Below are 142,927 nucleotides of genomic sequence, written 5' to 3' on the forward strand. Positions count from 1 at the left end.
GCCAGATGCTGAGCTGCTTCCAGACACCTGGGACACACACAGACCCAGAGGCCCTGGTGAGATGACCTGACCATGGTGACTACAATTTTCTGCAGTTTGAATCCTGTTTGCTTTGGAGCTGAGATGCAGACTGAATATCTGACTGTTTTAATCTTTGAGACACAGAACTCATTTTGATTAAAATATTGAACCTAAGAACTAAGAACTAAGCTTTCCTCTTTGGGGAAGAGAGACTCAAAATAACAAATGACTGAAGCCCATCTTCACTTAAGAAGGGGGCAGACTAAGGGTTTAACTGCTATTCAGAGACTGGAACTGATATTTGATAACAATGTCATTGTACTCTTACTGGTATTGATATGATATTTGTAACGTATATAAGATGTTGAGAAAAGTTGGTATTGACCAATAATACTGAGAATCATGGTGCTGACCTAAAGAGATTTGGAAAAGTTGGTATTGACTGACAATGCTGAGAATTATGGTACTGACAAAGATATTCAGAAAAGTTGGTATTGACCAACAATGCTGAGAATTATGATATTGGCATGTCAACTGCTGATAAAAGTTTGACACACCCTGTAAATGTTGGGAGTTAATCCATATGTTAAGAATGTTAAGAATTTTAGATTTTTATTTTTTTTTTTTAGATTTTGATACGACGTAAAAGATTTAAGAGCTGCACTAAACTAGCTGAAGAAGCATTCTCAACTCAGGTAATTCTCTTCTCCTTTAAATAGGAGACTATAGCCTTTGGGAGCATGATTATTCATAAAGCATTATAATTAATCCTGACAAGAAGTATGGCTCCAAGACACAGGGCCCAAAAGTATCTCTCTCCTTTAATATCTTTTCTTCACAGAGATCAGCAGTCAATGACGGGTTTGAAGTTTCTCCTCTCCAGATGCTTAAGACAGGAGCTTGCATATATAAATGCCTGTTCCAAAGACGGGGAAATTTGGGTAAATGAAGAGGTCTTTGCCCAAACCTGGCATGATTGTTCTGTCCTATTGCAGAAGCACAGACTTTATTAAAATTAATAACAGAGAGTGGATTGTAGGCCCATATTTCTACATGATGTGACAGCCAAGTTCTTGGGCTATGGTGGGTATCCAAAGCAGTCACATATCATACCTGACAGGCTGCCACTACCTTAACAAAAGGTCAGGATGTTGTTGCTCCTTTTTTTGCAATTTGGAGGATGCCTAACAGGAATGCTAATTCAAACCTATGTGACCGCTAGCACACACAGTAGACAGGTAGTTGTGGATGTGACTGAAAGCCATTCACCTGGTTACCTAGGAGACAGAATGCTAATGTATTTCCCCTAAGTTAAGTTTTGGTATAAAGACTGTTTGGAGAATCATGTGAGTCGTGTCTTTATTTCCATGCCTCCACGCCGATCCAGAGAGAGGTAGATTATGTTGGGGTCTGGTAGAGAAATAATTGAGGGTCCGGGCTAGCACCTGATCCCGACACTTCATGGTACCCTCCCTATGACTGACTCTGCCTCCTGGCATCAGATAGGTGTGCCCTTGGGGTATACTAAGTTTGGATGTAAGGGGGTCACTTTCCTATATTTTTTTTCTGATAGGCTCAGGGGTTTGTCTTGGGAAGTGTGACATAAACCCATGTCCCTGCTCTGCTCCTCCAAATTATGCTTGGTGATAAACATATGCACTAGTTAGGAGGCTAGAGCAGTTCAAAACACTTTCTGCTCTTTGTAAGGGCCTGGATTCAGTTCCCAGCACCACATGGCCACTCACATCCATCCGAATCTCCAGTTTTCTGGGCTCCAATGCACTCTTCTGTCCTCTCCCACATCAGGAATGCAAGTGGTGCACATATACACAAACAAAGCACCCATATATAGCTGGACATTGTAGCTCGTGATTCCAATGTCCTAATTCTAATACTCTGGAGATAAAGGCAAGTGAATCTCTATGAATTTGAGGCTATCCTGGTCTGTTTAGTGAGTTCCAAGTCAGTTAAAGCTTCGTGATGAGACCCTATCTCAAAAAACCAAACCAAAACAAAAAAACAAAACAAAGAAATATCCATATACATGAAATAATTTTAAAAAGCACTAGCCACTGTCATTGCTAGAATCAGAGGGGAGAGAGAGAAAGAGAGAGAGGGAGGGAGGGGAGAGAGAGAGAGAGAGAGAGAGAGAGAGAGAGAGAGAGAGAGAGAGAGCGCTAGTTAATGATAAGCCTAAACTAATAGGTCAAACAATTTGTAATTGGTATAAGCCTCTGTGTGTTCATTTGGGACTGAATGACTATGGGGTTGGGTGGGATAGCAACTTCCATTTCCATCAATGTGCTTTAGAAAGTATGAAAATGATTATTCTGATTCATCTACTGTGAGAAGCAGCAGATTTGGAGACTCTGTGTAAAATTTTTGACAATTTGTGGAAAAATAAGGAAAATTATGATGCTGGTCAGTTGCTCCTACCATTTCTGGATAAATTAACAAAAAAAAAGAGAAAGGATCTATGCTAAAATTAAACAACTTCTATTGTCTCAGTGTATGGTGAAGGATAACAATGAAATCAGTGATAAAATCGACTGACTCCCGATATGCATAAACTAGTCTAAAGATTTCTGGTTTTTTATTGAAATTTTTAAAAATCTCTTATATAATACATCCCAGTTTCCCCTTCCTCCACTCCTCCCAGCTCCCCACACTCTCCCCTTTCCCCCCAGATCTAATCCCCCTCCTTTCCCATTCAGAAAGGATCAGGTCTCCAAGACAAGGTCCTCAATGAGTCTGAAGAGTCCCAAAGGCAGACAAAAGTCTGAGACACACCTGCTCTCACAAGAACACCAAGCTAGCATCCATAACATGTACAGAGAAGACCTGGTATAGACCCATGCAGGCCCTGTGCTTGTCACTTCAGTCTCTGTGAGTCCATTTGAAACCAGCAGAATTGATACAGTGGGCCATGTTCTCCTGGTGTCTTCCATCCCCTCTGACTCCTATAATCTTTCCTTCCCCTCCTCCACAGGTTTTCCTGAGCTCCCATGGGAGGGACCAAATGGAGACCTCCAATTTAGACTCCATATGTCTAGCTCTGGGTCTCTGCACCAACTCTCATCTGCTGCTAGAGGAAGCCTCTCTGAGGATGACCGGACAGGGCACCAATCTATGAGTATAGCAGAATATTATTAGGAATAATTTCATTGCTTTTATTTATTTATTTATTTATTTATTTATTTATTTATTTTGGCTATCGTGTTTGGTTCTACCTTAAGTCTCTGGGCTATCCAGGGATTGTTGGGCATGGACTCCTTCTTGGGACATGAACCTCAAGCTAAACCAGACATTGGTTGACAAGTCTCACAAGTTCCGCACCACCATCCCCACATCTTGCAGACAGATTGTAGGTCGATGGTTTTGTGGCTGGGTTGGTGTCTACGTTTCTCTTTCAGTGACCTGAAGAGTACCTTCCCACACTAGAAACTAGATCGTCGGGGTAAAGGCTCCACGCAGGCAGCAGTTCAACCTCTTTATGTTCAATGAGCTGTGTGAATGTTGTCCTCAGCAATGCCACCCCCAAACCTGCTGTCAGTTTTGGCAAGGCAATCTTCTGTTTTAGCACGAGCCTGGATTGTTTCAGGATCTCCGCAGAACCCTGTCAGCCAAAAACTTGATGAATACAACCCCAGCTACTTACTGAAACCCTTGCCTAGCTACAAAAGATGTCCAGTTCCAACTCTGTATTCTCCACTACTACGGGCCCTCACTAGGGTCTCTCATAGATTCTAGGAAGTTCCCACTACACTAGTGTTGTAGGAAGGCCGCTTGGTCGTTCCAGACGCTTGGCAGCTCAGACCTGAAACAACCACACAGAAACTGTATTAATTAAATCACCGCTAGGCCAATTAGCTTTAGTTTCTTTGATGGAGTTGAAGAATGGATAGTCATAATTATAGTTTTCCATTATTATGATAAAGATATAGTTATAAATATTGTGACTGTAATTCTTGCTTGATAACTGTTTTGTTATATGTAATTTTAATATGTTAAAATAAAAGCCTTTCTTTTTTGTTTAAACAGAAAAAAGGGAAATGATGGAGGAGGGTTATCTGTCTATTGTGTTATTTCCATTGGTCAATAAAGAGACTGCCTTGGCCCCTTGATAGGACAGAAAATTAAGTAGGCGGAGAAAACAAAACAGAATGCTGGGAAGAGGGCTATGAGGCAGACGCCATGGAGCCAGCCACCAGGTCAGACATGCTAAATCTTTTCCGGTAAGTGCTACACAGATTATTAGAAATGGGTTAATATCAAGATATGAGAGTTAGTCAGTAACTAACTCTCTAGAGATAATGGGCCAGGCAGTGCTTAAATGAATACAATTTGTGTGTTGTTATTTCTGGGACTAAGCTAGCCGTGCGGGAGCTGGGCGGGATGAAAAGCAGGCCTGCCCGCAGCCCCTCACTACAAACATTCCATAATAGTATTTTTCTACCTTTTATGAGTGATAAAAATATACTGAAGACAAAACTTAAATTTTTTTCTTTATTGACAATAAAATTATTTGACAGTATTGGAGAAATAAATTCACTATTGCAATAAAAGAGTTGAAACTTTGCTACAGAGGAATGTTGCCAGGCACATGCCTTTTTATATTTTATTTGAACAGTACAATAGTATAGATTTTAAAAGCTTTTGAGAATTTCTAATCTTTTGCTGCTGCTTTTTATGAAGATTCAGTAAACATTTTCAACTTTGAGATAAATACTATTCATATGTACAAACACATAAGAATTATACATATCTTAGAAAAATAAAAATTAAAAATCACAGGTATATTGAAGGTTAAGGTGGAGAATCACTTGAGCCCAGAAATGGGAGACCAGTCTGGGTCACATGGGGAGATCATGTCTCAAAATAAAAAAAAAAGCAATATGCTGATGCCAAAAGAAAAAAAAACTAATCTTTATTCACAAACGTTAATTCACATTTTTGGAAAGAAAAATCTCACTACTTAACAAGAAGAGTGAAAACCTTCATACATAAGGACAGGTATTAGTCATTTGCCTGTTTTCATTTAAATTTAAACTGAATTTCCACCATAAAACATGTTTTTATCTAACATTAAAATTATATTGTTTCACACAGGTTCAAGTTTTCTTCAAAGAATCATGAAAATAGTATAGATTGAAGAGACTTCCTAATATTTGCAATCTCTTGTTTCTGCTGTCTCACAGAAGGAGAAAATAAACAATGATTTTAGTTATTATGCATATTTTAGTAAATAAAATATTTCTTCTAAGTTATAAAATTTATAGCTGAAAATATAACTTACAGTTTTCATCATATATTTTCTTTGATACTCAGCTATCTCCTCTTTAAGTTCAGTGAATGAATCAGTAAACTTATTATTATTCTTATGCTTCAGGTTCTTCAAGATATAAAACACAAAAAGTGAGTTCAGTTATAAACCATAATGTTTCATCTTAGATTCTAAATTTTAAAACTGATTTTCACAAGTGAGAATTTATTAATACTCAAATAATGATCATGATTTAGTCCAATTTTCAAAAACAATGTAAATAATACATGAATAATAATATATAATAAAGAAAAATATATCAGTCACGAATCAAATATTTTTAAAGAGGCACAATTAGCATACTTTCCACCAAAAATGATTTAATGAACTGTTAAGGTCCAGGTAGATCAAAAACAAACAAACAAACAACAAGAAAACGCTGTGCCTAGGTATTCTGAAGGTTCAAGAAGGAGACTAGAGATCTACAAGCAAGCCTGAACAACATGGTGAGAACTTGTCTCAAAAAAAAAGAAGAGCAGAAAAAGAGATATCTGCATAAAGACTGCAAGGTCCCATGAATAAGATAATTTTGAAATTTTCTAGGATGTTTCCGAATGTCAGGTTATATTATCGGGACTAGTGGTAAATGTGACATGTATTCATTACAGGAAAGAAAATGATCCATACTATGGAGATCTTTTTTAATTTAAGTAAGTTAAGAATTTCATTTTTAACCTGCATATAGTGGTGCACTTCTTTAATCCAAGCACTTGTAAGGCCAAGGCAGGTGGATCTCTGTGAGTTCAAGGCTTGCCTGGTTTACAAAGCGAGTCCCAGGCCTGATAAGTCTATATAGGGACACCTGTCTCAAAAATATCACATTTTAGCGATGCAGAGTTTTTTGCATTTAAAAACTTCATATAAATGCAGCATTTTTTTAAGGCAAGGTCTCACTATATAGCTCAATCAAGCCTAAAACTTGATATACTAGCCTCCTTAATAGTAGCATTATAGACATGTATCATCACACCCAACCAAAAGAAATACAATTTAAACATTTGATATCACTCAAAAAACTATTGTTACACTTCCTATTGTCCCCAAAAGTATTACATTAAGTGCTATGAATAAACTAAATAATAATAATAGTAATAGTAATAGAATGTTACTTCTTTTTTCTCCAGTGAGGAAAACATAAACAACAATATAAATAAGTTAAAATGCAAAGATAAATGCAGCTTTCTGTACATATGGAGCACAGACTGGTAAATGATTCTAGTTTAGTTGGCAAATAAATAACAATAGATAAGAAGGAATTAAACATATTGGAGAAGAATATTACCAAAGCACAGAAGTACAGTCTGTGGGATCAGACAAAGCAATTGTGTAGCCGTGGGAATAACGGGTACATGTAGTAAATGATGTTTAAAAAGACTCAGTCATGGGGAATCTCAAATGTATTTGAAAAATCTATAAAAATGAGAAATCACTGATGGATTTGCAGGAAGAATGAGATGTTATAGAAAGACAACATGTCAGACCTATGAAGAATGAACTGAGGAACAGAGATCACTTAAGAGTTTTCATAGTACAAAGATGATAAGGGTTAGTAGCACAAAGAATGAGCTAAGGTTAATAGTGGTAAGAAAGATTTGATGAAATAATGAGCCACTGCACAGAGAAAAATACTGAATCTACTAATAACTCAATCTGAGAACTTAAAAGATATGGAAGAGTTAAATATTACACTAATGTTCCTAATGGTAAATGGAAACATTTACTGATGATACTATTTAATGAAAGCTTTATCAAACATTGATAACAATAAAAAAAAACTGTTCCTTGGGAACATTAGAGCAAGTTGAAAGGTTCTCGCCCTGAAAACACTTAAAATAACTTTTATTTTCATGAAAGGTATTTAAATTTTTTAAAAACATACCTTTTTAAATCCTTTTAAAACTATTTCTCTATTTAGACTCAAGTTTAGTAATATGTTTATGTATAAATAGACAACTCTCAATCTAAAAATCTCCTCAACTGTCTAGTACTTTCTTGCCTATCTCTAATGATTATAAAGTAGCAAACACAATTTTGGTCATTGCAACAGTTCTGGAACTAAATATGTCAGAATACTTCTACAACACTTTTGAAAACAAAAAGAAAAGTCCATAATTTCAGTTTAGTATTTCCTAATCAACAAACACTGGTGATGTAAATGCAGAAGATAATGTAGAAAAGATAAATAGACTTATCTCAGATAAATGGAATGATGATCCAAGTGTTAATCAGCTATGAATATGATGCATAAGTACATTGCTAGGTAAAAATACTAATTTGCCATTTCCTATCTTGAATAATCATCATAAAACAATTAGAACTCTACAGTCATACTTAAAACTTTTGTCCATAACAATTCAAACTGAAAAACAGTTAAAACTTTATATTAAAATGTTTCTTTAATCAACTTGCAAAAAATTATACACATATTTTCTATGGTGTTATGTTTCTTGGTACAACATACCTGTATGTATTGTGTATACATCTGCATAACTAGTTTCATTCTCTGGTTTTGTTTAATTTTACACTGTCTTAGCATCATTTTCTGTTGTTGTAAAATATTCTACAAACATAAAAGAAAACTTATATAATAATATTTTGGCAAAATAAGTTTATTGTTCTTTTAGGCTTCATATATTATAGGTAAACATAGTGTCTTTAAGCTACATTCCTTAAAGCAAGAGAATAACTCCATTCTGAAGTCAAAAGGAATAATTTTAAAATGAATACATTTAACATTTTACTTTGACAAAAAATTACATCTAAGTTTAAGTAATTTTAAAAATAACTAATTTTCAATATAGTGATCCTAGGAGTCATCAGATAGGAATTATTTAACTTTTAGGACAGAGTCACATCACCCTATGCTGTCCATGCCGACTGGGACTTGTGCTCCCTCCTCAATGTCCTAACTATCTGATATTACTGGCGTGCACCACCACATAAGGACAAGCAGAACATCTTCATATCCATGTAACAGCTTACTCTTTGAAATCTCAGTGTCTACAATAGAGCTCATTTTAACTCTTTTGCTTGTACTTTTCTAAAGCCCAAGTTTGGAAACTTCAGTTCTAGCTAGTCTAGCTGGTGGTAACGTTTTCAGCACCTGATGACCTTATTTCACTAAGTATACAGAAACCATATAAAGGAAACATCGAGTCTCTCTTTGCCAACCTATATCTACCTGTGCTTTCATTTCTCAGGATACAGCGTACTTACTCTTTCCCCAGTTTTGTTTCCCATGTCCACTCTTTCTCAAGAATTCAGTTTTTATCTCCTCTACCTTTTATTTTGAATTTGACTCTCTAGGCAGGCCAGTTGACTTCAGTCTGCCATATCAGCTGTTTGGGAGGATGACGCACAAGGACCACAAGGTCAAGGCATGCCTGAACTATAGGCCGGCCTGGGAAATTTAATAAAACCCTGTTGCAAAGTAAAAGGAAGAAAGGTCTGGAGATATAGCTTAGTGCTAAGAAGCATTTTCTTCCATGCGTGAAATTCGAGGTTCTAATTTCAGGCCCCCATGATCACAAAAAAAGTAAATAATTAATTTGTCCTAAAGATTACTCCTATTGCCTGGCAGTGGTGGCGCACGCCTTTAATGCCAGCACTCAGGAGGCAGAGGCAGGAGGATCTCTGTGAGTTTGAGACCAGCCTGATCTACAGAAAGAGTTCCAGGACAACCGGGACTCCACAGAGAAACCCTGTCTCAAAAAACCAAAAAGACAAAAAGATTATTCCTTTTAACACAAAAACACATTATTTCACTTAGCTCAAAGGTCAAACCAAACAAAAAAAAAAAAAAAAAAAAACAAAAAAAAAACCTCTACAAACCTCTATTTTGTTTGTTCTCATACTAGCCATTCCTTTCTTTTCTGTTCTGTCCTGTACCCATTCTAATTCATTTTCATTTTGTTTTTCAGACAGTCTTACTGTCTTGTTTGTACTACACTAAGTAGACAAGGCTGCTCTCGAAGTTAGAGATCTACCTGCCTTAGCTTTACAAGTGTTAGAATTAAAGTTGTTCCCCACCACACCTGATTCTAACTAATTTTCTGTTCACTTTTCCAACCAAACCTTCTACTCAATACACCAATGACTTCCTGCTGTTAAATCTAGTTTATTTGGTCTATAAGCAGTATATGACACAAGTAAAGGTATTTTCTTTACAAATACTTCCTTCAATTGGGGTAGCTTATTTTCTACCAACTAGGCCTCTAGTGGCCTATCATCACACTTCCCACATACATTTCAATCATTCCCTTGGTGATTTCATCTGGGTTTATGGGTTAAAAACTGCATTTAAGCTAAGAATTTTCAACTTTGTATCTTTAGTTCATGGTGCTCTCCTCAATCCCAGATTCATAGACCAATGGTCTATCTTCCTAGAAAAATTTCTTGTGTACCTCAAACTTAACATTTCCAAAACTGAGCTGATCTACCAACTCCAAAATTATCTGATATGATCAGTTCCCCCGATCTTAAATTTGAATTTTTGATGATTATAATCAATGAAAGAAGAAATCTAGTAACTAATACAGCTATACAATATGTGAACGGGACTTGAGTTGTATTATAGCTCAGGACATTAAACGTAAACCATTTTCTGGACTGGTGCTGTGGTCTGACCATGGTGTGCTTCACTACTTTGTAAAAGGCCTTGACTTCAATTTCAAGTCACATGAAAGAGAGAGGGGAGGAGGCAGGGGTACAGGGTAGAATGGGAGAGAGAGGGGGGAAACAGGAAAAGGGAAGTAAAGAAAGGAAAAGAGTGCAGGAGGGAGGAAAGAAATAAAGGAAAGAAAAGTTAAACCAAATCATATTCTTAGTACAGTGTTTTGTTTGGAAATGGGCAAATGACCACAAATAACTCAGGGATGTTGTTCTACAGGAATTTTGTACCAAGGGTAGTGAGAAAGTTTGTCTCCGTCCATTCCATTTTCTAAAATTGTAGCAAACATAGGATTAACTTAGTAACTTTAATAAGGATCAAAAAACAGATGCAACAACATCTAGAAAGACACTAACTAAAACACTTCCTGGTTCCCATTCAAGTGGATCTAAAACTACCTTACCCATGATTTACTTCACAGCAAGAAGTAACTACCTTTGTTGTTTAAAAAAAAGTTTGTTTTGCTTGAAATTACTAGAATCCCAACTAATATAAGAAGCCCAGTGGATTTTGTAAGTATGCTATTTGCCTATACTTCTGTGGTTTATAGTTCTGCAGGACAAGAACATGGGCAACAATTCGTAGTGCACCTTGGTTTAGTTTCACAGGTCTAATATAAGGCAAGCATGTAGATTCCCACTTGAAACCTTGTTATAAGGGATTAATTATAAAGCTAACTGTGATACCAACAATTAAGTGTTTTTGTTGTTTTTCATATTTCTGCTTCTCCAACTCCCACTGCTTAAACAGATCCATAAACTGCTGGTAATACTTATTGTTAACTTTCAACCTGTAAAACAAAACAACAAAGGCTCATATTTTATACAAATGTGAAAACAATCAAAACAAAATTGAATTGACATATTTTATACTATGAAATAGGAAATCATAACAGGAAAAATATTCAGATGGGAACCCAAGAAATAAACTTAGATTTATATAGATTCGAGAAGTACTTCTTTTCCTTACTAAATGTCTTCTCATATGGTTCGCCTCTTGAAATCCAAGGAAATTCTTTCTCTCATATATATGTGTATGTATATATATATATATATATATATCCCTGATAAACACACACAAACATACATATATGCATACACATACATTTCTCAGAAAGATTAATTTTATCTCCAAGAAATTTTTCATTTTTTTTCTACAGGTTCCAATAAAAAAGTTGATTATTTCAACTGGGTGGTAGTGGCACATGCCTTTAATCTCAGCACTCAGGAGGCAGTGGCAAGCAGATCTCTGTGAGTTCAAAGCCAGCTTGGTCTACAGATCAAGTTCTAGGACAGTCAGGGCTAACACAGAGTAACTCTGTTTCAAAAAACCAAAAAAAGTAAATTATTTCTAAGTAGGAATATTTCACTAAGCCCTTTTGGTAAGCCAAATTTTAGTACAAAGAACAGTTAGGTCAGTTAAAATACACATTTTTTTTATATAAGATGAACTTTTTTCTTATTGTCCACACAGTTAAGTAAAAGACATTTAACAGTTTATGTGCAATCTACCATTTACCCAATTAATGTATTTCCAGAGTGAACATGAATTACTTTTAAACTAATAACTCTCAATTGTCATTTGGAAGAAAGAACATGAAATCTTCAGTGACTTCCAAGAAATATATATCAATTCTGTGGAGGCAAGGGTTATAGTACTGCATGCTTAGAGAAAATTCAAGTGAAACATTTCCACTGGAGATTCCAATAGACAGGTGATACTATTTTCATAAGTAACTTGCACCAATGTATACTCAGAAATGATATAAACTTGGCTCTAAAAATACCAGCAAACTTACATTTGCTGTTGTTTGGTTTCCCAAGCTTGTTTCATTTTGTAGCTAGTCTGTTTGGAAACAGTTTCTGAGTATGTTTGCATTCTTCTTATCTTTTCAAGAAGAGAATTAGTAATCCTATCTATATTGAAAATAAAACTTAATGTTAAAAGTAACTCAAATTATGCCTAAATATTCATGTACATATAAATATGGCTAAAGATTATTAAACAATATCAATGACACTTAAAATTAAATTGAAATATATCACCAACATGGTGCCCAAAAGGTTTCATATTTTAGAGTACTTGAAATTTAGCATTTTCAGACTAGGGATGCACTATTAATGAATTAGTCAATGCAAATAAAATAAAATACACAAAACTTTGAAATTTGTAATATTTCTGTCCTATATATTTTGGATGGCAAATGTTCAACCTTACTTTAGTTCTGATTTTCCTAATTGAAGATAATTTTAAAACTGAGGCACAATAATAACCAAGGAGAAAAAGGTCAAGAATACACTTTTAGTGCTTTACAAACACCTTAATAGAAGGGAAATATTTCTAAATTAAAAAAATACTGTTCAACTGAAATTTGAGTGAGCTTCTGACCTGTGATTAGAAGTCAAAATTTAACTATGATTCTCAAAGTATAGTCTCGTAACTCAAGCTTTTAAATATATAAAATACTTCCTGAAAAATATAATCCAAGTCATCTTTAAAACAAGTAAGATATTTGTATAAAATATAGTCAATAACAATTCTAAATATATTTTATATAAAAAGAGGCAAAAGACCAAGGATGGAAAAATAGCTTTGGTCTGGGGAGAAGGTTCATTGATTAAAATGCATGCTGTGCCAAGCACAAGGCCCCGAGTCTGAATTGCCACCACCCACATAAAAGCCACATGTGATACTGTGTGCCCCTGACCACAGCACCGAGGGGCAGACGCAGGTAGTTCCCTGGGACTCCTTGCTCATTCAGTCTTGTTGAAATGATGAGGTTCAGATACAAAGAGATCCTGTCTCAAAAAATAATTGGAGGGGCTGGAGAGAGATTTCTCAGTGGTTAAGAATATTGGTTACTCTTCCAGAGGACTTAGGTTCAATTCCCAGGACCCATGTGGGTGCCTCACGACCATCTATACCTTCATTCCTAGAGGATTCAATGCCCTCTTCTGGCTTTTGAGGGCAAGGGGCAAGTGTGTGGTGCATACATACATACATACAGGCAACACACACACACACACACACACACTAAATAATTGAGGAAGATCTTCCAATTTCAACCTCTGGCTGCCACATGCACCCACACACTTGCGCACACAGGTGCATAACTACATAACATACACAAAATTAAAACTAAAAAATTATTCATGTAAATATGGGCATAATTTAGGAATAGTTTTATACAGGGGATTTTTAGCATTAAGTAGAGCAGTGCATAAAAATTCAATCCCTTAAATAATGTTTGCTAAACATATATTTTCTATCATAAAGAGTAACCACTTAGTAGCTATAATGAATCTATACTATTACATGACATTTTATACTTTCAAATTTATAACCATAAATTTATGTAACATATTAGAAAACAAACTCTTTGTCATTACCAAATAGGAAAAGAAACTCTCTGGGAAAACTTCATGATATCAAGAATTCCTATAAAAGGATCAATTATTATTAACTCTTAAAAAAAGAATACCGTTCCCCAAACTGGGTGTGAAGGCTCATGCCTGTAATTCTAGCACCCAGGAAACTGACAAAGAAGATCTATAGTTTAAGCCTAGACTGGGCTTCATGTCAAGTTCCAGATCAGCTCCAACTACATAGTAAGATCCTGTCTTAAAAAGAAGCAAGCAATAAAAAAAGTTAACAAAGGAATTAACAAAGATTATATTTAAAAAGAGTTTATATAACTGATATAGTATTTAAACTACAAGTCTTTCCCATTCACAACTTTTATTTTCGACATTTTACTTTATGTGAATGAATGTTTTGCATGCATAGAACTTGTATATGCACACAGTGATCAGAAGAGGGAGTCAGATCCTCCAGAACTGGAGTTATAAATGCTTATGAGCTACCATATGGATACTGGGAACCAAACTCAGGTCATCTACAAGGGAAGGAATCAATGTTAACTGCTAAGATATTTTTCCAGTACCCTCACAACTACTTTTAGTATAAAAGTAATTGCAAAGGGGTTGGAGAGGTGTCTCAGTGGTTACAAGCACTTGCTGTTCTTCTAGAGGACCTGAATACGTTTCCCAGTACCCATGTTACAAAGCTCACAAGTGCCTGTAAGTCCAGCTCCAGGATATTCTACACCATCTTCTGAATGCTGCAGACACTTACAAGTGCACATACATCCCACTCTACCCCCACAGAGACACATAATTAAAAAGAAAATAAATCTTAACAAATAATAATGAATAATTATATTAGCGTTTTTAGGTTTATGCTTTCCTTCACAAAAAAAGGGGAATTCAGCAAGAGTCCTACAAAATAAATTTTAAGAATGAAAAACTGATACACAGAAACACTTGTGTGCACCATCACTCAGTCTGTGAATAGAAAGAACTGCTGAAGCCTTTCCCATCTGGTTTTCTCCTAAAATTCTACTTCAGGCTCATAGTTTCAAAAGCATCATTCTTACTTTTCTTAATTATGGAGAACTTTAAGTGGAAAATTTTAAGTTTTTAAATCACAAAAATTATGTGCAATCCTATGCTAAGAAGGCATTAAATGACAGCTATACAGAATGCTGATTAACATTTCCTTTTATAAAAATTAATATATAGTTTTAAATAATTTTCTGTTAACATACTTATCTTCAAAAACATACCTCTAAGTTTATCCAACATAATGCACACTTCATCTCTGTGAAGAAATTACAGTAAAAAAATTAAAGCTGAAAATATAGTTTAGTGGTAGAGCATTTGCCTAGCACACAGAATACTACACAAAAAGCCCTTTTAACTATTTATAATATGTAATGCATAGTTTGGAACAAATGTCATATGCAATACAACATAAAATATTTCTTAGACAACTAAAGTAAACTTATTATTTTATTGTTAACAATTCATACATGTCTATTCCCATTACTTTCTTTTATCTGACTCCCACTTTTGCTGAACCCCTTCTTCTCAACTAGCTCCCTTCTTATTTTCATGTGTGTATGTGTGTGTGAAAGAGAAGGTTTTATGCAGGTGGTCATAGTTGCTATGTGTTTGTGATTGCAAGGTCTCAGGGAGCCCAGGCTAGGCTTGAACTAGCTATATAGCTGAGAATGATCTTGAATTTCTTTTGAATTTCTGATCTTCCTGCATCTACCTCTCTAGAGCAGGGGTTACAGGCACTACTTCTGAAGTACTCTATTGAACTGGCAAAATATATATATATATATTTGAAAACATTACTCCATATTTTCATCCACTTCTGCAGGAGGGCATTTGTTCTCTCCGTCAGCTGTAGGAGGGCTCCTCTTCTCATCTGCATCAACTGCGGGAGGACATTTCTTCTCATCTGGGTCAGCCACAGGAGGGCATTTCTTCTCATCTTTGTCAAAGAATGGGCTCTTTTCTGTATTAACAATAAAAATGAAAAACACATTTGAAATTAATTATATTAGAACTAGTTAACTAAGTGCTAGCTTAATTTGCATTTCTCTAGGAGTTTGATCAATGTAAATTTTTGAAGCAGCTATAGAAATGAAATAATTTCTTTGCGGGTTTTATGAAATCAATTCACAATTTGCCAACATTTTATAGGAACAATTTTCAAGTCTTCCTGAGGTAAATCCATTTTAAGTTATTAATTATTTCTTAGTATACTGGGACTACAAAGCCAAAAGGAGCTATATGTATTACTTAAATATACAAATAAAGTTAGAAATGAAGTATCAGGAAATATGAGACTAGGTAAAAATCAAATGAACTACAGGACACAATCAATGCCCAACACTGGATATGCTGTACCTCCAGATAAAGAGTTCTTGGAAACATTCAGGTCATCTTCATCATCGAAGTCAAAAAGCGCTAAGCGCTCCTCACATGGTACCGCCATAGCTCTCCTCAAACGCCGCCTACTGGCAAACAGGCAGGGGTTTTCTTAGTTAAAACACAAAGGCAAAGAACCTCACAAGTCATCTGAATCCAAAGGTATCATTTAAATAAATGGCTAAATTAAAAATGTCAAAAAATCAAATAAGAATTATCTTAGCTCAATGAAAGATTAAGTTTTTTCTTTTTACATTTTAAAAATAATTTTTATTTATTGTTGAGAATTTCGTATACATATTCAATGAAATGTGATATATATATCCATTTCCCCATCTCCATCTCCCCCATGTATTCCACTTAATATGTTCTTCTCCCAACCTTGTTTTCTTTTAAGAAAAAAAGTATACTTTTGAATCAAAGTTAACAACCTGTCATTTCTCAATGTTAAAAAGGCAAACTTGGTCACAGCCTACACTATATGAGTTCCCCCAACCCAAAAATGAGCAAAATATGATTGCACTCATCCTTTGGGACATCTAGATTTTGGTGCTATCTCTCACAGATTCTTTTAGATATTGAGCAAGTCTGTATCTCAGTTTTAAAGATTTATTATGTACACAGTGTTATGTATACAGTATTTTGTCTGCATGTATGCCTGCACACTAGAAGAAGGCACTATATCTCATTCTAGATGGTTGTGAACCACCATGTGAGTGCTGGGAATTGAACCCAGAACCTCTGAGAGAGCAGCCAATGCTCTTAACCTCTGAGCCATCTCTCCAGCCCTGTATTTCAGTTTTCAAGTCAAGTCATGGTGCTACCCAGGATAACAAACATGGCAAATATTCATGGACAAAGACCCTCTGTCCATCTACAACAAACCCCCACCATCACCACTCAAGTAGAAAGGCCTGATATTTGAGAAGTTGGAGATTTAGTGATTTAGGGAGAAGCTGAGGATTTCAAACATCAGAAGATTGCAAGTTCAAGGCCAGTTCAGTTAGCCCAGGCCTGAGTTATGAAGGGAGATCCCACCCTACTAAATCAAAGCTGACAGAAAAAGATGAACTTGGTAATGCAGGGCTACAATCCCAATATGGGGGCGATTGAGGCTGGAGGATCAGTGGTTAGAACCCACCCTGAGTTACTTATTAATCCCTTGCAATCTCTCCTCTTTTTCTCTCTCCTTCTTTGCCACTTCCTTCTCTCTAACATCTCGAGAGTCCATAACAAACTAGCACATCATACTGAGGAAAATGAAGAGGGGTCTTCTTCTAATGGATTCTGGGCACCGGACAGGAGAAGCCCCAAGTGCTTCTGCTCTCCACACCCCGACCCCGTTCCTACCCGCCCCCCACCTTCTCCCCTATCCCCACTCTCCACTTCTATCTCCAGGATACAAGATTGTGTCCTCCAAAGATTCCCAATCCTCTGCCATTATTGAGGTCCTTGGCCTCCATTTTCCTGTCAGAGGTCACAGGAACCGCTGTCATTCGGGAGAATTTTCCTCACTAAGCGTCACCTCCTCAAATGGCCCCCCTTCTCCTGCCCAAAAAACTCCACCAGAGCCGAACATCGCTTACCGGTTATCCCACAAGGCCGCCTTCATGTCTGTAAACCCCCGCACACGGCGTCTAATCCGTGAAAGTGGCATGGCGCCTACGGCCTCCATGGAGGCCATCTGTTTTGAGCGGGAGAAAAGCTGGCCTCAAGCAGGGCCCTCGCTGATTGGCTGAACGTGCCCCGCACATGCGTAGAAGGAATGCTAGGCTCACGCCGGTTGAAGGGCAAAATGGGTAGTCTTGAGGGGGGTTTTCAGGCAGTGGGACTGGATTACTGACTTTAAGACAAACATTTTCCAGCTTCTAGATTTATAGTCCTTTACAGACTTGAATATTAAAAGAAAATGCGTAAAATATGAAACACAGCAAGCTTGAAAATTAAAAGAAAATGTGTAAAATATGAAGCACAGGGAACACTCTGCTACATTATTTCAACTGTAGAGGCTCTTGTATGCATTTTTTATTTTGATTTATTTATGTGTGTATTTAATGTGTATGTTTTTTCTGCGTGTACATATGCACACAGTATGTGTATATGCTGCTCTCAGAGATCAGAACAGGGCATCATATCCTCTATAACTTCTGGTCCTCCCATCTGTACTTGCTGGAATTGATTACAATTGACTACAATAGTGTTCTCTCTCTCTCTCTCTCTCTCTCTCTCTCTCTCTCTCTATCTCTCTCAGAAGTGTTTATTAGTGTTTTGCCTGCATGTTTGTTCATGTACCACATGTGTGCCTGATGCTCACAGAGACCAGAAGAGAGCAATGATCTTTTGAAATTGGAATTATGCATAATTGGGATCTATCATACAGGAGCATCGAACCCGGGTCCTCTGCAAGAGCAATAAGTGCTCTTAAAAGCTGAGCCATTTTTCCAGATCAATCTTTTTTTTTTTAACTATTTGAATACCTTTCTTCCTTCCTTTCTTTTTCCAGAACAATCTTGATTGCACTTCATGTGTGCTACTTCATTTCTCTAAAAAGCTGTTTGTTTTAAGTGTTTTCCTACCTGTGCATTAGTAAAATAAAAAAAGGCTATAACTTAGAAAGTGAGCAAAGAGAGAGCTATGGAACTGTTCAGTGGGAGGAAAAAGAAGAGAGAAATTATGAAATTATTGTATAATATCAAAAAAGCAAAGGGAAAAGTTTTAGTGACCCTTTTTGTAACCTTACCTGTGTCTAGAAAAAGAAAATATCTGACATAATTTTTATAGGGACTGCTTTAATCTTATAAATTGATCAAGAAAAAATTACATCCTGATGATTTTGAAACATCTTAATAAGAAAAAAGTGGCTTTTCCCACTAAATAAAAAATAATTTTGAAGCCCGGAAGTAGTGGCACACACCTTTGATTCCAGTACCCGGGAGGCAGAAGCAGGCAGATCTCTGTGAGTTCAAGGCCAGTCTGGTCTACAAGAGCTAGTTCCAGGACAGGCCCCAAAGCTATAGAGAAATCCTGTCTCGAAAAACCAAAAAAAAATTGTTTTTGAATTATGAGTGCGTGTTCACATGTTTCTGTGTATATATGTGAGTATACATATGTGCATGTTTCTCTTTCTGTGTGTGTGTGTGTGTGTGTGTGTTTGTGTAGGCGTGTGGCATGCATATGCATATCCTTATCATTCTCTAACTTAAATCTTGAGACAGGCTCTCCCTCAACCCGCAGCTCACCTATTTCACTAGTCTGGCTAACCAGCAAGCTCCAGGGATCTGCCTGTCTCCTCCTACCAGCAATGGGCTGCTAGTTTGAATTTTTAAAAACTTATTCTTTTTTAATTTAATTTTATTTTATTCATTTATTTTACAAACAGACCCAGTTTCCCCTCCCTATTCTCCTCCCAGTACCCCCACCCCTCCACCCCTCTTTTTCCATTCCCATTCAGAAAAGTCAGACCTCCCACGGGCTTGAACAAAGCATCAGTCAGGATTTTTAAGGTGGGTTCTAGGGACCCAACCTGAAGCCCATAAGCTTGCAAGGCAAGTACTTTATCAAAAGAGCCATCTCCTAGCCCCTCTCTGTGAATTTTGTTTTGTTTTGACTGCCATTGTCTGCTATATTCCTCTAATCATGCCAGTCAGTCTGGGACCTCCAAGGGAGTAGGCAGTATAGTAAGGAAGCAGTTTGTTAGTTTCCCATCTGTCCAGACTCCAGAAATAACCACACAGAAACCGTATTAATTTAATCACTGCTTGGCCGATTACTTAAGCTTATTGCTAGCTAGTTCTTACATCTAGAATTAACCCATTTCCATTATTTTATATTTTACCTCATATTTTTATATGAGGCTCGTGGTTTCACCAGCAAGTTTTCGCCATGTCTGTTCCCAGCAGCAGCTCCCCTGACTCTGCCTTCCTTTTTCCAGCATTCAGTTTAGTTTTCTACACCTGCCCTGTAATATGTACAAAGCAGTATTAATCAGTGGTATTCACAGCATACAGAGGGGAATCCTACAACACCTCTCCTTTTCTGTTTAAATAAAAAGGAAGGTTTTCACTTTAGCACAGTAAAATTACACATAATAAAACATGTTACAATATTTATATCTACTTTATCTTTTATCATATCTAAGAAAAACTATAACTATCACTGTAAATTCTTCAACTCCATCAAAGACTCCAGAAGGATATAATATTACCTAAGTAAGCAGGAAGTACATTGCAAACAACTTCCAAAACTCTAGAATTGACAGAGACATCTTGCTGCCTGGACAGTCACCCAAAGTTCTTCTGTACCATTGGGACATCCATCTTCAGCCATAGTATCCAGCAGACTTTTCCATGAAGCAGGAAATTTCAAAGACAGTTCTGCCTATATTGGCAGTTTGCCAATCACTTTCTTCTGTATCCTGTAGAGTGTCTTGTAAACTCTCTGATGAAACAGGAACCCTGAAGGACATCTCACTTTTGGACAAGTTCAGCAGTCATTTTTTTCTGTGGGTCTTACATGTCTAGTTCACAGCAGAACATCAAGCAGTCTAGGCAAAAGCAGTTTCTTACCCAAATGGCAATGGCAAAACAAACAAAATACCTTAATCAAGAGCAGAAATATACATATAACAAATTTGACCCTATATTTATATCAATAAACCAAGATCCATACCAATGCAAATCTCTAGCATATCCCCCTTTAAATGTAAACACACATTTATGACAATATTTGGGAAAATGGGTATAGTTCTCTCCAAACTGCTTCCTGCTTTATGTTGGGCAAAGTAATTTTGGGGGGAGGTGTTTGTGGCAACCTTTCAGGGGATCTTGCTCCATTAAACAACATTAGTCTAGAAGGATTCCACAGGTTCTTATCCTCTGTGGAAACAAAAGAAGAACTTCTTTCCCAAAGCAACACATTCTAAGATGCATATTTTGAAGTTAAGAAACCCTTAAGATATATATGCTAGTTTAGCTTAGGAGCCCATACAATGAAATGTCTCTCTGCACTTAGCTCCTTCACAGTCAAAAAAACTGAAAGAAAACACAATAATATACATAATCCAGATTCTCTCTGTATATTTCATCTTTATGTGGCTTATTTGTTTTTACTCTATTAGTTTTAAATATTTATTTTATTATCTTTACTCCTTTAATCTATGACTGTCTGTACTCTGTGTAACATGACATGGGCCTGCTTGTTGGGGTTTATGTCCTGCCCAGTTCCCCACAGCCAGTTAGCCCCAAAGAAAATCACACAGAGGTCTCCATAAGATTATAAACTGATTGGCCCACTAGCTCAGGTTACTTATTAGCTCCTGTAGCTTATATTAACCCACTATTCTTATTTATGTTAGACACATGGCTCAGTACCTTTCTCAGTGGAGCAGCTCACATCTTGTTTCTTTGGTGATCTGGGCAGAACTGGGGAAAGAACTTCCTTCTTTCCAGAATACTCCTGTTCTCATTGCCCCGCCTCTGCTTCCTGTCTGGTTGATGCACCTATACTTCCTGCCTGGCCAATCAGCTTTTATTTAAACATAATTGACAGATACAGAATTGTTCCACACCACTTCCCCCCTTTTTTTTAAAAAAAGCAAAAAACAGAAAAGAATATCCATAGTCCAATTTTTTGAAAATGTGGGCATAGTATTCCAGGCTACTTCTTGCTGGTTGGGGATGCTGATGATCTTATGGGTACCTAAAGAAAATTTAGAGTTATGATCAAGTCCTGACTGAGAGAAATAACTGGGCCCATATTCCCAAATATTGTTTATAAATGTTCTTTTACATTTAAAGGGGGATATGATATAGATATGAATAATTTACATTGGTATAAATTTTGTTATATGTACATGTATTTCTGATCTTGATTAAGGTTTTATGATTGTGTAGTTCGTTTAAAAATGTAATGTATAATTAGGAAATATAGGTTGTTGATGGATAATCATCGATAACAGTCAAGCTTGTAGTCATGTTAGTTAGATTTTCTAGATATATAGAGCTATATTTCAGTTAGATAGGCATTCTTCATTTCTTTCAAAGACTACAGAATTTGGCATTTAATGTTTCAATAACTTAGGGCTGTTCATGACAGTGAGACACGTCTGCTCCTGGCAGCACCAAGCTACTTCCTGAGAAAGATGGGCATTGAAGAGGCTCCTTATGGAGTTTGATAGCCATTTGGGCAAGAAACTGCTCTTGCCTGGACTGTTGCATAAACTGGACACAAAGAACCTGCAGAGAGAGGACTGCTGAACTTGCCTAAAGGTGAGATGATCCTTTGGGGTTCCTAATTCATGAAAGAGTCTGCGAGACATTCTGCAGGATACAAAAGAAAGTGACTGAACTATCTTTAAAATTTCCTGCTTCATGGAAATGTCTACTGGATACTATGGGCCTAAAGGCTGAAGATGGATGCCCCAATGGTACAAAAGAACTTTGGGTGACTATACAGGCAGAGAGATGTCTCTGTCATTTCTAGAGTTTTGAAAGCTTCTTGCTTCTTGTTACTTAGGTAATATTATATTCTTCTAGAGTCTTTGATGGAGTTGAAGAATGGATAGATAGTTATGGTTTTCCTTTGTTATGATAAAAGATAAAATAGATATAATATTATAACTGTAATTCTTGCTTAATAACTGTTATATATAATTTTACTATGTTAAAGCCTTCCTTTTTGTTTAAAAAAGAAAAGGGGAAATGGTGTAGGAGTCCCTTCTGTTTGTGGGTTGCTTTCATTAGGTAATGAATAAAGAAAACTGCCTTGGCCTAGTTGATAGGGCAGAACTTAGGTAAATGGAGAAGACAGAACTGAATTCTGGGAGAAAGAAAGCAGAGTCAGAGAACCGCCATGGAGCCACCAGAATCAGACATGCTGAATCTTTCCTGATAAGCCACTGTCACGTAGTGATACACAGATTAATAGAAATGGGTTAAATCAAGATGTGAGAGTTAGCCAATAAGAGGCTAGAGAAAATGGGCCAGGCAGTAATTTAATTTATACAATTTCTGTGTGGTTATTTCGGGTGTAAGCTAGCTGTGCAGCCGGGATACAAACAGGCCCACATCCTCTTACAATCATCCATGTGGCTTTCATACTCAATTGAATTCTTTGGGTATTTCGTTTTCTTCACATAGGGTTTCTCTAAGTTACCTGAAACTCACTGTGTATCTGAGAATTGTTCATAACCTTAGGAAACCCCTTCCCTTTCTGAGTGCTGGGATCATATTCTTTGTGCCACTGCAGGAGGATACATGTAAAATCTAATTAATGATAGCATCACACAAGTCAAAGAGATTTATCTGGAAAATACTTTCATCACCTCAAAGCAAAGGTGCAGATAGGTCTCTTTCTTTCTGTGTATTTTTTTCCACAATATTAAACAGATATTTGTCTGTTTTTTATATTTTTATAAAAATATATAAAAAAGTTTTTATATTTTGTCCCTAGCCCAGGTACCAAGGTTCACGCACGTGTTCCTACCATATACCTCGCTGCCATCCCCAAGGTGATATCAAAATGAGCACTTGATGAAGAAATCCAATGTTCCTAGCCATAAATTTCACTCTCAGACACACAGTTGCTAGTTATCCATGTCTGATGAATAAATCATTGTAGATGAACCAGTGTTTAAAGGGCTTTAAGTTTCCTTTCTGTAGGAGGAATTAGAGATAATCTGTCTTAGCATTTGGAAAAGTGACTTTACATTAAGGAAATGTTGGTCAGCCTATGGTAGTGACAAAGGGCCTTAGGTAATGTGACATGACATGAATGCAATAATATTTACACTTATAATTTTCTTGGCTGATTTAGAATTCATGCCTTACAAAGGAAACTTGCTGCTGATTGATTATTCCTCGAAGCCAGGCAATTCAAACATGAACATCCACACTGTGAGCTCCCTCAACCCTCAGAGGATCAGTGAGGTAATTTGCTTCCATGTTGCCCTTGTCATGGGTAGGTAGCTTCTATCCTTCATTCCTGATTACTTTCTTGCCCAGGATTTTGTTTGGCAGTTGATCGCCTGCCAAAATGGACATGTGTAGTCACAGACTGTTCATTCGTTTCCTGGATACTCAGACCTGAAATAATCACACAGAAACTGTATCCATTAAAACACTACTCAGCCTATTAGCTCAGGCTTCTTATTAACTAACTCTTATATCTTAAATTAACCCATTTCTATTATTCTGTGTAGAATTGCCACAAGACTGTGGCTTACCTGGTAAAGTTTCAGCATCTTTCTCCTTTGGCAGCTATATGTCAACTCCCTAACTCCACCTTCTTCTTTTCTCCTCGCTCTCTTCTTGGAATTCCCACCTTGCCCTATTTTGTGCTGCCATAGGCCCAAGGCAGCTTCTTTATTAACCAATGGTAATAAAACACATTCACAGCATACAGAGGGAAATCCCACATCAGGCACGTTCACATATTGAAAAAGAAATAAGAGAAAATAATGCAGAATATACATATTTAATTCCTAGGTTGTGTGCTTTACTTGACATTAGGATGCTCTGTGAACAACAGTTAGAAAGTGTCTTGACTGTGAGGCAATTGTGGGGAAACACTGAGTGCACTGGGTTTGATGTCTTCAGCCTGCTGATAAAGATGGGTAAGACCATGGTCAGTACAGCCTGAGAATTAGATGTAAAGTCAGAGAGGGTAGAGTTTGCGGCTATATTGGGTACCATAAAAGGCACATCCTCTCATCACAGAGGAGGTAGTGTGAGGCCATATTAGTTAGCATGAAGGGCACATCTTCACGTTACACAGGAGATAGAGTGTGGGGCCATACTGCTTAGCATGAATGGCATATTTTCTCATCACACAGGAGATAGAGTGTGGGGCCACCTTGGGTAGCTTGAAGGACATGTCTTCTCATCACACAGGGATTAGATGTGTTGGCACAGTTTCCAGGTATTCTCTGTGTGTCGAGGATGAGAATCAGTGATGGGCCAAGGGACCTGCTGATGAGAGCCAAGGGGTTGTTGAGGGCCATCTGTGGTGGGCTCTGCTTCTCCATACTCAGTGTCTTCATTTCCCATCATAGGTCTGTGTGACCAGTATTGATGGAAGAACTGGTGTGGTAGACGACATCATCTTTTTCACCTTGGACTCTCTCCAGAAGCCTAATGACTATACTCCAGGGCTGTACGACATTGTGAATGTAGTTGCTGTGGACAGCATTCAACCACACTGTTCTTGGAGAGCGGTATCAAAGGTCCCAGTGGAAATGTGTATTGACCAGGTCTTGTAATTAATTTTCAATATTATTTCTAAGGCTCTGGTTAATAAAATAATATGAGAACGTAATCCAAAGGTATGTGAACTATGACTCTTTTTTTGAACATTCTGCTGATTTCGTTAGGATCATGGATTCACTTTAGGAAGGTACCTTGTTAATAAAAAACATGTCCTATTGGAACGTGATTTTAGCAAAGAAACCGCCCTGCCCTTCAGGTAAGTGCATCATTTTCCATGAGCAGGAGCAGATTCTGTGCTGCCAGTGGCCTTGCAGGCCATTGAGATGTATGGTGAAGCAAAGCATTTACCTTGAGATTCCAGGAGCGAAGGTGAATGTGACCTTGTGTGATTTAGCATGACAGCTGGCCTTCTAGCTTGAGTCTCTTTACGCCTTTCCAAAGTTTATTTCTCTACAATATCTTTCATTTCCTACCAGCTACCCCATTTGTTAAATTTAGTGTTTATTTGTGGATCCTCTTCCTGTGGTTGTATACAAGATAAGCTAGTGCAGAGTAATGAAAGAACAGACTCGCCAGGTGGTAGTGGCACACACCTTTAATTCCAGCACTCGGGAGGCAGAGGCAGGCAGATCTTTGTGAGTTTGAGGTTAGCCTGGTTTACAAGAGCTAGTTCCAGGGCAGGTTCCAAAGCTACAGAGAAACCCTTCTCAAAAAACAAAATCAAACAAAATGACATATAAAAAAAGCACAAAAGACCAGACTCAGGTCTACTTCAAACAGAAATGTGAGAGTGGATTATTAGTCTGAGAGGTGGTGCCCCCAAAATTGCTTTCTAGTCTGAGGAGGGCCTTTTGTGAAGCTATTGGTTCTTCTTCAACATTTTTTTGTCCTTCAGAAGAAATCCTGAACCTGTTCAACACCTGCAGAATGAGGGATGCCTGCACTGGAGACCCAGGCCACCCTGACTAGTTCTCCTTATATCAAATACCTGGTGTAGTCTGACTCTCTACCCTCAACAAAGGGTTCAATTTCACTCCTCTTGGGTATCCACTACAATCCTGAGCTCTGAGAGAGTTTCAGTCCCCAAATAGCTACTTATATTGCAGGCAAAGTATCAAGATTTAAAACTTTCACCATCTTCCTGAGTGTGGCCATCCCCATGCTCAGAATCCAGAACACAAAGCTCCAGTGTTCGCTTTATCTCCTGACTTGCCATCTGATAGCTCATGCCATAGCTGTTATGGGATCTTTTGCCCAGAGACCACTTGTCAATAACTCCCACCTCACCATGCTTACGGTCCAGGTCTCACGGAGGCTTCCCAGTGCCCAGTCATAGAGTGTCCTGAGTCTGTTGTCTCAAATATGTGGTCAGCCAAACTTCAGGAGGATGGGATTCTCAGTCCAGATTCAGTTCAATATGTTTATCAGGCATTCATCACTACTGATCTGCTGAACTAATGATGTCACACCCCACCATACTTAGAGCAGTCACAAGTTATGACCAACCTCATGACTGCCGTTATGCACAGTCACCAGCTTACTTGGGACTATTGCCAACAATTTCTCACCGTCCGTTTTACCTCCAGATAAAAAGTGTAGGGTCTATTAAGCAGCACCAGTCTGGCTGAATATTCAAGCCCCACAAACACTAGTAACCTGAAGTGATATGCTGATACCTTCCTTCCTGATGAGTGTCGCGAATGTAAGCCCATCACACCAGAAGTCCTCCAGGCCCTTCTAAGAATGGCGAAAGTCATGCTGGAGGGGTTCAGAATGGAGATTGCAGAGTCACTATCTTGGTCAAAATTCGAGAAATCACCCAGTGCTCCGATGAGACTCTGAACCAATTCTATGACCAGCTCTGTGATACTTAAAGACAGTACAACCCTTTTGAGCCAGATGCTCCTGTGTACTGGACAATGGTCAACACAGTTTTTGCCCAACAGTTGGCACCAATGTTTACTGAAAGATCTAAAAGCTAGAGGGGTTCACAGTGATGAATATTGAGCAATTCATAGACATCACCATCAGAGTGGTCGCTAACTGGGAAGAGGCTGCAAAAAAAAATGTAAAGAAAAATTACTTAGGGAAAAAAGGACAAAAATGATGTTGCTCACTTTGGGGACTGGAAAAAATTCGGACACCCAGAAATCCAAATGAAAGAAAGATAACCAGAGGCCATTAGACAGTGACCAATATGCCTACTGCAAGGAAGAAGAACACTAGAAGAATGAATGACCCAGGAAGTGGACACCAGGGACCAAAGGAAAAAAATATGGCCTGTACAGTAGCCACAATGAAACAAAAGTCCCTGTTGGAAACCTTGACTACCACTTGAGAGACAGACTCAGACTGAAAGCTCCCAGGCTCAATTGAGATTGGCCTGTAGGAGTTCATGGCTCAAATAGATGTCAGAGAACAAATAGTGTACTTTATCTTGGATACAGGAGCAGTCATCATCACAGTAACTTCTTCCACAGGGAAACTCATCAAATCACTGACCTTTGTTGGAGCCAGTGAACCAATAAGAAATTCTAGCCAGGCAGTGGTGGCACGTGCCTTTAAATTAAACCCAGCACTTGAGAGGCAGAGCTTGGCAGATCTCTGTGAGTTCAAGGCCAGCCTGGTCTACAAGAGCTAGTTCTGGAACAGCTAGGGTTGTTACACAGAGAAATTCTGCCTTGAAAAAAAATAATGAAATACTGATTCTGCAAACCATATGGCTTCCCAGTGGGAGGCCACTGTGTTAGGCACCAATTTTTATATGTGCCAGAAGCCCCTGACCAAAATTAGGAACCACTTTGATAATTGATCTGAACACTGATGTCACCTGTGGATCCTTGACAATTCTGACATTTGAGGTGTGTCTAGAGGAGGAATGTTGTGTTGGAGAAGGGAGGCTGCTTGTTGGTTCCCAGCCGCCCAGCTAGCTTAGACCGGAAACAATCACACATAAACTGTATTATTTAAATCATTGCTTGGCCCATTAGCTCTTGCTTCTTATTGACTAACTCTTACATATTAATTTAACCCATTTCTATTAATCTGTGTATTGCCATGTGGCTGTGGTTTGCTGGCAAGATTTCAACCAGCATCTGTCTCTGGTGACTCCATGACTTCTCTCCAACTCCGCCCTTCTTTTTCCCAGCATACACCCTAGCTTTCCCCTGTTTAGTTCTGTTCTTTCCTGTCATAGACTCAAAGCAGTTCTTTATTCATTAACCAATAAAAGCATCACATAGACAGAAGGACCTCCCACACCAATGTTGGTTTTACTTGGACAACATGGATTGAAGTACCAATACAGTGGCCCTCCTTAAACAGCTTGTACAGCAGTTTTCTCATGTATGGACACTTGGGGGAAAACCAGACTAATATTGGGACATCCTGCAAGACTGGATCATGTTCAGTATGTGAATGACCTACTGGCTGTCCTATGGCATGGGACTCCAGGGAACTTTTCAAATAATTACAAGAGACAGGCTTTAAGGTCTCCAATAAAAAAGGCACAGATCTGTCAAGAAGAAATCCCTTACCTCAGATACTACTACACTTGTACTAGTAGAGTATATTACCTGTCACCAAGGGAGGGATTGCAGAATGTTATTCTGAATCCAGACCTAGATATTCTCCCTGGATCAGAGGTAGTGTAACATGACTAATAAAAACTCAGAGACAGAATTTGGGGTTCAACCTGAAGACCAGAAAAGCAAAGCCACCAGCCACTAACCTTTACCTCAATCTCAGTCTGAAAATGGTGATTCTGCCTCTAGGAAACCTCAGAATGAGACTGAGACTGAGAGCTGTCTCCTCCCTTTTTATAATCTTCTCTAGTTCTGAGATTAAGGGTGTGCACCACTACCACCTGGGTTCTATGGCAAGCTAGTGTGGTTACTGGGATTAAAGTTGTGTGTCATTGTGGCTACTGGGATTAAAGGTGTGTGTCACCTGCTTCCCGGTCTGTAAGGCTGGCCAGTGTGGCTGTTTTACTTTTCTGATCTTCAGATAAGCTTTATTTATTAAAGTATAAATGAAATGTCACTGCAAGGTAGCCAATAATACTTGGGCTCCCACCACATAGAAAAGGGAAACTCTATTTCACTCCTGATATTACTGGTACTACTGCCACAGGTGCAATTGTGCTCAGGATCCAAAATCCCAACATAGCCAGCTGTCTAACCAAATTAAGGAGAATGTCAATCTAGTCTAACAAAGTATAGTTGCCCAGCAGAATCAATTAGACTCCCTGGCAGCCATGGTCTTACAAAGTCATAGAGGGCTAGAGCTAAACTGCAGCTTTGAAAGGGTGACATATGCATTTTCTTAGGAGAAGAATGTTGTTTCTATGGAAATCAATCAGGTACAGTAAAAATATTATTAGGTAATTGTTAGATAATGGGGATTGCTAGATAATTGTTAAAATGAATCAAAGGCTAAACACAAGACCAAAAGATCTTAGTGGGATGAGACCTAGGCCTCCTGAAGGCCCTGACTGACCTCCCCAGTGGGACCTTTAGTTGTTATTTTCCTGTCTTTACTGTTTGGTCCATACCTTAGAAATCTCCTAATGTGTGTCATCAGAAACAGTAGAAAAGTATTTAGACTCCAGTTCCTCTACCAATATCAGAGGATTCCTTTAGAAGGATCGTAAAAGAGTTTGACATAGAAGAGGAGGAATTTGGTGGAAAATTCCCAAAGTTCCACTGATTAAACTAAGAACATTCCCCAATGTGGAGATAGTTGTCCTGAGCTGACCTTGTTACTCTTGTTGTATCTTCAAGAACAATAGACACTGAAGAGGTGGTGTAATGAAATTTTAACCCTGCCCAGCCACCATCATTTGCATCCACATACATGCTTTTGTACCTGTGTTTCCTGTTTGCTAAATCTGCTGTGCAAAATATAAAAGGTTGCTGAACCTGAGCAAGAGGGCTACTCCATTCCATATTGCTAGAGTACTTTCCTCTCCACACTGAAAATGGCTTGATAATTCAGTTTCCCAGAAATCCCTGCAACAGTTGGTTTCCAGATGAAGAATAAAAGTAATTGGCTCCTTTTCTGATACCAGACACAAAAATTAAGTCAAGATGAACAAAAACAAAAGTAAAAAAAACCTTAATCTTTACAGATATTACAGGAGAATTTTTATTTCATTTACTTTTATTGAAAATATAATCATCTTCTCCAAGACCAATATGACCAGGAGATTCTCCATCTTCCTCAAGAATGCCTGGGCGAAGGAACCAGTGTTGGTGGTGTCCATCTCTTCTGGGCCTTGTTATAATTATGCACACAGTCAGCCCTTACCCCAGGTATGCTGTCTCCATCAACCAGGCTACAACCTCCAACTACAGAGTGTCTGTGCAAGATGATGGAAACGTGTCTGATGTGCCCAGTCACCTGCAGGACCCTCAGGGCCCATGCCTGGAATGGCTGAAGAATCTACAAATCTTCCTGCTAATGGAAGAGGCCCCCTTTCCTGTCACCACCCAATAAAAATGCAAAATCCAACTCCCACTGTTTTCCCTCCCTCCTATCCTCTCAGCTCCCCACCACCTCCTTTCTCCCCTGGATTCCTCCCACCCTGTCTCCCACGAGCAGAGAGCAGGCCTCCAGGAGACAGTGACAAGACAAAATACAATAACATAAGGTCAAAGCCTTCACATCAGAGATGGATAAGGCAACCCAATGAGAGGAAAAGAGTCATAGGAGAATATTTAATTTTTAAAAATTTATTGCCAGGCAGTGGTGGTGCATGGCTTTAATCCCAGCACTCGGGAGGCAGAAGCAGGCGAATCTCTGAGTTCGAGGCCAACCTGGTCTATATAGAGAACTCCAAGATGGCCGGGGCCACACAGAGAAACCCTGTCTCAAAAAGCCAAAGGAAAAAAAGTATATTTTGTGTGCATGGGTGTTTTTTCTGCATGCATTTTATGTGTACTAAATGTGAGCCTGGTATCTTCTGAAAAGGCCACAAGAGGGCACCAAATCCCTTTAGGTTCTATAGTACAGAGACTAATTTTATGATTCACAGAATGGTAGTTTTCTTTAAAACATAGAGATGAACACTCACCTAGCATACAGAACTACAGATTGGTTGATGACGTAGCCTAGTGGTGAAAAAAAATAAGCAGCACTATACAAATCAAAAGTTGATTTGTCCAATTCATACAATTAAGTCCTAACTGTAAAGTGAGCAAGAAACCCAACTAGCTGTTTGGAGGAAACAGAAACAAAATCATCACTAGCATTTTAAGCGCCTCATCTTGGCATGATTAGAGGAATACAGCAGACAATGGCAGCCAAAACAAAACAAAACTCACAGAGAGGGGCTAGGAGATGGCTCTTTTGATAAAGTACTTGCCTTGCAAGCTTATGGGCTTCAGGTTGGATCCCTAGAATCCACCTTAAAAATCCTGACTGATGCTTTGTTCAAGCGCGCGCGAGAGGTCTGCCCCTTTCTGAATGGGAATGGAAAAAGAGGGGTGGAGGGGTGGGGATACTGGGAGGAGAATAGGGAGGGGAAACTGGGTCTGTATGTAAAATAAATGAATAAAATAAAATTAATTTTTTTTAAAAGAGTAAGTTTTTAAAAATCCAGACTGGCAGCCCATTGCTGGTAGGAGGAGACAGGCAGATCCCTGGAGCTTGCTGGTTAGCCAGACCAGTGAAATAGGTGAGCTGCAGGTTGAGGGAGAACCTGTCTCAAGATTTAAGTTGGAGAATGATGGAGAAGACACAATGTGTCTATTTCTGGACCGCATATAGTGCACGCATATACTGGAATGTGCGGACATGAATATGTATGGACACACGCAATTCAAATTTATTTTTCACGTAGTGGGAAAATATGCCTTATTTCCTGATGTCATTTTTTTTAAAAAAATCAAATTCTAAGATTAAGGCAACCCCAACAAAAATATGACAGTTTATTTTCTTTTTCTGGAGAGAGGCACTATTTAAAAAGTATCATGTTTTTGTAATGTTTACTGTAGAGTGAAAGAAAACGTATTGGGAGCATTCAATAAAACACACACAGGACAGGCCTGGAAAAAAGGTTCAGAAGTAAAAAACACTTGTTACTCTTGCGGAGGACCCTGGTTCAGTTCCTAGAACTCACATGGTAACTCCCAATCATCCTTCAGATCCAGGCAATCTGGCATTCTGTTATGTTTTCTAAAAGCACCGGGTATGCACGTAATGCATACACATACTTGCAGAAAAGACACTCTTTAAATAAATATTAAAATTAAAAATGAATGCATGGCCATCTTCAACTGAAACAAAGTGCGCGGGGGGGGGGGTCTCATCTTTATCGGGGTTCGTATTTTACCTATTTTATCTTAATTTTCAAGTTTGTACAATACTGTAAACTTAGAATCTGGAAAGCGCCTATGCTGGCGTCTACTAGGAGCTCAAAGCTGCTAGAGCACTTCCGCCTGTTGTCCACTCAAACAAAGACTCTAACCCAGGCTCTTGTCCTTGGTAGGCACACGCACACACAGCCAATCAGCAAGGAGCTTGGGTGAGATTGGTTTTCGCCCGTTCAAATCCCGTTACCCAGTATGCTTTGAGGTGGCCATGGTTTTCTCGTTGTTCAAATCCCGTTACCCAGTATGCTTTGAGGTGGCCATGGTTTTCCAGTGTTCAAATCCTGTTACCCAGTATGCTTTGAGGTGGCCTTGGGAGCTGTCTGCTTGAGGGAGACCCCTGGTGAGGAAGACTCACTGTGGAGGAGGTTAGTCACCTGTTGAGAGGCTATTAACCATGTGGTGCAGCTCAGCAGGATGTATGTGTGGGAGGTGTTACTTCCAGTGCCAGGAGGGAAGATGTCCCCCTTCAGAGTCCTGGAGTCTCTTCAGGTCAGTGCTTCTTCCCACCTGACCCTCAGGCCTCTGCAGAGAAAAAAAAAATGGAGTTGGAACGTTGCTGAGGGCATGGAGCTTGGACAGACCAGTGCCTAGCAGAAGACAGGAAGGCCTAGAGCTTTGGAGATGGTGAGAGTCAGCCTCCTTGGGTATGGGGGTGCAAAGTGTGGGTGGAGTGGAGGTCTGTTAGGGGCAGGCAGGACTAGAACTTTCTGTAGGGCTGCTGCCTGCTGGCAATCCATTAGAAACTGAAGCCCTCAGGTCTTCTTCCTCTACCTGATGCTTTAAGGTCAAATTACTAAATTTGATATACTTAGCTCCCAAATTGCTTCAAACTCCCGAGACTCCTCCCTCAGCCTCAGAAGAGATGGATTTACAGACATAGTTCAGTCCAGGTTGTTTTTATTTTTATTTATTTATGATAAATTTTTGTTTTGTTATGTGAGATTTGTTTTGGTTTTCGAAACTGGTTTCACGGTGGAGCTCTTACCATCCTGGAACTTGGTCTGTAGGAAGTCACAGAGATCCCCTGTGTCTGCCTCCTAAGTGATGGGATTAAAGGTATGCGCCACTACCACCTGGGCAGTCTGTTTTTATTTATGTGTTGTTTTGGTTTAGAGTCTTACTTTCTACCTCAGGTTTGCTTGAAACCTCATGTATGTTATTCCTTATGCTCTGGTCCCTTTAAGGACTAACCACGCCCACTCCCCAGCCACTTCTGACCTCCCTGGTTGCCATCTTCCCTTCTCTCTTTTGTTTTTGTCTCTTGGTGTGTACACACGTGTCTCTGTCTCTCTATGTCTGTCTCCATGTCTCTCTGTCTCCCTCTTTTTAAGTGATAAATGTCTCCCTCTTCTTTAAGTAATAAATGTTTAGCTTTATGTATATCCTTATGTCCATTTACTCTGTCGTCCACCGCATCCAGCCGCCTGACTCTGCCGCTTGCCCGGGAAACCTGCACTGCTCTGGTGGCAGCCTCTGCCTGGCTCGCAGGCCGCTCGGGGCATCCCAACCTATTATCTTTTTAAAGAACAAAAATGTGAAGCTTGGACTGGTGTTAAAATTGAAGTCCCTTGCCTTATATATGGCCTGGGGTCTGAGGAATCATGCCTGTTTTATTTTTACATTTTCTTTTGCATTGTTGAGGACTGAGTCTAGAGCTTCTTTCTGTAGCACTGAAATGAATCTTCAACCTTGCAGATCTTTAAATTTTAGATTTACTTTAGATTCATATTGCTATAAAAAAAATTGGGGGGACATACTTGTGTTAATAACTAACGTGGGACTGGGATACAGACACATTTACTCAAATTTATCAAAAACCTAGCAGACATGGGACCAAAATGCAGATTAGGTGTAAAACCACTTGGACTCAGAGTTGAAGCCATCATTAATTATGTTTTGTTTAATTTTGTTTTGTTTTTAACTGTTCAGTTTTAGACTTATAAAATAAGGAAACCCAAAACTAAAATATTCTTTATTTTTTAAAAACAAGTATGCATATAGTTAAAATTATTAGTGGTTACTTCTCAAGCCAGCTATTCTGGTAAATATTTAAATGATAAACTGTTTAGTCTTAAAGCCGAAGGTAATAGAAATATGGGTTTATCTTTAAACCATTTGTGCAATTAGTAAATGCTATTTTTATAAATTATTCTTATTATATATTATATTTTCAGTTTTATCAGTTTAAGTGATTCAGATGGCTTGAGAGACTTTTCTTTTGTGTTTTAAATCAGAAAACGTAAGTTTCTTTGTGGAAAAGGAAGCATTCTGAGAATTATGTGAGGCCACCAATGGATAATCCTTGCTTAACAAGTGATGACTTTGATAAAGAGGAAGATATGAATGTTTCACCAGTGGACATTTTGGAAGGTACCAGATATCTAATATGGGGCATTGACGTTACAGCTAATGTTTTGAACTTACTATACTTTTTGTATTTGTTTATTTATTTTTACATTCCAACTGCAGTTTCCCCTCCCTTTTCTCCTCCCAGCCTCTTCTCCTCATATTCCCTCTACCCTGGGTCTACTCCTCTTCGGTTTCCATTCAGAAAAGGGTAGTCTGCCCAGACATGGCATATCAAGGATGCCAACCAGGCATGGCATATCAAGTGACAGCAAAACTAAGCACATTCCCATCCTATCAATGCTGGATGAGGCAACCTAGTAGGAGGGAAAGGGTCCTAAAAGTAGGCAACAGAGTCAGAGACAGCCCCTTAGGAGGCCCATAACTGTAACATATATGCCTAGATCAGGCCCATACAGGCTCCCAGGTTGTCCGTTCAGTCTCTGTGAGTCCCTACGAACTCGGGTTAGTTGATTCTGTGGGTTTCTTTATAGTGTCCTTGATCCCTCTGGCTCCTATAATCCTTCTTCCCTCTCTTGAGCAGGATTCCCAGAGCTCCACTTAGTGTTTGACTGTCCTTCTCTGCATCTGTTTCCATCTCTGATTAACAATTGGGCTAGGCATCAATCTACGAGTATAGCAGAATATCATTAGGAATCATTTCATTGATCTTTGTTGCCAGTCATGTTTGGGTCTATCCTAGGTCTCTGGTCTACTCCACCTCTGGGTTCTGGCTCTGAGTCAGGAGCTCCCTCTCATGGTATGAAGTTGTGGAAGTGACCAAACAATGACTGGAACTTTCTATATTTTAAACTGAGTGAAACTTTGCTAAGCTTTGTTTCTCAGTTGCTCGTTTTAAGCTTGTATCATAGATCTAAAGACTCATATAGTATCTCTTTTCTGTAATCCCATGTAGATAAATAATTCATAATAATTCATGATTTTGTCCAGAAAGACTTAAAAACTTGTTTTCTTAAGATAACCATAAATCACTTGATTTAATCTAAATTTCAGAGAAATTATAGATCTGATTTAAAACCTAATGTTGGCAATATGTTTTGGTTTACCATCTTGTTTTGATCATCTCAAAGTAATTGAACAACATGAGGAGGCAAAACCTGAAGAAACAGTTGGAGGTACAGGGTAATATGTTCAAAATTATTATCCCCGTTCAATTAAGTACTTCCAGAAAAGTTTAATCTATATAAATCCTTGTCATATGATTTATATTCTAAAACAAGAATTACATAATATGAATTCTTAATTTGAATGGTTTTGGGGAGGGAGTAGTGCTGTAACTCAAACCATCATCTTTGTGTATGTAAGGCAAAAGCTGTACTACTAAACTGTATCCCTAACAATCTTAATTTTTAAGAATTTAATTTCTTCACAGAGCTCAAGTGCAGAATATTCTGGGAAAATTTGGAGGTGCGTTTTTGGATATGTAATTTATTTAAAACTATATAGTGTTTATATAATTTATATACTAGGAAATATTAGTCAACATATTATAAAACTGTTTCTAATGTCTTGCTCCCATTTATAGAATTTTGTATGTATCTTTGATTTAGCGTCATTGAATATTTTTTCCCTATGGTATGGAAAGTAAAAATGATGCTTTTTGACATGCATGACATTAGTGAAATTTTATTTTTATTTTTTGTGTGTTTATTTATATGGTGTATATATACCCATGTACACATGTGGAGGCCAGAGGAGGATTTTAATGTCCTGCTCTATTACTTTTCATCTTATTCTCTTGAGACAGGGTCTCTCACTAGACTGGCAGCCAACAAGTCCTAGCAATCCCCTCTCTGCCTACCACAGAGCTGCAATTACAGGAGCAAGCATTCTTGGTTAACTTTCTACATGGATGCTGGATTCAAACTCAGGTTCTCATCTTTTCACAGCAAGCCCTTATACTTACGGAGCCATCTTCCCAGCTGCTTTGATGTGATTTTAGAAGAAACAATAGGATAGGTGCAAGCATTGTTACAGTTCCATGTATTCAAAGTTAAATGATATGAACATAAATTTCTGAACACACAACAGTTGTTTTTCATTGACTCTGTGTTAGTTCTCTGTTAACCCAGTTTATTTTCTAGGGCTCTTCTGTGTTTGTTTCTTTATAAGGGACTGTAAAAACGAATCCTTTAATGTAACCCTTCATTATTATTTTTTAAATTTTATTTTATGTGTACAGGTGCTTTGCCTGTTTGTGTGGCTGTGCACCACATGTATGTCTGGTACTCTAGGAGACCAAAAGAGAATATCAAATCCCCTGGAACAATAGTTATAGGTTGTAAGCCACTTCATATGTTCTGAGAATCCAACCCCCATCCTCTGGAAGAGCAGCCAGTGCTCTTAGCTGCTGAATCATCTCTTCAATCCCCTCATTTGTTATTTTTTATAAATATATTATGTAATTGAGAATAAAAGACAAGTTTACTAGCTAGGGAAAGACAATTTTACTAGCTAAGGAGAGAATGATATACAAAAGAATCTGTATTTTAAATTATATCTTGACAGTTACATGAACTTTTTTAGAAGACAATACTTTTTCTTTGAGATGTGGTCTCTCTATGTAGTTCAGACTGGCCAGAAATTTCCTATGTAACCTAGGTTGGCCTTTACACTGGCAATCTCCTTAAGCTTCCTAGACTGGAATTATAGGCCAAAAACATCTTATATGGCTCAGGAAATAATACTTTTATTATATATATATATATATATATATAGATTTATTTATTTAATAAATAAATTAGTGTATTAGTATTTTGCTTACATATATGTATGTGTACCACACGTGCTCCTGGTGCCCATAGAAGTCAGATGACTGGTCAGATTTCTTGGAACTGAAGTCACAGATAGTTGTGAGCCACCATGTTAGTACTGGGAACCAAACCTGGGTCTTCTGCAAGAGAAGCAAGTGCTTTGAACTGCTTAATCATTGGTCCAGTCCCTGAAACTGTGGGGATTTTGCTTGTTTTAATGAATATTTCGCTCTTTTATAGAGATTACCCATGTCATCAAATCTTTTTGATAATTGAAAGATTCGCTCTATTTGTGTCTATCAGAGTAGTCATTTATAATCTGTTTTACATAGTATATATGTTGAAAGTATTAAATGTGTGCACCATAATACAGCGGCATCCTACTTCCTGAAAGCTAACTGTGTATGTTAGATAGGTACTAAACATTTTCTGAAGCATTAAAATTTTTATGAACTGCCATACTTACTGAAGAAAATGCCCTACAAAAGTCTATGAAAAAAGAAAAAATTACATTTTAAAGTCTTTAATTAATAGCACCGATATTTATGCAAACTACCTTTTTTCTCTTTTGTATTTGTAAAAGATAGATTTTGCAGTATAATTGACTATGCGTTTTAAAAATAATTTTTATTAGATTTAAGTACACTTTGGATATTCTTGCTTATAATACAACAATTTTAATCTATTTTTGTGTGTATGGGTGCTTTGCATGCAGGTATGTCAGTGCGCCACATACATAAGTACCTGGTGCCTGGCAGTTTGACACAGGGCATCAGATCCTCTGAAGCTGTAGTTGGAGATAGTTGTGGCTATCATGTGTGTGCTGGGAATCAAATCCAGGTCCTGTGAAAGTGCAGCCACTCTTAAACACTGATCCCTGTCTTTGGCTGTTCTCTTGTTTTTTTTTTTTTTTTGTTTGTTTGTTTTTCTCCCTTGGGGGAGTGTTTTGTTTGATTTTTATATGAGTTTATTTTTTTCTTTTGGTTTGTTTGTTTATTGGATATTGTTTTTGTTTTGTTTTGTTTTTGAGACAGGGCCTCACAATGTAGCTCTGATTGTCCTGGCACTCACTATGGAGACAAGTCTAATCTTGAACTCAAAGATCTGCCTGCCTCTGACTCCCAAGTGTTGGGATTAAAGTGTGAGCCAACATGCCTGGCTTCCTTCTTGTTTTAACAGAATACTTCAAATAAATGAGTTCTAACAATAATACAGCCAATTATATTCTTTCGGTTGTATAGTCTTTTATAAATTTAGAAAAATTTAGCCTTGGGGGCTGGAGAGATGGTTCAGAGGTTAAGAGCACTGACTATTCTTCCTGAGGTCCTGAGTTCAATTCCCAGCAATCACATGGTGGCTCACAACTATCTATAATGAGATCTGGTACCTCCTTCGGTCCTGCAAACATACATGTAGACAAAACACTGTATACATAATAAATAAATAAAATCTTTAAAAAATTAGCCTTTATGAAAGTGTTTTCTCATGAAGAAATTAAAAGTCCATCATTGATCCTTTGTTTTGTGTATCTGTCCTTTTGAAAACTGTTCCCGAATTTTAGAATTATTGGGGAAATCAAAATTGGGGTAAGGTTGAACATATCTTATCCAAAATATATGACAGTGGAGTTTTTTGTATTTTGGAACATTGGCATAGACTCTATTAGTTGAGCATCCTTCTTCTGAAAATAAAAACCAGTAAGTATTCTAAAATATGAAACATTTAGTATACTATGTTTGTGACATCTTTCAACTTAATTTTAAAATTTCTTAGTATTTTTGAATGAACTTTATATTTATTTATATTTACTTGCATACATGGGAACAACTGAAGTTTCCTCAACATGAGACTTATTTTCAATATAGGTGTCATTAACAAGACTCTTCATATAAAGAGAAAACACATGGAAACTTATGTCAAAGATTGTTTCAAAAGCAACAACGAGAAACTTGAACAAGTTTGGAAAATGAATGCACAAGGAAGGTATGGTTAATAGTTTTATAGGGTCACATTTGTATCATTCTAAAAAATATATATTTATGAAAAGTAATTATAAAAAGACAATAATTTTTTGAACTTTTAGTAGAAATGTTTGGCTTTAATCTTATCTAAGCAGTTAACACAATAACTTCATATCTTCATAGAAACTAGATATAATTCTTAGAAGTCAGTGAAATTTTTATTTTTTCTTTTTAAATAAATGTAGTTGGAGATTTTTAAAGTTGATTTACATCCATTCTGGAAATACAAATGACTTGTAAAGATTTCAAAAATTAATTTATGGCTAAGTATGTTTTACAATTTAGAAAGGGATCAGGTATATATGCAGATTGTATGTTTTAACTGACAAGGCTTGTACTGAGTCTTAACTGTGTCAAAATGGGAAAAATAAATTAGATCCTATATTTGGTAAGAAATAATAAAAATAAACTAGTTGGAAATGCAATTAATTTTCTAAAAAATTGATATTTTAAAATTTCCTTGATTTTGAAGAGGTAAAACATGAGAGAAAACTTCTCTTAATCTGTTAGGAAAAATAATATAATTGTTTCCCATTAGGTATTTTTCACATTGCTGTTTTTCTTTTTAGAGTATGAAATGGCCAATTTAATTTGTTTTGAGTGTTCTTTTCATACTAGTATGAAATGTGACTGCTTTCATTATTTTTTTTACAGGAAGAAGATAAACATTAAATTTTCTAAGCAGTATATGACTACATTTCAACAATGGGATACGGATATACAGAAATTAAATGAAGAACTAGAAATATCAGCTGTTGGTTTCATAATTTACTTGATAATTAATCTAGTATAAGTATCAAGTAGGAATGAAGAAGCTAGCTTGTATTAGGCTCATGGAACTAAGCTAGATTTCATATTCATCCTTGCCTCTATTCTAGTCCTATTGAGTTGTAAACCAGAGAAATACGGTCACATACTATATTAATAGTTGAGATCTTAAAATTTCAAAAAGATCTTTGCTGAAAGATGAAAAGAAGATTGCTGTTTTTATATAAAAGGCTTTTACAATTGTAGGGGGTGATAGATCCAGTGAACCATCTCTTGATGTTCTTCTGCTGTTTAGGAAAAGAAGATCATCACATGGTAAATGTGTTAGTACTAGCTAGAGTTGAACTTTCCAGGCTTAGGATTTTGTCAAGTAAATCCCTGCATAGTGCTTGTCTGTTAACTCACTTGGGAGGCTGAGGCCAGTCTATTCAACATAGCAAATACCTTATCATAAAAAAATTTTTCTATCCTGTGACTGGTTGGATAATTGTACTGCATGTTACTGTAAAAATGTAAATTTAGTCATAATACCTAATATGTGTTAAAATGTTTAATTAATTGGGAAACTATTCATTTTAAGTTTTATATGAAATTATTTTTGCTCACTTAAAAATTTTAGGATTGGAGATACAGAAGTGGTTGTTAGCCTAGCATTCATGTTGCACAATAAGAACAAAAATTAAAGCAAATTGTTATAATAATGCTTTCCTTTTGTATTTGTAGAATAATTTTTGAAAAGAACAAAAAGCTTTTAAACTCTCTAACAGTGATCCGAGCCAGACACTGCAAGCAATTAGAGAATTGCATGAGAAGTTCCTGAAGGTATGTTGCACATAATACTTAATATTTTCTTATAAAACTACATATGTTTGTATGTTTTATGAATCATAAAGTCTTAACTACTTACCATTTTGAATTATTTCTGACTGAAGTGATTGATATATATGTAAAATCTTAATGGTTTTGTAGTGATTATTCAAGACATGAAATGGTAAATTGGGAATTTGACTTCAAATGTACTTCTTAGTTCATTAACACTTTAGTTATTCTGTATAACTACACATAACAAGTCTGTATGACATTTCTGAAGGGTCTTTCATCTTTGTATCATTGGAATTTGTTTAGTAATAAGTGCCCTTCTGTTTTAGAGTTTGGAGGACACGGAGAAGGACAACAATGATCTGGCTACTAATTCAGGAAGTGAACTTAAAAAACAAGCTGCAATATTTCAAAGAAATCATATTAAGCATACTACAAAGCACTATTTTATGATAAATTTCAGACTAATGGAAACATGGATAACAGTAAACTAAAACTGAGGTAACTGTTTTTGTCTCCTTCCATGAGACAGCAGCAGGTAGTGATTGCAAATGTTTGACTCTTCAGTTCTTCTTGCTCTGATGATTCTTTCAAGAAGGAACTTGAACCTGAGTGTTAAGATAGAATTACAATGTTAGCTAGGAGGTATGCCTTTAGAATAGAAATAGTTTAAATGTTAATCTTTAATCATTAACTTGTTTAAGTACAAAAGCCTCTTCATATTAACTTCCAAATAAAATCTAAATGTCTATGTAAGTAGCAAGTACTCCTTTGTACCCAACTTCCATACACTGATGTAGTGCTTTTTTCCCCTTTCTAACACTGTTAATAATTTTTTTTACCAATAAAGATGATTTAAATTTATATTAGCATTAGTGTTCTATCAGTTCCAGAAGTACGTGATACAAGTGTAGAAGGTTACATTGATTTGATTTGATTTGGTTTTGAGATAGGCACTTATTATATTGTGTGTTCTCCAGGGAGGATCTATAATATCTAGGCTCAACGTAATCTCAGTGTTCCATGTAGGTGTTGTGAGAGGTATGTGCCAACACACCCGGATTACATTGTTCTTAAGAAAAGAATTCACAAAATCTATCTTATCAACACAGTGTATTTACTAACAACACAGCCTGTTTTGAGAAATGAAAATGTTTCTTGTTCACTTATAAAATTCATTAAGAGAATATACGTGTGTCTTGGAACAAACTAAACTGCTAATATGATTAATGAAACTGACAAAATTTATAAATATAGGGCTTCACCATCAGGTAAATAACACCTACCCTTACTTAGGGTTAAGAATACTTCACATGTGTCTTCAAACATAAATGACCTAGAATGTTTTTATTTTGGTGTTCAGCAAATATATAGAAGTTTGATTTTTACATTTATTTCTAAGTTGTTAATTTTTATTTCTCATTTAAAATATTCATACTTATACATAAAAAGGAATGAAAATCTGTTTTACCAAATATTGAGTATTTAAACAATTCTTTGAAATCAGTCAAGCTTACTATTTTTTCTAAAATTAACTTCAGTGAATTAATCATTCACAATAAGACATCAAGTGTTTTCCTGTACTGCTCTTCATCTTTTTTTTTTTTTTTTTTTTTTGAGATAGGGTTTCTCACTGAGCCTGGAGCTGGCATTTTAGCTACACTGACACTTGAGGAAACCCTGGTATCTGTCTATCTCCGTTCCTCCAGGGCTCGGGTTACAGATAAGTGCTGGCACCCTTAGCATTTACTGAGAGTGCTGCTGGGGATCTGAACTCAGATCCTCGTGCTTGTACAGCAAGCACTTTATCCAGTGAGCCAGCTCCCTAGCCCCATCCAAATATTTTCATGAATATTAAAAGTCTTGCCAATTTTTAGAAAAAAATAATACAATACCCCAATTTATGCCACGAGCTACAAACTCCAAACTTGCTTTTTTTCCTCACAATAGTGTACGTCTGTGTTTGCTCTTTGGCACACATCCATCCACAATCTTGCTTCAGTGACTGTTATTCATTTAATGTACTCACCAGAATTTTTTCAAAGTCCTAGCTGATAGAAATTTAAGTTACTCAAACTTCATCGTTAATTACACCATGCAGGTGAAAGTTCTAGAATGGCCAATATTTGATTAAGAAAATGTCAACTCAGACTGTCAAGGAATAATTTTTAAAGAGTGAATGTAGATATAGACTTGGAACTTTCTTGATTGAAGAAAAAGCAAATCATAACTACGTAAATAATAAAATAAAAATTATTTTTTTATTAATAATAAAATACTATACGTATTTACGTATAGTAAATACGTAACAATGATGAGTGAGTTAATACACATCTTCTGTTACTTTGAAAAACAGTGACTATGTAAGAGGTAAATGGCATCTTTTAATGTTATGTAGCTGTCTCCTCAAAACCGAAACATACGCTCCTGTAGGGCAGGATGGAGGATCCCGACGACTCAGAACTAAATAAAACACAAGTTTTTGGAAGCTCAGAAAGCTGTAAGGTTTGCAGGGGCCCTCCCACAGGTTAGAAAAGAAGTAAACAATTGCAGGGGTGAAGAGATTATCTGTTAGGTGGAGCTGCCTGCAGGTTGAGAAGAAAGCTCCTGGGGACAGAGCTTTTGTGAGTCAGCACTCCTCCGGGGGTGGGGTGGGGTAGGGTGGGTGGGTGTCTGTGGCGCAGCTGCATTTTGAGTCATCCGTGTTCCTGTAAGAAGCCCCAAGAAAATCACTGCTTCACAGGGATAAACTTAGAACTGCTTCTGTCACTGATGCCCTATCTGGAGTAAACAGGCAGTTAACTAGGCCTGTTGTGAACGTTTCTGTCAGTACTTTTTTTTTTTTTTTCCACCTGTGGATAGCATGCATAGCTACTACTGAGCTGGCCCTGCTCTGCGGGTCCAGCCCCTCATGCTGTGATCCATTCTATTCACCTAGTTCACTTGGGCCCAGGGCTTACTTGGACACTGTTTTATTTTTCACACCCATTTCTCATACCAAGGAAAGGTCCAGGGAACCTGTGAGCATAACCAAATCCCCTATTCCATTTGCCAGCGTGGGAGGCACTATACATGTTCTAAACCACAGTGCTCTCCAGCAAAGGAATGATTGGAAGTTCACAGCCATCCCCCTGGTCAAGGGACAAACGATTCAGAAGATACAACTCTAACCTAGGACAACCAGTGTCAATACTTTTATATGTGTATGCAACCATGATTAATGGCTGATCAACTTTGTTGAGCCATTGGGAGGGCTGTGGTGGGAGTGAGAATACAGGCTAAATGATAATTGCATGTGTAGCAGCCCCCAATTCTGCCAAATGAGCCCCTAATGCCCATTTCCACTGTCCCTACTTGGTACAACTCATGAGCCAACTGGTAGGGAAAGTACAAAATGGTATTCGCTCATAAGGAGGCTGCTGCATCAGACTGTCAACTAGGGACCTGGTAACCTTGTCAATTTCCGTATCCCTAACCTAAGAAATCCCTGATGGAAAACTGGCTGGCAGATTGGACCAGGGCATGGATATAGGGACTGTTACATTTCAAGAGTTTCTATCATCCAGAAAGCCAAACCCGGGCCTTCCATTCTTTTTATGAGGAAATAAAAAGCAGCCTACTTCCCATCCCTACTATAACAAGAAATCTATTTTTGGTCCTGGCAGAGCCTATAGCCAGACTCTAAAGGTCTCTTCTGGTCTTGTTTGTGAGGAAACTAACATGGGAGATCAATGGCCTTGAGAGACTAAAGAATTGAATCCCTGCAAGCCTTATAATTAGACAGGGTACTCCAGTCCTGCTACTGGGGTTTGGCTCCTTAACATTTCAATTATTGGAGCTGAGTGTGGTGGCACATGCCTTTAATCCTGTCATCCCGCAGGCTGAGGCTTCTGTGTGTTTGAAGTCAGCTCAGTCTACACAGCGAGTTCCAGGCCACTCAGAGCTACACAGAGAGACCTATCTTAGAAAACAAAACAAAACTTCAATTATTAAAAAAACTGTCTTACCTGATGGAAATGTGATTTATCACTTCTGTTGGAAGCCTGGCATGCCTGGGTCAAAGATTCTATAACGCAGCCACCTAGAAAATTCAAAAAAATTCAAAATTCAAAATTCTATAACGCAGCCACCTAGAAAATTCAAAAAAGTGGATCCCTAGACCACTTTGAACCCAATGTTCACCCCTTGTCCAGTTTTTCTCATCTCTGATAATCCTGGAGCAATGGCAATGCAGATATCAAATGGCAGGCTGTAGGAGAACTATACTGGAGATGTGGAAGGACAGCTCAGATTATACTGCCCCCAAACTGATTAGGGTCATGTGTTGGGGTCTATCAGCACAGCTTTCTTCCTGCTCCCACTTACCAGAGGGGATCATTGGGAAGTCTGCGTATTCAAGGACTGGGAGACTCACATTGTCAACTAGAAAGATACTGAATGTTTGAGTGTGTAAAATCTGTTATTATGGTGCAGCTCCCTGCAGAGGATGAGTCCTGAGAGCACCCCCACCTCCATGTATATGTGAAACCATATGATCAGGTTACAGGCTGTTGTTGAAACTGGAACTAATAAAACTGCAAAAGCCCTTACACTGCCATAGAACAGTTTCCTCGGAGGATGGAAACATTCCACCCTGCAGGAAGCTCCTTAAGCAGGAAGGTAAACAACCCAAAAGAGCTCCAGGAAGCTCCTTAAGCAGGGAGGTAAACAACCCCAAAGAGCTCCAAGAAGTCCCCCAAACTGACCACATTCACAGGCCCCTCCCTGCCAGAGTAAAGAATAAAGACCGCTGAGAGTCCCTTTCAGATGAAAGGAAGCCCAGCTGCAAAGAAGACTCTCAGAGGAGGTCAGACCTGCTGCCTGGAAGAAGTAGAAGCTAGCCAAGCAGGAGCTGCCTTGCCTGGAAGAGGCTTGCACCAACTGAAGCCCCTGGAAATGGCACCTTCCATCCTGTTGAGCTGCCTGCAGGCTGTGCAGTGTGCTCCAGGTTCCCAGCTCTGGGAGCTGTCACCAGGGCAGGGGTGGACTTTGCTGATGCAGCTGTCTTTGAGTCATTTCTGCTCCTGTAAGTAACCCCTCACCTATATTCCTGTAAGTAACCCCAATAAAACCCTTAGTTCACCCAATTGGACTTTGGTGGTATTTGTAGTTTAGTGTGTCTTGGGTTCCCTCTTTGGGGTGAATAGACATGTGTATTTTGTTTCTCTTGGAAAAGTTTTGTCATGAAACATTATAGCCATGCTATTTCAGTACTCGGTTTGCACTTTTTTTTTCTGAGCATAAATACATATGCTTTGTTTGAAAAATCAAACACCAGAGTCAGTTCTTTACTGCAATATGGATTCCAGGGTTCAAGCTCAGGTTATCAGTTTGGTGGCAAGTACCCACTGAATCATTTAGTCAACCCTAATTCTACTATGTTGAAGGCATGTAGACAAAAATCAGCCTTTATTATTATAAATTATTTGTTTGTTTATTGTGTGTGCTAGAGAACAACATGGTGAAATTATCTCCTTTTCTCCCATGTGAGTTCAGGGCTTGAACTCCACATGGAAGAAGGCAGGGAACAAGAACCTTTCACTTGCTCAGCCTTCTTACCCGCCCTAATTTCACCATCTTGAATGTATACAGCAGAACATGGCTTAAAAATTCAGATTACATGTACTTAAGTAAGTTTTATGTGTGTTGTCCTGCCACACTGCATGTGTGTGGAGGTCATTCAGAGAAGAATGTACAAAAGTTGGTTCTCTCCTTCCACCCTTTGAATACTGGGGTGCAAACTAAAGTCATTGGGCTTGTCAGCAAGTACCACTTCACACTGAGTCATCTTTTTATTTTTATTTTTTTTTTTGAGACAGGGTTGCACTATGTAACAGCTTTAGCTGCCCTGGAACTAGCTAGCTTTTTAGACCAGGCTGGCCTTGAACTCACAGAGACTGATCCATCTTGATAACCCTAATTCTACCACCTTGCATGCATATAACAGAAAAATGACTTTAAATTTTGTATGTTATTTTATTCTTTTTTTAATATTTATTTATTATGTATACAATATTCTGTCTATGTGTATGCCTGCATGCCAGAAGAGGGCACCAGACCCCATTACAGATGGTTGTGAGCCACCATGTGGTTGCTGGGAATTGAACTCAGGACCTTTGGAAGAGCAGGCAATGCTCTTAACCTCTGAGCCATCTCTCCAGCCCCTCTTATTTTATTCTATTTGGTGGGGGAGGGCACGGCATGTGCCACTTGCCACTGCACAGGCAGGCCTGGCAGTCAAAAGACAACTTATGAGAGTCTCCTGCCACATGGGTTCAGGAACACCAGCTCAGGTCATCAGGTTTGGCTGCAAGTGTCTTTTTACCCACTCAGCTATCTCACTAGCCCTAATTTCACCATTTTGAAAAATATAACCCCAACGATGGCTTTATTATTTTATTTATTTATTTATTCCGTGTGTTTGTATGTATGTTTGTATGTTTATTTATTTGTTTATTTATTCATTCTGTGTGTTGTATGTGGTTTATTTATTTATTTATTTATTCTGTGTGTGTTTGTATGTGGGCACCAGGGCATGTTGGTGTTAGTATGGAAGTCAGAGGACAACTTTCAAAAATCAGTTCTCAATTTCCACTGTGTGGGTTCTGGACTCAAATTTAGGTTGTCAGGTGTAGTGGCAAGCCCCTTTACCCACTGAACCATCTCAACAACCATAATTCCACCTTTAATGCATACAACAAAAATGTTTATTTTTTAAAAATTACATTTGTGTATATTTGGGCATGGGTTGTGGTGGATTATGCACAAATGCTGTGACACATATGTGAAAGTCAGAGAACAACTGGAGAAAATCAATCATCTTTCCACGACGTGGGTTCCGAGCCTGGGCTTGGATGGAAGTCTGTACTGACTGAACAGGGGTGGGGTGGGGTGTAGAAAAGGGGCTCTTTACTAAAAGATGGGAGTTGTGGGATTATTTTTAGTTTAGTACTTATTTTTCATTGCGTTAGAAAGACAAACGCAAAATCTTTAGGCTAAGAAATTAGAATAGAGCCCTCCCCCTGCCACGAGTTCTAGGAAAGAACTGTGGGGTGCTTTTGGGCGTGGCTTTTGCTGGCATCTGAGTTCCAATATGTAGGACACAAGTGCCCTGAGGGGGGCTTGCGTATAACTCAACCAGTGCAAAACGAGGCTCAATGATCACCCTCCTCTTGGTGGCGTACCTGCACATCTTAAGTCTGACCCATGCCTGGTCCACTCTGCCTCCTTCTTATAGTGGCCCTCCCACTGGGGTATGAACAAACTTTTGGCTCCTCCCTGCTCCTCCTATTTGCTATTTCTCCTCATGTTTCAAGCTCGCTGGCTCTTCCAGGAAGTTTTCTCCCATCCTCCTTGCTTCTAGCTCTGAAGTTACAGGACTCCGAAAAATGTCCACACTTCTGTGGACCTTCTACAGTCCAGACTTGATGCGCAGGAACGGGATGTCTCTGGCCAACCACAGCCTGAATGGCATGTTCAACACTAATGGGGCAGCTCCTCCCAGCTCCAGCTTCATACCTGGATTCATCCCACCACCGGCAGCCCGCAACCCACAAGCGCTCACTCACCTGACTACAAGAGCCGTCAGCGGCACTGAAGGCTGTTCCTCCGGCTTCATGAGAGGCGCCAGCAGCTTCGGTAATGGCCAGTTCGGGGCAACAGGCACGGTTCCCCAGCCGCCCTCAGGGGCCTTAGCCGCGCAGCAGTTCCACCGGGAGAACGGCCAGCTTAGCCTGCAGCAGCCGCCACTGCCGCCGCCGCCACCGCAGCGGCAGCCGCCGCCGCCGCAGCCGCAGCCGCCGCAGCCACAGCCGCCGCAGCCGCAGCCGCCGCAGCAGAAGGCAAGTAGCTCTAGCTCCGCGGTCACTTCGGAGCGCTACAAGACGGAGCTGTGCCGGCCGTTTGAGGAAAGCGGCATTTGCAGGTATGGCCACAAGTGCCAGTTTGCGCACGGTTCTCGCGAGCTGCGTATCCCGCTGAGGCACCCCAAGTACAAGACTGAGCCTTGCCGCACCTTCCACAGCGTTGGCATCTGCCCCTATGGCACTCGTTGCCACTTCATCCACAACCAGCATGATCATCAAGCCGTGCCTTCTGGGAGCGCCTCTGAGGAGCCCTGCTCCGCCAATGACAGCAACGCGGGGCCCTCCGGCTTGAACGGGGAGCCACAGCCGATGAGCTCGGTCAGCTCTTCCAGCTTACCTTTGGGTCACAGTCATCCTCAACAGGCGCCTCTGCTGCTCAACAACCCATTGTTGAGCTCAGGTATGCTTCTGCCTCCTTCATACCCTGCAGCTACTCTCCCCGCGACTTACTGTGCCTCTGTGGCCGCCGCTGCCTCTGCGACTGTTTCCGCAGCTGCTTCGGCAGCTGCTATGTTCTATCAAAACGGCGGCGGAGTCCCGTGCACTACCTGTGCCAACCAAACCGTCGTTTTCAGCCCGGCGATGGGTGGCTACATGGCGCCTGTGGCATTCCAGACCCACAACTTCGCTGCCGCCAATGCCGCCACCTTCTATCACAGCCAGCAGCAGAGCCTGGCAGCTCCTGTGCAATTCCCGATGCCCCTTGTCAGGCCTCCTGCCAGCCTCTTAGCCCCCAACGCTGTTGCTCCCACGGCCATGGCCGCCATAGCTCCCGGGGCTGCCGCCGCCACCTTAGTCAACCCTGGCACGGCCGCTGCGGCTACAGTTGTCCCTGCTGCTACTAGAGCTGCCGACACCACCTCCTCTGCCTCTATCCCTGCTGCCACCGGTGCCGAAGGTCCTGCACAGCACTTCAGCCTCCAACTGCCAGGCACCCAGTCCGAGTTGCCAGATTTCGACATGCTCACCAGAAACCTGGATTCCCTGTTGGGCACCAACAACCTCGACAACCTTCTGAGTTGCTCCTCGGACTCCAGAAGCCTCAGCGATTCTGAATCTCCCAGAGTCAAATCCAGCCGCCGACTGCCCATCTTCAGCCGCCTCTCAGACTCAGACAAATGAGGCAAAAAAGGTGACCATGATGAGGAAGAGACATTGTGGGGGTATTGGGGAAAGCCCTTGCTGTCTCTTCCCTACCGAGAACACTGAGGCGAGGGGGAGTGACAAAGCCATTGGCAGGTTTGAGGGGTTCACTGAAAGCTTGCACTTGAATTATGTTGGGAGAGACCCCCATCCCTCTGTTTTGGATTTTCTAGGTTTGGTTCTTATTATTTTCATTGTTATTAGGGGGTTTAATTCTCGTTAAAAACAAAAGACAATGTGCAGTTGTAGTGCAGATAAAATTTTAAAACTTCACATACTTTTCTTTAGGTCTCAATTTGAGACACTATGAAGAAACATTAGCCTGGTATCATTTTGCTTTCTCTTGAAAACCTTAGTTGCACCCCAGATACAGGAATTCTTCCTTGAAGTGAATGACTACTCTGTCTCCGATCCGTGTCAGCAAAGCAGCTGGCTACCTACCATACTTTTAAAGTCCAATATTCTGCCAAGAATATGCCTTGATAGTAACCCTCAGCTCCTATGTAGTCTGTGGTTGTTTTTGCCTATTTTTGAAAACAATAACTGTCTTGGGGGTGAAAAAAACTTGCCTTCCAAAGTTTGATAATGGCTTCCTTTCCACCACTTAAAGGATGAATATCTTAGGACTCTTTTATCTACTCTCTGGAAGCCTTGGGAAGAGATTAGCTTAAACTGTTGGAGAATAACAGGTTAAGTTTTAGGTGTTTTGAGTTGATTTGCATGGATGTGCCACAAGTCAATATGAAGAAAACCATTTGTTTATAATCTTGTTAAGAGTATATGCGTGATTATTTAGCTGATGAAAAGCAATGCATGCATTTCTTCTTATGTTATGATTGCCACTATTGGCTGGTAAAATGTGGAGTATGTGCTTTTCATGGTTATATATATCTTTTGTAACCTCGCTTGATAATTTTACTGTAACCGAATAAAAATAGTTTATTAAATGCGTTCTTTCAAAATTTCATACATTGTGTAATGGGTCTGGTTATTCTCATCCCCTACCCTCCCTTATCCTCCTCCCAATCTTGTCAGTACCCTTATGGTCCCTTTCCCATGTTCATGTCGTTATGGCTGGTTTTGTGATACAGTGATGATATTGACCCTCCTCCCTTTAGACTCCTTCACTAGCTAATAGTACAGCTCAAAGAAGTAGGTCCCCACAACCCCCCACCCATTACTTAAGATATTGTACCGTTTCATTAATTTCATCCCATGTTTATATGAATTTCAAAATAACACATGACTTTTTTTTCCACAGGAAATTATTTATTTGTGGGGTGAGAATGTGTGAAGGTCAGAAGACCACAAACACTGTTTATATGACTAAGTTCTCTCTTTCTACCACTTGGACCCTGGGGATTGAACTCTGGTCATCAGGCTTGCCAACAAGTGCCTTTCCCCACTGTTAAATGAAGACAATAATCATTTTTTCTCCATAAGGTTCTTGTGACTACTGAATGAGATAGCCATGTTATCTCTTTCAGCTGTGAGTGACTTGTCCAAGTAAGAATACAAATGTTTGTGGGCTGGAGAGACGGCTCGGTGGTTAGGAACACAGGTTTCTTTTCCCCAGGACCCTAATTCTGTTCTCAGCAAGCATGCAGTGGCTCCAGGAGGCCTGTAACTCTAGTTTCAGGAGATCAAATGACCTCTTCTACCTTCCACTGTCATCAGACATACATGGGATGTACAGACACTCATGCAGACAAAACAACCATACACATAAAATAATTTTATGTACTAATGTTATGATCATTGCTGCTCAGAAATCATCTTTAGTAATTTTTTCGGTGGGAGGGGGGACGGGATCTCACTGTGTAGCCTTGACTGACTTGGAACTCACTATGCAAACCAGAATGGTCTCAAATGTTTAAAGATCCACCTTTCCCTTTGTGTGTGTGTGTGTGTGTGTGTGTGTGTGTGTGTGTGTGTGTCTACATTTGTGTGCGTACGTGTGTGTGTGTTAATACAGGATACCACCCTGTGTAGCTATGGCTGGCCAGGCACTCACTATGTAGACCAGACTGGCCTTGAACTCACAGAGATCTGCCTGCCTCAGCCCCACTATACTATATACCAGTGGTTCTCGGCTTGTGGCTGTGACCCCTTTGGGGGAAGGAACGACCCTTTCACAGGAATCATATATCAGATATCCTGCGTATCAGACACTCACAGTTCACAGCAGCAGCAAAATTGCAGCTATAATGTAGCAATGAAAGTAATATGATTGGAGGTCACCACAACATGAGGAACCCTATTAAAGGGTCATAGCATTAGGAAAGTTGAGAACCAGTACTGTGTACCTTCTTTATTGTCCACAGTAAAGGCAGAGCCATGGCTCTAGATTCGTCATCATTCCTTCAGACAGCACTAAAAGTTATGTGGAAATGAAAGGATACATATGCAAATTTTTCTTTTATTCTGTATAAGCATAATGGCTGATAAGAGTCTTTATGTAGAGTCTCCTTGAGTGGAGAAAAAGGAGAATGGTTCCTAAACGAGGCGTTTGCAATTATATTTCATTAGATTCTGTCCTCCACCAAGAAGAAGGTAAAACTTGATGCGGAAGGCTCAGGTAATGTTGGCATCACAGGCATTGGCACTGCTGAGTCGCACAAATGAATTATGAGGCCTTTTTTGCTGACCCTTAGGGTTCAACCTTCTGTTTCACTTCCTTGGCCCATCTTAGTCACTGTTTGGTCAATATCCAAGCCACTACATTCCACTCCCTGGCTCCCGTATGCTTGTGGCCATATCATAAAGCAAATGCATTTGCTACAACTGCAAAAGTTCACATAGTTTTATAAAAGTTCAAAGGTCAAAGTCTCTTCTGAGATTCACATAATCTCTTAACTATAACCCCATGTGAAATCAAAATCAAAAACCAAATCACATACTTCTATCATATAATGGCACAGGATATATATTACTATTCCAAACATGGGGAAAATAGCACAGTGAGGAAATACTGGACCAAAGCAAGACCAGCTGGGCAAATGCCAAAATCTGCATTTCCATGTCTGATGTCAAAATGCTCTTAAGATCTCCATGTCCTCTCAGTTTTGCTGATTGCAACACACTTCTTTCCCTTGGTCTGGTTCCACTCCCTGTTATCAGCTCTGCTCGGCAGGTATTCCACGGCTCTGACATCTACAACATCTTGGAGTCTCCAAAACAATCCAGGGTTCAACTTCACAGCTTCACACAGTAGCCTCTCTGGGCTTCCATGTAAGGACACCCCTGAAACATGCCTGGCCTCTGTGACTTTCCTTAGCCCAGTGGAGGGATATTCTGTAACCCATTTCTTGTATCATTGATTCATTAGCCACAACTAAAAGCTGCCAAGTTGCTCTGCTTGGTGAGGATGAAAATTGGCCCCCTCCTTCAATTACGTTATGTTACCAATGGTTTCCTTCACTGATTAGACTTCTCTTGAGTTACTTTTTACAGGTTGGAAGATCAGCTTAGTGGGAGTCTTGCCCTGAGGTCACCACTCCCTTTACTCCATTTAGCACGAGGTATTTCTTTAAACATATCCTTGGGCACTGGGCCTTCTGTCTTCTGGATTCCACTTCCTGGTGCACCCTTTCTTTCCAAACTGCACATTTTGTATTCTTCTTGCTTTGCTTGCTCCGATGCATTGTAGATCTGCGTAAAAGTGACCACTAATGACCACATGACATGGTCAATGCTAGGCTTTCCTGAACTCTTCTCTGACATTGTCATCAATCCAAAATCTTCAATCTAGCCTCAGGCAGATTTTTAGGGCGAGGGCATAGAACAGTCCCATTCTTTGTGAAAGTATCGCAAGAATGGTTTCTAGGAATACAATGATGAAAAAGTGAGTTCGTCGATCATATATATGGAGAACTAGGATTCAGAAGTGGAAAGAAAGTATTCTTACATATCAGTAAACTTTTCTTAAAGTGTGACTTCTTGGTCAGAAAAAGCAACAATATCTGAAACAGCCAAGAAAATAATTTTGGGATTTGCCAGAAAATGAAAAGCGCTTGCTGGCTTCCAGTCCCAGCCCAGTGCTGTCCATTTGTCTCAACAGAGTCTCAGCTAAATAATTTAATTGTATTATTTTATCAATTTTAAAATTTTTGAGAATTAAAACTTTACTTATTTATGTGTTTGTGCATGTGTGTGAATAGCATGCCATGGCATCAACATGGAAGCCAGTGGCGGACAACTTGTGAGAGTCAGTTCTTCCCTTCCACTATGTAGGTTCCGTGGACCAAACTTGGACCGTCAGGCTCGACACCTTACCTGCCGAGTCGTTTTGCTAGCCCTCATTTTTCTCTTTTAATGCAAGAATCAGAGATAATTTGAGAGCTGGAACAACCCCGATGGTGGGACCAGAGCTAGGGTCTCTGTGCTAGAGCCAGGGATTCTGTAATCTGCCAGGGACAGCATAGACCCTAGAGACTAGGGCACAACTTTTCATGCCCTGGCTTCTTCCTACTACATGATCACTACTCTGAAATCTGCTACAACTGTTTCTACAAAGATCTGCAAGATCCCTACTGCTGTGACTTACCAGGAAGGCTAGAGACTACAGCAGCTTCTCTCCCCAATCCATTGCAAAGTCATCAGAACCTGTTTGTGTACTGGCTTTACCTCCTCTAGTTAGCACAGCATTCCTCTGGGTTCTAAACAACCAAGTGTCTCTAAAAGACTGCACAGACTGTAGGCTTTCAGTTCTCATCTCCACGGAGGCACTCTTAACCAGCCTGATTTGTGTCAGCTGCTAAGGTGGGGTCGCTATAGAAGACCCTAAGGAGATGGGGCTCTGCTTGGGAAGGCCAGCATTCTTATGTCTCATTCACAGTCCCTTGGGTCATCTTTTGGTTAAAATACCTGCCCAAGGACATTAGCCTTAGGCTTCACAGGAAACAGGAAGTAGGAGGCATGGTCAGTGGTGGCATCTGGTAACAGGAGAAAAAAAAAAAAACATGTTTGGGGCAGTATACTAGGTTCTCTGCCTGCACCATCTGCCCTGCTTGACCCAGGAGGTCACATGACATATGACTCAGCACCCTCCAATTTTTCCTCTCTGTCACTGCAATACAGAGACCCTTGCAATGCACACCCAGCTGGCTAGATGACCATTACAGAAACTTGCTCTCTCTTTGTTTGTCTCTTTTCCACTGACATAAAGAGGAAAACAGAGGAGGCAAGGATGCTACTGGGATGTTCCTTTTGTCAAGACTTTTCAACTCTGTCTCCCTACCCCCATCTCTACTCCAGACGTGGCCTTTTTGACTATTCTGGCTAGGCCTGCTTGCTCTAGGGATCTCTGTCTCAGCCTCCTGAGTCCTGAGACTACAGATAGGGCCACCAAGTTCAACACAGAATGGGAAGTTCCTGTCACTTTTACTAGTCATTTTATATAAAGAGCATATTAGATACACAAGCATGGATAAGCCAAAGTAACTTATTTAGCTATGTATGACTGTTTTTACAGTTATCATTCTCAAGGGAAATTCTCCAAGGGTATGTGGTGTGTGTCACAGCAATAATTCATTCCCAGTGCATTCTCTTGCAGGGGAGAAATGTGCACAGAAATGTGACTGCCCAACCCTAAACCAAACCTAGTTATTTTAGTATGCATTATTCTACTATTCTACTCAACTTCTGCCTATTTCTCCCAGTGCTTTTTGGGGTTGCCATAGATTAAAGTCCACTTGGCTCCAGTGTTTTTCACATCAGCGAGGAACGAAACACTTAACTCATTGGCCTTCTGACTGCTGCAGCACTTTTGAGTCACTTTGGCCACTCTATTAGAGAAAGGGCTGCTATGGTTCCCACCCCAGGACATTTCTTTAGTCTTTGGTAGGGAGGAGCCACATGTATACACCCGGCTTACATGCCTTCTTTTACCCCTTTGATGAGCTGCCATTGGGTGCCTCAAAGCTTTCCAAACACTCTCAAGTACAGCATTTGGTTTTACCCTAGGGACTCTAGTTCAGCATAGATCTTGCCACATTTTGTTTTCAGTAACCTGCAAAGTAGGTCTCATCTTCCACTTTTTGTTTCCCCCACCCCATATGCTTCAGCATGCTTTGAACCCCATTCACACAGGGCAGGACCCTGGAGGCAGGAGCTGATGCATAGGGATGGAGGTGTGCTTGCTTCCCATGTTTGCTCAGCCTGCTTTCTTACAGAACCCAGGTCCACCAGCCCAGGGATGGTACCACCTACAATGGGCTGGGTCTTCCCACACCAGTCACTACCCTACAGTCTTGCATACAGCCTGGTCTTTTGGGGGACATTTTCTTGATTGAGGTTCCCCCCTCTCAGGTGACTTTTGTGTCAAGATGACACAAAACTATCCAACACAGCCAGCCCCTCTGCCTAAAGCTCAGAGATAATCAGGGAAGAGATGGCAAAAAGATTGTAGGGCCAGAGGTCAGGGAGAAGTAGAACAAAACAGTCTTCTGGACATGACAAACAACTGCAGTCATGGATTCACAGACCCCGTGGTTGCCTGGACAGGACACTTAAAAATCCAGCCAGTCAACATTCCAGTGCCCTCGCAGAGAGCTTCGGGAGCCCCTGCCCCCAGCTGAGGAGCCGGTGACGGTTGATAGGAGGGAGAGACAGGAGGTAGAAACAGTTTTCTTTAAGGATGTGGCCCCCAGTAAGTCGGTCTTGCTCTAGTGGATGTCCCTATACCCATGGGTATATGGACAACACAAATTGGACTCGCTGTGTTTCTCACATTAGGAACGTAACTGGATTGATTTTGTTTTTAAAGTAGACATGAAGTTGGGAGGGGTTGAGAGAGTAGGAGATGGACCTGGAGAGGGAAGAGTAGGGTTGAATATGATCAAAATGTATCAGAAGCAGCCAGGTGGTGGTGGCACACATGTTTAATCCCAGCACTCAGGAGGCAGAGCCTATGGTGGGGTAGAACAAAGCCACTAAAGATCCATACCAGTGCTAAGTCCCAATCTGAACCAATCTTTCCTTCCTCTCCAGTGAACAGTCCTGTACAGCCTGTCAAACTGTTCAGAAGAAATCATTTTCCTCAGTACTGCTTGCACTGAATTTGTTTGTCTCCAATCCCTAATGTTGGTGGGAAACTCAGCTAGTGAAAACCGTGTGTCATTGATAGGTATTATAAGCCAGGGATTTCTTTCTTTCAGATTGCCTCTGGTGAGAAGTCTTTGTCATAGGGAGGTTTTAGTTATATTAGTCAATTTCTCTAATTCCACATCACTCAGAATGTGTCCATCCATCCTTATATCCTATACCCTCAAAGAGATAGGCTGTTTGTTAAAAACTCTTCCCTAAAGAAATCAGTTTAGAGGTAAAGAGCATTCAGAACTGGATCATTATCAAGGCCATGTCTGCAGAGAATTTTTGATTTTTACTTCCTCTATGGTAAAGGTTAAACCTAAGGAATGTCTTCTGTCACATCTACCCTGTTCTCCCTTTTCTTACCTTCTAATTCTTTTTATGGGTTCCTAGTTTTGGATCTCCAAAAGTGCTCTTCAGCATAGATCCATTTTACACCATCATTCTTTTAAGTGCCACCAATTTTACGAAATGACAAGTTGACATCTCCATATCATCTTTCCACCTTGCTTTTCCTGACGAATCAGAATAATGAGGGGGATAGCATTCGCATATCTTCTCTCTGTTGCAATACCCCCCCCCCCCTTAACCAGGGCAGCTTCTTTCGGGGCAAAGACTGTTGTTTTCAGGTTGGTGATAGGTTCTGAATGGAAAGTATCATATTACAAAATTTAGGAGGTATGTGGGTATTGTAAAAGCAGAGACTTATTCTGAGGCTAAATAGATCAGATATTTGGGTATAATGGACTATTCTGTGCTTACACTTGCGTAGTCTCTCATGTTATATCAATGCTAGAATTGATATAAAAGCTTTAATAGACACTGGGTATTTTTAGCTACTGTCTCTCCACCCAAAGAAAGGCTAAGTAGGGATGTTCTATATTGTGACTTAAACAAAGCTGACTGTTTGCAAATCTACTCTTGGTAAAGCACCCAGGAAAGATCTGGCTTTTGTAACAGTTGAGTTAATTTATCTTTCTTCCCCCTCCAATGAACAGTCCTGTACAGCCTGTCAAACCAAAACCAAAGCAAATTGCTACCTGTTTTTTTTTTTATTTTATTTTTATCAATGAGGACATCCAAGGCTAAGGTGACGACATAACCTACTCTTGGTTTTCTAGCCTGTTAGAAGGAGAGAATGCTGTTAGAATTCAAATCCTCCAACCCTATGTGTATTTTTCAGGCTATTTTATCTCCAGATGGCAGTGGCATATGTGTTTGTCATGCTCTGGAGCCGTGCTCCCTAGCTACTGGATGCGGCACTGTAAGACTTTCTCTTACGAAATGTGGGAAAGCCAACACTGGAGGCAGCTCCCCAGGGTTCTGCTGGAGAATCAGGACATCAAGATTTTTCTCAGCGACATAGAGAGTGCTACTCGGTGCTACATAAGATCCTACCTATCTCAAAAGCCAACAATATAAACAGGGTTATTTGTAAAGTTATTTCCAAAGTTACCAAAAAGGTGTGCAAATAATGACTCAAGGAATCAGATTAGAAAATAAAATGTAACTCACGAGATAAAAAAAAAACTCTGGAGAAAAATCATTGCCAATCTAATAACCTCTAATTCATTTACTGAGATCAGCAAAAATTCTAATAACTAAGCTAGCACCAAACAGAACATAAAATAGCAAGATCCACTGTGTCCCTCATGAGAAACAGAAAAAAACCCAGCAAACTAATTTCAGTTGCTCTCCCAAATAGCTTTTATGACCAAAGTGGTCTACTCCAGGAATTCAAGGTTGGTTTTATACCTAGAAACCATTGGAATTTTTCATATCAGCAATATTAATAATTTAATATCAATATCAAGGTTTATGGTCCCTAATCAGCTATGTAAATCTGTGATAATGAGTAACCATAAGGTTTGGGAAGGGGGCTAGGACTCAAGAGGGACACTGAGACGTATTACTGGGAAGTAAGTTTATTTTAAACGTTATTGGAAAGACATATAGGCAACAATATGGTAGGGATTCTTAGGAGAGTTCAGGGCCCTAGCACTAGAGACAGATACCATGGAAGGTGTTCTGCAAAGAGGAAATCAGGCTACACATGGCAGATGCACAAGTCTCTTATACACTTTAGAGGGTGGGAAAGGTCTCACAGTACCTGCTTGTCAACAAGCTCTCTTACTTCCTGCACAGGAAAGAGGTAGGCAGGAGAATATGTAGCCACCATAACCCCCTTTAATGTAAACTCACTTCTCCAGGTGAGAGACTTTGGCACATATAAGTCTGTTACTTGAAGATTATGTCTCCTGAGGGTGCCTGCCTGTATCTGCGAAAGGGGAAAGGCTCCGCTAGGCATCTTGACTTGAGAAGTAGCTGAATTTCAACATCACATTCTTTTGATAACAATTTATTCTCTGGTTACTATGTACTTTTAAATTACAGAATGAGTTTATACTAATTCTTTTCTTTTTTTTAATAATTCTTTTCTAAAATTCATCTATTTTAAATCTCCGCTACAGTCCCCCCCACACACACACATTCTCCTCTCCAAGTTCCTCTCTCCCATTCACCATACCACCCCCCAATCCCTTCCTCTCTGTCACCATCCAGGATGATGGCATATAGAACAATGGCATATCAAGTTGCAGTAATACTAAACACCTCCCATGTATCTAGGGCAGACAAAGTGATCCAGTATGAGGAATAGGGTCCCAAAAGTCAGTACGAGAGTCAGAGACAGCCCTTGCTCTAATGGTTAGAAGTCCCACAAGAAGACCAAGCTACACAACTGTAACTTATATACAGAGGGTCTAGGTCAGTCTTACACAAGCTCTCTGGTGGGTGATTCAGTCTCTGTGAGTACCTATAAGCCCAGGTTAATTGATATTGTGGTGTCCTTGACCACTCTGGCTCTTACACTCTTTTCTCCTCCTCCTCATCCACAGAATTCCCAAACTCTGCCCAGTGTTTGGCTGTGGATCTCCATATCTGACTCCCTCAGTTGCTGGATGATGCCTCTCTGGTGACAATTGGTCCAGGCACCAATCTGGCCATAGGAAATGGCTAGTTCCGGCTACTTATTCACTATTGCTAGGTGTCTAAACTGGGGTCTTCCCCATAGACTTGAGTTTATACTAATTCTTATACATAGGGTTATTTATCATAATCTAATCAACTGTATAGAAACTGTAGTGCTCAAGCTTCCAATCTATTTGGAATTATTTCATTTTCGTCCTTTGCCCTTAGTCTTTTGTGCCGTTCCTTTCTAACTTACTCTTCCACAAAGCAGGTATCAAGAAAAGGTATCTTGCCATTGGTAAGGTGGTAACTTAAGAATACACCAGTGATGGGCTGGAGAGATGGCTCAGGAGTTAAGAGCACTGACTGCTCATCCAGAAGACCCAGGTTCAATTCCCAGCACCCACATGGCAGCTCACAACTGTCTGTAACTCCAGTTCCAGGGTATCTAACATGCTTTCACAGACATACATGCAGACAAAACATTAATGCACGTGTTTTGTACCATGAAACTGAATGAAGATATAGTTTTCCATGTTGTATTTATACTTTTTTTATATACTTATCACCATTTTCAAAAAGATAAAGTCCATATGAATTAAAATAAACCATTGATTGCCAGAGTTATAAAATTCAAAGCTGATGATGGAATAAAAGTGTAAAGATAAAGAGAAATATTCAAACTTGGATGACAGTGGTGGTGCATGCCATTAATTCCAATATTTGGGAGGCAAGGGCAGGTGGATCTTTAAGTGGAGGCCATCTTGGTGTGCAGAGTGAGTTCTAGGACAGCTAAGGATATAAAGAGAAATTCTGTATTGGAAAACCACCAAAAGAACGCAAAATTGCCTCGAATTAACTTGTGCTCTGTGATGCAAGTGATTACCTAGCATGCCTAAGAAGTGGGTTTGCTCACAAGCACTGCAAGAAAATAGAATTAAGACCTATTAACCAATAAGAAGTATAATAGCAACCAATTTGTTGTTGTTGCCATTGTTTTTTTTGTTGGTGGTGGTTTTTTTTTTTGGTTTTTTTTTTTTTTTGGTTTTTTGAGACAGAGTTTCTCTGTAGCTTTGGAGCCTGTCCTGGAACTTGTTCTCTAGACCAGACTGGCCTTGAACCCATAGAGCTCTGCCTGTCTATGCCTCCTGAGTGCTGGGATTAAAGGCATATGCTACCACTGCCTGACTAATCACAACCACTTTTTAAATAGAAAAAAACACAAGCAAGTATTTTGAGGAAATGGGTAAGCATATAGTCACTACAAGTTTTTAGAAAGAAATTATTTAGGTATAAAATGGGATAAATACTCCTCACTTATACAGATTAAATGCTGCTGCAATCAACTACTGTGTCCTGCTGTTCTGCTAAGGGGAACTAGGGCCCACCCACCCAAGCAAGAAGGCAAGGGAGTCAGAGAGTACAGCCTGTCCCCTCAATTTTTAAGTGGTCAGGTACGCAGACAAGATCGCAATCTAGGGCTTTCTATTCCAAAGGTATTGACTAAATGGATCAAAATCTCACAATAGTGCATGGTTAGAGAAATAGACTCCAAGAAATATTTCCCCATACATTTAAATAGCAAAATTAAGAAAGTTGACAATATTAAGTGATCATTAATTACATAAAATAGAAGAAAGTGTTCTGGTTTTTAAGTTATGTTCATTCTTCCTTTTAATGTCCTTATGTCAAAATAGAAACACACACACACACACACACACACACACACACACACACACACACACACAACCTTTTAGTACATACAATGTTATGGGTAGCCCACCAGAAATGACCACTCAGACACAATTTTAACTAACTGAAAGCCTCTGTTCCAGCTTGCTGGAACTACATTTAGGTATTCGGGACCCAAGTGTAGCAATGAGTGTTTATGGTAAGTTTTTTTTTTTTAAACAAAAAAAAAACCCAAAAAACCTATCCTAATATCTTGCCCAGCAGCTTCAGGGTAGGAATGTAAGTGGGTGATAGGGGATGTCCTTCTGTATATGTGTTGCTTTTATGGTTGATGAATGAAGCAATTTTGGCCAATGGCTTAACAGAGTAAAGCCAAATAGGAAATTTGAACAGAGATGTATAGAAAGAGTAGGCAGAGTCAAGGAGACACCATGTGGGTGCCAAAGGAGAAAGCAACCAGAATATTACCGGTAAGCCACAGTCTTATGGCAACACGTGGGTTAATAGAAATGTGTTAATTTAAGATGTAAGAGCTAGCTAGAAATATTACTAAGCCATTGGCCAAATAGTGCTTTAATTAATATAGTTTCTATGTGATTGCTCAGGTCTGGGTGGCTGGGAAACAAAAGTGCAGTCTCTTTACAAATGGTGCCTCTGTGTGTTTCTTTGGAAATGAACACTTGCAGAACTGGGCAGAATAGAAACTTCCATTCACAGATGTGGGTTGCTACAAACACTCAGATTAACAGAAGCTAAGGTAAGTAGTTAGCTGGAAGGGAAGGTTGGTACAAGCAGGCAGTTTAGCAGGTGGTAAGTTAGCTAGGGCATCTTGACTCTGGGTTCCTAGAATAGAGTTGAGTAATTTTTCACAGGATTTGTCATCAAGGAGATTAAATTCTAGTCATCTCTTGTGGGCTTTCAGTAATATGCTGGAGACCACACTAAGATCCAAACAGTCTGGATCCCAACAATTAGGGACTCCCAGGAGCAGGAAAGCATACACCATCTGGAGAGGACTTTCAGAGGTGTGCAATCTGTGATATTCCAGAGACCCAGGAAAATCCATCTCTGACTGGATGGTATCATGTGCCCTGGAGACACCCCAATGTCACCATCCAAGAGGAATAAAAGGTATTGTTTGGTCTGTGTTGTGGGAATTCCTTCTGTCTATGTGTTGCTTTTATTGATTGATAAACAAAGAACTGGTTTGGCCTATAGCATGGGAGGAGGAGGGCGGAGTTAGAGAGAAGCCATGTAGCCCTGCCAGAAACAGACGCTGAAACTTTAGCTGGTAAGCCACAGCCTTGTGGCAATACACAGATTAATAGAAATGGGTTAAATTAATTTAAAAGTTATTCAATAAGAAGCTAGAACTAATGAGCCAAGCAGTAATTTTATTAATACAGTTTCTGTGTGAATATTTCAGTTCTAGATAGCTGGGCAGCCAGGAACCAACAAGCAGCCTCCCTTCTACAACAGATTGGTGGCAACATAGCAAACTAAAATCCACTTAAAAGTCTGAGAGAGCTTAATTCTATAAACAAAAATACAGAGTTTAACACAGCTTCTTGCTTCTTACTGGTGGCATGACATAGCTCCTTTAAGAGAGGTTTTCCTGATTCACTGGCCGTAGGAAAAGAGCCACACCATTTTGAAATACAGGCTTTCTGGACCATGCTGCCAGTGCAAACTCTGACTGTTTTGGGAGATGAAGCATTTAGATGGGACTTGTGAGCTGCGTGCTCTGGCTTGCTTAATGGTGACATGTACTGCCTGTGTGCCTGAGAATGGGGCTGTGCACATGGCTCTCAGAGGCACGAGGGGCTCCACCATGCTGGACTGGGCAGGCAAGCAAGTAGTACCATAGGCATGATAGTAATGGCACAGCTTAAATTTTAGACTGGGCAGGCAAATAGGAAGTACCATATATACAATAGTAATGGTGCAGCTTAAGTTTTAAGAAGCACTTAACATTTTAAAAAGTGCTCTTGGACAGTAAAGAATTACAGATATGCATTAAAGACAAATCCAGATGAGTCATAGTATTGAATAAATATATGCAGACTTGGAAGAGAGAAGAAAAAGAGTATAGAGAGTCATAAAATAAAGCTAATGCTTTTTTTATATAAAAAAAGATAAAGTCTTTAATGAGACAGAGTAAGATAGTCATAGACTAAAAGGAGTAAAGAAAAATAAGCCATGGAAAAATGGAAAATTCACAGAGTTTGGATTATGTATATTATTTGTTCTTTGTGATTTAATTAATACAATGATTTAATTAATACAATTTCTGTGTGATTATTTTGGGTCTAAGCTAGCTGGGCAGCTAGGAACCAACATGCAGCCTTCCTTCTACAACAGGTCTGAATATGTCCAGAGGTAAGTTTAACCTGTATGAGGTACCCAAATTATTTTGAGCCAGCCAGGTTGCCCAGAAAAACCCCAAACCTGTGACTGTTCTCTCAACCCTGCTGGAGGAAATTGACCTTCCTTACTCTTCCTGCTCCAGAGTGTTCAATTCTGGCTCCTGTGGTGGCTTGACTACTGCCTGCGGCTCTGTTCAATGTGTGGAAGTGGGGAGTGGTCTGGCTTCCCATCCAAGGGGGCCCCTGCCATCTAAGCAGAGGACATGCAGGAAAGGGTGAATAGTTCCCAGAGCTGCCCCGAGCTGCTAGTTGACTCCAAAGAAGGGGGAAGTCTTTCTTCTAATTGTGCCAAAGAGAAAAGCATAATTTCCAATTCCTTCCCTATTGATAGTCTATGTTGTCCTCTCTACTAGTGACTTGTACAATTGGAAGACCCCAAACCTACCCATTTTCAGAGAAGCTGCAGGCCCTTATCGGTCTGTTAGAAATTGTTTTATGGTAAAAGTTTCTGCTGCCAGGCCTGAGTACCTGATTTTGATCCCAGGGACTCAAATGATGTGCTGAAAGGACTGATTCCACCGAGTTGTTCTCTAACCTACGCACAAGTGCTGTGTATGCCCCACACAAAAATAAATATAAATTTTTTAAAAGATTCTAATGGACCGGTTAATGGTCCATGTTAGTCTTCTGCTGCCATTTTAAGAACTAACCACGCCCACCCCAGCCACTTTTGGACTTCCCCCGCAGCCATCTTCTCCCTCTCTCTCTCTGGGGTGTGTGTGTGTGTGTGTGTGTGTGTGTGTGTGTGTGTTTGTCTCGTCTCGTGTGTACGTGTGTCTTTGATCTCTCTCTGTTTTTCTCTTCTTTACGCAATAAATGTCTCCCTCTTCTTTAAATAATACTATGTCCTATGAGCCTTTTATCTGCCGTAACCGCCCGCCTGACTCCCCCCGGCCGCATGGCGCTGCAGGGACTCACGGCCATCCTTGTCGGACTCTGCGAGCCGCCAGGAAATCCCATCATGGTATTCTTTTTAAAAGTACAAAAGTCCACATCTGTGAACCCCAACTTGTCCCTTTCTGATTTGCTATACCTTTGCCTTACCCTACCCTCCACAGCCACACCCCTTACACATGGGGCCGCCTCCTGCACGCAAAGTCCTGCCCCTCACTGGAGCCCACAAGAGCTGCAACCTCCCATACCCAAGCCCTGCCCCCATCAAGGCACCAACCCACCACAGAATGCTCCGCCCTCACTGTGATTTCTGCCGCACTTGCAAGAGTCTAACAACCCTTACACGCATGCGCACAACATTCAGCCAATCAAAGAGGTTCCTGGTTGAATCTTCTCCTATTTAAGGTCAGTTACCCCAGAAGCTCCTCGTAGTAGTGAAGCGGAGCAGTGAAGCAGAGCAGTTGGCTGAAGGAGATCAGAGTCGTGAGTGTGATCACTTCTTGTGACGGTAAGCCTGGTTCAGCCAAAGTGGGGTTAGTTCAGGCAGGAGGAAGGGATGAGTGTGAGGAGGAAGGAGTGTGAGAGTGAAGGATTATAAGGAAGGGGGGAGTGTGTCCCGTAGAGGGAGGCTTGGGTCCCACGCGCCATTTTACTTGTACGGCAAATCACCCATCGGCATTACCGGGGCCTCTGATAGTAAAATGGAGGAGGTGCGAACCTCGTTGGGGCCTCTGATAGTAAAGTGGAGGAAGTGTGAACCTCGTCAGGACCTCTGATAGTAAAATGGAGGAGGTGCGAATCTCGTTGGGGCCTCTGATAGTAAAGTGGAGGAGGTGTGAACCTCGTCAGGGCCTCTGATAGTAAAATGGAGGAGGTGGGGCCTCTGATAGTAAAATGGAGGAGGTGTGAACGTCATACGGGTCTTTGATAGTAAAATGGAGGAGGTATGAACTTCGTCTGGGCCTCCAGCAGTAAAACGGAGGAGGTGTGAACCTCGGGCGGGGCCTCTGATAGTAAAATGGAGGAGGCGTGAATCTTGTCGAGGTCTCTCTGACAGTAAAATGGAGGAGGTGCAAACATCGTTGGGGCCTCTGATAGTAAAATGGAGGAGGTGCGAACCTTGTATAGGGCCTCTGAGAGTAAAATGGAGGATGTACGAACCTCATAGAGGGCCTCTGATATTAAAATGGAGGAGGTGCGAACCTCTTTGGCACCTCTGATAATAAAATGGAGGAGGCCGGTTCCGAGGCCTTTGGCAGTAAAATGGAGGTGACCTGAAACCTCTTTGGGGCTTCTGGCAGTAAAATGGAGGTGACTGCGAACGAGGCCACTGAATAGTAAAATGGAGGTGGCCGAGGCTGGGAACCTCATTGAGGCCTCTGATAGTAAAACAGAGAGGTTCCTTGCCTCAAGCAGACTAAAGCCTAAGTGGAAGGTAGGAATGCTTAGAGGATCAGGAAGTCTCTGCTGTCATTGTGGAGGTGGCAACTCCGATCAGAGGGTGGAAAGGCAGAGGGGCATGGGGCCTAGGAATAAGGACAAGCTAGAGTGAGAATGAAAATACAGGGAAGGGCTGGAGGCCAGTTGGCACTTGGGGCTAAAGGTGAGGAGGAACCAGGGAAGTGATTAGGAGGAAGGAGGAAATTGGGCATGAGGAGAAGCTGAGGAGGCCTGAGAAGCTAGAAAGAAATACATAGTGAGGAGGATTTGGGGAGCAGAAAGGAGAGGCTGGCTGCCCAAACTGGGGAGGGTCCAGGGGTAAGGAGAGCCGGATATGAGTTGAAGCTAGGAAGGAGATAGTGGTGGGGGTGAAGTTGACAGGGCCTGGAGTGAAGAGCTGGGCAAATGGAGAAAAACAAGGAGGAACTAGATGTTGGGTAGGAGATACTAGCAGAGCATGGGATGAGGAATAACTGGAGAGGGACTAGAAACAAGGGGCCAGCTATTGGTGGTTAGGAGGAGCTGGGAGGCTAGGAGGAGCTGGGGAGAAGCTATGGGTAAGGAAGAGCTGGGGGAAAGCTAGGAGCAAGGATGAACTCTGATGTGAGGATGATCTTGGGAAGGACTCTAGGTGAGAAGATGCTGAGGAAGGTTGGGGAACCAGGAGGAAATGGGATGAGGAGGGACTTGGGGAGTTGAAGCTAGGGAGGGGCTAGGGGTCAGGATCTGGGGAGGTCTTGGGGATTAGAAAGTGCTAGATAGTGGTTGTCAAGGAGGAGGACCTAAGTAGGGAATAAGGACAAGGAGGAGCATGGGAGGGGCTGGGGGAAGCGGACAGAAGAAAAGAAGAACTGGGGGTGAAGAAGAGCCAAGGAGAGGTTACTGGAGAGGAGTTACGGATGAGGAAGAACTGGGAAGTGTATGAGGTGAGGTAGAACTGGGGAGAGGGGAGAGGTAAGAAAGATTTAGAGGGTTAGGAGGAGCTTGTAAGTTATGAGAGCTGGGAAAAGGTTAGCAGGGATGGAGTCTCTTGGGGAGGGGCTTAGGAGAAGGAGAACATGAAGGGCAATGACAAGCTAGACCGACTATGAAGTATTAGTCCTTAGTAGTATTGGAGAGGGATTAAGGGACTGAAAAGCATGTAGGAGCTAGAGTCAAGGAGGAACTCAGTGTGAGAAAAGAGCTCTAGGGGCAAAGAGGGAGTAAGGGGGCGGGGTGTTAAGAGTTAGGGGGCTAAGGAACAGCAAGAGGCCCAGGGAAACAGAGGTTTCTAGGACCCTGATAGGGCTAGGAGCTGGCATGGTGAAGAGGGAATAGGGTCCTCAGTAGGATCTGAAAGGCCGGGAATGTTCTGAGGGCTATCTCTATACTTCTGGGGTCAGCCTCAAATGCATTAGAAACAACCCGAGTGCCCTTCACCTTTTCCACAATTGTGTATCATTTTTACATTGACAACTGCCATTTTTCTAACTTTGGATGCAGTAAAGTAAGAAAACTGTTAACACTTTATTTAAATAAGAACATCTTGATTTCTATGAAAGCTTTCTCAGTTTATTTAAATAATGCCTTTGGATTCAGTTGTTTTGGGAGATTTGTTTTTCTTCTTGTGTTTTCAAACAGAAAATATACAGTTATGTTTCCCCATGCAAGAAGGGATCCGGAAGAGCCCAAAGGGCCTGAAAGCATGCAAGCGGTGGGAGAGCACGTAGTAATTTATAACTCAGACGACGAAGAACCAGATTGCTGTGTTTCACTGAGTAATACTCAAGGTATAAAATGTCAAACTGGCTCAGGGAGTAAAAGTGTTTACCATGCAAGCAGGAGGACCTGAGTTTGATTCCCAGAACCCTCACAGTAGAAGGAAGGAAAGAAATCTACTCCAGAAAGCTGTTCTCTGATCTCCACACTGACATGTGTATACTAATAATAATGTAAAAAAGATTTAAAGGCATCGAATGTCGAGTGTTGATATCTTACTCCAGTTCTTTTGCTTTGAATCTAATACAATTTGTTAGTTCATTCTGTGTACTTTACTCTCCATATCCCTATACCTAAATTCTAGAAATCCATGTAGTGTATCTTGCCTTTGAAGTCCTAACATGTTAATCGATAAATAGCTTGCTATGTGATCTTATCCTAGAAAGACTTCAAAATTTGTTCCTACACATGGTCATAAATCATGATTTAACTTCATCTAACCTTCAAAGAAAAATTTGTATTTCTATATCTAATACAAAAGCTTAAGTTGTCAATGTCTGAAAGAACTGCAAACAGTTTTATTGCTGCTTGTTAAAATAGTGTTCTTAATTTCAAAAATATTTTTTTTTCTTGTCAGCAGAACAGAGTTCATCAAGTGATTCACCTGGAAAGAGAAGTCCCATAGAACTGTTTGTAGATGTGGGGTAATATATTAAAAATTGTTTGACTGTTGAATAATGTATTTCAAGAAATATTTGCTTTGTTTATGTAACAGGTAATATATATAAGATACTTGACATTAGCTATTTTTTCCAAACTGTTATATCTTATGAATCCTTAACGAAACAGTGTTTGTCATTGTATTTGCTATTTAATAGGGGAGTTTGTGAATGCTTGAAAAATGCTCTTTTACTGAACTACACTGCCATTTTTAAAATGTGATTTTTTTCTTAGGGAAAAAGTAGAGGTTATTCTTGGAAGAATTGGAGGTATGTTTTGAAGATACTTACTTTTTTAGAAAATTATTTAAAACTACATAATAATTTCCATATAATGTGTTAACCAGTATATTACTTGCCTACTCTTCAATGCTTTGTTCTCATTTATAAGATTTTCATAAATATTTGTGATTTAGCATCATATATATTCTTCCTTATAGTTTTCCATGATGAGAGAAGTAAAAATAATGCTTTTAGACATATGTGATTTCAATGGATTTTTGGAAGAAGAAAATAGGAAAAGTTTTCATACTTTTTGAACAGATTAAGTGATCTACTATTTCTATATATCAGTTTCTTTTACATCAGTTTCTTTTACTCTGTATATCAGTTTTCTTTTTAAAAAATTCATTTTATTTCCTAGGATTTATACTGTATTCCTTTCTTTAGAGTAGACAGTATAAAATTGAAACTGTTTTCATTCTAATAAATTATAATCTAAGAAGAAAATTAGATAACCAATAGAGGTTTAAAATCTGAACCCTAAAACCTTGTTTTAAGAAGTTTGTTAAGGGTCAGTTACATGGGCTTTCTTGGAGAGAATATTCACTTTTGCTTGTTTACTCGTTTGTTTTGAGATCATCTCATAGAGAACACAGACTGACATTAACATTGTAGATCACCTAACAACCTCACAGGTGCTGGGATTAGGGACAGACAAACCCAACCAAGGACAGTATTATTTTAAGAATTAATAGGGGATGGAGAAATAGTTCAATGGTTAAGATTACTGGCATCTTCCAAAGGAATCCAGTTTGATTTCCAACACCTTTATGGTGGCTCACAATCATCTATATGTAACTCCAGTCCAAGGGGATTCAGTGCTGCCTTTCGGCCTCAGTGGGAACGAGGCTCATGGTACACAGACCTAGCCAGATGAAAGCAAAATGTCCCCATTCATATATACTTACAAAACAGTTGAAATTAGGCTTCTTTAAGGATTACTCATATAATCAGCTTTTTTGAAAGATGTTCTCTATTTAGTGGTTTACATATTTAGTGGTATACATGTTTTATAATTTGTTGCTTCATATGTGTATTAGCTGCTGAAATTGTCTCTTTCATATATGTGTTGTATGAAAAAAATTTAGCTACTAAAATTATAAATTATTTATATAGAAATTTCTTAAGGTTATTAAAAGTAACTGACAAGAATTTTTTTCCTTATTGAGATACAGTCTCACTATGTAGCTCTAGACGGCCTGGAAATTGGTATGTAGGCCAGGCTGGCCACAAATTCACAGAGATCTGTGTGCCTTTGCCTCTCCAGTGCTGGAATTAGTAGTGGTGCACTGCCAGTTTTTTTTTCTACCACAGGATATTTGAAACTTAAATTTTTTATGAACTGTTTGCTGTATGTAGTGGTAAAAATGCCCTATAAATGCTTAATGAAATGTAAATAATAACCAAAGCATACAAAACAAGATATGCTAGGCAAGTGCTTAAGCTGAACTACATCCCCAGATTCTCATTCACTCTTTTTTACCAATAATTTTAACAAATTAACTTTTTAGGTTATATTTTTAATAAGCAATTTTATTTCATGCTCTCTAACAAGAATTCAGGCAAATGCACGCTTCCAGTATAGAGTGTTTTATAAATTTTAGAAGTAGTTAGCGTTTATTTAATTATTTTTCATAAATTCTACACTCCCCCTTTGCTTTGTTTATTAGTTCATTTTTGTCATCTCTAAAAACATCTTCAGTTAGGAAAATCCTAATTACCATATGGTTATTCAAAATGATTAGGACCAGAAATGTTTCACATTTCAAAGTTTTGGATTTGGAATGTTTTCATAGAAATTGCTGACTGTGAACAGGCCTAGTCAGAAAATCTAAAATCCTAGGTGTTCAAACTATGAAAGCTATATCATGTTGACACTATAGTTTTAAATGTTAAATGTTTGTTATTGATGAGTGAGCATTATCAGAATTTATAATTACTTGAATGTATGAGAACAGAGTAATTTCTTCAGCATTGAATTCTAATGAACATTTTTTAAAATACAGTTGACATTAACCGTACTCTTACTGCTAAGAGACTAAGACTGGAAACAAATACTCAGAAGTCTTTTGAAGGAATTGACCAGAAAATGGAACAAGTTTGGAACTCACATGAAGATGCTGTGTAAGTTTTTTTTCTTTCCTAAAACCAACCAACCAAACAAACAAACAAACAAAACCCCTGTTTGTACCAATTTTTAATATATGTTGATGTAGATCACTTAAGAAAAAGTTGTCATTTTCCGCTTGAGTCTCTAGTGAAAATATTTGACTTTTCTCTAGGCAGGTGCCTCCATAACCTCCTATCTTTATAGTGTTGCTTCACAGAAGCCAATGAAGATTATGTTTTTCTCCTTTAAATAACAATTGAGGAGGTTTATTACCTTTTTGGTATTTTATTATTCACTCCTGAAATTAGTTGAATAAAGTTTAGATGAGTAGAATCTAATAACTGTTATTTAACCATAGCTGATGGTGTAGAGAGAGGTCAATTTGAATATGCTAAGCACTTAGCTCTTGGTTTATACTAGATTGTGGCTCTGCCAAAATGGGGAGTGGGAAACTTAGTGAAATGTTTTGCATGAAAATCATTTAGTATTCTTAAGACTCTATATTAAGTGAAAAAATGAAAAATAAACTTTTTGGAGAAAATATTATTTTGAAAATAGATATATGTATGATAAAATTTCCAGTTTTCAAAACTCCCCATGAGAGAGAACTTCTTATGTTAGGAAAAAATACTTCTGGAATCAATATAAATCTAATTTTACTTCTGAGTTTTCCATCAGAATATTTAAACTGCTATTATTTCCTTTTTACACTATGATAGTGTATCAATTCAATGTTGTTACTTTCCTACTAGTATAAGAAGTAACACCGTTCATTGTTATGTTTTACAGGGTAGAGCTTAACGAAGAGTTTGCTCAGGCATTTGCGAATCTGTTTGAGCAATGGAATTCGGATTTTCAGAACTTGCGGGAAAAATATGTAAAACTAATGGTTGGTATCACAATTCTAATTAATATGAAGAGAGAAGCTATTCTTGTGTTAGTTGCATAAAACAAACCTGGGTTTGTTTAGAGACTGAAATTTCCAAGAATAAATTATGCCTTGAAAATGATTTTGTACCTCATCTGGCCTGTAATTTTAGGAAGCTAATGAAGAAGGTTCATAACATGTTGGTGTTTAGAGAATAATTTAAACAGGCATAATGGTTATTAAAAAATAATAAAGGCAGTCATTTTAAAATGTTTTTTCTGAGTTTAAAATAGATTTTTTTTAAATTTAAAGTTTTAGAGATTAAGCTTTGGCTCAAAAGGACATTGTTTGCCTTGCATGTATGAGGCCCAGAACAACCAACCATTACTAAACTGTTAATACAGTTTTTCCTTTTGTATTTGTAGAATGATTTTCAACAGGAAGAAAAGGCTTTTCAACAGTGTAGACTCGTTCAGAGCAAGAGACTGAAAACAATTAAACAAGTACATGAACAGTTCATAAAGGTATGTTATCCACGATAACAACGTGTTCCAAAAAATATAATGTACATTTTCCTTACCAGAATAAGGGAACTTCCATTTTGAATGAATTGTTTTTAATTGATGTGGGATAGCTTTAGAATTCTAATGGTTTTATGGTGATTATTTCAGATAGAAGATGACAAATTGTGAATGTCCATAGAGATATGCTTCACATGTATTAATAGTCATACTTCAAGTATATTCATGTTCTTTATTGAACTGGAAAGAGAAAGTCTACATATCATTTCTATGATCTTTGTAATTCTCGTGTATATTAAATAGGAAAGGCTCAAAATACATTTTTTTAAAGATCTAGTGCAAAGGATCTCCTGTAACTGGAGTTACAGAAAGTTGAGAGCTGCCTTGTGGGTACTGGTCATCAAATCCAGGTCCTCTGTGAGAGCAGCCAGTGCTGTTACCTACTGGGTCATCTCTCCAGCCCCGGGAAGGACCCAAGTTAAATTAAACCTTGGCTTGAAACTTAGTAGGGAAGTATTATCTAGCATGTCAATTTTTAAAATTGTTCAAATGGCTAAAATAACTTTATCAACTTATAACCATTATCCTAGAATTTAATAGTCAAAGATTACAAGTTGGTCCTTGAGAATTAAGTATATGCTAGTAAGCTGATGTATAAATAATAGTTTTAAAATATTTTAAGGAACCTTAAAATAATTTTTGGACAAAAGTTATTTTATGTGTTTCCAAACGCAGCTCTTGCCAGTTTGCTCTAATATTCCCTGAAACTAGTTTCAAATTTCTCCATAGCCCATGTCTTCACTACTAGACTTTGACCATTTTCATTTCCATAGTGCTTCATTATTCATTTAAGTCCTATTGCTGAGATCCTAGCTAATACTATTTAATATTCTCATCATTCTTTGCTTCTACTATGAAAACTGTTTGCTCTGTTCTTCAATTCATCCTTCATAGTTCTTTCTACATATGTGTAATAAATTATATACATACATACATACATGCATACATGCATACATATATTTGGCTTTTCCAGACAGGGTTTTTCTGTATAACTGTCTTAGCTGTCCTGGAACTCACTCTGTAGACCAGGCTGACCTCAAACTGACAGAGATCTGCCTACTTCTGCTTCCTGAGTGCTGGGATTAAAGGCGTGGGCCACCACCGCCCGACCGCTATGTTATATTTTAAAAACATATTTGGTTAAAATGTTGGGGTTTTTTTCTGGAAAAAGGAGCAATTATGCATTATCCTCTTTTGTTTTCTCCACAGCACTTAACATTATATTTGTCACTTGGTTGGTGATGATTAGGTAATGATTGGCAAATGATTAGGAAAGATTTAAACCATCATTTTTAAATGATCAGCACATTCATACAATATTAGTGCTAAAGACAGATGAATAAACAGTTGGAGGGTAGCCTTGTCACTAAAGTGAGATACTCTCTTACAAAACAATAATATAAATTTTGCTATTAATGACTTGAAAAATGATCTCATACTACAGATTATTTTTCCCTTTGGTAAATTTATTGTCTCATCACGCTACATTGACTTTTTATCTTAAGTAGATTGTAGCCTGATGTTTGAGAAAATCATTAGAAATGTTCGCAGTTGTGATGGTTGCTGAGAAGACTCTGTGGTCTTCCTATTTCTCTATTTTTCATTTTCTTTTTTTTTTGGAAGAGAAAGTATCTATATTCCACACGTTAGCCTTCATGCTCTCCTAGTGGTACCTGCAAAGTTTGTGATACTGTGCCCAACTTTTGCCCTCTCCGGCCTCAGCCTGATCTTAACATTCACTAAAACTGCTTCGTGAGCACAATGTGCCATTGTATCTTCTATAACTCTGTTTGGTTGATGTCTGAGTTATTTTGCGTCTTAACAGTAGTAATTTGGGTCTTCGTGTATTACAAGGGTTTTTTTTTTTTCCTCGAAGTAATGTGTATTACTAAAATATTTAAAATTCTCTTGAAATTTTATTTTAAAACGTAGAACTTGGGATGAAAGATGCAAGGGACTAAACTAACCTTTTGTGTTTAGAATTTGGAGGAGGTAGAGAAGAAGAACGACTGTCTGCTTATGAATATCCAGAATGAACTTAAAGAAGAAATGAACACGCTGCAAAGAAAAATTATAAAAGAATCTGTAAGTTGTATTTCAAATCATAAATAGGAATTAATACAAGCACTGAAATATTTTATTTCCTACTGTAGGAATGACACTGAAGTGAGAAATAAACCTGTTTACTCTCTCTTTTTCTTAACAGCGTCAGCAAGAGATGGTTGCCCTTCACCAGTCTGTCCAGTCCATGCTGCGTCCTAAGGGATGCGGTTCAGATGCTAGCAAATAGTCGTAGTTTAAGATAAATTCTAGTTTATATGGCAAGGTCTTTAGTCATTAGCTTGTTCACCTTGTCTTACATTATTTTGAATAAAATCCAGTTATGTCAGTATCAACTATTCTTGTATGTCAAGGCTTTAACTCTTTTGTAATAGTAGAGTGGATTTTTCTTTATGTCATTGTTAATTTTTTTCAATAAAGATGATTTGTTTGGATATTGACTTTAGTATTTAGTGTATCAGACCCAAAGGTACAAACGTCAGGTATAGAAAGGTACCTTGGCTTTATTTCATATCTTTTTCTGACAGGATCTTACCATGATTGCCATGATGGTGTCTAATACTGAACTAAAAAATAAACTTGGTTTATAAGCTCAGGTAGTCCTTGCATCTCAGCCTCCAAAGTACCTGAGACAACAGGTGGGCACCACTATGCGTAGTTTGCATTGTTATTTAAGGGAAAAAAACCCCTCCAATCCATTTTCCATACTTAACTGAATTGCATAGCTCATTCTAAGAAAATGTGTTAAAGAGCTTGCATTAGTATCTTGAAATTAAACAGTTAATACATCGATCAAGCTGACAATTTATACTAGGTTTGGTTTTGTTTGTTGAGACAAGATCTTGTCATGCAGCCTTGCCTGGCCTGCAACTTGGTATATAGACCAGGTTGGCCTTAAATTCATAGATTCGACTATCTGTGCTTCCCAGGTGCTGGAATTAAAGGCATGTACCTCAGCATGCCCTACCTACATACTAGTTTTAAGACATTCAAGAATTTCATTTCCACAGGGTATCAAATTCATTGGGATTGGTCTGCAGTTAAATAATACATGTCCTTAGTAATATGTTGGAGTATATTATGAGGGCAGGGCCTGGTGGTGCACGCTTTTACTCTCAGCACTTTCTCAGGAGGCAGAGCATGCTGATTTCTGGGAATTTGAGCCAGCTTGATCTACTTAAAGCCATTTTCAGGCTATCCGGGACTACAGAGTAAAACTCTGTCTAAAAAAAAAAAAAAAATGTATCATTACTTTTCATTGTTGAAGGATGTTATACTTTTCTTCAAAGATAGAGTTCCTAGAATGACACTGAATACTAATGTTAGCAAATGTTTGGAAGACTTGTTTACTTGTTTTAGACTCATCATCAAACAAATATTTTAATAACTTGCCTTTTTCAATGTGTATTTTATGCTGTGCTGTGGTGGCACACATGTTTACCCCCAGCTCTCAAGAGAGCGAGCCAGGTAAATCTCTGACTTTGAGTCCAGCCTGGTCTACAGAGCAAGTTCTAGGACAACCAGAGATACACAGGGAAACCCTGTCTTGAAAAACCAAGTGCATTTTTAAAGAGAAGCATAAAAAAGTGCGATTTAATAAATTCGAAATTTTAGATATGATTAAACATATGTTTAGACAAAAACCCATTAGAGGAAAAGCAAAAGTTCTTTTTCATGTTTATTTTTTCCTATATAATCCCTTAAAGTGACTGTTCTCCAACTTAAAAAAGACAGACATGTATATAAACCAGCTTTTTTCAAACTAGTATAATTTATATTGGAAAAATTAGTCTTTGACCATTAGTGCATAATTAGATTAAGAGGGCAGTTTAATTCCTTTTTTTTCTGTAGTGCTGGGATCCCTCCAATGCCTTGCCTCCCTCTTGTTACTGGAGGGAATCTCTCAGGTCATCCATGACACAAAGGCCAGGTTCTTTCCATCTCTAACGAAGATTTCAGCAAGACATACGGCAGTAATAATTAAAGTCTAGATTTATTCGAAGTACAAATAAAGGCATAAAATATGCTGCTCAGAACAGAAATGAGTGTGTGGCTCAAGAAACCCATTTACGCGTCCAAGTGCTTTGTATTACAGAGGGAAAGTAAAGATTCTCTGAGACGGTGGACCCTTTGTTGACTATTTAGGTGATTAATGTTCTTTGCTAGAAAGCTTCCCCCCCCCACACAATCCTTATGGCAGTCGAATGGATTTTTTTTTCAGTTACTGTAGTCTTATGACTCACAGTCATGTGTGTCTGACCCTATTTTCCTGCCTCATTTTTCATTGCTATATTTCCATCATGAGATAGGAATCTTAAATACTCATAGGATTTCTAAGGAGGTCTTTATTTCTCAAATTTTACCCATAGTTACAGAAGGGAAATAAGTACTTCAGAGTGTTTTCTGGGTATCTAATCTACATGAGTTTGTTCTTCCTCATAAGGCATGATATCTTTCTTCACCATGCCTCTTCCCTGCATATATAAAGTGCATGCTTGCTACTCTCCTAGTTTATCAACTTACCATGGCATATGGTAGGTAGTCCATGGCTTTGAAAATGCTTTTTTCAGTAAGGCCACCTTCCTCTTTTCCTCTCTGTGTTTTCTTAAATGCTATGTCCCTACCATACCCCTCCTGTGACAAATGTATTTATCAGGATACTTGTTCATAAGTCTGACAAAATTTTTGAGTAAGTTCTGCAAAATTCTGGATTTCTCCTATGTTTAAAGATGGAGGAAAAAGGTGCTCAAAGTCTTAGTTAATCATTTCAGGACGTTGTTCCCAGGTAGGTAATAAGGTCTTCCCCAAATGAACCCTAAGACAGTTGGGTTGAGTGGTAGTGACATTCCTGTATGGAATAAGAGTATGTTGGAGACACTGAATAAGCTTTTGTGTGTGACTGCTGAATAGTTTAGTGCAAGAATGAAGTCAGGTTTATGGTAATGCCACCACGTAAATGATCAGTTGTTATCTGTGTAACCAAACATTAAGTCTTAAATTTCCAAACCATTCAAAATAGAAATTTAGGGAGTAGCTAAATAAAGGGACACATATTATGTAGTACATTCTCCTGGTTGAGGATATAGATGAAAATAACCTGAGTAGGACTAGCCTAAAGCCAAATAGAACACTCATTCACTAACCTAATAAATAGGATACACAAATTTCCAGCATGCACAGAAGAGCAGAAATCATTTCAGCTGAGGAGTATAATATGCCTATTGTCCACATAACACTTTAAAACTATTTTTATTATTTGCACATTTCCTACAGTGCATTTGGATTATATTCACCACCACTGTTTCCCCTACTGCCTCTCAGATCCACCCCCATACCCATACTCCCCACAACTTCATACTCTCTCTATTTTTTTTTTTTTGAGACAGGGTTTCTCTGTAACTTTGGAGCCTGTCCTGGAACTAGCTCTTGTAGACCAGGTTGGCCTCCAACTCACAGAGATCCACCTGCCTCTGCCTACCGAGTGCTGAGATTAAAGGCGTGCTCCACCACGGCCAGGCCTCATACTCTCTCTATTTTAAATAGCTAGTTGATTCCAGTTTGTGCAGCCCATATATTTCTGGGTGTAGGGCCTCTCATTGAAACCTGCTTGCCCTACCAGGGGCCACATCACTTTGCTGTGATTTCTACGAGGTTTAGGGTTGCTTAAAAAATGATGATAATCTCACTTTTCTGTGCTTCCCCTTGCCTTCCTTTCCTATGTTATGGCTCCTGGGGTCAGGACCAAAAAAGACAATGGCATGAGCCACGTTCCATTACAACTTGGTCATGCATGCTTTTGATATTATTCCAATACCTAGATCACTGTGTGATAAGTATCACAGTTACTAAGAATTTGCATAAGATTAAAGCAGTTCACTCTTGTGTCTTTAATTATACAATGACTGTGAGAAGTGCTATAGTAGTAATTTCTTGTTGGAACCACCAGCTCACAAATAATGACACAGAGACTTACTAGTTATGAAAGGTTGGCCTTTAGCTTAGGCTTGTTTCTACTTAGCTCTGTTTGGTTGTCGTGTGTGTGTGTGTGTGTGTGTGTGTGTGTGTGTTTGTGTGTGTGTTGAGACAGTTTCTCATAGCTTTGGAGCCTGTCCTGGAACTCACTCTGTGGACACAGCTGACCTCGAACGAGTTTTGTCTGCCTCTGCCTCCCGAGTGCCGGATTAAAGGCATGCGCCACCACTGCCTGGCTCCATCTACCTCTTATAACTTAATTAACCCATATTTTTTAATCTCCATTCTGCCAAGTGACTTTTTATTTTTTCTCAGTATGGCACATCTGGCTTTCCCCAAGTCTGCTGGAGAAATCTGAGCATCAAATTCCTCCTGATTTTCTCCCTCTGCCAGGAAGTCCTGTCTATCCTCTCCTGCCTAGCTATTGACCATTTAGCTTTTTATCAAACCAATCAATAGGTGCCTCAGGCAGACACACATCTTTACAGTGTACCAAAAGATTATCCCACAACAGTGCTAACTAGAAATGTAAGGGAAAAAAATCATCATCAAACTTACTCAGGGCCAGTAGCATAGGGTAGAAAGTTGACTCTTAGGACAGAGTTAGAGCTCACCATTACCCAGTGACACCACACGTTGATACATACCTCACAATAATACAGTCAACTTGGATTGGCTGTTAAGAAAAATCGAGGAATCTCATGGGGTAAACCTGTGGAATCTCGGTAACATCCTCTAGCTTGAGAAGGCCTTGTCCCCGTCCTTCATGGTGCTTTGGATTTGTTCCATTGCTCATCTGTACAAAGGCTTCACCTCTCCCACAAAGAAGATCGTGGAAGCTGATTCACACCCCATACAGCAATGTTTTTGTTTCAAAATGCCCAGCAACTAAACAGCTGATAACATACAGAACATTTCATTCCTGGAGACTGAACGGCAAATTAACCACAGGTAAACAGGAATGCTGCTCAGACAACTCATTTATTAAAGTTAGCAAGATGCCGTCTGCCTCGGCTATCAGGCACAGCCAAGAAGCTGTGGATACACAAAAACCCTGTATATACAAATCTCGCGTTCTAACATGGAAGAATGGGTTCCACTAGATAGGTATTAAATTTAACAAACTGGATAGGTACTGGGAAATGAAAAATGCTATGGAAAAAGTAAACATTGTATGCAGTACAAGGGGACTCAGAATTGAAGGCATCTGTGTCTTTACATTATACACTTCCGCTTGCTGGGCTCCCTCTGAATGTTGCTCAAGGGACAAAAAAGGCCACTAGCAGCACAATACATTCCTGACCATGGAAAACAAAGAATTTGACTTAAAATGAAGTGTTGTTCTTTTGCTACAGACTAAAGTCAGTTTGGGGATGTCTCTGAATAGATCAAGCACCTTCCTAAAGTGAGCCCATACTTCCACCAAAATTATCAGGGTGTTTCCAAGTAAGAACGTATTTAACATATATTTTGGCTTACTAATTCAAACCAATGCATTAAACCAGGCCCCCTCAACTATAGAAGTAATGCTGAAGAAGAAATGCAAAGGCTTGGCTCCTATGATACTTGTACTGGGGTCATTCTGATTGCTCTCCAGACATAGTGGGATTGGATGCTCTGTACTGCAACCACATTGACAATATCATCAGGTTGAGGCACATATCCAGAAGGAAGTTTAAGAGAATCCAAGGTGAAAAAGATGGTGTCTTCCAACACCCCAGTTCGTCCATCTACTCTGGTAATGCAAACCTGGGATGAAAGAAAGGTACCAATGAGTGTGGAAAACCGTAATTCATGGTCACAGACTCTGCCCCTTTTCTCTCTGGCTCTAACCAGCAGATCCCTTCACCCCTCCACAGATTTGCACCCTACTCTACACAACAGCATCATCCAGGTGCTGTGTAAGCACACCCCTGTCCAGATTTAACCTCACAGCAATGCAAACAGTTCCTGAGGATGAGAACCAGGCCTCTGCTGAGGGAATTTTGTTCTAATGACTGTTAACTTCCCATTAAGGCTGACTGCTCGAAAGGAAAAGAGTGGGAAAGAAATATGTTGTTAAGTAGACTATCATTTTTTCCCTACCTTGTCACTTGCACTAGAAGAACACTCCTTCATTTTTCCTATGGTACAAAATGAGTGCAAGCCAACTTGTTTTCAGTTTTTACTACCCATATCATACCCACATACTACTCAGGAGTTTAAAGGACACACCGCTCACCTTTCTTAACAACTCCGAAAGACCTGATCACTTACTTTTGGTTTTAATGGTCTTACCATATTGTAATGCCTCCCAGATAGACTATATAAACTTCAATCTTCATCATAAGTACTACATTATTCTCATCATTTCCTTTCAGAATTCCAGTACTTTGAATAAGAAAGCAAGTTCATTTTGGCAAGGCTTTTATTTTAGGTCTCCTAACACTTGTAGTATAATCCTGAACAGCAAAAGTGATCATTAAATGAAAGAGAGGCAGCCACAAAGGACAAGTACAGTATGTGAACTACCTCGTTTATATGATGGTGTTTCAGAGGCTTCACCGAGATGGGCTTTCTGTTCTGTGGGTCTCCCTGTTCCGAAAACTCAATCTCTACCAGGTCACCCTTATAAGGTTCAAAATCTGTAACAGTCACAGGAGGAAATCAAGTTAGAGGGAGGGGGCCTTTATCCAAGGGAACCTGACATTTCACTGTGCACTGTTCTGTAATCCCTGATACAGTTTCTATTACATGTAAAGTATATTTTTAACATTTAAAACCCCAGGGCTGGAGAATGGTCCAGATATTTTACTAATGTTGCAAGGGACTCAGGTTCAGCTCCCAGTACCCACAGCCACCTATGGCTTATCTGTGCATTCTTCTGGTCTCTCTGCAGGCACCCACACAACACGTGGTGTACACAGATACACACGTACACATAAATAAAAATAGACACAATTTTTTTTTGTAAAAGGTAAGGACTGAAGAGATGGTTCTGTGGTTAAAGGTACTTGCTATTTTCTTTCTGTCTTTTTTTTTTTTAAAAAAAAAAGGGTTTCTTTGTGTAACCCTGGCTGTCCTGGAACTCACTCTGTAGACTAGGCTGACCTTGAACTCACAGAGATCTATCTACCTCTGCCTCCCAAGTGTTGGGACTCAAGGCATGCACCACCACCACCCGGCTGTACTTGCTATTCTTGCAGATGTGCTCTGTTCAGCAACCTCATGGAGGCTTTAGCTGCCTGTAACTCCAGTTCGAGGACCTCTGTAGGCACCAGGCATTCAAGCAGCGGCATATACATGCATGCAGGCAACACACCACACATGCAACATTTAAAGGATAAAAAGGAAAACAGTACTGAAACAAAGTGAAGCAATGAAGCATCTGTCTAATGAACAGGAAGGAAATAACATACTCGTTACTCAGCATAGGACAAAAGAACATGGTTTTTCTTTTACGTCTTTTGGTGTCTCATTAAAGAAATTACTGAGACTGTAGCTTACTTAGTATGTGATTTGATTATTATCTAGCAACACAGATAATAAGATAGCAATAATTAATAAGAATAAACAGAGAACTGTTAGCCATTTTCACTGTGTTTTATAGTATTCATTTAATAGTGCTTATTGTGACAATTTTCTATATAACTGCCTGGGTCCTTTAAGACTTGTTTCCAGTCTTTTTTAGCCACTGTCTTTCTTACCCTAGAGAAGTCTGCTACTATGACTAACTCTATTTCGCAGAGGTAAGTCTCTCCACCTATGCCTTGGGACCTGTCCTCTATTTATAGCTCAGGGACTTAACCCTATCCTCTCTTCCTGCTCTCTTCAGCACCTTTAGCCATATCCTTTGCATCACAAACATATCCAAGCCCCTTCCACTTCAAAAAGAGTGTTCCTAACATCCTTCCTGTTGTTGATGACTTCCGCTATAGCAAAGGGACAGGCTAATTAATTGTCTTTGGAGCTCAGCAATCACAGGGCCCTTTCCTCTGAAAACTGGGAACTACTGAGGAAACGTGTCATAAAATCCAAGACACTACCAAGCAGTCTTCGTGAGCGGGTTCCTGACATAACAGCCAAGATCAAGTTCAGGTTCTTACATCCATGAATAGTAGTAGTAGAAAGCAGCTTTGTATACTGGGACAATGTTATTCTTTTTATCCAAGCTAAACGCCACCTGATTAAGCTACAGTGGGTATGATCTATTTTCCTTCCATTCATCTTTCAAAGCCAGGTCTCGTACCTGGAAAGCTGATGCAGGAAGATGCCATGAGTCTAGCAGTTTGAGACAAAACTAGGCAATAGAGGAAGTCACTGTCTCAAGGTGAGGGGAAGCCCTATAATAATAAAGGCATCAGGTTTCCATTTCATTGGGTTTACATTTCATTATGCAGTAAACTGTTAGTTTTCATTTCTTCTTGGTTCTCCAACATTAATCGTTAAAGGCAGAGACACCAGCTGGCAGGGTGTTAAACAGCTTAAAGAGCGCAGAGTCCAGTCTGTTTCCTCTCACTGCTGCCGTCACTCCCGTTCCTACGGCTTTGCCCACTGTTTCTTTGCATCAGGCTATTTTGAGCAAGTCACATGTCAATCTCTCCCAATGATACTATGAGCTCTTTATAAGAAATGTTTAGTGAAGTCTTCCATATTTTGTCCTCTGCCCTCAATATCTAGAACTCTCTTTTGAACCAAATTAAAGTTCATTAGTCTCTTTAAATTAACATGTCATTGCTCTAGCTATAAAGCAATAGAGTGTTATATCAGATAAATAAAAATGAACTTCAACACTGAATGCACACCCACATGCACACATATGGAAGGGCAAAGTGCTATTTCCAAGCCTTATTTTAAAGCACTCAAATTATTATGAAATATTTTTTCATTCATGTAATAGTGTTGGAATAGAAATTCAATACCTACATAAATAAAAGAGCTGCACAAATATTAGTGTACCCAAACAAATGAAAATATAAAAAACATATATTTCTGTCCCTTGCTGTGCCTTATTTTCAAATCCCAATGGTCCACTTCAAATATTGAAGTGACACTGATAAGAGCCAAGAAGAGAATTGGGAATGTAGCTCAGTGGTAGAGACCTTGCCTCACAAGCATGGAGCTCTGAGTTCAATCCACCCCAAAATCCAAGCATCCAGCAGTAGTAGATGTAATACAAAAACCCTTTCATTGAATTAGCATATTTCAAATTTCACCCCGAAGATGATTCCAAAGCCCAATTCATAATACTTCAAATAGATGACACCTCATTTTAAATTTAAAAATGTGAGGTGGATGGTGGTAGCTCATGCCTTTAATCCCAGCACTCAGAAGGCAGAGGCAGGAAGATCTCTATGAGTTCAAAATACAAAGTGTACCTTTACAGACAATGTCGAGAGAGAAGGACATATCGTGATCAGCATCACCCATTAGAGAGTTGATACAGTCAAGTGAAACTGTCATGTGACATTGTGGTGGTTCATCATCCTGGCCACGATAGTAAGCACCCACCTGGAAAGTAAGTAAACAAATGAAATAAAAATGGGTACTTCAAAGAAACTCAAGTTTAAAAAAAATCTAAATTTTACCCTGAAAATCTGTTCAATAGTTCAAATAATGCTGACAATTGACACATAAATTGACATGTGTTGATGAAATAATGCTTGAGCTTCAAATCATTTTTACTGTAGTTTTAGAGCAGATTAGGAGAGTTGAGAAGAAAATACAGACAGTTGCTACACACTCTCACAAGTGGATCTTTAGTTTCTATCATTAGCATCTTGCATTGGTATGCCACATTGATTACAATTGATAAGCCAGCATCAATACAGAAAAGGGGGAGGGGATAAATGCTAAGATTCCAGACCAGAGCATCTAGGGAGACAAAAGAATGTCAAGGTAAATTTGAGAAAAATAAATCTAGTAGCCATATGTCACCTTAAATACTATCAGTCTTGTGCGATCCTGGAAGCTAAACATGGTCAGGCCGAGTTTAGTATGAGAGCGAAGAAAGCAACCAAGGCTGTAGGGTCTAAAAATCATAGTTAAGTCGGGACTGTATATAAAGAAAAATGGGGGCATCTAAATATTTCTTTGAATTGCAATCATCTTTATCTGATGTTTTGCTTTTGTCATTACAAAATTAACTTATGTTCAACATATAAAATGTAAAGAGTACGAAAGCAAGAAAAATTACACATAATTCAGAAATCTGTTTCCTATGCAATAACCACTGGCCATGCTCTCATGAAATGACCATGGTTCCATTTTGTGTCTGTGTAGGCAATTTTCTGTCCCTAATTCCCTGAACAGTCACATCAGCCTTAGCCACACATTAGGGATTTTCCATGACATTCACCATAGCCTGGATCCATAACCAAATTCCACATTGAATAACCAAAACTAATATAACCAAGTTCCCCCGATCTATACCTGACAATAATGTCATTGTGGTTTTTTGCCTTTATAAACTCTGTACCCCTGAGCTTCGGTGTCAGAAGTTCTTTACGGCAAGGGCCTGCCCTCCACTGTCAGCTACTAAAGGACGTCAGTTTTACACATGTAGCTGTCTGTAACTTTCCTCCCTGGACTATAACACTCAGACCTCCTTTGTTCCAGATTATTTACCTATGCACTATTTTACAGGAGAATGTAGCAATACACACATGTAATAAATATACAACCAAACAAGCACAAAAAAGTCAGTTTACTTTAACTTTTTAAAAGATTACTTGGCATCGCACAAAAAGGAAGTGCCATAATTTGGTGGCTCCATTCCACACAACTGGACATGCAGTTTACAATACAATACACTACCCATTTGCCTAATATATGCACGTAGGATAAGTACTCAGGAGCAGAATTTCAAGCTCAAAACTTTTCAGCTAGAGCCCCCACAGCTGCTGGCCCATGGTAAGAGCATCTAGTGGCCCTGGGCTTTATTGTTTCCTGATCTAACCTAGGTCTTGCTCTCACATCTTCTGTAGCTCCTGAAGACTACAGAGCCCCTGGGTGCCTGGTGCGGAGTGACGCCATGCTGAAGGGAAGAAGAAAAGCAGACAATGAGGCTGTGCCAAGGCTGTGACAGTGAGCCATGTCGGACCAATGACAGTCTGGGATCTCAAGGATGCTTGTGTGACTTGGGGCGGCAAACCAGGCTGTTACCTTGTGACCATGGGTGCTTTGCTCTTCTTATCAGGCCCTCTGAACAAGGAAGAGGACGCCACAGCACAGACCCACACTGCCCTACTCCTCACTTACCCCAGCCCCCTCTAACCCCCAGCCTCAGGCTTCACCCAGAGCTCAAGCTGCTGTCTCCAACCTGGGGCAACAATTTATGATGCAGATTGGCCAGAATGCGCCCAGCTGGGCTTGTCCCACCTCTTGAAGCGTTCCCTGGGGCATGGAACGAACTGGGAGAAGGATCGAGGCTACCTGCATGAACTTGTACCTGAACAGTCTTGGCCTATGGGACATTTTGTGCTTGCGTTAAGAGAGTCTCAGCAGTTCTTCACCCAAACTGGGTTTTTTTTTTTTTTTGTAAATGACATTTTTTATAGTTTCCTTATTTATTTTTTCTTTTTAAATTTTTATTTATTCTTCTCTCATACAATACATCCCGACTATAGCCCTTCTCCCCACCTTAGTCTTATTGTAAATTACCTGTATGTAGTAGCTATTTCCTCTGAATTCCAGGGATGCAGCTTTCAGAAGTCATCACCAATGGTGGGGTACACTTTTTGGTGACAGAATTGACTTTGAGTCACCTGTTATCCTATAACTAAACCCCATGTAACACTCGAATAAGCTCACTACATAACCAAGTTAGACCTGACCAGAATCATTTCTTTGGTCTGTGTTTAGTGCACTAACTGGAGTGAGTAGACTTTTGTTCCTATGTTCCTAGGAAAAGGTAAGTAAGGGTGACTGAATTTACGTTCAAATGTGACAGTCTAGAAGGTGAAACTGTTGGTTTATCCTACCCTTGTAAAGTGTGTGTGGTGCGTGCATGCGTGCGTGCGTGCGTGCGTGTGTGTGGAGAGGAAGCAGTGGGTGAGAGATGTTCATGCCTGTATGTGCAGATGTCAGGGGCCCACACTGGGATCTTCTTCAATTGTTCTCCACCTTATGGTTCAAGGCAGGCTCTTTCACCAAACACCTAGACTGGCTGGCCAGGAGGCTCCAGGAACTCTCCTGTCTCCGCTTCGGCACTGGGACTAAAATTCATGCTGGGGTGGCCAGTTTTTAAGTGGGTGCTGGTTCAGGTCTCGATGTTCGTACAAGCACTTCACGGAGTGAGTTAGTTCCCAGCTTCTTACTCTCACGGTAGCTGATGGCACTTTAGTGAGGTCTGAAAGCCTTAATGGCCTTTTCATTCTCCAGATACAGCTACAGGCATAATGCACTGCAAAGGAGTAACTGAAATTGTGGTGTTCCTGATTTATAGGGTTGATTAATTAAATTTGGTTTGGGGCAATACATGAATGAAAAATTGATTCACATAAATTCATTTTCATGTTTCCAATTCTGAAAACCCTAGTTTCTCCCTCTATGTAATCTCCAACTCCAGCTGTCCGTACCAATTTATTCATTCAGTTTTATCCATAAAAGCAGCAGGCTCCCATAGCTATGTGGATGGTCCAGTGTACCCTCCAACCTCTCAGTGCCCTGTCTCCAAACCAACAGAGAGCCATTCCATGTGTGGAAGCCCGGCTGGCGTTTCACTTCTTAGATGGCTAAAAATTTCAAGGATTGACAATACTTCAGTCACTCTTGCCAGCGCTGGCAAATAGGGAGCCTCGCATTCTGCTGCTGATGGTGTCAATTAGTACACTAATAACAACAAGCCTTATTTGCATATACAGATCTAAATGATAAGTATCTGAACTAGGGTGCTAGATACAGATTTCATAAATCTAAAAATGTTTAAAACTTGCGAGAGCTCCATGGTAAGTAAATTATACTTCAATAAAACTATTTTTTAAAAAATGATTTAAGTACATATCTTTTCGCCTCATAACTACTTATCAAATAACACATATCCATTATTTACATTATAGGAGGAAGTTACAAAATAATATAAATTCTAATAATTATCATTAAATACTGAGGAATAGATAATGTAATTTATACTTTTCTAAATAGATACTAGTATAAAAATAGGACAGATGTTCCATACAATCCTCTAAGTTAGATTTCAGTTTCCATACACTTCAACATGTCTACTCAAAAGGGACTGAAAAAATAGAAGCTAGGGTGAAAGAACTCAGACATAAGACAGTCCCCAGAATATACAACTCTTACTGTGATTGCATTCGATCTGCAAGTGATCTGATCTATTTCCACAGCTGCAGGACCTGTTTGCTCAACTTTCAGAAGTTCATTGCCCGCCACGACACCAGCATTGAAGATGTGTTCATTAGGGTAGCCATAGCCACTGCAGGACCCTGTCGCAACTTCCTTCATTGTTTGGAACATGTCAGCACCTAAACGATGAATAGAGAAAAAAAAATATATAAGTTATTCTCAAGTGCAAACACATACTACAACTAAGCCCTAGCAGAGAAAGTTGTGGGAAACAGCCATCTAAGCCTAGAAGAGTACACGGCTAGTTTGTGGGCCAGCTGTTTGCCTACCTGAATGTCTGTAACATGGATATGATGATACCAGAGCTGCTTTTGTTAATACACTTGTGAATAGTAATGGGATTTTCAGGCCTCAAGGCCAGAATCTTTGAGCATACATTATAGCTGACTAATTAGAGTGGATATAGTTCTGAGCAGGGAGGGATACCATTCACCCTAGTCATTTCTCACTATTTCCTGGACTCTCATTGATGAAATACATACCTTTAAAATAATCCCTTGGACAGGTGATCAGTGGCAGACGCCAGGGCATATATTTAGGGATACAAAGTGAGTAAGTAAACTTTGGTTTCTATCTTCTTATTGGTCACAGATATGATTCATTTTCTTGGTTTTTTTGTTATAGGTTGGTTTTAATTGTCATCTATAAGCTAACATATTAAAGGCTTAGTCCCTGCCAGGCTGTGGTGTTGCATGCCTTTAAACCCAGCACTCGGGAGGCAGAGACAGGCTAGTGTTGCGTTTATGCCCAGGCTGGTCTACAAAGCAAGTTCCAGGACAACCAGGACCACACAGAAACACCATGCCTCAAAAAACAAAAATGGTTTGGTCTCTCCAGTGATCAGTGTTCTGAAGAGAAGCCTTTGGATTAGGAAGGTCCTGACCTCATTAGCTGAGTAATTCTATTTATGAATTCATATAGCTTGATGGGTCGAGGATGAAGGGCTTTGCTATGAAATTGATCTTTTTCTCTCCTTCCTGCCTGTCCTGAGTTGAGCAGCTCTGGTCCCCTACATCTTTCGCACCAGGATGTTCTGTTTTGCCAGAATTACAGAAACACAGCCAAGCAACCACTGACTGAACACTCCAAAAGTAGGAGCCACAAGAAACCTTTCTTTCTCTCAGTTAACTTGTCTCAGGCATTTGATCACAGTAAGAGAAAGCTTAGTCATAGACACAGACATTTGCTCAGTTAAGACAACAAAACTAATGGGCTGTCACAATGGCTCATGGGGTAGAGACCCTTGTCCTCAGGCCTGATACCTGAATTTGATTCCTTGATCCCACAAAATGGGAAGAGATTTCTGAAAGTTCTAAAAGTTGACCTCTGACCTCTTGACATGTGCTGTTGCACAACTGTACTCATACACACATAAAAAGGGGATTTTTTTAGGATAAAGTAAAATCACCACCGAAGTAGAAGATTTACTACTACTGTAACTACAAAAGGAATCTTCCTGTGACCTATGGCAGACTAAAGCAGGAAAAGTTGTGAGTGGATGGTAAACTGGTTTACATAGGGAGACCTGATCTCAAAAGTTTCAAAACGTTCCCAAAAGAATGGAAATAAATGCAAACAATGGGCACAGACACCTCCCCCCTCCCACCACCACTTTTTCATTTCCTAACCTCTTTATTTTTAAATTATTTATTAGTTATTTAAGAATTTCCTGCAATATATTTTGAGCCTATTGATCCACCCCATGTGCTCCAGTTCCTCCCAGATTCACCCCCCCCCCCTAGTCACCCAACTTAGTAGTCTCCCCGTCTTTCTTTCAGCCCATCAAGTCTAATTCATGCTTCCTAAATATTCTTCTATCTAGTGCTTGCCTTGGAGTGTGGTCAACCTATCAGTGGTCACATCCTTAGAGAAAACTGGCTCTTCCTCTCCCAGCAGCTATCAACTGCCAATAGCTCCTCAGGTATACTGCAGTGGCTCCTCTGCCTTCTTTGTCTTTTGCCATCTTTCTCCGTTTTATTTTAAAGATTTTTTTTAAAGAAAAAATTATGTGTATGTGTGTGATTGCGAGTGAGTGTGCGCATGCACGCACACAAGCCTGAGTGTATGTATATGGCCCACGAGTCCTCGGAGGAGGGCAGAATACTTCGGAACTCCAAGGACTCTAGTTCTAGGCAGTTGTGAGTAAAAATGTGGGCGCAGGGAACTGAACTTGGGTCATCTAAGAACTAAAAGTGCTCTTAACTTCTGGGTCATCTCTGTAGTCACCATTATTTTGCCTTTATTGGTCATTACTTTGGGAAAGAAAGTTCTAGAATGGATCTATGTATCAGTAGTATCCAGCAGGTGGTGTAGGAGGGCATGGCGTAGGAGGGTATTGTGTAAGGATCTGGGGATGCCCTACTGCAATAAGATGGCACTACGAAACCAGGGAGAGGTTTTCTGAGTTCTTTAGACTCCTAAGCAAGAAGGAACACTCCTCTAAGAGAAGGTCTCTTTGGGGAAAGAATTAGTGCAATACCTTCCAAGAGCCTCTTCTTCTCCTCTTTCTCTTCCTCTGAGTCTGTTTTCCTCTGAAAGAAGGCACGAAATTTGGAAATTAGCCGGTGCATTATTTTTTTGTCTGAGGAAGCTTGAGTACCAAGCGGTACCAGGAGTGAGGTTTCGCTTGTCTAGTTCTCCCGCTTCCCGGGAGAATTCACAGCAGCACGCGCAGAGGCTATTCTCCTCCCGCGCTCTGTACACCTTCTCTAGGCTCTCACTGGCGCAACACTGCCACGTGTGGAGCGCCAGTGACCTGCTCAACCAGCCAATAGGAGTGTAGATTACTCAATGAAGGCCACGAGTTGTGGGAAGTAGGAAGGCGGGACTTCACAGTTTATCCATCTCATAGAGCTGGATAAAATAGCCTCCACCCATACACATTTTCATGGTTTGTCATTGTAGTTTTGTTTTTGAGATAAGATTTTATTCTAACCCAGGCTGCCTCAAACTCGTGGTAATCTTCTTGTCTCGGCTTTCATTTTTTTAAATTTTTTTTTCTTTTGTGGGTTTTTCGAGACAGGGATTCTCTTTGTAACAACCCTAACTGTCCTGGGACTCACTCTGTAGACCATGCTGGCCTTGAACTCAGAGATCTGCCTGCCTCTGCCCTCCGAGTGTGGTAATTAAAGGATGTCTCAGCTTCCTGAATGCTGGGATCACACGCGTGAGCTACGGCATCCTATTGGACCATTTTTACGAGAAGAAAATCCAGGGAACAAGCATTGCTGCTTGTTTACAGCAGCAAGTTACTGCTCCAAAATGTTAAAACAAGCAATAGTTTCCTGACTAGAACTCGGGGAGCCCTGGAAACAAAAGCAAGAATGAGGAAATAGAATTACACTGGGAATCTATTTCAGTGGATGCATGGATAAACAAAAGTTTTCATGTGCCTCTCTCCCCCAGCCAAGCAGTGTGATGAAAGGCAAGGCAGCCCAGGGGAAAGGTGGAACCAGCCTCCGCTGTTATGAATGCATAGGAGGCCAAAAAGATGGAGAATTCTCCGTTTGAGTGGGAAAAAAAAGTAAGAACTTTTGGCATTAGACAGAACATGCTGCTCAAAAGAGACCTTATCTGCTTTGTCAGATGGCCGTGCTACATTCAGCTGCAGTGGCAAACGGTTGGTTCTCTTCTTTTTTTGCGGAGTGTGTGTGGGGGGGTGGGGTGTTGTTAACATGACTCTCATCCAATTCCACTGGATGCAAATTAGTGCTGTCAGAACAGTGTGGAGCAGGGCAAATGACCTAGAATTTTGGGGATATTTTTAGGTCAAAATTTCAATTAAAAATTTCTATAAGGCCTTTTTGATTTTATATGTGAAGAATTTTTGCATTTTAACTATTTTTAATCTCTTGTCATAAAAATTACAAATTGAATACCACTTGAGTTTATAATAGTCTATGGTAATACTGCCTTTGTAATTCTAGCACTTTTGTATTTCTTGTTTTTAATTTAATTTTTTTTTCATTTTACACATCAACCACAGTTCCCTCTCCCTCCCCTCCTCCTGCTCCCCTCATCTTCCTCCCCCCCCAACCCCCATCCACTCCTCAGAAAGGGTGAGGCCTCCCATGGGGAGTCAACAAAGTCTGCCAAATCATTTGAGACAGGATCAAGTCCCCTTCCTCCTGTATCTAGGCTGAGCAAGGTATCCCTCCACAGGAAATTGGCTCCAAAAAGCCAGTTCATACCTAGGGATAAATTCTGTTCCCATTGTCAGTGGCCCCAGAGACCACCCAAGCCACAGAACTGTCACCAACATTCAGAGGGCCCAGTTCAGTCCCATGCTGTCAGGATTCCCCAACTGTCAGTTCAGAGTCAGTGAGCTCAGGTCAGCTGTCTCTGTGGGTTTCACCATCATGATCTTGACCCCTTTGCTCATATAATCCCTCTTCCTTCTCTTTCATTCAACTCCAAGAGCTGGACCCAGTGCTTAGCTGTGGATCTCTGCATCTGCTTCCATCAGTTGCTGGGTGAAGGTTCTATGATGATAAGGTAGTCATCAATCTGATTACAGGGGAAAGACAGTTCAGGCACCCTCTCCACTATTGCTTGGAGTCTTAGCTGGGGTCATTCTTGTGCATTCCTGGGAATTTCCCTAGCACCAGATTTCTCCCTAACCCCATAATATGGCTGGAACTAGAAAAAAACTCCGGAATGAGGAAATGGATAACCAGGCTACATTTCACAACCCCTGAGAAGCTAGGTAACAAAGAAGCCCCTAAGAGAAACATGCACAGATGCACCTGGGAAGGGGAAATAGATAAGATCTCCTGAGTAAATTGGGAGCTTGGGGAGAGAGGGAAGGGCAAAGGGAGGAGAGCATGAGGGAACTGGATGGTTGAGTTGGGGGAGGGACAGAGAAGAAGAACAAAGAAAGAGATATCTTGATAGAGGGATCCATTATGGGGTTAGGGTTTTCTTTCATAAGTGTCCAAAAATTGCCTATCGAGATTCACCAGACCATCAAACAGTTCCCCCTCTGCTCACGCTCACCTACAACTACAGGTTAGACCACACATAACCACCATAGAGCTGATGTTCTTTCTGCCTTCCTGATGTCACAAGATGGGGGTCCCCTATTGCATCAGCAAGAGGAAGGCCAGGTAGGGGCAGCTGGTCCATAGGAACAGGAAGACATGTACCACCACTGCCTTTAACACAAATTGACTTGAGAGGTTAAGCTGGTGGAAGTTCTGAGGACCAATTATAATAAGTGACACATAAGATCTGACTTTCTGGGTCCCAAATCTGTTACTAATGAACTTGCCACTAAATCGAGTTAAATGTGTATTGCCGGGATTTCTTTTTTTCCTTCTTTTGTATTTTTGTTTGTTTGTTTGTTTTTGAGAAAGGTTTTTCTGTGAAGCCCTGGCTGTCCTGGAACTCTGTAGACCAGGCTAGCCATGAACGCAGAGATCCACCTGTCTCTGCCTCCCTAGTGCTTGAATTAAAGAGCTGCATCACCACTATGTGGCCTGAGTTTTCTGTATGTAAATATATATATACATATATATATATTTCTGTATATAATTTTTTCATTCCAAATATGCCATGTGTGTCTAACATAGTCAGCCATAAAAATTAATAAAACTCCAGGCGGTGGTGGTGCGCATCTTTAATCCCAGCACTCAAGAGGTAGAGACAGGTGGATTTCTGTGAGTTTGAGGCCAGCCTGGTCTACAGAGTGAGTTCTAGGACACTTAGGGCTGTTACACAGAGAAACCTTGTTGCAAATAGCAAAAGCCCACAATCGAAAACAAAACAAAACAAAGCACCAAAACCAAAACCCAAAACCCCAAACAAACAAAAAACTTAACTACACTGACGTGCTGTATCATATCTACATTAGTGTTTATGATTTTTCAAAAGGTAAGCAATAACAAGTGCTGGCAGGTTATAAAGCAGTTACAGTGCTCACGTATTGTGACTGAGCTTGTTTAAATGGCACAACAACTAAAGCAACTCTCCCTCCCCTTGGACTGTTCCTCAGAAAGCTAAATGTAGAGTGATCGCATGCTCTGATGATTTCACTACTATATATATATCCGTGCGTGTGCGCACTCACGCACACACACATAAATGAATAAATAGTAATTTTTAAAAATCATGTTAGCCCTGAGCGCTTGGTGCTCACGCTTACAATTGCTGCCAGAAGTCCGGTGCCATGGATTCGGGGTGGGGGGCACTTTGACGAGTGACCTAATAGGCACGTAGCTGCTTCCATCACAGTTTCATAGGGAGTTTTGTAGGGGTTCTGCCGGGGTTCGTTGTTTTCACACCAGGAAGACAAAGGTAAGCAAGGTATCATGAGTTCCCATTCTGATATTTATTCGTTCTTTAAAACTTCATTTATCCATTTATTTAGTGCATATGCATGCACATTGCGTGCCTGTGGAGGTCAGAGGATGACCTAACCTGCAGAAGCTGATTTTCTCCCACCATGAAGGTCCTTGGGATTGAACTCAGGTCATTAGATTTGGCAGTAAGGGTGCCAAAAATACAAATTTGACATTTGGGCAACAAATGGACACCCTCTTACTGAGAAAGAAAATGAAGAGAAAAGAGAGCAGTTCTTTATCATTGACTACTTCTTCAAGATCAGAAAAAAATACATAACAACAGGACATAATATACACTTTTCCATTCATAACTGCTTTCTTAAAATTGCAAATTAAGGGGAGAGCAGTTATTGTACAGACAGAAAGCAGTGATGATGGGTCACAACAGTCAAAACCATCTAAAAATTATTTTTTTACTTTTATTTTTTAAGACAGTCTGTATAGACCACCCTCCTGGCCTGGAATTCACCAAGTTCTGTCTGTCTCCGCTTCCTGAATACTGAGGTTAAAAGTATTTTCTGGCATGCCGGATGTATAATAATTTTTAAAATGGAGCAGTGTATTAAATCACATGTTCCCTTATGATTTAATTGTTAGTGTATAAAGAAAGATCTATAATAAATAAATCAGCAACCCCGAGTTACGATATCCCTGCCCCCACTTGAGGTGCTTATCTGCAAAGAAAACATAATAAATTCCCTCTGCTCCTGGAGTTGGGGATGGAATTTTGAGTGCACGGTGACTGTTCCTTGATCCCCGCTGAGGTCAGGTTACAGTCCCTTCGCAGCCCCCTCCTCATTTGGTGCCATGGTATAAAAGCTAGCCCCAGCAGTACAATAAAGAAGCTGTTCCTCCTCAACCTTGTGCTCTGTGCATTCATTCAACCTGGACACCCTCCGCCGAGATTCTTGGTTCCAGCCCGCACTGGTGCGGCACCTATTGAAATACAAACCAGTGTTTGTAAGATCTGAGAAAGAGAAAATAAAATATGAACTATAAGGGAATTGAATCATATATTGGTTGAGGCTATTGCTTTTAATGTTACTAGGCTTGGTTTATTTGATTTGGTTGAATCTTGGAAGACGGACTATAAGGTCCATCAAGGACAAAGTTCTTTTAGAGTTATCACTGGTTTTCATTACTGTTTTTTTCATTATACTCTGTAGAAGTAAAATGCATTTTTTTCGTATGTCTTTTCATTATACCCTTGAGAAGTAAAATACATTTTTTTTTTCCGTATTTAGTGACAAGCCTCTTTCTACCACAAATTCAATCTTGCTGAAGCATGTGTGTTTTCTGACTGTCCTTTGCTGAAGCTCTGCAGGTGTTCACTTTGCTTTCCCTTGAAGCTCCAGCCTTAGGGCAAACTGAATTTTACTAAACACCCACTCCTAAGTTGTTGGGCAGGATAGGGCAGTGAAGCGTGGGGCCAGTGGGGTTAAAAATTCACGGGACACAATGTGACTGCAAAGTTTGTCTGTCTTCTTTGAAGCATAACATTTTTGAAAAAATGTGATGTTTTATTCTAGTTGGGGTGGGTTTTTTTTTAAAAAAAAACTTTGTTTATTGAAATTTTATTGTACTTGTCCTTATTTAATGACCACCTGCTATACTCGTGTTTGTTTTTTTAAAATAACTGAATATTTTATGGTGTATGGGGACCACACTTTGTTTATCCCTTCATGAATTGTTGAATGCTTCATATTTTTTTCAATTTCTTGACTAATTGTTAACCATGCTGTGTTAAGTAAATATTTCAAGTTACTTAAAACATTTTGAAGTGAGTTTTTAATCTACTCTGATAATCTCGGTCCTCTAATTGATCTGTCTAGAGCATGATGGGGTACACCTTTTATCCTAGCACTCAGGAGACAGGGGCATTTTTCCAATTTTGAGAGCAGCCTGGTCCTCATAGATAATTGCAGGTCAGCCAGAACTGCACAGTGAGACCCTGTCTCAAAAACAAAATTTAAATGAGTATTGATAGGATTTGACTAAGACATATTAATGTATTTTTGTTTCTTAATTCTGTTTCTTTCTCCTGTTCCTATTTTCTTCCCCTCCTGTGGATTACATGAATACTTTTAAAATTTCATTGTGATTTTTCTGTACTGCCATATAATGCATTTAATATAGTCAATTTCAGTGTCCACTGCAGGTATTACAATCTACATATTAACGTCTCGCACTCCGCTAGCATTGGCATTTTAAATGATTCCCAGCAAATATAGAAGTGTTGCTCTTTTTAGGTCTGCTTAACCACTTTTTAAAAACACATTTCTAAGTATTTTAGCTGCAGAAGGAGAGTATTACATTATCTGGCATTGACTTTTTGAGGTCTTAAACTTAATTTTGAAAACACATGAGGGGGCTGGAGAAAAAGTTCAGCAGTTAAGAATGCTTCCTGATCTTCATGAGGACCCAGGTTTGATTCCAAGAACCCATATTGGTGCATTCACATCCTCTGTCCTCCATCGGTGTGCCTCCATTGGCACTAGGCACACACCTGATGCACAATAAACTCACATAGGTGTGCACCTACACACATATATAAAAATAAATGAACTTTTAAAAACCCAGAAGAAAGTCCATTCTACTCATCCTTATTTTTTACTTACTTTAATATTTTCCTTTTTTTCTTCATAGACATTATTCTTTTGACATTTTAAGGGCAGATCTGCTTTTCACAAATTCTCCTTATCTTTCTTTCTCCATGACTGTCCATATTTCCCCTTAATTCTCAAAGACTGCAGTCATGATGTGTTTGGGAACAGACGGGAACGTGGACGGTGGATCCGTTCTGCTGTACTATCTCTTTAATGTTTCAGGTTTCCCTTAAAAAACAAAACAACAACAAAAATCTCAACCACAAAAAAAGGACAATGATCCAAATATATGTGAATGTTCTGGTCCCTGCAAGCATTTATCCAGGAAGTGATGTGATGGTGAACAGGCATTGTGAGAGGAATACTCGGGTATAACTTCCTTGTAAAATCTTAAAAGGCATAAGATGACTGCTTTTAAACTTATAACCATAGGGAAGCCGGAGGATTTCTTGCTTTATTAAATATGTAGGGCTTTCATGGTATTTGGTCTAGTTTAGTTTAGTTTAGTTTGCATAGCATAAAGCCAGGCCAAAAAAAAAAAAAGGCATTTAAGCACACTAGTGTGTCAGGGGTCATAAACAAGGAGCAAATGTAAATTCAAGACACACTTGCTTAGTAACCAGGATAAACAGTTTAAAAGGGGTATTCTTGGAAATCCAGGGGCTATGTTGGAATTTGCAAACAGAAATACACAGCACCAGTAAATATAATAGAAAATAATACCTGATGCAGTTACAGTTCTATTTGAATTCAAGAAAGGTGCATGGTTCTGGCTGGCCACATAATCCTGAGGAAACTGGGGAAGAAGGATGAAGGTGTGCATAGGCCGGGGCTTCTGGATATGGTTTCTGTACATTAGCAAAGTGGTCGAAACCTGCTAAACCTCCATTATCCTAGGGGATTCAAAGGAGCCAACTCTGGCACTAGTATTTTCTAATTCACTTGGTCCTCAGGAATAGGCACTGAGCAACCAGGAAGGAGGTGAAGGTGAACTCTTACTGTGTGGGACTGGATCACAGTGGTCTAGTGAGGGGGGCCTGGGGTCAACAGAGACCTGCCATTAGTAATGAGAGGCAGAGTCCAGGCCTTGGTCTCAGAGTGCAGGGGGGCTGGACATTTAATTCACCTCTGAGGCGACTTTGTGAGCCTGCTGCAGGGTCTCCTTCTCAATCATTCCAGAGCCTGCGGCGAGGGGGCGGAGCCAAGAAGCGGCGGGTCTGGCGAGAGGGCCAGAAGCAACTGAGGCTGCGGGGTGGTATGTGGAGCACTGGGTGCTGCAGGGACCCGGGAGCCCGAGGGCACGGCTGCTGACAGCGTGGGTGGTGCCGGGTGACGCCCTGGGCTGACTCTGTGGCAGGTGAGCGGGTGAGCCAGGCCGATGGCGATAACTGCGGCCCTGTCGGCTGCAGCTGCGGCTGCGGCCCTGTCAGGCCTGGCAATGCGATTGTCGCGTTGGGCGGCGACGCGCGGCTCCAACAGCGCCTTCTGCCAGGGGCTCACGCGCACGCTGCTCACCTTCTTCGACCTGACCTGGCGGCTGCGCGTGAACTTCCCCTACTTCTACATGGTGGCCTCGGTGATGCTCAACGTCCGCCTTCAGGTGCGGATCGAGTGAGCCATCGCTCCCCTCCGGGGCGGCCCCCGGGAGGAGAGCACCATCCGCTCCACCCGCGCCACCCACGCCATCCGCGCGCCACCCCTGCCAGGCGGCCACGTAAAGGACCATGGGGACGCTTACTGCCCAGGGACTGTGGCGGGGGGCGCAAACGGGACTGCCTGGGCCCCTCCATTTTAGGCCTCTGAGGAGGGCCCACGGTTCTGCATCCCATACCACACAAAACAAAAAACAAAACAAAAAAACTTTACAGCCTAGTCATTTTCCGCGGAATCCAGAGAATCACCAGAGTCTGGCAAACCTGTTGCCTACGATTAGCCAGAAAGAGGGAAAACCCGAAAGAGTGGGTGCTACCGCAGGATTTACCAGGCCCTGTGCAGGAAGATAGGCACCGACAGGTTGGAATGGGGGCTAGTGGGTGTAACTCTTTTGTGGAAATAGGGAATACGCCATGGCACACCTGCTGCGTAGCCAAGCTTGGAAACTAAAAAGGTAGGCAAGGCTCTCCCGTGTCCCTGGTGGTGGTTCCATGATAGGGTATTGGGTGGCTATGACATCTTGGAGGGTCAGCTCATCACCAACACACAGACAGGGAGCCCCTCTCGCCCACCTTCCAGGCCTCAAATTCTTTTTTTTTCTTTTGTAGGAGCTTCCTGAGATGTAACCTGAACCCTGAATGGAATGGCAGAGGATTGGGTCAGTGAGCCCCCAGGAAGGTGCTAGAAGAGTAAATGTTTGTCCATAGGTCTCCCTATGTCAGGTGGTCAGATAAAATGGAGAGTTCTTTTCTGAACCAAAGCTCAGGTCTGTCCCCTTATTTGCATGCAGGCCCAAGGTTAGTCTCTGTTGCTTTATGCAGCCCTTCTCCAGACTGCCTCCTGCACTCTTGGGGATGGGGCAGGGGACTGTCCTCTGCCTGCTCCTCCTGCTCTCCCTCTTTCTCCCCTAACCCGGTCTGGGGACATTCCTGAGGCTCTCTGCCTCTGCAGACAGGAACGAACAGGAAATATTGGTTACAGTGGTCTCTTTCCCCCCACAGCCTGCTTCTTCCATCCTCCCTGTCTGCCCAGCAGCACCTGCGATGACACTCGTGTGACCCAGAAGCCCATCTTCCAGCCATGAGCAGCCTGGCAGCCGTGTGCCACAGGATCTGAGGAAGTAGGAAGGATTTCAGGAGCAAGCAGCTGCTGTCAGGATAGGGTGGAGAGGCAGAGTGCACAGGAGGCCAACTCTGAAGACTTCTCTTTTTTTTTTTTTTCAGGCCTTGGTCTTCTTGGTGATGGCTCCCTTCTCTGATCATTTCAAGATGGATCCCTATGTAGAGATGCCTGCCTCTGTTCCTGAGCAGCCCGGGGAGCAGCTGAGTGAAGAACCTGCCTAGAAGAGGAAGGGCCTTTCTGGTAGAGGCTTAGAGAGTGGTGGTGTGGCTCAGGTCTTCTGGCCCCGCCACAGAAAAGATGCCAGTGTACCTCAGGCACTGATATCTCCTAGCAACACTGTGAGGGAGGCGTATTCTCTCATCTCATGAACACAATGGGCATCAAGGACCGGGCTGGGATTTGCCCTTGTTACACACAGAAGAGGGGGAAACTCAGTCTGCCCTGGACCTGCATTCCCCAACCCCTTCTGCAGTCTTCTTGATGACCTGGGAGGAAGCTGGGGTGGGGAGGGAGTAGAGAGCTGCCAGGGGACCTAGGGAGAAAGAGAGGCTGTGGGTTAGGGAAGCTGGGCATCTGCCTTTCTGTGGAGTGTGCTATGGAAAGAAATCATGTTGAAGACAGGAATAGCTGTGGTGGAGGACCTAGTAATAGAATCTCAACTCCCTGGTAAGCCACTTACTCTCAACAGAGCCAAATATCCCACCTCCCTAGAGCTTACTATGGGCTCCTGAGCAGTTCTGTGATGCAGACCTCTCAGCTGGTGATGATGGCATTGTGGTTCCTAGGTTCTGGCTGCTACCAGGAGAGTGAAGATCTTGAGAGCCTTGGCACCACCCCGTTTCTGTGTGCTCAGCCTTAGAAGCTCCATCCCTGGAATCACATGGGGAAATATCATACAGATGGGTTTAGGACAGTACAGGGGACTTTGGGTGGGGTGCCCAAATGGCTGGGAATGACTGAAGGGACACCCATCTCCTATTTCCCTCAGTTCTTCTGGCACTGATAGCTCGAGGTCCATGTATCCGGTTCTTGGGATGGAAACCTTCAAGACACTAAGTGGCCCCAGGGACAGAGTGGCCTCAGTGTCCACTAAGAGTCAAGGACCAGAGGAAGATCTCCATATCTCTCACTTCAGGTACACAGACTGAATGGTGGTTACTACATGCCCCCCCCCCCCCGCTGTTTCCCACAGCTCAGAACTGATAGCTTTCTTCTGCCAAGTTTCACTGAGTGCTTTGTGTATGTATAAATACATGTATGCGAACATGTTTACATTGCAGAATGCACGATTAAGGAGGAGCTTCACAGGTTTACTGGCCTTACTTTAGAAGAAGGACCTTGACCTACTGGAGAAATGAGTATGGAGACAGAGGCCCTGCCTTCTTAGACCTCCTGCTCCAGGAAGCCCCTCCCTGATCATGTCCAGGCATGGGCTACGGTGTGAGGTCAGAGGCACTGACAATGGACTGGACTCTGGGCCAGGAGATGGGGGTAGAACTAGGACTCTGCTTTGTGTGTCTCATTCTGACCCTGAGTAGTTTGTGAGCCTCTGTTTTCCATGCCCCCTTGGCTACCTTTCTTCCTCCAGGATGGCCTGGCTGTGTGATGGGGTCATGATGCACTTTATCTCCTTGCTGTCTGTACTGCAGGCAGCGGAGCGTCAATCAGCTCAGAGACTGGACTTGGATGGCCACATACTTCCATGTGTGATGAACTCTTCACTGTCAGTGCCGTCTGGTCAGAGATGTCGTTTCTGATGTTGCCACATGTTGTTGTCTCTCAGAGTTAAAAGAAAATCCTCCAGTCAGTACACCAAATACAGCCTGGATGCCTCCTGTTTTTCTCAGGTGCCTTACCATACCCTGGGCGGGGAAGTGGGTGGGGTGCGGGACAGCACCCTCCAAGCCCATGGGGCCATCCAGAGAGCTGGGCAGGGAAACTGAAGCTTCAGAGCCTCCTCCTTGACAGGACCACCACCCTCTTCTCCCTGCACCCAGTGGGCAACAGTTGAGGCAGGCCCACAATGTTATAGTTGTTGTCATTCAGTGTTCAGAAAAAGAAGCTGAACCAAAGGCTTCTCTTTCACTCCAGGGTCTGGACTCAATGTGTTTAATTCAAGTTGAGCCTGAAGAGAAAGGGGAAATGCAAGAATGTTCTGTAGGCCACTCTGTGCAACCCAGAGATTCATCTGCAGGAGCAGGGGGTAAAGTCCTTACTGCTGTCTTCCCGGGAGCATGCGAGGAACCCGTGACAAAATGAACCACCTGCCACAAGCTGGAGCTGGATCCTGCTTTTCTCTCATGACTTTACCTCTGTTCTCTCAGAACTCCATTCTGAGGGGTTACCAGAGAAACCAGGAGCCCCCAGGCTGAGGTGAGGTGGGGCTTAGCAAGAGGGCAGGTGGCTCAGTGGGGAGGAGACTCAGGGAGGTCAGACAGCAAGACTGTGAGAGACCTCCTTGTGAGGGTTGGGACAAGGGCACCCAGGAAGGCAGGAAAGGTGACATGAGGCTCAAATGCATTGTGGGAGGCTAGAGGAAGTCAGGAAGTTATTGTGGTATGGTAGAAGCCTCAGGAGTAGGACAGTAGACTCCTGGGTGCTGTAGAGCAGGACAGGAGGCTCCGGGGGGGGGGTACTGTAGACCTTGGGGAACATAGAAAACTCAGGAGAAAGGCAAAAAGCTGAGCAGATACACAGGAGTCTCATGAGGTCAGGTAGGAACGACTGAAGGCTGGGGAGGTGGGCAGAAGAGTGGTGTAGAAGGTAAGAAGCTCATGGGGTGTAGGATTCTGGGAAGGGTGACAACAGGCTGGGGGGATGGTAGGGTGGGGGATGATAGGAGGATGGGCCATGCAGAAGACTCTAAAAAGGGACAGGAGGCTAGAGGAAAGGTTGCATTGTGAGGAGGGCAGGAGGGTCATAGAGTGGATCTGAAGGCTAGAGAGGCAGGTAGGAGGTTAAAGGGGAAGTCAGGGATGAAAGGGGTAGCTGGGGGAGGGCAGAAGGTTTAGAAGGAGGACCAGAGGCACAGGGGACGGTTGGAACACTGAGGAAGAGAGCGGAAGGCTCAAGAATACAGTACGTGAGCCAGGTGAGAAGGATCAGAAGAAGGTATGGATGTGTTAGACAGAGCAGCTGGCTCAGGGACTGTATGAGGCTGAGGGGAAGGCAGGCAGAGCTAGGAGACAAATACTAGGGAGGGCAGAGGGCAAGGACTGACGGCCGTACTGTTAAGGGAAGGTGGTGTCTGGTGGGCAACACAGAAGACTGAGAAACGTAAGCTGGACAAGAAACAGGCGTGTCATGGGATTTGGGAGGGCAGAAAATTTTGGGGTGCACAACAGGCTGGAGGGGAGAATGAGTATCTGGGATAGGGCAGAAGGGTAGGGAGCTTGGCGGGAAGCTGAGAAGGAACACAGCAGAGTGAGGAGAGCGGTAGGAGGCTCATGGGGACAGCCCGTGATGAAGAAGGCAGGGGTCATAGAGGGTATGAGGCTGGGTTGAGGGAAGAAGAACAGGGCTGCGTGAAAGCAGAAAGAAGACTGAGATTGAGGCATAGACTGAAAGGACAGCTGGGAGCTGGGAAGGGAGGGGAGACTTCGGGAGGTAGGGGCCAAGAGGCTGGAGAGAAGGCTGGTGAGAAGGACACATGGGTGAGGAGAACAGAATGAGGAAGGATGTGAGAGGTGGAAGGCTAGGTAGGGAAGGCTAGGTAGGGAAGAAGGAGCCTTGGGAGGAAGGAGAAGGCAAGGCCTCAGGTTGGTGAGGACTGCTAGTGGGTGGGGGAAGGGCAAATGGTGGGTGAGGAGGGCAGGAGGTTCAGGGGAGGTTATGATGTTACAGGGTGTAAGTCTATTGAGGAAGGAATTGTGGCCAGAGGGAAGGAGGGGACTGTGGAGGGAGGAAGGCCTAGGAAGTGTGCAGGAAGCTAAGGAATACTGCAGGAGTCGGGGGTGGGGTCTGAGAAACTGTGGGAGTATGGAGAGGAGAATAAAGGAGAGCAGAAGCTGGAGAAGGCAGCGTACATGAGAGAAAATTGGGATATGGACAGAGGCTCAGGGCACTGTAAGGGTCTGGGGGACCCAGAAGGTTGAGGAGGGGGCCCAGGAGCTCAGGATGAAATCAGGAATGAAATAGATGGTAAAGGAAAATGAAGGGTTAGGGGAAGATAGAAGGCTTGGGGAGGGCAGAAATCTAGAGAAGAGGAGCAGAAAGCTGGAGACAAGACAGGAGGCAAGGGAGGAGATAAGGATTGTTATAATCCAGAGAAGAACAAGAGGCTTGAGGAGAAGGGGAGGTTCCAGGTAAGAGTCAGAATTATAGAACAAGGACAGCAACATGGAGCCTCAGAGGGTGGGTAGGACACTGAAGATGGTTCACTTTAGAATAGGAAGTGGAGGAGAAAGCAAGATGCTCAAAAGATAGAAAATTTGGAGCTAGGCACTAGGTGTGTGTGTGTGTGTGTGTGTGTGTGTGTCTGTGTGTGCAGCGGGAGAACTAAGTGTACAGAGGAGAGAAAGCATCCCGGAGATGGGCCTGATGCTGAGAACAGTTAGAAGGTTGACAGGACAGGATGGCAGGGTGAAAGGCACCAGAGTTGGGGATTAACACAGAGAGGAAGCAAGGCTGATCAGGAAGACACACACACACACACACACACACACACACACACACACACACACACACACACACACACTGGCTCAGGGTAGGAATCTGCAGATGAGGACAAAGCCCAAGGCATATGGTATGGTTGGCGACTAAGGAAAGGCCTAGGGATGCAGAGTGCCAGATGATCATGGAGAAGGAATAAGAATCGGAGATGTCAGGAGTAAGGGGGTGGGTAGATGAGAGTGGAAGGATGGATCTGAGGAGAGAAGACCTGGAAAAAGATAGGAACGCCCGATGGAGGAAAGGAAGCAGGGTGAGAGCAGGTTCTGAGGGAGGGAGGAAGACAGGGGGAGAGGATTGGAGGGAGGGAGAGCAAGCCCCTTCGGTGAAGGCATGGGCCTGAGAGAAGGAAGGATGAGGATGATGAGGAAGGTGAACAGGAAGCTGTGAGGGTATCTAAGAACATTTGTTACAGAGCAGGAGGTAGATACTGGCCAATGGATTGGGAAGAAATAGTAGTTTATAGAGAAGGACATGGAGAAGGGCCTGAGGTTAAAGGGGAAGGTGGGAGTTGGGAGAGGAAGACAACAGGCCCAGAGTGAGGGTAGGAAGCTGGTGGGGACAGAAAGCCCTGGAAGAGATGACGGACACGAGGGTATGAGAGAAGAATCAAGGGGAGCTAGGAGCTGGGCAGGAGGCTGATGTGTAGGGTAGGAGCTTCAACGTGGAGGGCAGAGAATAGGGAGTGACAGGACTCTGGGGAGGGGAAAGGGGATACAGACATAGAAAGGTAGAGAAGAGACGTTGAGGACCCAAGGGTTCTAGATGCATGAGGAGAGAGTCACACACTCAACCTAAGGGTAAGATGGAGAGGAGAGTAGGAGGGAGACTAGCAAGTAGGATGAAAGAGGCGAGGGAGCAGGGCAGAAGACTCAGGCAAACGTCGGAGGATGAAGAGGAGGACAGAAGAATGCAAAGGAAAGAAGTTTAGGAAGAACCTAAGAGTCTGGGCAGAAGGGCAGAACCATGGTGACAAAGCAAAATGGAGCCTAGGCTACAGGAGGTTTAATATTCATACAGGGGACTGAAGAGGAGAGAGAGATGGTGAGGATGGTGGTAGAATACAGGAGAATAGAATGTAGATGAAGAGGAGAAGGTGCCCTAAAAGGGCATAATGGTCATCAGGACAAAAGAAGTTTGGGGAAGAGAGCAGGAAGCTCAGGGACAGGGTAGAGGTGAAGGGAAGAGGTAGACACTGCAGGGTGGTGAGAATGAGATTCTGGGACAACATAAGGGGAGGAGGACAGGAGACACAGTTGAACTGCTAAAATTTAAGATGGAATTAGAGGGAGAGTGTTAAGCAGATGTCATGGATAGGGGCCAGAGGTGGGAAGTGATTGTCAAAATTGGGAAGATTGGAAATGCTAGGTGTGGTGGGGATAGGGATTGAAGACTTCTCCTGTTGAAAACAGATAGGATAGAAGTGTGTTCCTTGGGACAATAGGTCACTGTGGACCAGATGCAGATGAGTGCATCTAGGAATCTGAGTACCAGGGGATCCAATTGAAACTTAACAGATGGAGAATAGAAGGTATGTCAGAAGACCAAGGGCAGCGCAGATGACTGGGAAAAGGCGACCACCTGGATCGAGATGTCGGGAAGTTGAGACAAAGAGGGCAAATGCCTGGAGAGGAAGGCAAGATTCTCAGGAATTTTGGGTCAGAGACTGAGGTAAAGAAGTCTAGCTATCAGGGCTGTATAGGGAGACTGGAGAGGACAGAGGAGTCTGAGGAGGGTGGTGAGACTGAGCAGGACAGGATGCTTGGGGTGCTCCTAGGAGAAGAGAGGAACTCAGGAGTTTGAGAGAATGGGTAGTAGGCTAGGACAATGACAGGATAGCTAGAGTCATCCTGCGGTAGAGATGCAGTTGCTGCTTACAACATATACACAGGCATTCATAGAAAATTTACAATGATTCTAGGGAGAGGGTTTTATTTTAAATTGATTTTTATTGAGCTCTATATTTTTCTCTGCTTCCCTCCCTCCCTTTCCTCTCCTTTTAGGGAGTGTTTTAGCCTACACCCACAATAGATGGAGATCCAAGTACTGGAGAGAGGTTTTGGTGAGGGCGGATTCTAAATAAGGTTTAGCAGAGGATGTGGGGAAAGGGGAGTTGGGGTAGAAGGAAGGGGGTAGGGGGCAGGGTGCAGTGCTATGGCAGGGTGAAAGGCTTAGACTAGGGGGCAGGGGGCAGTGCTATGGCAGGGTGAAAGGCTTAGACTAGGGAGGATGAAAGGCACCTATAGAGGAGTCTTTCAGGGTCAAAGCAGGAATTAGAATCTAGGTGGTTTGGCAAAGAAGTCTTGTGTTGAGTTCCAGTTGTCTATTAGCAGGTCAAAAAGCAGTGGAGGGAGCTGGGATTGGTGGTGCACATCTTTGATCACGGTACCCAGGAGGCAGAGGCAAGTAGATGTCTGAGTTTTAGGCTAACCTGGTCTACATAGCAAGTTTCAGGACTTCTATGGCTACACAGTGAAACCCTATCTCTAAAAAAGTCTGAGCAGGAGGACAGGAGACTGGTTGTGGGTGGCAGGTTTCAGGAGGTCCCCAGCGACATGATTAAATGAGTAGCCTGGGGAAGATATCAGGAGAGTTGTGGGCTGGGGATGAGGGTTGAATGATCCAGAGACGCTAAGAGGGTCCAGGATGTTGAGGATAGGAAGTTAGAAGAGAGGACAATGAGGACAGAAATAAACAGAAGCCTGGGGCCTATGTTAGTTGGACCATAGGGAGGAGGGCAGGAGACAGGAATTGCAAGAAATGTAAGGCCGAATGCGGGAAGGGACTGGGTGGGCAGATGTCATGAGGACAGGGGGTGGAAGTGATGGCAGAAGTCTGGAAGGTTGGACATGCTGCACCTTCGAGTTGGAATCTCAAGAATGGGTAGGAGTCTTGGGTAAGTGAGAAGAATGGGGTGGGAAGGGAGCTCCTGGGGGAGAGTGGGGCATTGAGTTCCAGAAGCAGTCCCAGGGTATTTAAGAATCTGGATCTCAGGCCATGGTGTTCCAGTGGAGGCTTAGCCAGTGGAGAGCAGAAATGTAGAGAGGAGGTCATTTGCCTGAGGACATGAAGGCTGGTTGGGTAAAGGCCCACATTCGTTTTGAAAGGTTGGAGCCTCGGGAGTAACAAATTGCTGGGGAGGAGAAATGGGCCTCCAGAGTCATAGTCCAGAGGTGGAAGTAAGGCAGAATGGTAGGGAGCAGGCTGTGTAGGGAGAGCGGAAAGGAAGGGAGAAGTCTGTGGATGAGGGCATGACTGCTCAGGAGGACAGGACCCTCAGGAAGTGCCTAGGAATCTAGGGGAAGACAGGATATTGAAAGGGAGGATAGCAGGCTGAGCACAGGTCCCCAGAGTGGGGGACAAGTTTCTGGGGCCTTAGGCATCTGTGAGGAACAGCAGGCTTTGGCAGAAGCATGGAAGCCTGGTTGGAAATTAAGAGACTGTCTGAGAGCAAAGTGCTATTGAGGAGGGCAGGACACTCACAGGGAAGACAAAAAGCCTGGGGGAGTGTGTAAGGCAGGAGGTCAGATATATGAGAAGCCTAGGTGGCCAGGGCGGGGTAGTACGCAAGTGCCAGGGAGGAGAAGAGAAGGCTACGGGAGAGTAGGGGGCTAGAGATAAGGGGCACAGTACTAGAGAAATATCAGGGTATCTGGAGGACAGGGCTGCAACAGATAGTGGAATCTAGGAGATGAGAAGCAATCTGACTACGAGAGTCTGATGCCCTGGTCGTAAGACAGAAGTCTGAGAGAAAAGCACACGACATGTTTCAGGAGGAGATCATGAACCTGGGACTGTAGGCACTAAGCTGGGTTTATAAGAATGATGCAGATGAGTGATTCTGGGGAGGGTTCCAGTCTAGAGGAAGGATCAAATTGGGTAAGGGCAGGAAGCTAGAGAAGAGACCAGAAAGCTCTCTGTAGGAGACCAGGAAGCTGCGTGGATGGAAGAATGGCAGGAAACAGCAGAGGCCTAGACAGGAGGACTGGATTATGTGAGCTAAGCAGGAAACAATGCGGGCAGGCAGGAGAAGGAGGACTTAGCCTGGAGGCTGAGTGAATCAGGGTGAAGAGTGGAGGAAACGACACGTAGCAGAGCAGGCAGAGGTTCACAGACAAATGGGAGTCTGTTGTATCTGCTTGAGGACAGACCAGGAGAGTCTGGGACCTGACATCTGACTCGGCACTCAGGACAACTCTCTGCTCCTCCATAGGCCCAAAGTTTGATTCGAAGGATCCACATGGGGCTCACAGCAGAGGAACGAGTGATGTTTTACACCCTATCCTCGTCCCAGAGGAGCGAGTGATGTTTTCCACACTATCCTGGGAACATTTGTGCACTAAGGTCGTGCACATAGGCAAAGTGGCCATTGAAGGAAAATTCATGGTTTTGAAGAGTGATGAATTCTTGCTAAGAAAAGAGAGTTTAATTTATTCCTCTGAATGTCGAAGCACCAAGACCTGAAATGAGGAACTGTTTTATGGTGGTACTTTAAAAAGCAGATACAGGAGGATCTAGGGAAATGTGAAGAGGAGCAAGTCTCGGGCAGTTTAGAACGTTATGGGAACCTAATGAGCCTAGGCAAGAGAAGTTGTCTGTGGAGGAGAGGGCTCCAGGGATAGCCTGAATTGGAAGCTTGGGATTGGGCAAAGAAATCTCCTGAGGAAGGCAAAATGCCCCTTGGTAGAACCAGAAGCTATAAAGGGGCGCAAAGTCTTGGCAGGAAGACAGGAGAATTGGAGTGAGGGTAGTAGTCTCCATGAGGTCCTGAGTAGGTCAAGTGGACTAGGGAGGTATCTGGGCCCACCTTGACCAGAGGTCAGAGAGTCCGAGCTTGTTTTGCTCTTTCAAAGTTGTTGACAACAAATGGGTACAAAACAAGAGGTCCTGACCTAGAGTGGTTATTTAGTATTTTGAGTATACAGGTGTATCCACTCCACCTTGACCAAGGGTCAGAGATGCTCTGTATCATGTTGATGAAGTCTGTTGTCTCCCCACTTTTGGAGTGGGGTATAAAAAGATATGTGGAAAATAAAGGGGTGATTCAGTATTCACTTAATGTCCTGCCTGATGCTGTTCTGTGTTTTGTCTCTTACCTCTGTTCTTTTTTGCTTAATAATTCTAATCCTCGTGCTCCTACCCTGGGACGTGTGAATCCAGTTGAAGCTAGTCCTCGACAGGGAGACTATCAGGAGCGTTGTAGGCTGGGAATGAGAAGCAAATGTTCCTGAGGTTTGTATGAGGATATGGGAAGGCAGAGGATGGTGATAGAGGATAATAGTGAGAAGAATCAGAATCAGAATAGGAAAAGCAGAAGCCTGGGGACTATTTTAGTAGGCAGTAGGGTCGGTGGCAGGAGAAATGGATTACAAGAAACTACGGGGGAATGCAGGAGGGACAGGACATGCGTTGATATCATTGGTAGGATTGGGAGATTGGGGGTGATGACAGAAATCTGGAAGACTGGAGTGTTCAGTCTCAGGGTAGAATGTTTGATAGAGGGCAGGACTCTGGGGCAAGTGAGAAGGCTGAAAGGATAGAAGGGGGTCCGTGGGGAGAGTAGGACACAGCTCCAAAAGTGGTCCCAGGCTGCTTAGGATTCTGTGTATCAACCTAGGAAGATCCAGTTTAGACTTGGGAGCCAGAGGTCAGAAAGGAAGAAAGTAGGTCAGTTGACTGTGGCTTTCTGGGTAAAGACCACCATCTGGGCTGAAATGCCGGAAGCTCGGTGGCATGAGGACAAATGACTGGGGTGGAGGGCTAAGGTGTCAGGTTAGAGGCCGAGGGAAGGCAGCAGTGTAGGCATCGTGGCTGTGTAGGCAGACCTTGAAGGAGAGCAGAAGTCTCTTGAGGATAGCAAGACTCCACTCAGGAGGACAGGAGGCTGAGCATGTGCCTAGGAGACCAGAGGCCGTCAGGGTTTGGAGACTGAGCAGAGCCGAGTAGGAGGATAGCACTGTGGCCTGTGTGAGCGTAGGTTTCCACAATGGAAGGCAAGAGGGTAGGGGCTCTGGAGGCTGGGTGATGTACTATTTTCATGGAGGGGGGGGGAAGTCGGGAAGCCTGGAAAGGTGACAGGAGACTCTGTTGGGTGGAAGAAGGTTAGAGAGGAGGGCAGGCGTGTATGGAGGCAAGCAAGGCATGGTAGGAAGTAAGGGAGAAGATGAGGGCAGGAAAATGAGGGTTTTGTTAGGAGGGCCTGGTTGGCAGACTGAGGAGGTCAGCAATCCCAGGGGAGGTGAAGAGAGTTTTGTGTAGGGCAGAAAACTTAGGGAAAGATGGGCTCCTGCTTCAAGAAAGAGGGCTGCAGGCTAGGGCCAAAAGTTCAGACCAACTGGGGGAGTTTGGAGCTGGAGGCATAGCTCAGCAGTCATGACAACTTCCTGTTCCTTTAGAGGACACAGGTTTGATTCAAAACACCCACATGAAGGCTCACAACCATCTTTGACTCCAGTTCCAGGGGTTCAATACTCTCTTCTCACCCCCACCCAGGAACTATTCATGCATTTGGTGTTCAGAACACATGAAGGCCAAACCTCCATCCACAGAAGACTATTTTATTAAATTTTCAACATGGAGAATTTTTAATAACCTGGAAGAGGTTAGTTTACTCCAGTCATGGTTGAAGCGCAGAGTACAGGAAGGAGGATCTGGTGTGGGGTGGGATACCAGGTAGGGATAGAGGAGGACGTGAGAAGGGAGTAGGCTGACAAGGAGGACAGGAAGTCAAGGGTAGCAAAAGATTCTGTGCAAGAAAGAGATGACTAGACTAGGGGGCAGGTGTCTCTTGGGGAGGGTGTCAGTACCAGGGCATGGCTTTGAGGCTCAAGAAAAGTGCAGGCGCCTTGGGGGAGCTCAAGAGATTCAGTTGGTGGTCAGGAGGTTGAGGAGGGGCACAAAGACTGGACAGGAGGAGCAGAGACTTGGATTAGGGTAGCAGGCCGCAGGAGGTCCTGCTGTGTATGGGGATGTGAGAAAACCCGGAAGGACAGTAGGAGGGCAGAAAGATTGAATGCTGGGGTGGGGGCTGAGTGATCTGGAGGAGGACAGGCAGATACAGGAGGAGGGAAGGATGGCGATATCATGTGTCTAAAAGAATGGCAAAGGAGAAAATGGAAATCTGAGGACCACGGAGGAGGTGGATGGGGAGGATGGCAGAAACAGTGGGGGAGCATGAAACTGGGGAGGATTACAGGAGGGATGGGTTGGGCAGATTCATGAGTTGGGGCAGGAGGATGGAGGTGGTTGTGGGGCATATGTCTGGTAGACTGGAAATCCTAGGACTGGGGCTGGAGTTAGTAGGCTTAGTACTGGGTCACATTCTGGGTCTAGTGAGAAGGTTTGGAAAGAGTGGGATATTGAGGGCCGGAAGAGTTTTCAGGAGCTTAGGATGATCCGGTCGGGGCTTAGAAGATGGAGAGCAGGAAACTAGTCAAGTTGCTAAGGGATGATGGGTAGCTGGCTGAAGAATAGCAAAAGTCTGAGGTGAAATGTCAAAGGATGACATTTAAGAGAACAGGGGAGGAGGACAGAAGGCCCAGGGCTGTGAACAGGAATCTGAGATAAGGCAGGAGTCTAGGTGTCAGGCTAGACAGGGAGACGGGACATGAGGACAGAAGTCCTAAGAGACAGGAGGTACAAGGATGACTCAGAAACTGTTCTAGGACACAGTGCACTCAAGGAGCATCATAAGGTAGTCACCCAGAGGCCAAAGGATGGGGAGTAAGACAGGAGGCAGGGGAGGGGGCCACATGGAAGGGAGAAGAATCAAGTGCTAATGAATGAGTGGGAGGCAAGTGGAGTGCCAACTGCTGGAGAGGAGACTGCCTGATTGGCAGGCTAGCAGGAGGTCAGGGAGGTGGTGAACAAGAGGATCATGGGGGAGAGAGGGCTGAAGGCTAGGGGTGGTGGGTGTCTTGTTTGACAAGGAAATGAGTCTGCGGGGAAGACAGGATTGGATGATCCACAGAGATTAGGCACTGCGTTGGTGTGGGAAAGAATGGTGATGAGGGCTGCAGAGAAGGGTCCCAGCCACTAGCCACGTGGAGAGTGAGAAGCTGGAGAGGTGTACTGTCTGTACTACGTGCACTACGGTACAATGTCTGTAGTGCGGAGCCTGCACTAGGAGACTGTACACAAGCCAGGAAAAAACCCAGAGATTTAAACAGACAAAGACACACAGACAGAGACAAGGGCCATCCTTGAAACAAGAATGCCCCCTTTATTGCGTTCCAGAACCGCTTATATACAGATCCTTAACTGGTAGCCACACCCTGGTCAAACCCACCAGAAACCAGTCCCCTGCCATCAGGAACTCCTGAGGGTCTCATGCTCAGAGTAACTGCAAACACAGGAAAACAAGTTGTTTTGTTCAGAGCAGCTGCAAGCATAACAAGAAATTCAGGGTCTGGGTTCACAGCCCCCAACAGGGAGGAGGGCAGGGAGCCTGAACAGAGGTCAAGGGGCTCTTAGCAAGATGTAAGAAGGCTCTGGTGGAGGGTAGGATGGCAGGGGGATGGAAGGGAGGCTAGAGAGGAGGACAGGGTATGTGGAGGTAAGCAGGAGGCACTGTGCTGGGTAAGGATGCTGAGGGTACAGGCAGGAGGCTAAGGAGTTTGCTAAGAGGCCCTGGTTTGGCAAGAGGCTGAGGGGATCTGGATGGATTGCAGAAGGCAAGTTTGAGGGAGGGCACAAGGTTCTTAGAAAATGGGAGCCCGCTGTAGGAATATTGGCTTTACTATAGGGCCACAACTTCAGATAATGGGAGAGTCGGAGGCTAGACATCTGTCTCGGCACTCAGAATAACTGTCTGCGTCTCCACAGGCTGGAAATTGGAACAGGAAGTATCCACATCATCTCATAACAATCTACAACTCCAGTCCCAGGGGATCCGGCGTTCTCTTCTGCCTCTTCTTGGACCAAGAGTGCCCTTGCTGCTTCGAACACATACTCAGGCTAATCACAGAAAATTATTTTGAGGAGCGGGCAATTTTTACTAATAGAGAAGAGTAGAGATTATGCATATGATATGGTTGGAGAGCTGAATACTGGAAAGAGGTTCTGGTGAAGGTGGGATCCCAAATAGGTTTCGAGGAGGATCTGGGGAAGTTTGGAGTCTGGGGGAGAGCAGATGAAGTCAAGGGCAGCTTAAGATGTGATGTGAGGGTAACGAATCAGAGAGGGATGAAGGAAATGGGGAAGCTAAAAGCAGATAATTTGGAGCGTTGTTGAAGGCTATTAGGGGCCTGAGAAAAAGGCAAGGTACGTGCTGCAGACAGGTTTATTAGTCAGGGAGAACAGAAACTAGGCTTGGTTGGCCAAGAAGAAAACAGATGGGTGCAGTAGAAGTCTGAGGTTGCCAGGATCAGAACATGGATGGAGGTTCGGGGTGGTCATAGTTATCTGGGAAGGAGGGCAAGGTGTCCACTGGTAGATCCAGAGGTGGTCGAAGGACACCAAGTCTAGGCAAGAGGACAGGAGTTTGAGGGTGAAAGTAAGGGGCTCCAGTAGGTCCCAAGAGCCATGGAGAGATGAGCAGACCATGTGGCAGATGTCAGGAGTGTTCCAGACTTGGTAGGAAGGATAAATGCTCCTGAGGAGAGGAGGAGGCTCAGGGGAAGCAGAAGAATGATGAGGATATGTGACTAGAAGAGGAGGGGGAGGAAATGCCTCTGGAACAGGTCAGGAGAAGGATGGGAAGAAGGGCAGGGTACGCAGTAGGAAAGCAGGAGACAAAGGGGAATGCAGGATGGACAGGGAGTTGGGAGATGTCAGGAGGAGGGGCAGAAGGTTGGAAGTGATGGCAGAAGTCCGGAAGATTGGAAATGCTGGGTCTAGAAGAATGACGCTGGAGAGAGGAAAGCAGTTTTTCAGCGGGTGAGAAGGCTGGGCTGAAGTTCTTGGAGATAAAGACACTGCATTCCAATTCTGGGGCATCTAGAAATGTCTGCTACAAGGCCAAAAAACAACAAAAAAAAATCCAGTGGAAGCTTAGAATGGAGGGCAGACAGAAAGAGAAGACGTCAATCGGCAAAGAGCAGGATATCTAGATGAGTAAAGGCCAGCATCTGTGTTAAAATGTCAGCATGTCACATAAGAGAGAAAATGCCTGGGGAAAAAGGCAGGAAGCTTAGGACTCTTGGGTTGGAGACTGTGGTAAGGCAGAAATCTAGGTATCATGGCTGAGTAAAGTGAGTGCAAAGGAGGGAGGAAGTCTGGGGAGGATGGCAAGACTCTGATCTAGATGGCAGGAGGTGGGGGGGCGTGCCTAGGCAGGGGAAGACAAGATATTGAAAGGGAGGACTGCGGGCTAGGAAGATGACAGGATGGCCAGGCTCGGCATAGGCCCCTGCAGTTGAGGACAAATGTTTGGGATCATAGGTGTCTGTGTCGAAGGGCAGGTTCTTGACAGTAGCATGGATGCCTGTGTGGAAATTCAGTGACTACCGTGTAGGGCCCGGGTCTGCCCCTGCTCCTGGGGTGCATCTTGAGGACTGATCTCCTTTCGAATGACCCAGGTCTCTTCTGTGTTCTTTCAGTCTCCAGGCCCTTGCCCGACTCGCGGATGGTACAGTGGCGCCCGAACTGTACCGAGGGGGTAACACAAAATCGGGTGTTACACTGTGTCGCAGGGCACAGTGGTCCTGAGGAGGACGGGACACTCACCAGGAGCACCACAGACTGGGAAGAAAGGCAGAGAGACATGAAGTTATGAGGGCAGAAGGGCAGGGACTATAGAGAAGAAAATATCGTGAAACTGTAGGAGGCTAAGGAAGGGCAGAGTGCGGGACAGGAGGGTTGCATGCTTGGGAGGACAGCAGGAGTCTGAGACTGCAGGAGAGAGGCGGTCAAGGGGACAAACATGACTAATATTGTGGAATTGCAGTCTTGTACAAAGGGTAGGAGTTCGAGAAGAAAGCAAGATGCATGGTGCAGAGAGGATCATGAACCAGGGTGGTGGACACTATGTGGGTAAGAAAAAAAAGATATGAGATAGAGTTAAGGGTGCCTGTGTACAGGAAGAGTCAAAGTCTGGGATGGGCAGGAAGCCAGGGAAGGGGGAAGAATGCTCTCTTCCCCCACACAGAGGGGAGTGGCCCATAGATTGGGTAAGGTGACTGGAAGGGGCAGAAAGTTACACAGGACAGGAGTATGTGCAGGTGATCAGGATGCCACATGGGGAGAGAGGCCACAAGGAGAGTGAAGATGCATGCAGGAGGATGACGGGGATGATCGGAGGCCTGAGTTAGGCAGGAGGCTGAGGGGACAAGGGTGAACAGTGGAGAAGAAGACGCGTCAGGGAGGGCTTATAAAGGCTCATAGAAAAGTGGGAGCCTGCTGCAGGAAAGTGGGCTAACAAATAGACATGCGCACCTTCAGTTAGCCTGGGAGACTCTTGAGCTGGGTGTCTGTCTCAGCACCCAGGAGCTGCCTGCTCCTGCACAGGCCCGCAGTTTGATGTCAGACAGGCACATGGGGCGCACAACGGTCTGCAACTCCATCCACAGGGCAACTCAAACACTCTTCTGGCCTATCCTGGGACCAGGGATACAGTTGCTGCTTAGAACAAATACACAGGCATTCACAGAAAATGTGTAATGATTCTCAAGGCAGGGAGTTTTACTAATAGGGAAGAGTTTAGCCTACCCATGTGATAGGTCAAGAACTGGGTACTGGAGGGAGGGTCTGGTGAGGGTGGGCCTCTAAATAGGGTTTAGAGGAGGATCTGGGGTGCATAGGAGACTTGGACAGAAGGGAGGAAGTCAAGGACAGCTTAGGATCCAATGCTAGTGTAATGGACCCAGCTTATGGGGGAGGGAAGGTGCCTGAGGGTAGATGGGTTTCCGCTCAAATCATGGATTTTAGGTGCCTGAGTGGGCAAAAATATCTGTGGAGAAGTGTAAGATGCCTGCAGTTAGGTCCAGAATCTGGAGGGGTGCAAAGTCTGCTCAAGAGGGCAGGAGGCTCAGGGGGAAGGTAATAGGCCTCAGGGGGGGAGGCCACTGGGAAATATGTTAGGAGCATTAGAGGCTGGGCATGAGGGCCCAGTGCTCCCGCGAAGGATGTGCAGCTCTGGGAAGGCAGAAGGGTGGTGAGTATAGAGTTCTACAAGGGGAGAGAATGAGGATGGGAAAAGCAGAATCCTGGGGAGCTGGCTAGGAACGTGTGGGGGAGGGCATAAGGCACAGTGGAACTGCAAGACACTAAGGCAGAATGCCTGAGGGAAGGAGGGCTGAGCAAATTGGGGGAGGGGCAGGAGTTTGGAAGTGATGGCAGAAGTCGGGAAGGTTGAAATGCTGGTGGTGTGGGGACAGGATGTGAAAGATGGGGTAGTTTGTTTAAGGCATATGAGGAGGCTGGGAGGAGGGAAGTACATTTCTGGGGGAAGATTAGGGCTCTGGGTTCTAAAAGCAGTTCCGGGATGCTTAGGAATCTGTGTGCCAGACAAGGAGGATCGGTTGAGACTGTAGGCAGGCGTATGGAGGGTGGGAAGAGAGGTCAGTTGATTAGGACAATGTAGCTGTCCAGGGGAAGGCCAACTTCTGGGTTGAAATGGTGGAGACTTGGGGCAAGAGGACAAATGACTGGAGAGGAGGAGGAAAGGAAAAGGACTCGGGTCAAAGGCTAAGATAAATTCAGAATCTAGGTGTCAGGGTTCTGAATGGCGACATTAAAGGAGGGAAGTCTTGGGAGGCTGGCAAGGCTCTGTGCAGGACAGGAACCTCAGAGTAAGTCAGGAATGTGAGAGAGATAGTGCTAGGCTAGACGATGACCGAAGGAGCATAGGTCCTTGAGATGAAGGGCAAGTTTCTGAGAGCTTAGGGGTCCATGTGGAAGAGCAGACTGATCACAGGAGCTCAAAAACCTGAGAAGAGGTTCAGAGCTCTTCACAGGCATAGTGCTGCTGCTGAGGGCAGGACACGCAACAGGAGGACAAAAGACTGGGGTGAGGTAAAAGACTGGCTTGAGGTTCAGGGAGAAGAAATGGCTAGGAGCACAGAGGAGGAAGAGGCTACAGAGGACAAGAGACATGGGACAGCCGGCTAAGGGAAGGGGGCTGGAGAGGAGAGCCACGTGTGACAGTTTATAAGGACAGGGCAGCAGCAGAGAGAAGGATCAAGGGGTTCTGAAAGAAGGAGGCCATTGTAGTTCTCAAGTTTGACCTGAGTCTAGGGGAAAGGAGGATTAGGGTTGCCTGAGGGCAACAGGGCATCATAGCAACCTGGGCTGGGGGGAGTCAAATGCTTAGCTTCGGAGCCAGGCAGGTAGGCACAGAGGGTTGGGAAGTGGCTTTGATGAAGGGCAGAACTGCAGGGGAGGACACAAGCCTAGGAAGGAGGACAGAAATCTGTTGTAGGTCAACAGGAGGTAGAATATGAAAGTCAAGGAGGAACGCCCGGCCGTGGTGGCACACGCCTTTAATCCCAGCACTTGGGAGGCAGAGGCAGGCCGGTCTCTGTGAGTTCGAGGCTAGCCTGGTCTACAGCTAGTTCCAGGACAGGCTCCAAAGCTACAGAGAAACCCTGTCTTAAAAGACAACAAAAAATAATAATAATAATAAAAAGAAAGTCAAGGAAGTTGGATTATGCGTGAGGATGAGGTTATGATAGGAAGCCAGGGTGTTACAGAGGAGGCTGGCAGGAAATGAGGAAGTGAAAACAAACGGAAGGGAGGGCAGAAGTCTCACAGAAAGGTTGGAGCCTGAGAGGAAAGAAGGCTACAGAGCAGTGCCAAAACTCTGAGAGTCAGGGGATATCTGGGACCAGAAAAATGCCTCGGCTGTTAGGAAAATTGTCTGCTCTACACTACCCAGGTCCAATTCAACACTCTTCTCAGAGTTTTGGGCAACAGACATTATGCCTTCTTCTGGACTCCCCGAGGGCCAGGCAAGCACTTGGTTAACATTGATATAGTCAGAAGTGTCTTTCACACAGGGTGGACAGTTCTGCTAGAAGGGGAGAGTGATAAACAGAACAAAGGTGTGCATGAGGTAATGAGGTGAATGAGTAAGGAGACTCTTGAGGATCTTTAGGGAGATCTGTACCTGGAGGAGGAAGTAGGCAGCTCATGGGGAGCTTGCAAAACCCAGAAGGGATCCTGTGTAGGAAAAGATTGGTGAAGAAGGCAGCAGCCTCTGAAATGGTGAGAGACGGGGGGAGGGCAGACACCTGGAGAACAGAACAGGAGGGAGACAAAGGTGACAACAAGCTGAGGAGGAGAGGGCCGGAGGCTTGAGAGGCTGTAGGAAGCTAGAATCAGTCATCAGAATGGGTGACGGGTTGTCTACGAGGGTGGGGATGACACCAGGCAATTTGGGAGGCTGTAGGAACCTGGTCCATGATACAAACTGGAAACTTTGGGCAAGAGGCTTGGGAAGACTCTAGTTTACTCTCAAGGTGGTTGGAACAGAAAGTAATGAGGAAACTCAGTTGTAGCATGGGATGCTAGGGGTGGAGGAGGGTAAGGAAGAGGCTCACTAGGAAGGTTAGGGGTGCTGTGCAGGGCAGGAAGTTGATGAAAACTTTGGAAGCTATGGGAGAAGGAACGTCTAAGGAGGAGCCACAGAGTGGTTAGTATAGCTTAGGAAACTGGTGGAAGGAAAGGCTGAGAGGGAACACATAAAACTAGAGGAAAGGCAGGGCATCTGGAGGAACAAATGAATATGAATTTGGGTGAAAGGCTCAAGTGGAGGATAGATCTGTGGTGGGGACCAGGTATGTGGCTGGAGGCTCTGGGAGCTAGCAGGCCTGTTGTTGGCTAGATAGGCCCTGAGGAGGTTCAGGAATCTATGCTCTAGTGGAGGCCATAAGTCTAGGTCGGACAGCTAGAGGCCAAGGATGACAGGCTTCTGGAAAAGGCAGAAGGCTCTGAGGGGGTGGTCACAGGGTTCAAGGAATACGGTAGGAGGCTAATAAATGGCAGGGTTCATAGAGGAGCCCAGAATCTAGAATGAAAAGTTAGACGGTTGAGGATAAAGGCTAGACGCTTCAGAAAGTGAGGAACTGGGGGGGAGAGCAAGAGGATTAACATGAGCTCAGAGAGCCATAGGGACCCAGAAACTGAAAGAAGACAATAGGGTGAGAAGGGGGGTAGAAAGATCAGGGTTCAGAATGTTAAGGGTCTCAGAGGATGGCAGAATGCTTGGGTGTAGGAGACCGGGAAGGATGGGAGCCAGGAGCCTTGTGGTATGTGGAACTGACAGCGATTGTAACAACAGTGTCTGGCAGAGGGCAGAGAGCTCTGGTCTCCCAGGAGCCAGGGGAGGATCCCGGAAATTGACTAAGGCGAACAGGCGCCTCAGGGTATGAAGTGAGCACGAGAGCTCTGTAGATGATCTGAGAGTAGGGACAGGAGTCTCAAACTAATGGTGGGTGCCTGCAGGAGGACAGACAGTTGGAGAAAGGCAGAGAGGGTCCTGCAGGTTGGGGTGGGTAGTAGAAATTTAGATGGCAGTGCAGAAGACGCTGGGGAGGAATGGAAGCTGGGTTCAGGTGATGGGGTTCAACTAGATTGTAGGAGTCTTGAGAATTAGGAATGCTGTTCAAAGAAGGGTAAAAAAGGGGGAACTGGGCACCAGGCTGGGGAGACACTCGGAGTGTGTTTATCATGGCAGTGGGCACTGGGATTTGGGGAACCCAGGGAAGGGTATAAGGTTTAGGAAGAGTACATGACACTGGGAAGGGAGCCAGTAGTTAAAGGGACAGCGAGAGGCTTGGAAAGAGGTCTAGGGTGAGTGTAGGAGGCTTCAGGATGTTCCCTGTGAATGGAGAGGGCTTTAGGCTTAGGGAGAATGCAGGCTTTACATGACAAGGGGGATAACTGGGGAGGACAGGAGCCTCCTGGGATGGGGCTGTGCTGGAGAGTAGAAGGTTTTATGGGAGAGCAGGAAGCTGGGAGAAGATGTCAGAAGGCTTTGAAAGTTAGGCTCTCAAGGGAGGGCCGGAGCACAGACTAGGTGGGCAGGGCAGGACAGGGAAGGACAGGGAAGGAAGATGTGGGGTTACACACATTGAGAAGATTGGGGAACACGGTGGTAGTGATGAGGAGGGCAGAGATTGGGAAGGAAGCAGCGGGGCAGTAGAGTTCCAAGTAGGGCAGGAAGTTCAGGGAATGATGTTGGAGGTAGGGTGAGGAAGCTGCACAGGAGGGCAAGGGGTTTAGAGGAGAATAGGCTCCTGGGGAACACAACAGCGGGATGTGGAAGAAGCCAGGAGCCTGGGGGTAAAGGTTGAAGACTGGGCGGATAGTGGAATGGATGCCATGAGTGAGAAAGAGGCCAGGGTCTCAGGGAGAAGCCAAGAAAGAAATGGATGTGCAAAGAGGGGCCACCATTTCCCAAGTAGGATGATTCCTGGGGGACTCAGAGTTACACCCAGCTTGGGTTTGGGGTTCAGGTGACATTCAAGGCTTGTCACTAAGTGCTCTCCAGAACACCTTGATAAGAACAGCACTCCCAACAGCCCTGGTGGTGGGTCTACATGCCATTTGCCAGCACACACATATACCTGAGTCCCTGGGCTCCTCTATCTTGGTCCCAATCATCTTGCCAGGTCCCTGATGTCTTACCCCCTCTGCAGAATCACAGGGTCCCACAAACATAGGGGTCAGACCGATGTATTTGTGTGAAAAGTCAACTATGTGCTCATAGGATGCTGAACAGCTCTATTCCTGGGGACTGGATTGTCAGTTAACCATGGGCAAACACTACTGCTGCTCACAACATTCATTTATTAAAATTAATAATGTGAACTTTGTCTTCCTCCACAAATGCAAGGAGTTTATCTCCAATTTGCACCGGCAAAGAACCGATCACAACATCAGTGCTGAAGAAGACACAGTCCTCGATCCAGCCATAATCATTCCCACAGGTAGTCACAATACCCTTCGCAATCTTGATATTGGGTTCACCTGTGAATGGGAACATGGCAAGAGCCATGAATTAATCTGAGAAGCAATAACCCACACCAAAAATTCCTTCTTAGCGATGATACGGTACACAAACAAGTCCTTCTGCTAACAGGGTGCTTCTGGTAGGAGGAGCCCATGCAAGGGACTGGAAGCAAAAAGGGGAACTCTACGGGATTCTGGAGGTAGAATATACAGGTTCAAATCGTGATGTGCCATGCTTTGCACAGAAGGACCCTGGTTAAGGGCATGAGTTGAGACCCAGATAGCCTTGGTTATGACCACTGTGTCCTTAAATGATGGTCTGTGTAGCCCCAAGTATATTTCATGTCCTCTGACAATGTTAGGAAATTATGTCTCCTGATTTCTGGGGTGCACATCAAAAGGCACAAAAATGTCAACCCCAACTATTGTGAGTGTCGTATACACCTTAGAATTCAAGGTCTGTGGGTAGACACTGTTTCAAGTACAATAGTTACTGTAAAGTGTTGTCTAATACAGTGAGGGGCAGCTATGGAGATTTTACAAAATCACCAAAAGCAGGCCTATGGGCACAGTCTGTAAAGAATGACAGAGAAGGATCAAAAGGTCAAGGCTTTCCTAAGCCACAAATCAAGCCCCCTGGCCATCCTGGGCAACACAGGGAGTCCTTGAGTCAAAATTCCAGTGTGAGGAAAGGACCGCGTGTTCTGCCCAGGTGTGTAGTGACTGCCTATCATGCAGGGGACTTTGGATTCCACTGCCAGCACTACGTCCAGATAATGCCGGGAATGGATTTGGTTTCATGAGACCAAGGTTCACACCGTGGCCCTAGACAGGCCCGAGACTCAGTCATTATGCAGCTTAGGTTGGCATCAAACTTCTGACGCTCCTGCCATCCCAGAAAAAATTGCTGTAGGATTGACATGGCAAGACTGGGGCTTCTCTTGAAGGATCGCTCATGAATATTAACCACATGCCCAGCAAATCGAAACACCAGATCAAGTTAGAATGACTTAACAGCTTGGACACCATAAACCCCTGACAACTTTCTTACACTGCCCTAGGTTCCCACCCACCCACAGGCCTTCACCTACCCTGCTTGAGTGCTCACTAAAAGTGAGATTCGAGTTGCAGGGAACAAAGTGAGCATCACACAATTGTGACCCCTGCTCTCCCAGGCTTGGCAAAGAACAGGGACTGACTCCCTTCTTGCCTCAAATACGAGCAGGGATCGGAAAGACACCAAGACCGATGCTGAATCACGCTCAAATGTGGGTGCTTTGCTGCTCCCAGAAGTATAAGAAAGGCTCTAAGGAAAATTTTGTGTCCTAGCTAGTGTAAATGGGTCAAAATTCTTCCCGCATTGGCCCACCAAGCGAATTTGACAAGTGGACACGGTCCCACTGAGGACAGGTGCAGGCCTCTATGATCTTTTGTAGCCTGTGCTCACAGCTAAGGACAGCCTCTCTGGAGTGTCTCCTGCAGTGAAGTCTAGGGCACTGTGTGCCCGGGGACTACCTTCCAGTTGTGCCTGGTCTCTTTTGACAGATTCAATCTTCCACTGAAATAAGTACACTACACCACGCAACAGCCTGAATAACCGCCTGATGCAGCAGTAGGAACAGCCACTGCAATAGCAGCATGAATGCCTGGATATCGTGACCCGCATGTGGTCACCTCCTGATCTTCTGCCTCACTCCTGGGAGACAGTACCACATGGCGACTGGTCAGTCCTCAGGGCAGTTAGGCTCCTCCTACCACCCCAGCATCTCTGCAGAAGGTAGTCCACAGCCTCTCCTGAGGAGCTGGTAACCAGTGGGCATTGTTCCACCCACCAACCAATGAGAGCGCTCCATGTGCTCACAATACCCACGTGCCTATTGGCCAATGGCAGGCGCTGAGAGGAGCACCATGAGCCTCTTAAGCTTTATGCCCCTGCCATAGGTCGATCATGGAAATGCATTGCCCTGTGAAACCTGGGCTATTCAAAGAATGGTTGGAAAGATATTGTTTCAGTGTTTCCTGAGAATACTAAGTTCTGGCTTAGGCGCTGGGACAGAAAGGCGTTCCTGGGTGTACAAGCGAATTCAGGGTGCACTCAACAGAAAGCCGGGCGACTAAGTGGTTAGACAGTGTTTAACAGCAGCTGTGGTGGCCGCTGTAGTAATGGGCTTCATGCGACTAAGCCACAGTTTGGCAAGGTAGTGTTCTCGAAGTGGTGTGGCTCCTGGAAGTATTTCACTTCAGAGTCCCGCAGGGTGCCTGGGGTCCTGTGAGTAGGTGCACCTGAGCCATGTTCAACACCTGCCATCTCTGCTCAGCTCCTCTGATGGAAACCAGTCATGCATTATCACAGAAGCCCTAATTTTCATTGCTCCCACCCGGTCACCATCAGCCTTGCTATGCCAAAAGTCTGATGTAAGGATTACCTTTCCTCGTTTGTTTAGCAAGTCCCTGTGGGCCACAGACGCAGCTCTATCATGAAATTTGTGAATAAAATAGGCAATTGTCTTTGCCCTGTGGCTTAATTTTCTTGGAGCCTGAGGAAACCACAACCGACCCAAAGGGTGACATAAAGAAGTAAATGCCCACAGTGGTAAGTCCTCAACAAGAAAGCTAACGCATAAATGCCCTTTGGAAATGAGGTTTACTGTAACAAAGGGACTTCAAGGATGCACTTGAGCCTCGTGATGGAGGAGAGATTTAGAGAGAAGAAAATGCGGTACATGGAGAGTGATATGTGAAGGGAGGCTTTCTCTTTAGATTCCAGACATTGGTTCATTAAAAGTGAGAATAAGATTACCCTTTACTTAACAGCTAATATCCATTTATAAGTGAGCACATGGCAAGTTTGTCTTTCTGGGTCCGGGTTACCTCACTCAGGATGATTTTTCTTCCTATTTGCCTGTAAATTTCAAGATGCCAATGCTTTTTACAGCTGAGTAATACTCTATCGTGTAAATGTACCACATTTTCTTTACCTGCTCTTCAGTTGAGGGGCATCTACATTGTTCCAGGTTCTGGCTATTATGAATAATGCTGCTATGAACACAGTTCAGCAAGTGTCCTTGTGGTAAGATTGAGCATCCTTTGGGTATATTCTCAAGAGTGGTATAGCTGGGTCTTGTGGTAGAGTGATCCTGCTCAGTTTTCTGAGAAACCGCCACACTGCCTTCCAAAGTAGCTGTACAAATTTGTACTCACACCACAAATGGGGGGTTGCTCCTCTTGGTCCCCATCCCCTTCAGCCTGAGCTGTCACTTGTGTTTTCTACCTGAGCGACCCTGATCGGTATAAATTGGAATCTGAAGGTCGTTTTGATTTGCATTTCTTTGATGGCTAAAGTCATTAAACATTTCTTTAAGTGTTTCTCGGCCATTTGGTATTAGCAGTAAAGTAAAGGGTAAGCATGCTACAAACCACATACCCGGACAGGCTGAATGAGAAGAAAAGTTCAAGGGGGGGAATGTATGAAACTCCCTGGGAATGGGAAATAAAATATATTTCCTGGTTGTCCGGGGCGCGAAGGCATGGGACCAGGAGGGATCAGGTTGGAGGATGGAGGGAGACAGTACTGGGAGAGACAACTGTAACTGGGGAGCATTTTGGGGGGTGAGATCGACACCTACTGCAATGGAAACCCCAGGAATCTCCTAGGGTGATACTGGGGAAGAGTTCTTGTAGTGGGGATATGGAACCTGAACTGGCCTTCTTCTGTAGCCAGGCAAGGCTTCCAGTGGAGCAATTAGGACACCAACCTAGCTGCACAGGCCTCCCAGATCAACAGGGCCCCCGGCAACAGCACATCCCTCAGACACCAACAGGACCCCAGATGGTGGCGCAGACCCAGGAATCCGCATGGGCTCTGTGGCAACACGAGCCTCAGAAATCAACACAGATCCTGACTGCTAGAGGGACACAGAACTTCTGGGAGTGGCCAACCTATGACTGGTCCAACTTGAGACCCATGAGACATAAGGTAGCCCATCCATCACACTCCCTGGAGGGGCAGGAACCAGAGGCGGGTTAGACCAGAAACCAACGAGAGAAACAAACATGACCAGCAAAAGAGAGAGAGACGCAGAGACAGAGACAGAGACAGAGACAGAGAGAGAGAGACAGACAGACAGACAGACAGACAGACAGACACACACACACACACAGAGACAGACAGACAAAGAGAGAGACAGACAGCGAGAGAGGTCAATGAAATTGCTGCTGGACTCAGACTGAAGCCTGGCATAGTCATCATCAGAGAGGCTTCATTCAGCAACTGATGGGTGCAGATGCGGAGATACACAGCCAAGTCCTGGGCCAAGTCAGAAATCCTATGAAAGAGAAAGAGGAAGGACTGTTTGAGTCAGAGACCTCAAGGACAACAAAAGAAAAGGCCTCGGGATCAACTAATCTCTGCTCACAGGGGCTGACAGAGACTGAACCGACAACCAGGGAGCCTGCATGGAGCTGATGTAGGCACTCTGCCTATGTTATGGCTGTGTAGCTGGCTCTTATTGCAGGACGCCTAACAGAGGGAACTGGGGCTGTTTCTGACTCTTTTGGCTGCTTCTGGGACCCTTTCCCTCCTCCTGGGTGGCCTCACCCAGTCTTAATATGAGGGGAATGTGCCTAGGCTTGTTGTAACTTGATATGCCACCTTTGGCTGACATCCCTGAGATCCCTGTCATTTTCTGAAGGGAAACAGGAGGAGGAGTGGATCTGGACAGAGGGGAGGGGGGAAGTGGGAGGAGGGGAGAGGGGAAAGTGCGGGCAAGATGTAAGATATGAGAGGAGACACACTAAACTAGAGAAAAAGAGCGCGAATAAGCTGGGCATGGCGGCAAATGCCTTTCATTCTGGCATTCGGAAAGACAGAACAGGAAGATCGCTATGAGTTTGACACCAGTGTGGTCTCCATACTGAATTCCAGGCTAGCCAAGGCTACATTGTGGGATACTGTCTCAGAAATCAGAGAAAAAGGCTGACTATTAGAAGGAACTGGGGAGAACAAGAGAGATGGCAGGGGAGGGGAGCAGCCAGAGGAGCCCTTTATTTAGCAGGTTCCATCTCCAGACTGAATCCACTAGCAGTCTCTGGGAGGAAGCTCAGACTAGTCACTAGAGGAAACTCAAGGTCTGAACTTATAAGCAACTAACAGTGACGAGAAAGTGCTAAATCATGTGATTTAGTTCAGCATTGCTTATGTGACAGGAAGTATGGGGAAATGAGGTTCCGTGTGTTGACAGCTCTCAAGTCTCACGACATGCTGCTTTCTTCTTTTAATTTAGCACCATTTCTTTACTGAATCTTTGGTAATTTAACATCGCAACCCCCCCCCCATTCTGCACATCTCCCAGTCCCTCCACATCCTCCCTTCCGCCCTGCAGTAGCCCCTCACGTTGACTTGCAAATGCTCATTGCAGTGAGTCACTGGTGTGGTTCAAGGGCTCTGGTTTCTGGAACACCGTCATCCCTGGATGATTGCTGAAACTCCCCTGGGATATCTCTTGACTGCCCCGAGTCATGGAGATATTGCTATTATCATTCCACAGCACCGGTCCCTTCACAAGCTGCAGCATGTCCTAGATGGGGGCAGCTGTAGGGTGGGCCAACCCAAGGGCCAGCTGTGGGCCTGGGTGGTAGTTGAGCTGGTCAGTCCAGGTCCTCAGGCCACTCCCCTCAGGCCAGGGGTGGAGCCAGCTCCCCTATGCTCATGCCATCAAGGTCAGCTCACAGATGGTGACAGGTGGGGCCATCTCTCCTGCGTGGGGGTGCAGCTTTTCCATGAGGGCTGTGGCCAGTTCTCTTATTGGAACAGCCAGCGAGGAGTAGGGACAGCTATCCCAGGGCCAGAAAAGGGCAGAGCTGGCTCAGCATGGCCCTCTGATTCCATGAAGCAAGGTTCTCATGGTCCCTGAGGTCACACGGGTTACAGACATCAACACAGACCCCAGCTGCAACAGGATCATGGAACCAGACATAGTCCTGATCAGCAGTTTGGTCCTGGATGTCACCATGGCCCCAGGTGGCAGCGCAGGCTACTCAGATCAGGATGGCTCTAATGGCTGCCTGCCCCTGTCCCCAACACCAACAAGGCCACATGTCCCTGATCCTGGACTTCCATGTAGCCTTTGGTGACAACCCAGGCGCTGGTATGGCAAGACCACGGACCTAGACATCTAGACATGGTCTTGCCAGCATCTGGGTCTGGATGTCACCATGGCCCCAGATGGCAGTGCTGGCTACTCAGATCAGGATGGCTCTGGTGGCTGCATGTCCCCACCCACAACACCTAAAAGGCCACAAGGATCACACATGGCCCTGATCCTAGACTTCCATGTAGCCTTTGGTGACAACACAGACCCTGGCTATGGCAAGACCATGAACCTAAACATCCAGACATGGTCCTTGCCCACATCTGGGTCTGGAAGTCACCATGGCCCCAGGGGGCAATGAAGGGCACTCAGATCAGCAGGACCTCAGTGTCAGCGTGGCCCTTGGACACTAATAAGGTCCTAGATCTTGGGAATCCACATGGTCATAGACAGTAACAGGAACCTCTGACATCCCTGGCTGCAATAGGATCCTAGAACCAGACATGTTCCTCAGTGGGAGCTCGGGTCTAGACGGCACCATGACTCCAGAGGGTTGCACAGGCCTCCCAGACAGACAGGGCACCAGGCAACAGCACATCCCTCAGACACCAACAGGACCCCAGTTGTGGCTCAGACCCAGCAATCTGCATGGGCTCTGTGGCAACAGCAGCCTCGAACATCAACACAAACCCTGACTGCTAGAAGGACACAGACCCAGACAGGGCCCTCAGCAGCAGCCCGGGTCTATATGACACCATGACACTGAATGGAAGTACATGCCACGTAGATCTTTATGGCATGGGGTGCAGCATGGCCCATGGGCACCAATATGGTCGGTCCCAGACCCAGGGCAACCACATAGCTCTTGGTTGCAACAGGAGTCAGAGGCGGCGACTCAGCCCCCAACTGCTGTACAGACATGGATTCAGACATGGACCTAGGCCGTACCTAGGGTTTGGATGACACCATGGTCCCAAGTGGCAGTACGGGCCACCAAGATCAGCATGGCTCCCGTGGCAGAATGTCTGTTGGATACCTACATGGCCACTGATGGCAACCCCAGACCCTGGGCATCCTTGTGACCTTTAGTGGTATCATGGGACATATGGCTTGCTAACCCGGTGGCAAACAGAGTTGCAGGGAGGTGTGGCCTGACTTAGGCTTTGGGTCCAGGATGAAAGGTGGAGGTCCACAGTCTAATAAAGACCCTGAGGGCATCTTTCACTGGGTGTGATTGGCCATTAAAACTCGAGGGTTTCTCTACCCATCTTACGTGAATGTCAAGCACAGACACTATCTGAACACTGTCACTTTTGACTCTACTTCTCCCACATCTGCTGAGGACATGGCTCTGGATTTTCTGGCTGCCTAGTGACTTCCAGGATATCATTATGTGGTCATGTTGGGAAATGTTAAAATCACTTCCAACTTTTATCCCAGGCAACATTGTCTCTTTCTCCGTGGCCCATACACACGCTCCTGAACAACAGTAATGTGAAAAGGATGTAAAAACCCTCTGTGTGGTGGCAGAACCCACAAATGGAGGAAGAGGAGATAAACCGTCTCGCAGGTTCAAGCCAAGTGAGAGCAGTCGCTTGGGCCAAGTGGGCCGAAACACAGGGACCATCAATACACACATCAGGAAGACTCTGCCTCACGGTTAAGCAAGAACCAGAATGTCTTTTCTCCCTGCCTTCATTTCCCCCCTCTCAACTTCACTTTGGGTCACTTGTTTACTTTTGCAGAGAGACGTGTTTTTTACTCCGGGAGTATCTGTCCTGGAATCTGTGATGTCTGATCTGTGTCATCCCTATATAAGGTTGACGGCACAGAGCTGAGTCCCTGTCCTCAGGCTCCACTCAGTCACCCTGAAGTGCAGACAAAAGAAGGCTTTCACGCAGGACGGTCTCGCCCACCATGTGAACCACTGTGGATGAAGGAGAGTCTCCAGTCTCCCACAGACCATTTTACAGGAACCGCGTTGGACCTCTCCAGTGAGATTAGGAGAGTCATGCTTTCTCCTAGGTCTGGGCGTGGCATGCTTATGGGTCCCTCTGCTTCACGCACCAGACTGCCTCACATACCACTCTCATGTTGATAGTGGCACACACACCAGGCTCTCATTCGGGCCATATAAGAGGCAGGATCGCCACTTCCTTGACCTCTGTCCCCAGGAGCCGACTTGGGTCTCAGGGCCTCTCCAAATCATACACAAAAGTCTCTAGGGCCCTGACATGGAACTAACCCAAGAAGTGCCACCACACCGTTCTCAGAAGGATCAGGGAAGGTGGCCAGGAGCACACCCACTCTCCCTGGGCGGAAGAAGCTGTCTGTATCTACCAAGGACGCCATTCTACTCCTAAGCTCAAGCCACACAGAAACCAGCAGTCGGCCACTGACTGGGCCTTCCCCCTCCCCTCTGTGATGCAATCCCTGTCATTTCACCTCAATACTAGTCATTCTCAGGAATGCTGCATGCCCCAGGACACCCTGAACTTGGGCTCACATCCTCTTCTGGTGACACTCCAAGGTGACCCCAAGGTAAGACCCGCACATGGATCGCTCAGGGGCCCACTTAAGGGAGTCATTGGGGGAGGGCACACACATTCAGAGAGGGAACTGAGGGCTGTGAGAAGGGCTGGTGTGCAGGACTAGGGCCTCAGGAATCCCCTCAGGAAGTGGTGAGTGTGATAGGAAGAATGCCTGCCTCAGGGGAGAGTGTCACCAGAAGACCCACAGGCCACAAGAGCAGAACTGTGTACAGAGACCACTGGCCAGGCATTCTCAGGTCCCACACGGTAAGAAGAGATGTCAGGACACAAAGAGGAAGGACCCCAGTAGATGCACTGCTAGGCAGGGCTAGAAGGCTATCCATGCCGGTGCTGAGGTGTGTACCATGCAAAATTCCCAGTTCTTTCCAAGCAAACTCCAAGGTCCTTCTCATCATTGTGAAGACAGTCTCACTAAGAAGGAACCCCCAACCCTCACTGCAGCCATGTCTTTGCAGTTCCCAGACTTCGTCCTGCTGCCCTGAATTCCAGAATTAGGCAGTGCACAGAGCCGAGCAAGGGCCTGAGAGCACCAAGTCTGACCAGGGGCTCCTGCCCACAAGCTGTGGGAACTCCCTGAGCACTCTTCCTGGGTCTCCCTGTCTTCAACATAGGATGAGGACACAGTCGTGCATACTTCAGAAGCCACCTCACAGCCCCTGATTAGGCTTAAACCCCCAGACTCCTTGGTCTCCACACTCTGAGGTGCTGGTTATTAGCCAAAAAATGAGGTAAAGAGGTGCTTTTTAGATTTTAGAAATCCTTTTGACTTCTAAAAAGCCCAAACCAAAGAGTGATTAGACAACACAGTGAGGGCCTTTAAGTCTCAGGTGTTCATTTACCAGGGGGTGTCCAGATGAACCAGGATTGCTTGGAGAAAGCCATGCCCAATTGTCGACCAGGTCCCAACCTTTAGACCAACTTGCAGTGTAGCATGGGCGAGCTTTGGGGAGGAAATCCGGGGCAACATGAACTTCTTTGTTTTGTAATGAGCTGAGTGATCTCTGTGCTCCGTGGGCTTCACTTCCGGGGTGTATGAGATGGTGCACACCTGTAAATAACCGTTCTCTGGGTTTTCGTGGCTCTGGGAAGAAACTTCTATGAACAGTGACTGAGAAAATGGGCGGATGTACTCAGAGCTCTCAGGGCTCAAACCCAGGTGTTTTTACCACTTTGCTACCTGTGAAAGCGCTAGGAGGCCATCTTCCCTTGCCTCTTCTGCCATCTGGTGGCTGCAGCTGTGTTCTGCATCTGGCAACACAGGATCCTCCCACTTCTGTGGCTCTCTGAATTTGCTACTCTTTCCCTGCTGCTTTCAGTTTTTCTTGCAAACATATTGGTATGCATTTGATTGGGCTTGCCCGTAGAGACCAGAGGAGGGGGTCAGAAGTCCTGGAGATGCAGTCACAGGATTCCGAATCTTATTTTGATATATGTGATTCAGCACTTATTTAGAAAAATTGATCCACTTACCCTGCATGTAAATTGAATCCAACTCTTCTTTAGGAAAATAGATTCTTTTAAAAATAATAGCACACATTTGAGAAGCCTACATCTTAGCTTATGGGAGCAGCCTCAAGACTGGCAGCCGCATTTACTAAGTTTAAAAATATATTCCATGTAACTCCACTACCATCTTAGTTTAGTTGATCAGTGGTACAAAAGAACTAAAGCAGCAATGATAAAACTTCTTAACCTACAGAGCCTTCTGCTTATCTTCATACCGCCTCTTTAGACTAAGGAGGAGACAATAGGTCTCCAAAATATCTTTATGACGATGGATTTTTTTTTGCTGTTAACAATAATCCAAGTTTATAAATTCCTAATGTTATAAAGGTGTACTCATAGTAACAAAACTCAACTTAGAGATGTATGTCTAACTACTTGTGTGTTGATAAACTGTGTTCTACACCAGGTCACTGAAAGTTTTAGGTAAAAATTAACATGGAGTGGGTTGGAGGGAAAGTAAAGGAAGCGAGAGGAGGAGAGAGAGGGTGAACTGGGCTTAGCATGCAAAATAGAAGAGATTGTTTTAAAATAAAAACAACATAGGTTTGGTAAACATTTGATACATAGGGTTTACAAGCTCCCAGATTTTGTCAGTTGGTAGAAACTGACTTAAAGATAGACATGCAGACACTTTGACTTTGTTAACTTTGCTCAGCATTAGATATTTGGGAAAAGAGAGTATACAAGAAACATCTGTTTCCCTAAACAATAGTTCGATTCAGGTTACATATATAGTAAGTAGTTGTATTTTTCAAATTAAGAGTTGAGTCACAGTATAGCAAATTCAGATTCCACCTGTTATTACTAGTTTGAAGTTAATGTCTTTGTTGCATATTTATAATTTTTTAAAACCATATTCAGCCAATATACCAATTTGAAGACAGACTGATAGCATAGTCTTCAGAGACAAATCGTTTGAGAGCAGGGCCCAGAGAAATCCTAGCCATGAAAGATTTTCAAGAGTGGAAAGTAGAGAGACCTTAGAGATAAGAGACTTTTGGAAGTGGAGGAAAGAGCTAGGTTTCAAGTGAGAGACTTGGGGATTGTTTGTGCTGTGGCAGGGGTTGTTACATTTGAGAGAATTTGAAAATTGGACATGCCAGTCATTGAGCTTTGATCTGTACTGAGGCAGAACTGCTTGCAGGAAGACAGCAAGGCCTCGATGAATTTATGTCCCTGGGGAAACAAAGGGGTCACACAAGGGAACTCCTGAGGGAGGGGTTTCCTATGAGTGAGCACCAAGAGGGAGCTGAGAGACAGCATAAGTGGCCCAGACTGGCTTAGAGAAATTGTGTCACTGCAGGAAGGAGCTGGAGAGAGGGATCAGGGCAGAGAAGAGGCAGCAAGCAAGGAAGGATCACACAGGGTGACAGGCTTGCTCCCAGAGAGCAGGAGAGAGAAGGCAGGGAAGGAGCTGAGCTGAGTTAGCTAGTGACAAGATTTCAGACTGGAGAGATTTGTCAAAGAAAAGTGTCCCAGTCGGGCTGTGGAGGCACACAACTTTAATCCCAGCACTTGTGAGGCAGAGGAAGACAGATCTCTGACAGTTCGAGGCCAGTATTATATACAAGAGCTAGTTACAGGACAGGTTCCAAAGCTACAGAGAAAGTCGTTCTTGGGGAAAAAAGAAGGAAGAGGAGGAAGAGGAGGAGGAGAAAGAAGAAGAAGAAGAAGAAGAGGAAGAGGAAGAGGAAGAGGAAGAGGAAGAGGAAGAGGAAGAAGAAGAAGAAGAAGAAGAAGAAGAAGAAGAAGAAGAAGAAGAAGAAGAAAGAAGGAAGAGGAGGAGGAGGAGAAGAAGAAGAAGAAGAAGAAGAAGAAGAAGAAGAAGAAGAAGAAGAAGAAGAAGAAAGAAGGAGAAGGAGGAGGAGGAGAAGAAGAAGAAGAAGAAGAAGAAGAAGAAGAAGAAGAAGAAGAAGAAGAAGAAGAAGAAGAAGAAGAAGAAGAAGAAAAGAAAGCTGTCCTGAATCCCAGAGAAAAGCCATCCTTCTTGATGTGACTGGGGCATGGTAGGAAGTGAGGAGGCTTCCTGGCACACTGGGGAGGGTAGAATTTTGGAGTCATCAATGCAGGCAGCTCCCTGCTGGAGACACTTATCCAGTGGAGGAGGAGAGCACAGGTCTGCTGAAGCTTGTTGGAAAGGGCAAGGCTCAAGTAAGTGTCTTTAGTAGCACAGAGAGATGTGTTCCTGTGGAGGGCATAGAGAGATACCCAGGCTGTGTAGCAGGCCTCCCAAGACGCTGTAGCAGGCCCCACAGAAGGACATCGAAGGTTTCAAGCACCTGACAAGCGCTCACGACATAGACAAGGAGAGGAATGGATAGAGTACATGGAGGCAGGAGTAGCTGACGAGGCAGACTCTAGAATTTGGCATCAAATTTGGTGGATGGCAGGAGCCAGCAGAAATAAATGATCCCTATGTACCTTAGGAGATTCAGATCAGCAGCTTGGTTCAAGAGGCGACGTTTATTTGAGGGGAACTCATTTAGGCCAATCACGTGGTTTCATTACCAGATTGGGAAAAAAAGAAATAAAAGGCGGACATGACTGCTCCTAGGTTTTGGTGGAAGGGAAGGTTTGTTGTCGAGAAGATCCCGAGCACAGCAGAGGCATCTGTGGGCATCCAGAGTGGACAGGACCAGCACAGAACCAAGCTTTGTGAGGACAGAGAGGAGTGCAGAGCCAGGAGACCAAGAGGCCACATGAGTTAAAAAAAAAAGTCTGACAAATCCAAAATGGCTGTGTTATACAGGAAAGAGCACCCGAGAGAAGGGCAGCCCAGCTCAGTCCTTTGTCTGAAGGTTAGACTGTGGGGCTGGATATGTCAGCCATGTGGACCTGTAGGTAAGGACTGAGAGATGCTGGGAGATGATGGCATTTTCCTCCCTCCCAGACCTTGTAACCTTATTTTTTTTATAAACTTTATTTTATTTTATTATGTATACAAGATTCTGTCTGTGTGTATGCCTGCAGGACAGAAAGAGGGCATCAGACCTCATTACAAATCGTTGTGAGCCACCATGTGGTTGCTGGGAATTGAACTCAGGACCTTGGGAAGAGCAGGCAATGCTCTTAACCACTGAGCTATCTCTCCAGCCCCTAAGCTTATTTTATTTACTGCTTTATTTCTTTATTTTTCTACCTTCCTGCTGCCTTTCCTCACAAACCTTCATGGCAAGCAAGCACTTTTGTCATTCCCACAGAAAGATTTCCAGCATTTTCTCATAATTTGCCTGGTTTGCTATTATATTTTGACAGCTGCCACTTCCAATTGTTAAAGATCCATGAATTTGGAGTTGTTACCATGATTGGTTGGTGACAAGTATCAAATTTCTATTCTTATATATATAGACAAATTGCATGAAAAAGTACACTCTTTTTCTATTTACCATGGAAGTTTACATGACTGCTATTTGAAACCAGAGTCGTGAAATTAAACAGACTTTGATCTGTATATATTACTATTTATTCAGTGTTTGGATGTGCTGTGACAACTGTGTAAGTGCAGTGTGTAGTGCGTATGTGTGTGTATGTGTTTTGAGAGCCTGCACACACATGTGTGTGTGCCCGGTTGTGTAGGTCTCAGGAGAGAGTAGGGAGTCATCTCTTGAGAGGCAGACAAGTTGTTCCTTGCCTTCTGGCAGTCCTTCCTGCTGGGCCCTCTGTCTTTCCGTGAGAGATTATTACAGGTCAGTCCACTGACTCTTTATCTGGCTTCCATTGGGAGAGTCAGGTCGTCCTGATGACACAGCAAGCCCCTAACCAACAGGACTATCTCCCCACACCGGACCGTGCTGTCTATTTATTGCGAGCTTGTAGTGCTACCGTGCATCTCTCTTTCATATCTCATAAAGTCCTTGACACCTTCCAGTGGCAAACTGGACCGGCCTCAGCAAACCAGGAGTGATAGATTCTCTTTGATTCTATTCTCTGGGACAGGCACAGGTGTTCATTACTTAAAGATATCAACCAAGAAAAGAAATGGGGGCTAGAATAGACTACCTCAGTGGTCAACCACCTCCTTGGGTCAGAATTTTGGAGCTGCGATACCCACCCCTTGCATGTCTGCTTTGGTTTTAAAAATAACATATCATAGAGCCCACTGAGGCACAAGCAAGCTTGAACTGTTATTACCTGAGAGTTTAGGGAGAATGATGGAACATCCTGGGCCATCCTGGGCTACATTATGAAATCTACTCTAAAGGAAACACACCGTCCAGACTCTTGCTTTCTTTTTTTCCACCTTTGGCTTTTTGAGAGAGGGTTTCTCTGTATAGCCCTGACTGTCCTGTGCCTTGCTCTGTGGAGAAGGCTGGCCTGGAACTCAGAGAAACATCTGTCTCTGCCTCCACAGGGGTAGAATTAAAGGCAAGTGCCACCACCACCTTACTCAGAATGTAAATTCTCCATCTCCCCCCTCCCTTTCCTTCTTCCCATCCCTTCCCCACCTTCAGTTTGTTGAAACCGGGTTTCTTTGTGTAGCACTGGTGTTCCTGGAACAGTCTGGTAGAACAAGCTGGCCTCAAACTCAGAGATCTGAATGACTCTGCCTACCAAGTGTTGGTTATTAATTCATGCACCAACAGAGTCCAACCAGACTGTCTTCACAAATTAACATTGAGTATTTTACTAAAGCACTGTCTGTTTAATCTAAACATGCCTTTACGCAAGTTTACCTTAACCAGTGAAAAATGATGTGTTATCCCTATACTGCATTGTTTATTGGGGAATCCTCATAGGTATCCTGGCTATGAATATCTTTCTGCCTGTCACTTTTTTCTGAGGTATATTAATAACGTAAGCACTTTGGGTTCTTGCTTTACGTTGACAATATCTTTGAATGTAACTCAAGCTGCCATTGAATTCAGTGTGGAGCCCACATTGGACTCAAACTTACTGAGGCTCCCCACCTACCTCCCAAGTGTAGGGATTATAGATGCGAGACCTGGCAGCCTGCTCATGAATTTTTAATAGTCTTAAGAGCTGAATTAGTGTCTTATTCAGCTTGGACCACCAGGTCATCTGAAAAATATTCTTCAGAGTGTTGGCCACTGACTTTCAGTATCTTTAGAACGTGCTACACTCCCTTCTTGCCTTGCAGATGTCCTGCCAATCTGGTGTGCCTTCACATGCTTAGGAGAAATTCCCCGGGGTTCCTTAGGATAAAGGCAGGAAATTGACTCATCCTGAGTTTACCACCCCTGGACCTCATCTGACTGTCTCCCACTTAGCACATCTTTGGGCACCACCACATTATCAAGCTGATATGAAACCAGACAAGCAGGAGTACAGAGGGGAGTGTTGCTTGAAGGACAGAGGGGTGAAGGTTGCCAGACAGATTATGGGATGCACTCAAGATGACTATGCCATGTAAAGTTTTTGTGCCAGCTGAGTGAGGTGCAAAACACACATTTTGCACTTGTGTTTATATGGTCACGGTGGCACCAGGTAAGGAGGAAACACGTAGAGAAAGAGGAGTATTTCTTTAGTCACCTGGTTCTATGGGACAGTAGCTTCTGGGTTACATTGGCAACTCTGCAAGTGGACAGTTTCCTTCCATAATCAAAATTACCATATTCATTATGCTGAGATATTCCTGTCATATCTCTGAGCCTAGCGGTCTCTTTCCATTTGTTTGGCTATTCTTCCCTTCTCTTTCCTTAAGTATTCAAAACCCAGTTTTGCTTTCACATTTCTTTTGGTTTGTTCCAAGGCCCTATTTTAATTGCTTCACAAGTTGCATCATAAGGAAATCATGTCTTTTAACATGCTACTTTCTGTAAAAAAGCAAGACACTTGTAAGTAAGTGTTTGTTATGTGCTTTGCCTGACAACTGGCTTCATGCATGATGCATACTGCAAACTTCCTCCTCTTCTCTCCAATTTTGGGAAATCATGTTCCTTTCTCTTTTATTTTTGGACACTGCCTCGTATCCTATAGTAGTGGGTAAGCTTCTTCCCCCTCGTTTGTGTTTACTCAAATGATCATCTCTTGGTTTCTTATACAGCAGATTTAGAGATTCCCTGACATCTAACTCACCTGACATCGATTGCCCTCTATGCCACCACGTCATTCTCTGAAAGGGCGGCCCTGTTGTCTGCTCTCAGATGTTTCAGGGGCTACCATCAGTGCTGAAAAGCATCCACATCTGCAGATTTACAGAGAGATAGTTCTTCCTTCACACAAAGACCAGAAACAGGGAAATGTGTGCACCGAACAGCTAGATCCCAAGGGATGTCCACATCCTAGGGTCTGGGAAGGAAAACTCAGCATCTGGCTAGGAAAGGGCTGCGAATATGTGCAGGAAAATCCCTTAATTGTTCTCCTATTCTCCATTGATACTGAACAGCACCATCACCAAAAGATGCCAGGAATCGAGTACCCTCCCAGACTGTCTGACTTTTCCTCATTAGTACCTAGGTAAGCTAGGTTCCTGTCTCTGTGCTTTAGGACACTAATTCTATCAAGCATAGGAACCACTACGGAAACAATCGCCTGGGGCTGCCCAGAGACACGCCTGCGCACTAGTGACCACCAAGGTTTTTTTTTTTTTTTTTTTTTTTTTTTGGCGCCAGCCTCTCAGGCTCGGGTTTCAGGCGGGGCCCCGCCCACAGTCAGCGCCCGCCTCCGCACGCACGCACTTCCGGTGACGGCTTGGCACTGACAACCTGTGAGCTCAGCAGCCCCTGCAAAGCCCAGCAGACCGCTCCGAGAGCCCAGCGATCCTGCACAGGGCCCGGCCACTCCGCGACGAGCACAGCAGAGCGAACTCATCGCCATGGACCGCAAGCTGGTGTTGCCGAAGCGCTCCAAATCCTGGGCCAACCGGCGTCGCAAGCGTCAGAATAACCCCATCCCGTTTCCTGAGCTGTTTGATGGCGACACCGAACGCCTCCCGGATTTCATCGTGCAGACGGGCTCTTACATGTTCGTGGACGACAAGGTCTTCGACACCGACGAGCTCAAGGTGACGTTCCTCATCACCCGCCTCAAGGGCCCAGCCCTGAAATGGGTGATCCCTTACATCGAGCAGGACAGCCCCCTGCTCAGCGATTACAATGGCTTCGTGGCCGAGATGAAGCGGGTGTTTGGATGGGAGGAGGACGATGACTTCCCGGAGGAGGAGGAGAGCAGCTCCCAGGGCCTGTGATGGGTGCTTGGAGAGGGTGGGCTGGTGCAGCGCGCCTTGCTGCATCCAGGGTCGCCTGGCCCGGGGGCGGCCTCCCATCGCGCCCCCTCCTGCCCGAGTCCCGAGATCTCGCATGCGCGCCCCTGTCCCCTCCTCTGTCCTCCCTGCCTTTGTTCCAAGAATAGCTCTGTAGGCTCCCGCTGCTGCCCCTGTTGGGCCTGGCTCTGGAAAGCATGATGCCTCCCAGGGCTGACAGCCCAGCCCCTCCCAGGCACGTTTGTTTGGACACTGGCCTGGGCTCCAGCTGCAAGATGGACTCCTGTCACATAATGGACAGATCACCCGCCGCCGGACGCTTTCCACTGCCTCCTGCCTGGTGGACAGCCTGCACCCATCTGCTCACGAGGCCTTCCCTGCCGCTCCCTTTCACGTCCCCACCTCCACCACCATCTGTAGAAGGACCTCTGCCATTAACTGATTTGGACTGACCTCACTGGGAGGTACCTGAGCTTCCCACAGCCCTGGACATTGATTCACCTTGAGCGGGACCCATTCTCTCCCTGCTCCCAGAGACCTCTTGTCTCTCCTTGTGTCACGTGGACCAGTTCATTTTCCCCAGAACCAATCCAGTTTTCTTTCTGAATTTGCAGCTGTCTCTCTGGAGTGTGTGCCTTTGTTCAACACAATAACCCCTGTGCTCTTTCCAGCTCCTCTGTTCTACTTGTACAAAAGCCTCTTCCTTGCTTTCAATAAACGTCAGATGCTATTTCAAAAGAAAGCGAGTGTTCCTTGGTATAGCCTCTAAAGGTCCCCACCCCCACCCTCCCAGCCCTGCAGATGTGCGCATGCGTGATCCCTTTCTTGTTCAAGAGGTGTGCAAGGCCTGCTGCAGATTCTTTCCAAATACTGCAGACTTTCGATTCTGGGGTAGCCAGGCAATGGGACCCTTCCTGACAGCCCAGTGTGCAGTCCACCATGGTGGACATTTACGTTCTTCTGCAGCTAAGCCTAATCTAGTTTCCCCATGGCAGGGTGAATTGTCATAAAGGTGCCTTTTGATGAAATGGTTCCGTAGGACCCACAGAGAATAATAGCTAATTTCTAAATGAAGAAACCAAAAAAGCAAGATCTTGAAATTCTTTAACCCATCCTTCAGGGGTCCAACAGAATTGGACTGGTGCTTCAGTGAAACCCTGGTCATGTATGCTATCTACTTCCACAGGCAGTGAAGAACTGCATTCCTACGTGTGCTTGCTCATTTAGGTCCGGGTCTTACTGATGACGTCTGGGGTAATACAAGGCCCATTCCTCTAGTGGGCAGGAAAAAGTAGTGTTCATATTTCTTTGCTAATTCCTTATATGTGTCATGTTAAAATGTGTCTACTACCTCTCATATTAGTAGGAATATATCCCAATATTAAGTATCCCAATACAACAAGATAATCATTAAGTCAACTTTCAGTATATAAACACACTGCACGCTGGGCAATGAAGGTGTATCCTTTTTATCTCAGTCCTCAGGAAGCAGAAGGAGACAGATCTCTGTGAGTTCAGGCCAGCATGGCATACAAAGCAAGTTCCAGGACAGCCAGAGCTTTTACACAGAAAACAGATTTAGAAACCCTGTCTGGAAAAAAAAAAAACAAAAGAGCCACACAAACCAACCCAAAACACGGTGCTTCTTTCTAACATGCTTGGTGATTTTCCTGAGCACACACCAAGGACCAGTACAATAGGTTTGAACCTATCTTCATTTGAGCAGGTAAACGGTTTCCATTCTCCCCTGCCATAGTCCACGTGGCTGTGCAGGAGGCTTTTTAGGTTATGTCATACTTTTTCTCAGAAACGGTAACTCTGGTATCTTGTAATTTGAAATTTCCACAGGACAGATGTATTATTCAACTCAAAGGGAGATTTCAAATTGAAATGGGGACTATGATGCACAAGGTTTGTAAATTGGTTAAAGTAGGCTTGTAGATACGTCACACTTTAGTTCTGAGGGTCTGGGTTTAATCCCCAATGCCATTAGAAAAACGGAATTCAGTTTGTGGACTAATTAAAGGTGCCTGCTTTCATCCTTGTTGAAGAGGTGTGGAGGTTGCTTGTGTGAAACAGTTTTAATTAGGTACTCCTGAGACAATCTGACGACTGTTCAGAAGTAGTTTACAGAATCTGGCATATTTCCTGAGCTCTACCTGTCTCGTGAGGTGAGCAGGCTGCCTGGCAATGCTTGGGGTAATAGTAGTTGCCTCCCATGCTCTTCACCAGCAATGCTCCGCAGTGTCCTCTCTTCTCCGCAATGGTGGTGACAGAGAATTTTTCTAGTCTACACATGTCCTCTTGTCCAGATTCTTCTTTCCTTCTGCAGGCATCTTGCAGAGGGTCACGGTACACAGGAATCACTCAGGTGGAGGTAAACATGATTACGTAAATGTGGAGAAAAGAAAAGAAAGTATCTGTTTAGAAGGTTGATGTGCGTTTTGCTTGCATGTATGTCTGTGCACCAAGTGCTTGCAACGCCCACAAAGGGGAGAGGATGACTCCTGACACCCTGGATGGAGGTGGAGTTCCAGCCCCTGTATACTACCATGCGGGTGCTGAGAAAGGAACCTGGTTCCTCTGGACAAGCAGTCAGGGCTCTTCCCTGCCGGGCAGTGTCTCCGGCCCATGAACTTTAGAGTTTTCTGTTAGGAATGAGTTCCTCTGCTCTGCTTCACAGCCTCACGCTTACATTCTTTTCTCTCTGTTTTGAGAGTTTATGTAGTTTTGTTTAATGTACATTAGTGATTTAAGGAATGATAGGGACATAAGAAACAGTCAAAACATTGTGAGACAATTCTCTCTGTACCATAGTACCATCGCAGAGCCTGAAACTGCTGGTTTTGCCTTTGGTGAGGAGAGACTCCCTGCCTTGCAGTAGAGAGTGTGGTTGAGGAAAGGATGGCTGGTGTGAGCTCCTAGTCCTGGCCTAGACTGACCCTGTTCTGCACACTTTGTCCCCTGCTGCTGAGTGCACTTCCCCCACTCTTCTTCAAGTCCTTCTGCTCTCCACCCTCTCTCCTGGCCCCACAGTCACCTATCCCACTCTGCTCAAAGGTCACTTCACTCCAGCAGCTCACTGCCCAAGTACCTTCCGTAATCACAACCCTGCCCTCTGTAGCTCAAACCCCAGCCAAGCCTGGAACCTGTTAGCCTCAGCCTGTTGTGATTGTTTCTGTCTTTCAAGCAGGTTTCCCCGTGGTTAAAAAGAATACAGGCAGGATCACACCAGCTGGTGAGTAATAACAGAGGACTGGGCCTGTGAGGTGACTCCGTGGATAATGACACTTGCCACCAAGCCTGACAACCTGAGGGTGAGCACCAGATGCCATGTGGTGGAAGGACAGTGCTGACTCACGCAAGTTGTCCTCGGAAATCCACGTGTTCTGTGGCATGCGTACATATCCCCCCCCCCCCCGTCTCTCTCTCTCTCTCTCTCTCTCTCTCTCTCTCTCTCTCTCTCTCTCTCACACACACACACACACACACACACACACACACACACACACACAAAGAAGACAGATATGATACAACACAACATGTGTATGAAAATAACATTATTTTATATGCTTTTAAAATGAGTTAAAATGTTCCTTTCTGCATTTCTTCTTTTTATTTATGTTAGGAATTTTCCTAATGTGAGCTCTCTGCCGACACAAAAATCCCAATCAAGCCAAATCACAAGCCAAATTAAAAACTGTTTAGGTTTAATGGGATTCTTGCGCTCTCGGGTGGCCCCGACACTGTACTGGGAAGCCTCAAATGCGGACCATGTTTGTGGGGGTGGGGTGGGGAGAGACTATGAGGGAACTTTCCAGGGAAGCAGTTTAAATAGAATGGGGGAATGGTCAATATTTGGTGGGCTCTCTTGATCCTCCTCTGGGGGAAGGGTCAAGGCTTGGTGGGCACAGGGCTGGGGCCTCCAAAGATGGAGGCCAGAGACTGGGACTTGGGACTTATATTCCAGACTATTTGTATAAGGGGGCAACAAGAAGCTGAGGTGATACTTTGACTAACATTTAGGCTCTCTTAAAAAAAGAGGGC

General features: G+C 42.9%; 6 protein-coding genes and 1 pseudogene across 10 annotated transcripts; 5 read left to right on the forward strand and 2 right to left on the reverse strand.

The window, feature by feature from the left end:
- Positions 1-4,560: 4,560 nt before the first annotated feature.
- On the reverse strand, positions 4,561-17,503 carry LOC125415485 (synaptonemal complex protein 3-like). The gene is made up of 9 exons (XM_048457745.3): positions 17,380-17,503; positions 15,773-15,882; positions 15,215-15,377; positions 14,638-14,672; positions 11,812-11,929; positions 10,704-10,803; positions 7,806-7,904; positions 5,318-5,413; positions 4,561-5,208 (listed from the first exon to the last, which is right to left on the reverse strand). Exons 1-9 carry the CDS (start codon positions 17,475-17,477, stop codon positions 5,152-5,154), a joined length of 876 nt encoding a protein of 291 aa, XP_048313702.2. The 5' UTR covers positions 17,478-17,503; the 3' UTR covers positions 4,561-5,151.
- A 12,688-nt stretch (positions 17,504-30,191) lies between these two features.
- On the forward strand, positions 30,192-30,492 carry LOC125415365 (NADH dehydrogenase [ubiquinone] 1 alpha subcomplex subunit 3 pseudogene; annotated as a pseudogene).
- Positions 30,493-32,390: 1,898 nt separating this feature from the next.
- Positions 32,391-41,805, forward strand: LOC146889239 (X-linked lymphocyte-regulated protein PM1-like). The gene is given in 6 exon segments (XM_087903038.1): positions 32,391-32,521; positions 36,109-36,143; positions 39,355-39,472; positions 40,165-40,264; positions 41,002-41,100; positions 41,427-41,805. Coding segments are annotated over 6 exon segments (648 nt in total). The 3' UTR covers positions 41,592-41,805.
- Positions 41,806-48,454: 6,649 nt separating this feature from the next.
- Positions 48,455-50,622, forward strand: LOC146889238 (mRNA decay activator protein ZFP36L3-like). Its single transcript, XM_085684571.2, has 2 exons — positions 48,455-48,874; positions 48,953-50,622. The coding sequence occupies exons 1-2, from the start codon at positions 48,525-48,527 to the stop codon at positions 50,121-50,123; spliced, it is 1,521 nt and encodes a 506-aa protein (XP_085540697.1). The 5' UTR covers positions 48,455-48,524; the 3' UTR covers positions 50,124-50,622.
- A 14,998-nt stretch (positions 50,623-65,620) lies between these two features.
- LOC125415497 (synaptonemal complex protein 3-like) lies at positions 65,621-75,369 on the forward strand. Of its 2 annotated transcripts, none has more exons than XM_085684568.2 (9): positions 65,621-65,723; positions 68,276-68,424; positions 68,991-69,057; positions 69,308-69,342; positions 71,361-71,478; positions 72,254-72,353; positions 72,758-72,856; positions 74,894-74,998; positions 75,120-75,369. In XM_085684568.2, the coding sequence occupies exons 2-9, from the start codon at positions 68,289-68,291 to the stop codon at positions 75,201-75,203; spliced, it is 744 nt and encodes a 247-aa protein (XP_085540694.1). In that variant the 5' UTR covers positions 65,621-65,723; positions 68,276-68,288; the 3' UTR covers positions 75,204-75,369. The 2 variants fall into 2 exon arrangements, with proteins under 2 accessions (XP_085540694.1, XP_048313726.1); XM_048457769.3 differs by having other exon boundaries at positions 68,994-69,057.
- Positions 75,370-79,908: 4,539 nt separating this feature from the next.
- On the reverse strand, positions 79,909-90,976 carry LOC125415366 (cancer/testis antigen 55-like). Its single transcript, XM_048457566.3, has 5 exons — positions 90,771-90,976; positions 88,229-88,410; positions 84,304-84,436; positions 81,458-81,570; positions 79,909-80,695 (listed from the first exon to the last, which is right to left on the reverse strand). Exons 1-5 carry the CDS (start codon positions 90,859-90,861, stop codon positions 80,504-80,506), a joined length of 711 nt encoding a protein of 236 aa, XP_048313523.3. The 5' UTR covers positions 90,862-90,976; the 3' UTR covers positions 79,909-80,503.
- A 7,483-nt stretch (positions 90,977-98,459) lies between these two features.
- LOC125415387 (small integral membrane protein 10-like protein 2A) lies at positions 98,460-124,913 on the forward strand. Of its 4 annotated transcripts, XR_015737071.1 has the most exons (9): positions 98,854-99,345; positions 99,500-99,549; positions 99,893-100,011; positions 100,115-100,253; positions 101,002-101,148; positions 101,294-101,860; positions 102,105-102,386; positions 113,505-121,549; positions 123,117-124,912. XR_015737071.1 is itself a non-coding variant. In XM_087903161.1 (8 exons), the coding sequence occupies exon 1, from the start codon at positions 98,617-98,619 to the stop codon at positions 98,851-98,853; it is 237 nt and encodes a 78-aa protein (XP_087759287.1). In that variant the 5' UTR covers positions 98,460-98,616; the 3' UTR covers positions 98,854-99,345; positions 99,500-99,549; positions 99,893-100,011; positions 100,115-101,148; positions 101,294-101,860; positions 102,105-102,386; positions 113,505-121,549; positions 123,117-124,913. The 4 variants fall into 4 exon arrangements, 1 of the variants encoding a protein (XP_087759287.1); XR_015737072.1 differs by lacking the exon at positions 98,854-99,345 and adding an exon at positions 98,460-98,595 and having other exon boundaries at positions 100,115-101,148; XM_087903161.1 differs by having other exon boundaries at positions 98,460-99,345; positions 100,115-101,148; positions 123,117-124,913.
- The last annotated feature ends 18,014 nt before the right edge of the window (positions 124,914-142,927 follow it).

Source organism: Myodes glareolus, chromosome X, assembly GCF_982192425.1.
Source record: "Myodes glareolus chromosome X, mMyoGla1.1, whole genome shotgun sequence".
Lineage (NCBI taxonomy): Eukaryota > Metazoa > Chordata > Mammalia > Rodentia > Cricetidae > Myodes > Myodes glareolus.

Coding starts and splice junctions, on each gene's coding strand:
- LOC125415485 (XM_048457745.3), bottom strand. CDS start 17,477: ATGGCCTCCATGGAGGCCGTAGGCGCCATGCCACTTTCACGGATTAGA. Junction 14,673..15,214: donor GAAGTGGATGAAAATATGGA/GTAATGTTTTCA, acceptor ATTTCTTCACAG/AGATGAAGTGTGCATTATGT. Junction 7,905..10,703: donor AACAACAAAAACACTTAATT/GTTGGTATCACA, acceptor TTATGTTTGTAG/AATATTTTACAACAACAGAA.
- LOC146889238 (XM_085684571.2), top strand. CDS start 48,525: ATGTCCACACTTCTGTGGACCTTCTACAGTCCAGACTTGATGCGCAGG. Junction 48,875..48,952: donor AACGGCCAGCTTAGCCTGCA/GCAGCCGCCACT, acceptor GCCACAGCCGCC/GCAGCCGCAGCCGCCGCAGC.
- LOC125415497 (XM_085684568.2), top strand. CDS start 68,289: ATGTTTCCCCATGCAAGAAGGGATCCGGAAGAGCCCAAAGGGCCTGAA. Junction 71,479..72,253: donor AACTCACATGAAGATGCTGT/GTAAGTTTTTTT, acceptor TATGTTTTACAG/GGTAGAGCTTAACGAAGAGT. Junction 72,354..72,757: donor AAAAATATGTAAAACTAATG/GTTGGTATCACA, acceptor TTGTATTTGTAG/AATGATTTTCAACAGGAAGA.
- LOC125415366 (XM_048457566.3), bottom strand. CDS start 90,861: ATGCACCGGCTAATTTCCAAATTTCGTGCCTTCTTTCAGAGGAAAACA. Junction 84,437..88,228: donor GCAGATCGAATGCAATCACA/GTAAGAGTTGTA, acceptor CTTACTTTCCAG/GTGGGTGCTTACTATCGTGG. Junction 81,571..84,303: donor TCTCGACATTGTCTGTAAAG/GTACACTTTGTA, acceptor TGACTGTTACAG/ATTTTGAACCTTATAAGGGT.
- LOC125415387 (XM_087903161.1), top strand. CDS start 98,617: ATGGCGATAACTGCGGCCCTGTCGGCTGCAGCTGCGGCTGCGGCCCTG.